Source organism: Panthera pardus, unplaced genomic scaffold (genome assembly GCF_024362965.1).
Source record: "Panthera pardus isolate Hobbes unplaced genomic scaffold, ASM2436296v1 HiC_scaffold_2, whole genome shotgun sequence".
NCBI lineage: Eukaryota > Metazoa > Chordata > Mammalia > Carnivora > Felidae > Panthera > Panthera pardus.
The window spans coordinates 75,961,781-76,105,959 of record NW_026526765.1 but is presented as its reverse complement, the minus strand read 5'-3'; the positions used below and the strand labels follow the sequence as shown (position 1 = coordinate 76,105,959).

General features: G+C 35.4%; 1 protein-coding gene across 3 annotated transcripts; it reads right to left on the bottom strand.

Annotated features, from left to right (window-relative positions):
* Positions 1-66,336: 66,336 nt before the first annotated feature.
* On the bottom strand, positions 66,337-140,677 carry SLCO4C1 (solute carrier organic anion transporter family member 4C1). 3 transcript variants are annotated; one of them, XM_019450619.2, is made up of 13 exons: positions 140,156-140,677; positions 136,663-136,926; positions 100,567-100,749; positions 95,925-96,021; positions 93,873-93,994; positions 91,049-91,167; positions 88,870-89,014; positions 88,315-88,510; positions 82,575-82,728; positions 78,824-79,014; positions 77,406-77,470; positions 75,779-75,916; positions 66,337-66,641 (listed from the first exon to the last, which is right to left on the bottom strand). In XM_019450619.2, exons 1-13 carry the CDS (start codon positions 140,499-140,501, stop codon positions 66,484-66,486), a joined length of 2,178 nt encoding a protein of 725 aa, XP_019306164.1. In that variant the 5' UTR covers positions 140,502-140,677; the 3' UTR covers positions 66,337-66,483. The 3 variants fall into 3 exon arrangements, with proteins under 3 accessions (XP_019306164.1, XP_019306165.1, XP_019306167.1); XM_019450620.2 differs by lacking the exon at positions 140,156-140,677 and adding an exon at positions 139,404-139,551; XM_019450622.2 differs by lacking the exon at positions 140,156-140,677 and adding an exon at positions 138,135-138,249.
* Positions 140,678-144,179: the final 3,502 nt, after the last annotated feature.

Below are 144,179 nucleotides of genomic sequence, written 5' to 3'. Positions count from 1 at the left end.
CTAAAGGAAATAGAAGCACAATAGCAAAGGCAGCCTAAACCCAGCAGAAGAGAAATAATAAAGATCAGAGCAGAAATAAACAATATAGAATCTAAAAAAACTGTAGAGCAGATCAACGAAACCAAGAGTTGGTTTTTTGAAAAAATTACAAAATTGACAAACCTCTAGCCAGGCTTCTCAAAAAGATAAGAGAGATGACCCAAATAGATAAAATCATGAATGAAAATGGAATTATTACAACCAATCCCTCAGAGATACAAACAATTATCAGGGAAAACTATGAAAAATTATATGCCAACAAATTGGACAACCTGGAAGAAATGGACAAATTCCTAAACACCCACACTCTTCCAAAACTCAATCAGGATGAAATAGAAAGCTTGAACAGACCCATAACCAGCGAAGAAATTGAATCGGTTATCAAAAATCTCCCAACAAATAAGAGTCCAGGACCAGATGGCTTCCCAGGGGAGTTCTACCAGACGTTTAAAGCAGAGATAATACCTATCCTTCTCAAGCTATTCCAAGAAATAGAAAGGGAAGGAAAACTTCCAGACTCATTCTATGAAGCCAGTATTACTTTGATTCCTAAACCAGACAGAGACCCAGTAAAAAAAGAGAACTACAGGCCAATATCCCTGATGAATATGGATGCAAAAATTCTCAATAAGATACTAGCAAATCGAATTCAACAGCATATAAAAAGAATTATTCACCATGATCAAGAGGGATTCATTCCTGGGATGCAGGGTGGTTCAACATTCGCAAATCGATCAACGTGATACATCACATTAATAAAAGAAAAGAGAAGAACCATATGATCCCGTCAATCGATGCAGAAAAGGCCTTTGACAAAATCCAGCACCCTTTCTTAATAAAAACCTTTGAGAAAGTCGGGATAGAAGGAACATACTTAAAGATCATAAAAGCCATTTATGAAAAGCCCACAGCTAACATCATCCTCAATGGGGAAAAACTGAGAGCTTTTTCCCTGAGATCAGGAACACGACAGGGATGCCCACTCTCACCGCTGTTGTTTAACATAGTGTTGGAAGTGCTAGCATCAGCAATCAGACAACAAAAGGAAATCAAAGGCATCAAAATTGGCAAAGATGAAGTCAAGCTTTCGCTTTTTGCAGATGACATGATATTATACATGGAAAATCCGATAGACTCCACCAAAAGTCTGCTAGAACTGATACATGAAATCAGCAAAGTTGCAGGATACAAAATCAATGTACAGAAATCAGTTGCATTCTTATACACTAACAATGAAGCAACAGAAAGACAAATAAAGAAACTGATCCCATTCACAATTGCACCAAGAAGCATAAAATACCTAGGAATAAATCTAACCAAAGATGTAAAAGATCTGTATGTTGAAAACTATAGAAACCTTATGAAGGAAATTGAAGAAGATATAAAGAAATGGAAAGACATTCCCTGCTCATGGATTGGAAGAATACATATTGTCAAAATGTCAATACTACCCAAAGCTATCTACACATTCAATGCAATCCCAATCAAAATTGCACCAGCATTCTTCTCGAAACTAGAACAAGCAATCCTAAAATTCATATGGAAACACAAAAGGCACTGAATAGCCAAAGTAACTTTGAAGAAGAAGACCAAAGCAGGAGGCATCACAATCCCAGACTTTAGCCTCTACTACAAAGCTGTCATCATCAAGACAGCATGGTATTGGCACAAAAACAGACACATAGACCATTGGAATAGAATAGAAACCCCAGAACTAGACCCACAAACGTATGGCCAACTAATCTTTGACAAAGCAGGAAAGAACATCCAATGGAAAAAAGACAGTCTCTTTAACAAATGGTGCTGGGAGAACTGGACAGCAACATGCAGAAGGTTGAAACTAGACCACTTTCTCACACCATTCACAAAAATAAACTCAAAATGGATAAAGGACCTGAATGTGAGACAGGAAACCATCAAAACCTTAGAGGAGAAAGCAGGAAAAGACCTCTCTGACCTCAGCCGTAGCAATCTCTTACTCGGCACATCCCCAAAGGCAAGGGAATTAAAAGCAAAAATGAATTACTGGGACCTTATGAAGATTAAAAAGCTTCTGCACAGCAAAGGAAACAACCAACAAAACTAAAAGGCAACCAACGGAATGGGAAAAGATATTTGCAAATGACATATCGGACAAAGGGCTAGTATCCAAACTCTATAAAGAACTCACCGAACCCACACCCGAAAAACAAATAACCCAGTGAAGAAATGGGCAGAAAACATGAATAGACACTTTTCTAAAGAAGACATCCGGATGGCCAACAGGCACATGAAAAGATGCTCAACGTCGCTCGTTATCAGGGAAATACAAATCAAAACCACACTCAGATATCACCTCACGCCAGTCAGAGTGGCTAAAATGAATAAATCAGGAGACTATAGATGTTGGAGAGGATGTGGAGAGACGGGAACCCTCTTGCACTGTTGGTGGGAATGCAAATTGGTGCAGCCACTCTGGAAAGCAGTGTGGAGGTTCCTCAAAAAATTAAAAATAGACCTACCCTATGACCCAGCAATAGCACTGCTAGGAATTTACCCAAGGGATACAGGAGTGCTGATGCATAGGGGCACTTGTACCCCAATGTTTATAGCAGCACTCTCAACAATAGCCAAATTATGGAAAGAGCCTAAGTGTTCATCAACTGATGAATGGATAAAGAAATTGTGGTTTATATACACAATGGAGTACTACATGGCAATGAGAAAGAATGAAATATGGCCCTTTGTAGCAACGTGGATGGAACTGGAGAGTGTGATGCTAAGTGAAATAAGCCATACAGAGAAAGACAGATACCATATGTTCTCACTCTCATGTGGATCCTGAGAAACTTAACAGAAACCCATGGAGGAGGGGAAGGAAAAAAAAAAAAAAGAGGTTAGAGTGGAAGAGAGCCAAAGCATAAGAGACTCTTAAAAACTGAGAACAAACTGAGGGTTGATGGGGGGTGGGAGGGAGGGGAGAGTGGGTGATGGGTATTGAGGAGGGCACCTTTTGGGATGAGGACTGGGTGTTGTATGGAAACCAATTTGACAATAAATTCATATATTGAAAAAATAAAAATAAACATTGCCCTGTATGACTTTTTGCCAAATGAGGAAAGAAATTTCCAAGTCTTCTTCTTGCCCTAGTTTCTCCCTCTTGTATTCTTGCATTCCCAAGTAATGACTTTTTCTTTTAGCATCTTTTTAGAAATTCTATTGGATCCAAGATTAAAGGGCAATGTGTAGAATAGGGAATTAGCAGTTATGAGCAGTTATTTTGGTTCAAGTAATGTGTGAGTGTTTTAAATACATTATTTGACTTCATATCAACTTACTGAAGTGTAGACTGTTTACTCCACTGCATGAAAAAAAATGCATACAATCATGGGAAAGAGATGACACTCTACAGACAGGCTACCTGGACTGAAATCTTAGCACTGTACCTTCTTGTCTTTATGGAAATAATGGCCCCAAAGATCAGGCACATTGGAATTTATTTACATTTTCTAAGTCATTTTCTTTTTTTCAATATGTAATTCATTCTAAACGCTTCATTTAGAATAAAGGTAGACTGAAAATTGGTCTTTCACTGCTCCACCCAGACCTGTGACAATCAATAGCAAAGGTGGCTGTTGTCCTTATTAGTTCAAAGTATGCGGAAGACAGAAAAAGGCCCCAAAGATGTCTATATCTTAATTCCTGAAACTGTCTATAACTTAACTTCTGAAACTGTGAATATTTTACCTTACATATTCACATTTAGAAGGATAAAAAATTTCAGGGGGAGGAGCCAAGATGGCAGAACAGCATGTAAGTTTTTTTGGCATCTCATGTCCATGAAAGACAGCCAGATCAACACTAAACCATCCTGCCCACTTAGAAAACTGATTTGAGGATTAACACAAAAATCTGCACAACCTGAACCACACAACTCACCAGGTATACGGTGCTGAGAGGTGAATTGGGGGAGAAAGAAGCCCCGGAGAGCAGGGAGCTGGTTTTGCTTGTGTAGAGGAGGGCACAAGTGGGGAAGTACATGAAAAGAACCTCCCCCAAAAGCAGGTGGAGAGAAAGTGGAAAAGTGGAAACAGCCACAGGAACTGAAATAAAAAGGGAGAAAGGAGAAAGGAGAGGGTTTAAATTCCATTAAGACTCTATAAACAGAGAGCAGAGTCTGAAACTCCACAGCTCAGTACCTGGTAGTGCTCTGTTGGGAAGGGCAAATCTCCAGGAACACAGTGGGGTCCAGGAAGTCCTCGGGCCACATGAGAGAAGCAGTTCCACTGCTGAAATGCATTTGGTAGAAGCTGTGTATCCACCTGGTCCCAGCGGACCCCAGAGAACAACCACATTCGCTGGTGCTGAAACAAGGTCCTTAAAGGTGAAGCCTGGTGCCAGATTTGTGTTGTGATTTTCCAAAATCCCTGAAACGCTGCTGCTACACGATCACACAAACTTTTTCTGGCGCAGGCTGGCACTCAGCCGCAGTCTCTGGGCATCAGCTACAGCACAGTTCCATGAACCTTCCTGGGTATGGCCGGCACCTGGCCATTGCTTGGTGAGACCCTCCCCCACAGCATCTCAGCGGGTCAAAGCCGCAGTCCCTCAGAAGTCAGGGGTCGGAAACGCAGCCGCATCTGAGATAAAACGCAGGAGGGAGGTGCTGCCTGGCAACCTGACGGCTTGGTCACAGACAGAGTAAAAGTGGGGAGTGGACAGAAGCTGGAGATAAAGGATGGGTGTGCGATTGCTGGTCAGGGAGAGCACAGAGTTCCAATACTACACACCGGAGAGCTGGGTGAAGCCATTTTCACGAGACCCGCACATGCGCATACACACCACAAGCGTCACAATTCACCCCAGTAAGCTAAGCAGTGCCATCTAGTGGAGAAAGGAGCTGTTACACTAAGCCCCACCAAACGCGGCCAACCTCGCTCTTTAAGAACACCACAAATCACTCCTTCTGCTTATTTACAGATTATAAAGTGCTTCATAGTTTGACTTGAAGGGGAAAAGGATGTAATTTCAATCGTATTTCAGTCTGTTCGCTGGTCCATCTATTCAATTTTCTTTTTTTTCTTTCTTTGTCATTTCTTTTGTTTTTCTTCAATACAGAAAGAGAAAAAAATTATTTTCATTTTCAATTTTTATTAAAAATATTTCATTTATTTTTTCTATTTTTTTTTACTTTTTTGTAAATTTTACAAAATCTATTTTACTTCCATTATTTGATGTTATACTATTTCATTCTTTTCATTTTCTAAAAGTTTCAAACATTTTCCTTTATTTTTCTTTTTTATTTTTTTGCCTTTTTTTTTCCCCCCTCTAATCTGTCAAGCACCTTTCAATACCAGACTAAAACCATCTAGGGTCTAGCATCATTTATTTGATTTGTGTATGTGTGTGTTGTTTATAATTTTTTAATTTTAGGTTTTTTTCCTTATTAATTCCTTTTCTTCCTTCAAAATGATGAAACAGAGGAATTCACCTCAAAAGAAAGAGAAGGAAGAAACGACAGCCAGGGACTTAATCAACACAGATACAATCAAGATGTTTGAACAAGAATTTGGAATCATGATAAGAATACTAGCTGGGGTCTAAAATAGATTAGCATCCCTTTCTGTGGAGATAAAAGAATTAAAACCTACACAGGATGAAATAAAAAATGCTATAACTGAGCTGCAATCTTGAATGGATGCCATGGAGGCAAGGATGGATGAGGCATAGCTTGAAACAGTGACATAGAGGACAAACTTATGGAGAATAATGAAGCAGTAAAAAAGAGGGGGACTAAGGCAAAAGAGCATGATTTAAGAGTTAGAGAAATCAGTGATTCATTAAAAAGGAACAATATCAAAATCATAGGGGGCCCAGAAGATGAAGAGAGAGAAATAGGGGTAGATGGGTTATGTGAGAAAAACATAGTGTAAAACTTTCCCAACCTGGGGAAAGACACAGACATCAAAATCCAGGAGGCACAGAGGACTCCCATAAGATTCAACAAAAACCAACTGTCAACAGGTATATCATAGTCAAATTCACAAAATTCTCAGGCAAGGAGAGAATCAAGAGAGCAGCAAGGGAAAAAAAGTCCTTAACCTACAAGGAAAGACAGATCAGGTTCACAGCAGACCTATCCACAGAAACTTGGCAGGCCAGAAAGGAGTGGCAGGATATATTCAATATGCTGAATTAGAAAAATATGCAGCCAAGAATTCTTTATCCATCAAGGTTGTCATTCAAAATACAAGGAGAGATTAAAAGTTTCCCAGACAAAAAAAATTAAAGGAGTTTGTGACCACTAAACCAGCCCTGCAAGAAATTTAAAGGGGGACTCTCTGAGGGGAGAAAAGATGAAAAAGAAAAAAAAAAAAAAAGAGAGACCAAAAGCAACAAAGACTAGAAAGGAGCAGAGGTCACCACCAGAAACTCCAACTCTATAAGAAACATAATGTCAATGAATTCATTTCTTTCAGTACTCACTCTAAATGTAAATGGATTAAATGCTGCAATCAAAAGACATTGGGTAACTGAATGGATAAGAAAACAAGATCCATCTATATGTAGTTTACAAGAGACCCACTTTAGACCTAAAGATACCTTCCGGTTGAAAGTAAGAGGATGGAAAACCATCTATCATGCTAATGGTCAACAAAAGAAAGCTGGAGTAGCCATACTTACATCAGACAATCTAGGCTTTAAAATAAAGACTGTAACAAGAGATGAAGACGGGCATTATATCATATTAAAGGGGTCTATCCACCAAGAAGACCTAACGATGTAAAAATTTATGCCCTCAATGTGGTAGAACCAAAATATATAAATCGATTAATCACAAACATAAAGGAACTCATTGATAATAATACCATAATAGTAAGGGACTTCCACACTGCACTTACAACAATGGACAAATCATGTAAGCAGAAAATCAACAAGGAAACAATGGCTTTGAATGACACACTGGACCAGATGGACTTAACAGATATATTCAGAACATTTCATCCTAAAGCAGTGGAATATACATTCTTCTCCACTGCAAATGGAACATTCTCCAGAACAGATCACATACTGGGACACAAATCAGCCCTCAACATGTACAAAAAGATCGAGATCGTACCGTGCATATTTTCAGCCAACAACGCTATGAAACTCAAAATCAACCACAATAAAAAAATTTGTAAAGATAACAAATATTTGGAGACTAAAGAACATCCTACTAAAGAATGAATGAGCTAAAACCTCTGGGATGCAGCAAAGGTGGTCATAAGTGAGAAGTATATAGCAATCCAGACCTTCCTAAAGAAGGAAGAAAGGTCTCATATACACAACCTAGCCTTACACCTTAAAGAGCTGGAAAAAGAAGAGCAAATAAAACCCCAAAACAACAAATACATGAAAAAATAAAGATTAGAGCAGAAATCAATGCTATCGAGACCAAAAACAAAACAAACAAAAAACCCAGTAGAACAGATCAATGAACCCAGAAGCTGGTTATTTAAAAGAATTAGCAAAATTGATAAACCCCTAGCCAGTATGATCAAAAATAAAAAGCAAAGGTCCAAACAAATAAAATAAGAATGAAAGAGGAGAGATCACAACCAACACAGCAGAAATAAACACAATAAGAGAGAATATTATGAGCAATTGTATGCCAATAAAATGGGCAATCTGGAAGAAATGGACAAATTCCTAGAAACATATACACTACCAAAACTGAAACAGGAAGAAATAGAAAATTTGAACAGACTCATAACCAGTACAGAAGTAGAATTAGTAATCAAGAATCTCCCAAAGAACAAGAGTCCAGGGCCCGATAGCTTTCCAGGGAAATTCTACCAAATATTTAAGGAAGAGACAACACCTATTGTCTTGAAGCTGTTCCAAAAAATAGATACGGAAGGAAAACTTCCGAACTCTTTCTATGAAGCCAGCATTACCTTGATTCCAAAACCAGAAAAAGACCCCACTAAAAAGGAGAACTATAGACCAATTTCCCTGATGAGCATGGATGCAAAAATCCTCAGCAAGATATTAGCCAACAGGATCCAACAATACATTAAAAAAATTATTCACCACGACCAAGGGCGATTTATACCTGGGATGCAGGGCTGGTTCAATATCTGCAAAACAATCAAAGTGATCCATCACATCAATAAAAGAAAGGACAAGAACCACGATCCTCTCAATGGATGCAGAGAAAGCATTATTACAGCATCCTTTCTTGATAAAAACCCTCAAGAAAGTAGGGACAAAATATCATACCTTGAGATCATAAAAGCCAAAAATGAAAGACCCAACACTCATATCATCCTCAATGGGGAAAAACTGAGAGCTTTCCCCCTAAGGTCAGGAACAACACAGGGATGTCCTCTCTCACCACTGTTATTCAACATAGTATTGGAAGTCTTAGCCTCAGCAATCAGACAATACAAAGAAATACAAGGCATCCAAATTGGTCATGGGGAGGTCAAACTGTCACTCTTCACAGATGACATGATACTCTATATGGAAAACCCAAAAATTCCACCAAAAAACTTCTGGAACTGATCCATGAATTCAGAAAAGTGGCAGGATATAAAATCAATGCACAGAAATTGGTTGCATTCCTATTCACCAACAATGAAGCAACAGAAAGAGAAATCAAGGAATCAATCCCATTTACAGCTGCACCAAACACCATAAAATACCTAGGAATAAATCTAACCAAAAATGGTGAAAAATCTACACTGAAAACTATAGAAGCTTATGAAAGAAATTGAAGACAGAAAAAATTGGGAAAAGATTCCATGCTCCTGGATAGGAAGAACAAATATTGTTAAAATGTCAATATTACCCAAAGCAATCTACATATTCAATGCAATCCCTACCAAAAGAACACCAGCATTCTTCACAGAGCTAGAACAAACAATCCTAAAATTTGTATGGAGCCAGAAAAGACCCTGAATTCGTAAAGCAATCTGGAAAAAGAAAACCAAAGGAAGAAGCATCATAATCCCAGACTTCAAGACGAATTACAAAGCTATAATCATCAAGACAGTACGGGACTGGCACAAGAACAGACACTCAGATCAATGGAACAGAACAGAGAACCCAGAAATGGACCCTCAAAGATATGGCCAACTAATCTTTGACAAAGCAAGAAAGAATATCCAATGGAATAAAGACAGTCTCTTCAGCAAGTGGTGCTGGGAAAACTGCACAGCGACATGCAGAAGAATGAACCTGGACCACTTTCCTACACAATAATAAACTCAAAATGGATGAAAGACCTGAATATAAGACAGGAAGCCATAAAAATCCTCGAGGAGAAAGTGGGTGATGGGCATTGAGGTGGGCACTTGTTGGGATGAGCACTGGGTGTTGTATGGAAACCAATTTGTCGATAAATTATATTACAAAAAAAAACAAAACAAAACAAAACAAAAACCCTCGAGCAGAAAGCAGGCAAAAACCTCTTTGATCTTTGCCACAGCAACTTCTTACTCAACATGTCTCTGAGGGCAAGGGAAATAAAAGCAAAAATGTACTATTAGGACCTTATAAAAAAAAAAATCTGCACAGTGAAGGAAAAAATCAGCAAAACTAAAAGGCAACCGATGGAATGGGAGAAGACATTTGCAAACGACATATCAGATAAAGGGTTAGTATCCAAAATCTTTAAAGAACTGTTCAAACTCAACACCCCAAAAAACAAATAATCCAGTGAAGAAATGGGCAAAAGACATTAATAGACACTTCTGCAAAGAACGCATCCAGATGGCCAACCGACACATGAAAAAACGCTCAACATCACTCATCATCAGGGAAATACAAATCAAAACTACAATGAGATACCACCTCACCTGTCAGAATGGCGAACATTAACAACTCAGGCAACAACAGATGTTGGTGAGGGTGTGGAGAGAGAGGATCTCTTTTGCACTGCTGGTGGGAATGCAAATTGGTGCAGCCACTCTGGAAAACAGCATAAAGTTTCCTCAAAAAATTAAAAATAGAGGGGCGCCTGGGTGGCGCAGTCAGTTAAGCGTCCGACTTCAGCCAGGTCACGATCTCGCGGTCCGTGAGTTCGAGCCCCGCGTCAGGCTCTGGGCTGATGGCTCGGAGCCTGGAGCCTGTTTCCGATTCTGTGTCTCCCTCTCTCTCTGCCCCTCCCCCGTTCATGCTCTGTCTCTCTCTGTCCCAAAAATAAATAAAAAACGTTGAAAAAAAAATTAAAAAAAAAAAAATTAAAAATAGAACTACCCTATGACCCAGCAATTGCATTACTAGGCATTTAACCATGGGACACAGGTATGCTGTTTCGAAAGGGGCACATGCACCCCAATGTTTATGCAGCACTATCAATAATAGCCAAAGCAGGGAAAGAGCCCAAATGCCCAAAGATGGATGAATGGATAAAATGGATAAAGAAGATGAGATGCGGTGTATACATCTATATATATATATATATATATATATATATACACACACACACACACACACACACACACACACAATGGAGTATTACTTGGCAATCACAAAGAATGAAATCTTGTCATTTGCAACTACGTGGATGGAACTAGAGAGTATTATGCTAAGCGAAATTAGTCAGTCAGAGAAAGATAAACGTCATATGACTTCACTCATATGAGGACTTTAAGACTCAGAACAGATGAACACAAGTGAATAGAAGCAAAAATAATATAAAAACAGGGAGGGGGGACCAAACATAAGAGACTTTCAAATAGGGAGAACAAAACAAGGTTCCTGGAGGGTTTTTGGGAGAGGGGATGGGCTAAATGGGTAAGGGGCATTAAGGAATCTACTCCTGAAATCATTGTTGCACTATATGCTAACTGACTTGGATGTAAATTTTAAAAATAAAATAATAATAATAATAAAATATTAAATATTAAATAATTAAAATAAAAAAACAAAAACAAAAGAAGGATAAAAAATTTGAGAGTTTATTCTAGTTTATCCAGGTATTTCCCTATATAAATTCTAAAATTCAGAGAACCTTTCTGGTTGAGTCACAGAGAGGAGACGTTGCTGGCTTTGAAGATGGAGGAAGGGAATCACAAATCACAAAATGCAGCTGGACTCTAGAAGGTGGAGAAGACAAGAAAGTGAATTTTCCAGGTTCACCAGAGTCTCCAAAGTATACCAATGCAGTGAGACTGATGTTGGATTTCTAACCTACAGAACTGTAAGGAAATAAATATGTGCCATTTTGAGCCACTAAAGTTTTGCTGATTTGTTATAGCAGCAATAGAAAAACAATGCAAAAGTTAAAAGGAAAGGTATAACTTTCAAGTTCACAGCATTGCCAGCAGTAATCATAGAAAGAAAATTATTTATATTTTTTGTTTACTTTTAGAAAAATGAAACTCAAAGAAGAAAATCTTACCAGCTAAGAAAGGGTATTGTGTACATCTATTTATATGTGTAATTACTGCTCTTTAATTCAATTGTGGAGAAGAATCAATTATATACTAAATATTTTTTTGTTTAACTTGCTTGGAAGAAAACTGTTCAGCTATTATTATCTTTTAAATTTGTCCAGGTTTGGATGCATTAAAAACTGGAGGCATTACTCTTCCAAGTAATTTTTATTATTTTTTAATGTTTATTTTGGAGAGAGACAGCCAGCAGGAGAGAAGCAGAGAGAGAAGGAGACAGATAATACTAAGCAGGTTCTGCAATGTCAGCACAGAGCCTGATGCAGGGCTCGAGCTCACAAATTGTGAGATCATGACCTGAGCCTAAACCAAGAGTCGATGCTTAACCAATTGAACCACCCAGGTGCCCTTCAACTAATTTTTAAAATAAGAAACATCAAGATTTATTTTTAAACTAACTCAAAATTACTAGTTATATAAAGTTATTTAAAATACAGTAATGATACCAGGAAGAATTTTGATATGCATGCATGAAGACATTTATTAGCCATTTACCATTACTCTAGTTTGTGCTATACTCTGATGTCTTCAGGTTTAACAGCCTCCTGCTGTCCTTATAGGAATGTATCCAATTGTGTAGACACAGAGTATATCAGGTCATAAAGGGAGGTCAGGTCATAAAGGGAGAAGCACTTACTTTAGCAAATTTTAGTGTTCTCTGCACTCTGTTTCAAGCAAAAACTAAATATGCAAAAACACAATTTTGCTTTTTATGGAAGCTTTTTTATGATCATTATTAAGGTCCCTAGTTAAAATCTCCTTAGGCTCTACCCTCTCTCTTTAAAAATAAAAAATATCTTCTGTAATTTGTGTGTTATTATTGCAACAACTTGAAAATAAATAATGACAATGTATAATCTCCTTCTGTTAATTAAAACACAAACCAGTTTCATAAAAACATCTCTTCTCTTGGGTGTGGGGTGGGGATGGGGGTAGGGGAGACAAAACGACCTCATCCAGAATTTCTATTATTGATCCTTTCTCTTTAAAACCAAAGGAAATCACATACAATAAAAGACAAAAATATTTTACATTTTTAATTTTCCCTTATATGTTTATATTTTTCATTTCATTTCAAAATGTTAGAATAAATTTTTATTTACAGCAGGGAAAATAGAAGAAATCTTGGTGAGAGAATTTTTAAATTTAGATCTTGAAGACTAGGCTTTCAGCAGTTGGGAGGGGAAAATTGCAGAAAACAGCTTTTAAAAAATGATGATTATGATAAGAGTTTCAATTTACCGATTACCTACTTTGTTCCAGTATATTGCTTTTGTCCTTTAATTTTATTACACTTACTATTTTTTTTAGAACAGAAAAAGTTTAGTGAAATTATATCCATTTTACAAATTATGAAACTGAGGTTATGATAACAGTAAAAGGCCACCCAGGATCACCAATCAAGTATTTGAATTATACATTTAACAAGCAAAGATGTAATCCAGATCCACTTGATAGTAAACACAAATGTGCTTTGCACTGTGAAAGATGAGATCACTTCTTATCAGTTTATAGGCATTTTCTGTTTTTTGGGAGAGACAGACACTGTGCCATAGTGATACAGTCTTCCATTAAAATAAATCTTTTTAGGGGCGCCTGGGTGGCTCAGTCGGTTAAGCATCCGACTTCAGCTCAAGTCATGATCTCACACTCCGTGAGTTCAAGCCCCGTGTTGGACTCTGTGCTGACAGCTCAGAGCCTGGAGCCTGTTTTGGATTCTGTGTCTCCCTCTCTCTCTGCCCCTCTGCTGTTCATGTTCTGTCTCTCTCTGTCTCAAAAATAAATAAAAAAACACTTAAAAATAAATAAATAAATCTTTTTAAATATAAAATATTTTCTTAAAAAATTATAGAGTAAACATGAGTATAGAGGATATGCAGATATGGTCAAAATTGTGATGGTGATACACTAGTTAAGAAGTCTGGGCTACACTGCAATATGTTGAGCCATTCAAAGCATCCCAGCCCCCTTGACATTCAGTGCTCTACATCAGTCATAGTTATATAAAGTCTAAGATGGCGCCTGGCCTCTAAAATGAGACACTTCAGCTTCAGTCAACTTCACTCCAAATTTAACTCCTGGGGGCACCTGGATGGCTCAGTCAGTTAAGCATCTGACTTCTGTTCAAGTCATGATCTCATGGCTCGTGAGATCCTTGATCACGAGGTCAAGCGCCATGTCAGGCTCTGTGCTAACAGCTTGGAGCCTGAAGCCTGTTTCGGATTCTGTGTCTCCCTCTCTCTCTCTCTGCCCCTTCCCTGCTCCTGCTCTGTCTTCCTTTCTGTCTCTCAAAAATAAATAAATGTTAAAAAAATAATAATAACTCCTGACTTGTCTTGACACAAGAAAAGTCTTTGATAAACTGAACATGTCCTAAATTTATAAATCATTGGTCAGGATGCTATTGCAAACATTCAAGAAATTAGCTCTGTTCTGCCACTAAATATTTCTGTGGACTCTGAAGTTCTAAGCATTTTTTGGAGACTCAGCATTCAGGGATGAGATCCTCTAATACTCCATATTAGATTTAATGTTCTAAATCATGGAATCAACACAGATCATCGATTTTTGATCATGGGACCTTATTTTTTTCATCGTAAGAAAAATAGATGCTTTTCTTCTTCGTGAGGAAGCTGTGAATTATTTTGGTAAGTATGATACTGAAATATCAATTCAGACCTCCACATATATTCAGGATAAGATGTTAGAGTGTATATCAGATATACTCAAAAAATAAAAATGTATTCAAGCCTTTCTAGGGTTAGTTTCCAGTAGGGTTTTTTCACAAAATGCAAAAACTATTGGGCATTTTCACTGCCCAATGGGGAATATACTCCATGGCTCTGAATGCTACCAGTGTGAAGCACCTTCTAAAGTTCACAATGAGCACAGTGTCTCAGCTGGCATCTGTGGGGAATGCTTGTTGAGTACCTAAGGAATCACAAGTACAAAGCAGGACTCTCAGCCTGAATATTTGCACTGGAACACCACCTAAAAGTATTCCTTAGTCATAAATTTGTCTGGGATACTGATAATTCAATTTTAAATTACATGCCTACATTATGAATCCAGGAATCTTAGTTTGTTTAAAAAGGACCCTTACCAACCCCAAATGCACATCAAAAGTGGAACTAATTATTCTACTTCCTCCCTATTTCTTTCTCTTCATTTTTCCATCTCTCTCTTTTTCATTCGCACACACAGATACTTACTCCTGGAAGCTATTTCTTCTAACAACTATGAAAAGGAAATATGATGCCTGGGCAACGAGGGTTCAAAATGCTCATTTTCTAGAGGTTCAACACTCGACACCATGTAGTAAAATGATACATCCATATTTTAAATTGTACCTTCAGATTCAAATAAATTACCAAAGTACATCATTTCTTTCATAGATTCAGTGAGTAATAAAATAAACCTTTATCAATGGCTAAGGTGTACACGTATGACACCCCTGAGGCTAACTTGATTACATAACACAGATGTTTCTGAAAGCTTTGAAAAAATCAGAGGGAAGTGGAAGATGTAATCTAGGGAAATGAAATAATTTCAGTCTCTAAATGACAATTCTTTTAAGTTTGTCTATTTATTTTGTGATAGACAGCATGAGCAGGGAAAGGGCAGAGAGAGAATCCAAGCAGGCTCCATGCTATCAGCTCAGAGTCTGAGGTGGGGCTCAAACTCACAAACCATGAAACCATGAGCTGAGCTAAAACTGAGAGTTGGACACTTAACTGACTGAGCCACTCAGGTGCCCCAATAACTATTTTTTTAATAACTTAGAAAAAGTACTATTATGACCATAAATGGATTAGACAAACTTTCTATCTTACTTGCCTTCACAAGTCCTCAGTTATTAAATGTGAATGACGTTTGGAGATGGACAGGCTATTGATATTCAATGAAGCCTAAAAACAGATGTTTCTTCCTCTAAAACTGAATTTATCATTTATAAAATTTTTACTGTGGGAAAAATAAATTCAAATTCCTTATATTCCATAGTTCCACTGTAGTCATAAAATATATTTACTACTCTAAAATATAATATAAATACAGTAAGTCATAATTTCTGGGAACTTACTACCTTAAATATTAGTATATAAAATCTATTTTTTCCTCATTAAATGATTGCTGCAAAATCTTTAACCAAAATTACGAATTCAGCTGGCCTCATATGATGCATCCATCTCTTTATTACAGCAAGAATAGCAATATGTGGAATGTACATCACAATCGAGACCATCAAAAGTATATTTCCTATTATAAAACAATCTCAAACTTAACATAAAATCTTTTAAACATTTCAAAAATGTTTATACTATTTGAGTGGGTTGACATGATACTATTCTTCCCCAAATGCTTGAGTGTTTCCTCACTCACGAAGACAGTTCTGTACTCAATCCAGTATGAAAACTGAAAAAGGGATATATACACACACACACACACACACACACACACACACATATAGCCACTGGGTGGCTCAGTTGGTTAAGCATCCAACTTCAGCTCAGGTCCTGATCTCACAGTTTGTGAGTTGGAGCTTTACACTGGGTTTTCTGTTGTCAGTGCAGAGCCTGTTTCAGATTCTCTCTCTCTCTCTCTCTCTCTCTCTCTCTCTCTCTCTCTCTCTCTCTCTGCCTTTCCCCTGCACTCTCTCTCTCTCTCAAAAATAAACAAGCACTTAAAAAAAAATAAAATAAAATTGTTCACCAGTCTTCCCCACTAAAAAGCCAACCTTATCCCCTTTGTAATAAGTATTTTGTTGGAAGTTATTTTGAAACTGTAAAAATCCCATTCCTAATCAAACGTTCAAGTTACCAGTTTGCTTTTTATCAGTATGAACATAAGGATATCCATTCCATTCAATGGGTCATGATCCTTGTTATTACTATTAAGTCTCAATTTTTTTTCCAGTTTTGACCTTTGGAAACTCATCAAATATAGCTCCAATGTACTTTCAACGTATTCCCATTATTCTTGAACACTCCTTTACTTTATGGTTGAAAAAGAAGTTCCAGTCTCATCTGGTGCATTTCCTACCCAGCCATGGCACTTCTTCATGGCACTTTGGTTCCTTTTTAGTGGAACAATGTTCAGAAATCAAGGGCACTATGTTAGTAATTGTTAGGGAGGTGAAGCTATTCCCAGTCATTGTCAGGGGAAAGAGCTAGGGAACATATGTAAGATGAAGATAGAGGTACACACATGTACACACACACATATCCCATATATGTACTTTTGTTATTACCTTCATATATCCTATAAAACCAAAGTGTATTGCTAGTTTGTGATTTTTTGCTTCATTTACTTACCTTTAGAGCGACGAAGAACAAAGAAAATTACTTCTTATGTTTCTGCTTCATTGCCAGCAGCCAGTATTGTCAGGTTTTTTATTTATGCCATACAAATAAGTACATAATAGCATCTCACTGTTGTTTTAATTTCAGTTTCTCTAATGATAATGTTGAATACCTTTTCACATGCATACTTACTATATATTTATCTTCTCTGATTTGTGTTCAAGCGTTTTGCCCATTTATTAAGAATTGTATAATTTTCTTATTTTTGAGTTTTAAGAGTTTTTTTATATTTTGTGGTTATGAATCCTTTAGCAGGTGACTTGCAAATATTGCTCATACTCTTTTGTTACTTCATGCCTTTAACAGTTATTTTTTTCACAGCAAAAATTGTCTAATTTTGACAAAGGCCAATTACCTTTCTCTCTGTCAGTAACAACATATTTTAACTTGGTGTCTTAAACGGATGTTCACTTGTGCCCTGGGGCTGCAGCTTCAGCTGCTTTTCTCTCTGAAACTAGGCTTCCATTTGTTAAGGTAGTGAGGGCCCCTAAAGCCTTTCACACAGTGCTGGCTTCTCTTCTTCAGGACTCCACCATGGAGGCAGGCTTTCTTTAGTCTCCCAAACTACCTCCAACCACCCTTAGGTTCCTGGACAAGATCCTGAGAGATGATGCAAATACGCCTTTTGTCTTTAATATGAGTGAGGGATTATCTCCTCAAGGTTGTCCACGTTCAGGCTTCGGCAATTTGCTACAAAGTTTAAGTGGATTCCTATATGCCTATAATGTGTCCAGCATCTCAGCTTCCTGTACTATGCACAGTTAAGATTATTCTTGGGTCCTATAGCTCTAGAGGGACATGTTTTACATTAGATGTCAGGTAATTTGTCCTGTGACAAAAAAAGAAATTTTTTTTTTATTTTATTTAGCTTGCTCTTAAACTTGGTTGAGGGCGACCCACTCTTTCCAACTTTCTTTTCTTTTTTTTTTTTAATCAATTAATTTATTTGAGACAGAGAGAGAGCAAGAGAGAGAGGATGAAGGCACAAGCGGGGGTGGGCCAGAGAGAAGGAGAGACAGAATCCCAAGCAGGCTCCACACCATCAGGGCAGAGCCTGATGTGGAGCTTGAACTCAGAAACCCTGAGATCATGACCTAAGCCAAAACCAAGAGTCAGACTGACTGACTGCGCCACCCAGGTGCCCCTGTTTCCAACTTTCTATACCCTAGGCAGAAGCAAAACTCTAGATCATCTTCTAAATGGTTTTCTCATTAAAAACCAAGCAATAAAGTCCTCAAAAGATTAACGAAATGTGCTATGTATGTATCTGTATATGTATACACATGGATACATGAAAATGAGAAAAGACGTTTCCATTTTATTCTTATAGTAAATTACAAAAAGGTTAATGAAGATTTTCAGAAACTCTAAACTGTAATGCAATTTATTACACAATTTAGGCTAATTTCATAGTTGATTTATACATTGACATTTTATATTAGATGCCAGTGAGCATAATGAGATATAAAATTACGGGACTGCATAAAGCTTGTGAAGAGACAGGAATATATATCAAATATAAGTTACTGTTCAAGGAAATTGCTGATTACCTGTCCTTTACTCTGGGTTATTAAAGATTAACGTTTTCAAGCATAACCTGAGAAAAATATAGTCTGGGGATCCCATCTCTGCTATCTCTCTAGACACTAAATGAACAAATAGCAATACTTTATGAATTTTACACCTCAAATAGTTCAGAGTGCTTTCTGTATTTTGCCTCATGGCATAAATTTTATAGCTTTACCTAAGCCAACTACTGAAACAAATAATGTCTCCCTCCAGAAATAAAACTTTAAAAAAAAAAAAGCCAAAACCCCTGAAGAAATTTTAAAAAATATCAAAATTATGTTGTCATCTCCTTGAACATGCAACTAATGATGCCATCAACACAGCATTGGCTGTGGATAACAGACCAGCAACAGGACTGCCCACTACTGATAGGCCAATTAGAAAACACACTAAGAAAGATTTAACTGTCATGGTACCTGGGTGGCCCAGTTGGTTAAGCATCCGATTCTTGACTTTGGCTCAAGTCATGATCTCACTTTTTTTGAGTTCAAGCCCCACGTTGGGCTCTGCGATGACAGCACAGAACCTGCATGGGATTCTCTGTCTCCCTCTCTCTCTGCCCCTCCTCCACTCACTTTCTATCTCTTGAGAGAAAGAAAGAAAGAAGGAAAGAGCAAAAGAAAGAATCTTTTTTTTAAAAAAAGGCTAAGATAAAGAGTAGCATGAGCACTCAAACTTCGTATATGAAGAAGACAACATGGAAAGGCATGTTCATGGTGTCTTGAAGCATTCCTCACTCAGATGAGTAGGATTCAAGCCATGCCTCTATTGACAGCTTGGTGTAATATATTCCATTAGCTAAACTAAGTTTTTCATCAGATCTATTTGGGAATTTACAATTAACTCTTCACTGTGAATTCCTCCACATTTTGTAGAAAATGCTCAATTTGAATCATGAGATAAAAACAAGCATCCTACCGAGTCGCAAAGAAACTTACACTTAAAATGGCACAAGTATGGAAAGGACATTGATTTGGATTGTGCAGCAATTTATCTAGGATGACACAGATCCATACACAAAACTCACAGAACAGGATAGAATTTCGTTTCTTTTAACCCTCTCAAGTTACGTATACAGAATTTATGAAATTTACCCTTTGTTTTTCCAGGTTAGTTCCTATCAATCCCTTTTCTCTCAAAAAGAATAAAATAACTCCTCCTTTTGTCCAACTCTATCTTTTAAACTTTCTGAAATTTCAAACTCTGTTTAGGGTCTATCAGTATACCCATCCTTCACCACTAAATTAACCCTTTCTTGCCAGATGTGCACGTTTTCCCGTTTGCACTGCTGTGTTCTCCAGTTGTTCATTTTTTGGAATCAGACTTTTGTTTTGTTTTTCTTCCCAACTTCCTAGATTCTCAATTTGGGATATTTGCCCAAAGATGCTGATGTTTGAAGTTGGAATAAAGCATACCCTGTATCAATACTGAGTGAGTCTGAATGAAAATTTTCCTGGAAGTTATGGAGTTAAGCACTAAAATTCAAAGGCAGCCTCTGTGGAGACCAAGACTGTGATTCAGTTAACTTTGGTTGAAAAATGGACACTAGATCTATTTTGTTCAAACCAAATAATTTAAACCTTTTTATTACATTGCTAGAGAAATAGAATTGTTCAGAAAGCATAGTACTGATGAATTACGCTATTGTGACTTTAAATTCAACTTGGAGAAAATCCTATGCTACCATTATAAGACGTTTATAAAAACTAGGAAGTAGTTTATTTTTCTACAAAGGCTGCCTTCAACCACACACCGTTTTATCTGTTTCCATTTGCATATCCCATGACTTCTGTATCCCATGACTCCCATGAGTCATTCTAAGGTATCAAAATCCAGGCTCAGCAACTAAGATTCATGTTCAGGTACTAAGCAACTTCATCTGTTCTAAGTTAAAACTTTAATCTCTCTTTCAAGCCAAAGCTTTCCTCCTCTTGCACAATCCTAAACTATTGTTCAGATCTCTGGTGGGAGAAGTACACTCTGATCTTTCACTCCCACTTGACTTCTTTCTTTCCCAGCTATTTTCTGGCTTTTCTAGAGCCATTGAGAAACTTAGAGAAACCAGGTAAAATTTATATTTGCACTTCTCTCTTCCTGACTCATACTGGATGACCTCCAATGTCCTTCCAAATGGCAGGTAAAAAAATATGGGCTTTTTGTGTGGGAGAGGTAAAGTTCTTTGAAGGCCCTATGAGAACTTTGGCCTTTCACTTTTTCTTGAGATAGGCTATCACAGTTGACCTGCAGTCTTGTGATTCACCCATGCTCAATTGATGCTCGCTGAAGTATGCAATACAACCTACTTTTGGATTCTCTTTGCCCAAACAGGTTACCATATTGCTTTTAAATTACTACCTTTGGAGTGCCTAGGTGGTTCAGTCAGTTAAGCATCTGCCTCTTGATATCAGCTCTGATCTTAATCTCAGGTTCATGAATTGAAGCCATGAAGTGATAAATTTTTATGATAAATATCATAAAATATATGGTAAATTACTATCTTTGACAGAAAGAGTAAAGGACAAAGCAGATCTTTTGCATCGTGCCACCTGATTCCAGTTTCTTTCTTATTTTTAAACTTCATGGTAGTTCTTGACTAACATTTGTTTGTCAATGATTCTCTCTTGTAAATAAAGTATACTAAAAATAAGACTGATACTTCCCAAAACACCAGTATATTCTAAAGGAGTAAAAAGTGTTCATTCTCAAATATACCATTGCAGTAAATAAATACATACCTGAAAAGAGTCAGCCTCCTTTCTTTTCTTTGGAAGTATTTTATTAATGTCCGCCTGTAAGGCATCTGGAAAGAATCTTGAAGTATTCAGGTCTTTACGATCTAGATCTATCCTTCCAGGATAATGAAAACACCAGCAATGTCAAGAAGTTTCTTTTTTCACAATATTAAATGTAAATACACAATCACAAATTCCCCTTACCTAAATTTGCTTATTTTCTAACTGACCAGCCAACAACTTGAATGCCAGTTGTATTCAGAATAATGAATTTGAAATTGCCAGTGACAAAATTTCCTACTGTCAACTTCTATTTATATAGGGAAAAAAATAGAAGGCAGTGGATTTTACTGACCTGACACTGAAGCTTTTTATAATTGCAGGTCCAAAACATTGTACAAGGTGAAATGCCAAATAATTCACACATGGGCAAACAAAGACCACAACAAGAGGAAGCAAAGTCTATGCATACAATTGTTTTCTACTTAAATGCTTTACACATGCTCGAGTTTGCCTGGAGTGCCAGACTCCACAGAACCAGGTAAATACATAAATGCAATTTGTATACTACATCAAATAATACACACTTAACAAATATTTAGCTTTGTATATTCTGTTTATAACATACCTGCCTACTTCAACGAGAAGAATGTCTTATAAGAAGGGGTGTGGTTCAGGGCTGCTTCCAAGGCAGAAGGAACACAGGGAAAACCATACTATAGTAATCTTTCTCTCACACTGTTTCTTATGGGTAAAACCCAGTAGAAACAAACATTAGATATGGTCTAGAAAGGCTAAACACATGCACACACATACAGAGAAATGCTTGTGAGTTTCCTGGCATTCTCTATACTTCTTATATGCTCCTGCCAGTTAACTCTCCAAACTTCTGCACTGTGTCTGTTTGGTCTAGGATGAGGACCTGAATAGAAAACATCATACCCCTCCCCTCCATGCTTTTTGCCCTTTTGTTTGGTTGGGCCAACTGAGTGCCCAGCGGGGTGCTGGAGGGAAGGATAGGGCAGAATGCTAGAAGCATAGTTGGGATATTTATTCTCCAGCTCCCTCTCTGAGAAATCAGCATGGGTTGGCAGCACCCTTCAACCCAAATGAAGGTCACGGTTTCACTCAAGGTGGCTCCCTTCCACAAAGCAGTCTTCTTCCAGGTTGCAAAAGCCCTCCCTTTCCCTGTTTCTCCAAGTCAAGAGTGGTAACAGCTGTTACTCACTCCATGCTACAACTTTCTACCACTTTTTAAAATATTGTTTTTATTAAACCATTCTTAAATCATGCCATTTGGAGTGTGTCACAGTTTCCTGCTGGAACCTTGACTAACAGACATGAGGGTCACCATTACACCTGCTTCATTCCCCACCATACACTAAGTTGTGGGAATAATGCATGACAAGGGCACATAGTAATTATTTAATTCCAGAAAGGAAGGTAGAAAAGGAGCTAGGGAGGGAGGAAAGAAGGAAGAAACCTGCCTACAGGGTTTACATTTAAAATTAACAGTGGAAAGGCTTATCTGCTTTTGTATTCCCCCTTTTGGTTATTACCTGGGGGGGGGGGGGGGGGTAACACTTAGACTAATTGTAGTGAGTCTCTGTCTTAAATCTTCCCTCCAACATCTCACCTGGACTCTAAAAACAGTATTGACTGCTTTCTCTGTTTTGATTTTAGATCTCCTATAATTCATTCTCTGTAAGGTTGTCAGGGTGATTTCTCTAAAAACGCATACTTTACCCCTGCAGCTTCTAAGCTACTCACAGTCTTGTAGGTCAAGTCCAAACTCTTGAATGTACCACAAATAATGTGCTATCTCTAGTTTCTACCATCCTCTTTAGACTTATCAAATCATTAATGTCAACCCTCAAAACCTTGTTCCAGGATACAATTCTACTATGTAAAACAGCAAATGTCCAAAATTACATTTAGACATTGTTTTAAACTTAGGAAATAAAAACAAACAAAAAGTACATACATTAGTGAGCAAGAAAGGGTAGGGACTTTAAAATGTGGGCCATTGAAATAAACTAAGGGTGGGGCACCCGGGTGGCTCAGCTGGTTAAGTGTCTGCCTTGAATCTGGCTCAGGTCATGATCCCAGTGTCATGGGATCAGCCCTAGGCTGGGCTCAGTGCTGAGTACAAGCCTGTTTAGGATTCTCTCTCTTTCCCTCTCTGCCCCTCCCCCTCTGCTCAGGAGCCAGTGCGCACATGTGCTCTCTCCCTAAAATAAAAAATCAAATTAAAGTGGCATTAAAAAAAAGAAAAACTAAGGTTGGCAAAGGACTAAAAGAATAACTTTAAAATGTCTTTTGGATCACAAAATCCCATTAATCCAGATCTAAGTTACTATACTAAAACTAGAAGTAAAAACTCCGTTGAATGTTTAAATTTATTATTTAATAATTTGCAATATAAAGTACAGTTCAACTTTTTAAAAGGGTTATTCTTCTATTTGTATATCTCAAACTTATTTCCTTTTTTTTCTTTTTTCCCTCTCTAAGTACCTGTTTCAGTGGAGGAACACAGCTCATCCAAGGGGATGCCCAATGGAATACATAGATTTGATAAACCCCTCCCCCACAAAAAATCACATGATAGGAACTGTTCCAAAAAGCAGTTAATCAACAGAGTAGGACACACTTATTGTGTTGTTCTTATCGTGATGTGCAAGCTAAACACCATGCTTTTGGTTGTTGCTATTTCACAGATCTTGCAGAACATAATTACAGAATTATAGACTGTCTACCAGAATAGTTGTCTAATCTCAAACAGATCACACACAGCTTGTCCCATTTGTTTTGGTCCCCTTTAATATCAATTACAATGACTGTCAGTTTGACACAATTTTAGAACAAAGATTGTAAGATTATACCTGGTTATCTATCACCCACAGAAGGAAAATACAATGTTTCTCATCTCTATTATACTAGCCTTTTTCCATCTGCCTTCAACATTTATAACTGTCTAAGGAAACGAGGTGTCACAGTGATAAGTTCCTGTCAGTGAAAACTTCAATAAAACAGCTGCATATTTTCATGCATAAACCCCTCATCTATTGATTTCACTTAGGACACTCTTGGTTACAAGCCAACTCACACACACTTAAGTCAAAAGGCAGCTGTTCACTATAAGAATGTTGAGTGTAACTTTGCATTTTGCCGTCAAATTAATGACTGGGTCCCAAATGGAAATCAGAAGCTTTAAACATTCCCAATTTTAATACAATTACCCCAATTGTTAGTGTTATAGATTAAGTTCTCCAGAAAGCAAACTCTAAGACAGAGTTCAGCATACAAGATGTTTTGGAAGGAGCACCGCCAGGATCAACAATTGTGGAAGGGAAGATAAAGAATTAGAATTGAGCAGAGGAAGAGACCAAAGCCATACAGGTTTTACAGGCTCACCAGACCCAAGAATCATCTGGAGCTAAAGTGATCCTTCAGCGTTGTCCCGATTTGGAACAAAATAAGTGAGCCTTATACTTCTGCCTCCTTCACTCATTAGATGTGAACTGACCCTGGAAGGGCATGACTTTAGGTGAGACGGCTATGTCATTGAGACAATCACTCAACAGGTGAAGACTATTTGCTTCAGCACCTGGATAGTAAGTCTTTCCTTCAAGAAAGGTCTGAGTGGCACATATTCCTGTCTATGTGGACCCCCTTTGTACCACCAAGCTCCATCCTCATGTATGCCCAGGAAACAGCATCCTCTGGAATCTAGTAAGCCTCAATTTTGTAAGAAACGTAAAATAAAAATACGAAGGTTAGTAGAAATAGCTGCCCAACCCACCATCAATACCAATATCACCTTCCTTCATTACCTATACTAGACTCCCCTTGCAGCTGCCAACTCTGCTGGTCTCCAGGGCATATCTGGTGACATGACCCAAACCCTCATTCCAGAGAGGACTGGACCCCAAGTCACTGTGCTGTTTTCAAGCTAGAATTGCTATAACTGTTCATTTACAGTAAAAAATGGGCAACAGGAATGTATTAGTCTGTTCAGCCTTCCATAATAGAATACCACAGACCAAGTTTGAATAATAGTTCTGAAGGCTGGAAGTCTAAGACCAAGGTCCATTAGAGTCCATTCTTCGAGTAGGCCTTTCTTCTTCCTGGTGTGCAGATGGCTGCCTCCTCACCAAACCTTCACATGGCCTTTCTCCTTTACACATGCAGAGAGAGCATATTCTCTGGTAGCATAGCTCTTCCTCTTCCAAGGATACCAGTCTTATTGTATCAGGGCTCCTCTTAGGACCTCACTTAATCTTAATTACCTCTTTGAGTACTCTATCTCCAAGTGTAGTCATATTAGGCATTAAGGGTTCAACACACAAACCTGGGGGGAAGGGATACAATTCACTCCCTAAGAAGGAAGACCTAAGGGATACCTAAATAGTTTATCTTGCCCTGCCCCAATTGTGTAATTGAAGTCCTACTTCCTCCTGATGATCAGGATCAATTACTCCTGCGAAATGGTATCTCCACTTCTCACCTATTAGTCTCTGGACGCAAGAAGTTCAAAGCGTCCAGTTGGCTGATGTAGATTACAGTCCAATGGGATACAGGCAAATGTGTTCTCACTATGGGGACAAGGACATCTGGCCCTGAAGGCTAGAGTTGCAGGGAGAGGAAACATCCAGCCCACTAAGGTAATTATGAGTAACAGTAAAGGAATTCACTCCTGCTTCTCTACTCTTGAGTTCCGTCAAAGATAACCATAACTGAGCATTGGTTAAAGTGGTAAAAATAGATTGTACTCAGTAACTACTGACAGTAGGGGAAAGAGTTGAGCTCCATTCTGATTTGTGAAAAGGCAATTTGGGCATTTTAAGGGAGAATGAGGGAGGGAAGAGACATTATGCATATAAAACACTTCTTAAAGTTTTAGTCAACATGAATTAGCTATTGTCTGCATTTCCAAAACAGATAGTTGGACACAAAATTTTATCTGTGGCTTTGTGACAGGACCAAGATAACTGGTTCCCATGGATAACTCTCAATGTAACAACAACCATGAGTATTACAACAAAAAATAATAGTGTTACAGTAACAATTGTTGCATGATGTCTGTGTGTCAAGGACTATACCAAGTGTTCTACATGGATTACTTCCTTAATCTTTACAAACTTTCTATTAGGTAGTTACTAAATACGTGTGTACACACACACACACACACACACACACACACACATACATGCATATATATACATATCACACATATACACACTCTGGCAGTGTGGAGCCTGCTTGGTATTCTCTCTCTCCCCCCTCTCTCTGCCCCTCCCCTGCTTGCTCTCTCTCTCTCTCAACATAAATAAATAAACTTTTTAAAAATTAAAAATAAACACATACCTGCATATTTCAAATTGTATGATCCTAAATACATTAAATATTTTTCTACAATGAATCCTACATTCTACAATATAGATTCAAACACCTAAAAAATAAATTTTTCATAAAGTAAAGTTCACCATATATTCTCTCACTGAGAAAAACAATGTGCTTTTGATGAATTGTTAAATGACTCAGTTATAAAAGAACAAGATTTATTGCCCTACAAAAGCTAACTCCTTGATGGAATTTACTCTGTCTTCATTTCAGAGAAAGAAAAATAAAATCAAAGTGTCTGCTATTGTCCTCCAGTGCCAGTCAATGTCATTTGAAACTGCCTCGTTACTGTGTAAAGGCCGAATCCATGAGCTTGCATCAACCATTACACTCAAGTATGTTAGAGGAGAAAAGAAAGCAAAATGTGTGGTTATGGAATCATACATTGCCCAGGCCTGCATCATTCTGACCATAGAACAAACTACTGAACCATGGAAAAAAACACTAAATATATTGTGGGATACAGTTTCCAGTTCATCTTAAGTATTTGCTTCAAGTGGATTCCATGGTCTTTAAAGTCCTCTAAAGTCAATAAAATAAAGCTCAATAACTTTTGAATTTAAATCATCACATTGCCATCTTGTGGCCATAGAAGAGAAAACTGATGATCACTAGGAGCCTCTCCCTCTGCTTGTAACTTGGGTTATAAGGACACGATAGCTCACCTGCGTGACTTATGGGAGGCTAAAAAGGCTCTGTTGCTCTGACTGGCAGCTATAGGACCTGATAGAGGACAGAACTTTTATATAACATTGGGATGTGATTGCTGAGCAGAAAAACACATTTTCCAAATTAAGTAGAAAGTAAGTAGAAACTAAGTTAAAATCTGAAAAGGTCTTAGTATGAAGCATCATACAGTGCTCCATAGAAAGATGGTGAAGTCACATTTGCTCAGGAACCTCTGCTGTTTTCTCTAACTTGGACAACTACAGAATGAATGCTTTTCAAAAGTGTAACAGATTGGACATCCAATTCATGCAGTTGGAAATCAAATTTAAAGCAGAAACCCCTCAAAGCAAAGTGTCCCTGTTTGGCTGACTTGAGACTCCACTCAGGTGTGCATCAAGACAAATACCAAGGCCAGATTTCTTGTCTTAAATTCCCAACCCTATTTTGAGTTATTAAAAAAAAAAAGTCTTTATTTGAACTTAAATGTCATGCCTTAGTATGGCTGCATGTTAACATCTAATTACATTTGCCTGTGGATTCATTAATTCATCAAAATTTGCCAACTTTACTGTTGGGAACATATAACAAAAGTATGAATTCTGTGAAGCACGAGTTGCTTTTCTAACATATGACAAAGCTGGGAAATTTTCAAGAGAAAGATGATGCACATAGGTAACCAAATAAGTAGCTCCTGCTAAGTTAGCTGATGAGGAGGGGAATGTATAGTGGTCTAGAAATGACTCGGAGGAGGAAAAGGGGAGCAAAAGGCAGGGCGGGGCATTTAAAGAATACACAGGCTCTGTAAGATTGTGTTTTATACTGCCTTAGTTCAAGAATGCTTTGCAGTCTATGACCCATGATCATCTCTGTGACATTCCAAGGAAACTTGAGAGCAAGTGGCAGTTCCCACGAAGCTGGCCCCATGACTGGAATGAGCAACCACAGGCTGGAGAGACTAAAAGACCTCAAACTTATCTGGTAGAGTTCCTCTACAAGTGAGTGCTCCAAAAATACCTATTAGCTGCTCCCATACCTGTTAGTTATTTCTAAAATTTCATTATTCGTCATGTAAGAATTCTGATGAATAATTTCCAGGCAATAAATAGTTCTTGCTATCCTTCAACTTGCTCCAGCTAGTGAAACTATGGAAAACCAAACCCCTAAACTGTTTATTAGCTTTGAAGTGCCATTTTCCATTTCCTTTAAATCCCGAAATGTCTATGAATCTTGAAAGTGTCACATGTTTCCTTACTGTAGTCTTCCATTGACTTGAGATAGTGGATTTTTATAAACAACCGAAATGTGTGTCTCTATTTTCACTTCAATAGAGAAGGTCTCCTGTATTTATTTCCTGTTAAGAGGTAGGTAGTTAAGATTAGAATTTAGGGAAAATTCACTGTTCTTATATACACGGATGCTCACTTTAGAAGTTAATAGAACCATCACTCCATCTCAGATAATGGTCTACCCTTTGATTATTTGTAATTGCTTGAGAGTAGTCAGCAGATCTCTAGAGACATTTGGAAATGAATTTACAAAATTGACTTGCTCTTGAAATAGAATGAAACAATAAAGATAAATCATTTTAATAGGAATCAAAATTCTACTCCTCTCAAATATAAATTCTCTGAAGAAAATGTATTTTGGGGAATCCTTATAAGGATTTATAAATCCTTATAAATCCAAATATCATTTCAGGAATTTTTGACTTAAAGAAATTGAAAATAACTTCTGAAGAGGAGACATTCTGGCAAGTCAAAATTCCTGGGTTCAATTTTAATTGACATCTTCATTTAGGTGCAATAGTTGATGAAAGGAACAAATTCTGGTGTGTCTGGGTGGTTCAGTCGGTTAAGCATTTGACTTTGGCTCAGGTCATGATCTCATGGTGCGTGGGTTTAGGCCCCATGTTGGGCTCTGTGTTGACAGCTCAAAGTCTGGAGCCTGCTTCAGATTCTGTGTTTCCTACTCTGCCCCTCCCCACTCTGTGTCCTTTGCTGTTTCCTACTCTGCCCCTCCCCACTCTGTGTCCCACCTGTGTCCTTTGCTGGGAATCAGAGTTACTCAGGCATGATGGATGTTTCCTGGAGGAGGTGTGCAAGCAGGTTAAGTTTTGTGGCCTAAACTGATCTTTATGAGAGAAATGGATGCATGAAGTATTAGCCTATTGTCAGACTGGAATCTGGGCCAACTGGCAGATGGGCCTGCAGGCATATATAAATGATCTTCGTTCATGACATACTAGACTTGGTTCTAAGAAAATGTAAGCTAGAATCAGAAAATGAACATGCTCTCCAGTTCTGCTCAATACTCTGTAGCCCTAAGGACTATAGCCCCCCCAACTCTGGATCCCAATTTTCCAAGTATCAGAATCTAGGTTTTGGCACAGACATTGGCATTGACAAGGTGGGCATCAGCTATAGTGACAGACACATACCCATGCTTTTCACAACCAATAGCCATCATGGAGAGGGTTGGAGCTGCTGAGGAAGAATATGGCAGATGTTGACATGGTAACTGGAGAGAGACAATTCTTTTATGTCTTCTGCTCTCTCCTCTTCCGGTAGATTCACATGCACAGTCTAATGAAGAGCAAGGCCTCTACTACACAGCAGCAGCATTTGGTTATCTGATAAGGTAAAAATATACGCCAGAGAAATTACCTTACTATAAATCCATAGCCTGTCCCCTCCAAAATGCCCCATAAATGTGTAGAGTAGTACGGGTACAGATTACTCACCTGAAACCTTTACCAAGAGAAGACTGAGTATTGTATTGCAAAGCAAGACTAGCCCTTTGTATTCTAATTTCTTTATTCATCAGCATAATTGCCAATTTACTCAGACTTCAGGATTTTTATTGTTGGTGATGTGTATTAATTTGAAAGCATGTGATAATCAGTTGACCTCAAAGTACAGGCTCTGAAAAAAATTGTGTGTTTAATCTGACAGTGCAATTGATTTGAAAATTATAATTGGTTAATGAATATAGAACACTTGGATCACATTCATTTTTCTATTACTTTCATGGGTTTTCTTCAATTAGTTTTACTATCACATATTCCTTTTCATTTTTAACTCCACCAAAATGGGGAAAATATGGACATTCACTTGAATAAATCTCAGAATAACAGGCGTATAGACATCCAGAGTTGCCTTGGACAACAATGAGCATGAGGCTGCTGGTGTTCCACTGAGGGTGTTGTTTTGGTGACCAACACTCTTGAAGCCCTGAGATAGCCAGATCTGAAAATAAGATCACTCTACAACTCTGTGGTGGCTCAGGAAATTCTCCAACTACATCAACATCTGGCTCTAACCCTAGTGTCTTGTCTTCTCATGTTGCCTGTCCCTCAGCAGAGCCTGAGTTAGGCTGTAAGTACAGGATGAAGAATAAAGCCAATATTAGGCAGGAAGACAACCTAAGCAAATTGGAGAAATTTGACATTTACTTAAGATAACCACTAAAATAACATATAAAGACTGGTGTGATTGAAGATTAAGAGTGATCTACCTATTCCAGGAAAGGTACAGACACCTATCAAGCTATCATTCTCAACTCTGGATTGAAAGAACATTCTCCTCCCCTCCACCTTCTCCCCAAAGCTTAATAGGCTGCCTCATGTTTTTCAAATTCCACATGGAGTAGCCCAAAAAAACTTTTTTTTCAAATTTTACTCAAAATATATTGTATTTCATTAAGAGCCATTCAACACAATAATTCAAGGACATAGGGGAAAAAAAATCTAAGTCTGGAAATTATCTCATGGACTATCCAAACACACAGACTAGAAGAAGTATAAATTGTATCCCATGATGATGATAAAAAAGCAGAAATATTTTCTCATTTATATCCAATATAAAAAATGTACCTTTTCCTTTTCCTAACTAGATTTCACTGATATTTTTGATAATACATTTTCCCTTGTTATTAAGGACATGAGAATCACAGTCATTTATAGTTTTGAAGACATATGTAGTCCCTGAACATAATTAAAACTATATCATTTAACAATGATTATTGTTACTGCATTTTATTTGTTACCCATGCCTTCCTTTAAATTTATTTTAGTTGAATTCAGTTAACTATATCTGTCATTGTTACCTACTGTGTTTTCAAAATCTCTAGCCTGCAAATGCCATGTTTTTGAATCACACTGGTTTTACATAATCAAATCTGAGACTCTTCACCATTAAGCACAAATATTTAGATCACTCTTATTACTATAATTGTATTGGGATTGATTTCAGTTTTCCTAATTAATATTTTCTACTTCCATGTTCTCTTGACACTTTAAAATTTTGTTTTCAAGTGTACCTGAATGGCTCAGTCAGTTAAATGTCCAACTCTTGGTTTCAGTTCAGGTCATGATATCGTGGTTTGTGAGTTCCAGCCCGGAATCAGACTCTCTGCTGTCAGCATGGATAGATGCTGTCAACATGCTGTCAGAATACTGCTTTCTCAGGATTCATAGCAATAGATGACTCAAGTACAGGGAAGTAAATCTAAGGTGCTAAATCTGTGATCATGGTCATTTGATATGAATTGAAATTAAAACGTATTCTCTCACCCTACCCACTCATTACCCAGCTATAGAATCTCACTCTAGATACGTAAAACATAAGATCACTGCCCAAGAGAAACCAAAGGTCCACACCTGATGCTAGAACTGCTTCACAAATGATAGGTGTTTATTTAATAGACACTTTCCCCCCTAGCTTCTTCAATTCCATGTATCCTTTTCTTCCACTCATGAAACAAACAACTAGTGTAGTTTTCTTCCCTTTTAAATACATTTAAGTTCTTGCCAAAAGAACTTACCCCCTTTAGCTCTCTTTGTTCAATGAATAAAATTAGATACCTGTTGACCATTTCTGGGTTTCCAGTAATAACTTCCCCCTGACCATTTCATATCCTTCTAATTTTGTAATTGAAGAAAAATGGCAGTGATAAGTTTTAAAGTTTGCCCCCAACAAATAAAATAGTGAAAAGAGGTTCTAGATTTTAGTTTTTCACCTTATTCAAATCCATTTAATTAGGGGGAAAAAAGTTACTTTATTAAGATGTAATGTTTCACCTTAACTTTATAAACACAAGAATAGTTATCCCAAACTATGATTAAGCTGACCTTAGATGTAGTAGCATAAGCTAGAAGAAGTATTTGTATAAATGTAAAATGATGTGGAGCACCTGGGGGCTCAGTTGGCTGAGCATCTGACTTTTGATTTCAGTTCAGGTCATGATCCCAGGGTTGTGGGATCAAGCACCAATTAGGGGTCTGTGCTCACAGCATGAAGTCTGCTTGGGATTCAAACTCTCCCTCTATCTGTTCCTCTTCCTCTATCACTCTGCCGCCAAAAAAAAAAAAAAGAGGAAAGAATGGTGTAACTTACAGTCCTATCAAAATATCAAATATCTATGAATAAACAATGAAATATCTGTAAAAACTCTACACATAAAGTTACAAACTATCACAGAGTGGAATTAAGACATAAAAAAAAATGGAAGGATAAAACACTTGAGAATCAGAAAACTCAATACTATAAATATACTATGTCTCTGTTAATTGATTTGTAGATTCAATGTCACACCAATCAAAATCCAAGCAGTTCTTTTAATGGAGATTGCCAGGTTGATTCTCACATTTCTGTAAAAAGGTGGAGAAGCATGGACACCTAAGACAGTGTTGAATAACATACACTTATAGGACTACAGTAGTTAAGACCATGTAGTACAGGGGCAGATAGAACAATACGAACAAGAAACACATACAGATAGAACCTGATTTCTGGCAAAGTTGGCATGAAGAATAATAAAAAATAGATATCTTTCTAATAATTTTTGCTGAATTTATTGGATATGTGGATATCCATAAAGAACAAATAAATTAATCACTATCTCACAACATACACATGTACTTACATACAAATCATAGTGTCCTATAATTTAATCTTGTTGGTGATTACATGGGTGTAATCTTTGGAATTACTTTGGAAAAAGATCATCAGAATTTACACTCACGATTTACCCATTTTTCTCTACGTGTGTTATACTTCATGTTATACTAAAAAGTATATTCTCAATAAAGTCCTTACATGGGGTGCCTGGGTGGCTCACTTGGTTAAGCAACTGACTTTGGCTCAAGTCATGATCTCATAGTTTGTGGGTTCGAGTCCCAATTGAAGCCTGCTTCGGATTCTGTGTCTCTCTTTCTCTCTGCCCTTCCCAGCTCATGCTCTGTCTGTCTGTCTCTCTCTCTCTCAAAAAATAAATAAACAATAAAAAAATTTAATCCTTATAGATTTCTTTTATAAATTAATGATATTAATGGCCTATCTATATGTATGCCTTCTGCTCTGAAATTTTGTAGATGCCAATTAGTCTGCTATGGGTTGCCATAGTAAAATACCATAGAGTGAGTGGCTTAAATAACTGAAATTTATCTGTTACAGTTCTGGAAGCTGGAAGTCCAAGATCAAGGTGTTGGCAGGTTTGGTTTCTCCTGAGGCTTCTCTCTACAGTTGTAGACTAAAACACGGACTGGAACTTTTTAGCTCACTGTGTCCTCACAACATTTTTCCTCCATGCATGTTCATCTCTGGTGTTTCTTTCATTTCTTGTAAGGGGACCTGTCATATTGGATTGGGGCCTCACCCTTAAGACTCATTTAACCCTAATTATCTCCTTAAAGGCCTTGTCTTCAAATACAGCCATACCAAGGATAAAGGCTTGAATTTTGAGGGGACACAATTCAGTCTGTAATATCACCCATTCTGATTTGGGGACCCAGATGTGTGACTTGCTCTCCCAAACTGGATGTGAAAAATATGCAGAGCCATAAGTCTGGATTCAGGATAAAGATACGACAATGAGGAGGTAGCCAGCCATAAGTGCATCTTTCCAAGAATATAATAAAAATCTTAATGACTCAATAAGAAAGAAGGAAAGAAAGAAAGAAAGAAAGAAAGAAAGAAAGAAAGAAAGAAAGAAGAAAGAAAGAAAACCACAAAATAATACCTTACAAACAACAGCAAAGATGAGATGGAAAGAGACAGTGACATACATGTTCATATGCCCTCGTCAAGGTTTTGGCCCAGATTATAGTCAGGGGACAGTATACTGGATACTTTGAAAGGAATGTTAAGGCAAGAAACGTTTGGGAATCTAAAAAGAAATTAGTTTGTAGGCTGATTCACAAGATCTTCTGGCAGCCATATTAAGGTATGATGAACCACATCAAGTCAATAAATATGAATTATGCATGCACCATATGCTTAGATCTGTGCTCAGTATTTTTAAAATATATATGGAAGATTAAAAACAAAGTATATGGAGGATAAAATATTCTCCCTTCTTTCAAGGGATGCATGACCATTATGGAGAAAGAGGACAACACCATTAGTCTTACAAATAATGGGCACAAATGGTCAGATTTAGGGCTCATATAATCAATTGTAAGGAAACAGTGCCACATGATTTTGCTGCAATGCTGTGATGCAAACCTTGTTGTAAAATTAAGGTTGACATTTAAAAAGGAACACCCTGGGGCACCTGGGTGGCTCAGTTGTTTAAGTGTCCGACTTCACCTCAGGTCATGATCTCATGGTTTGTGGGTTCAAGCCCCGCATCAGGCTCTGTGCTGACAGCTCAGAGCCTGGAGCCTGCTTCCGATTCTGTGTCTCCTCTCTCTGCCCCTCCCCCACTTGTGCTCTGTCTCTATCAAAAATAAATAAATGTAAAAAAAAAATTTGTAAAGAAACACCCTGCCCAATATGTTACTGCAATATGTTTCAAAGTATATTTGTACATAAATATTTCATTTTCAATATGTCCATAAAGCCAAATGCCATACAGATTCCCAGTCTCCCTTCTATGAGGCAACACATTTTTAGTTATGGAAACTGAATTCATATTAACCACTGAATAAGTATGTATCTACTAGATTCTTAAGAAACCGTTGACAGGTAGAAAGGAATTCAATAAGAGATGCCTGATCTCAACCCCTTTGGAAGGATTTGTTGATTTTATAATTGACTTAAATTTGAGAGGGATAACCGGCTTATATGTTGTTGTGTTTCTACATGGCCTTAGGCAAAAAAAAATTTGAATGCACAGTCCATTTCTCCCTCTTTTGTGTGTGGTTTTAAAGCCAAGAGTACAAAATATACTCCATATTTTGCTTTTCATAACTAGGAGAAGTATAGTTTGTGCTGAAGGGGTTAAGTTCAAGGCATATTTCACTACACTTTATAAAACACTTATAGGATAATAACCATTTTCAATTATATCTAGTCAGGCATCAAGACTCAACAATTATTTTTGTAAAATCTCATTCCTATTCTTGCAAGTAAGCAATTCTTTTCATCTAAAGCCATGTTTTTCAAAGTGGAGTCAAAATTTTCCGTGAACATATAGGCTTTCGCCAAGGCAGAGAGCTCTGAGGCAGACCTGTATCTTCAATTTATCAATTCATATTCTCTCTGTCCTCCTCATTTCTTTCTCTGTTTCCATAGAGATCCTTATTGCTTTGCTTTTTTTTTTCAGTTTCTCCTTCTCTCTTCATTTAATGGTGTTGCCTCTCTATCCTTTGTCTCTCTCTCCCTTCCTTCTTATCCTTCTCTCTGCTTCCCTCTCTCCTTCACACACACCCACAAGCATTATTTTATTTTCCTCTCTCTCAAACGTAGCACCAAAGAAACCAGAGCCAGACTTCAAGAAGTTTGTTCCACCCGTACAGTGTGACCTTAGGGGCAAAAGGAAGCTACTCATGAACAAATAAAAATACTCTGCAGCAACTGCAGTTCTTATAATCCAAATAATTTGTCATGAACAGGTATGGGTCAATATGCACAAGGTCAGGCCAATAACAGTACCTCATTCTTCTGTCCAAACAGTGCCAAGTGCTGGGCAAGGTATGCAAACCAGGCCAGATGCAATCCTTCCCTGGGGAATTTTCTAACGGAAAAGACCCTCTACCTCTCAGGATCTGCACTGAAAAGATACAATCCAGGGATGCTCATCACCATGCAATCTTGAGGATCTTAAAGTCTTCAACTAATTGGATGAGGCTCATCTATATGATGGAGGGTGTTCTGCTTTACTTAATGTCTACTCATTGTAAATATTAAACATATCTAAAAAATACCTTCCCAGCAGCATCTGGACTACTGTTTGGCCATAATAACTGGGCACCATAGTATAGTCAAGTTGACACATAATATTAACTAACCATTGCTGATAGTATGTGAACTAATTGTGTACAGATGATTTTAGAAAAGACATCGATCAACTTTTTGAAATAGTTATTTATGATATTTGTTTTCATGTGACTTGAAAAAGCATAACTAAAATACCAAACCTATGATATTAAGCAGATTATCGCAAAGAATATTTTCAAAGCTATGTAAGATAAAATAAATGTATTAATTAAGTGATAGTCCAAGCTGTATGTGTCAAAAATTTGAAGGTGATACTAAAATTACTGAAGTCTGGCAAATCCCAGCCTAAGACCTTGTACCATTACAGATGAAAATATCCTTTACTGTTAATAAAACTAGTAGACATTTTCCAAGGTAGATTTTGATGAATTAAAGTCATATGCTAAGGACAGCATAGGAGACATATTCTTTGCAGTTGGAAATGACCAATGATGTAAAAGCAGAGATTGGGTAGGACCTCTGAGAAATATTTTGACCTTTGCCCTTCCTTTTTCTACAGCTTAGAAAGATGCTATGATAACTCCAACAGCCATACTGAACCACAAGTCAAGCTTAGGATGAAAGCCACATGCTAAGTGTGGTAGAGTAGAAAGAAGAAGTAGTCAGGGCCCTATTATTCATGACACCAACATACTATTCCTTGGCTTTCCACCTCCAATTTCTTATACCTGAAGAAAGAAATAAACCTTTCTCTTAATGAAGCCACTTGAACCGGATTGCTGCTTCTGGCAGCTAAGTGCCATTCTGAGTGCAACAGGAAGGACTTCGAAGGAAATTGGAAAAGGAAAAACACTTTTACCAGCTGGTAAGTTAGGAGGAGATGTTAGAGACAGGGCATGAAAACAAACTGCTAAAACCATTCTAAAACAAACCCTAACTCAGGAAAGAAAGTGAAAGTTTTTGAAATATTTAAGACTAGTTGACAATGTTATCATAGTATTTTTTTCCATTTCAACACTTACTCCGTCTTGAATCTTGTTTTAGTTGAAATGTGATATAGAAATGTGAATATGACTCCCCGAAAATGCTCAATAAGGCTTTGATCTTGGACAGTTCTGGGTACAAACAAACCAAAACTGAAAAACTGCAAAAGAAAACATGAAAGGTCTATATGAGCTAAAGGATTAAAAATGCAAATTATGAGGACACACACACACACACACACACACACACACACACAAACTAAAGAAAAAATCACTAAAGAAAAATTAACACTGTCCTTCCATCTTACGGATAATTTAATGTTTGTTAGCCTTTCATGGTGTTTACCATTATGTTAATTCAAAATAATAAAATCTGAATTCACCAAACTTTTAGGCTTATTTATATTTTCTTAAAGACTTCTTCACTTTCCATAATTATGATTAATAGTGAAATTTTCTTGTGTGTGGAAAGATATCAAACAAAATATCAAAGTGAAATAAAATAATTTTTAAATAAGTACTTACTGGACGTTTGAAGAGCACAGTACTTTATTACACGGAGGGTGATTATAAGCAGTTTCTCAATTGGAAATAAGGTATGAGGTTAAGACCATGGCTCTTTATAGTACACATGGTAATAACCATGAGGATGAGCTATTGCAATAATAAAATATGCTTCTCTTTAGTTTTTTTAATATAATTTATTGTCAAACTGATTTCCATAAAACACCCTGTGCTCATCCCAACAAGTGCCCTCCTCAACATCCATCACCCACTTTCCCCTCTCCCCCACCCCCCATCAACCCTCAGTTTGTTCTCAGTATTTAAGAGTCTCTTATGGTTAGCCTCCCTCCCTGTCTGTAACTTTTTTTCCCTTTCCCTCCCCCATGGTCTTCTGTTAAATTTCTCAAGATCCACATATGCGTGAAAACATAGGATACCTGTCTTTCTCTGACTAACTCATTTCACTTAGCATAATACCCTCCAGTTCCATCCAGGTTGCTGCAAATGGCCAAATTTCATTCTTTCTCATCACCAAGTAGTATTCCATAGTATATATAAACCATCTTTTTTATCCAGTCATCAGTTGATGGGCTCTTTAGTTTTTAAAACAAAATGTATCCTCATTGTTTAGAATGTTAGAGATTTTCTTTTGTTACCTGGGATTCAGTGCTTATCATATACTTTGTTTCTCAGTTTTATTTCTTTCATGGCCGCTTGCTCGCCACATTCTAATCTAAGGAGGTCAAGGAGAAATACTAAGAGAAGTGAAGGAGTTTTAAATGAGATGTATCACTTAAACTTAAGAAATAAAGTCAAGAAAGAGTTCTTAGCTCAGTGCTCTCAGAGAGGGCCATATACCTGGAAGGGATTGAGAGTAGTGGACATTTTTCAGAAGCTCTCTTTCATGGATTTCTTCTCCACTGCCTGGGGCCAGACATCAGAATGATTCACCTCAATGATTCAAAACCTGATTCAGAGATCTAGTTAAAAGAACTTTGTATTTCTTATTATCCTACCTTGTTTCCAGTGGCAAAATAGATCATTCAGGATAAATTGGAATGTGTGAAAGTACAAGCAAGTAGATTGGGTCAGAATCATTACTGCCATCAGAGGGGAGCCTGGTATATCAGAGCTTTTATTAGTCCTTATAGTAAGCAAAATATCCTAAACAAGTAGAAACGTGTTAATTAAATGCACATATTGATTGCTCACACTTCATATAAACTTTAAAGTGATATCCCACCTTTGCATCTTACCTGTCATATTTAAGTCCAGAGATCCAATCTTCCTGAATGTAAACAAAGTAGTATTTTCCCCGTCGACCCTACAACTTTCAAATCACTAAGAACACTAAAATTATCATGGAATAGAATTTTTGTCTTAAATCCTATTAGGGTTCTCAATCTAAAGTTATTTGAGTCCTAAAAACCAATCTTTCATCCTTAGTTTTCATATGTACAACATCAGATGTTAATAAATGTCATCACAAACGACCCTGTCCCCTTCAAGCTTATTTTTCTGCGTTTGCCTTACTCCTACATCTTCTCCTAGTTAGCAGAATTACTTGAAGTTCTTGTGGCTCATTAACTAAATTGGGCTGAAGCTACTACAATACCCAGGTGAGAAGCTATGTGGCCTGGGCGAATGTGGCAGCAGTGGAAGAAGAATTGAGAGTTAATCAAGCTCAGGGTATCAGTTTTAAGATTGAGACGATTTCCCTGTTCATGGTTTGGTCAAGGTTTGGTTGTGAAATAGAAGGTGTCATTTATGGAGACTGAAGCACTCTCAGGTTTATGGCAGAAAACAATTCAAATAATGACGCTTGATAAAGAGCTCTATTACATATTCAAGTACAAAAGTCAAGCAGGCATTGATAGTTACTGACATCTGAGTTTAGGAACACAATGAATGCTTGAGATATAAAGTAGGGAATTACAGGTGTAGAAGATGGTATTTGAAGCTTTGAAATTAAATCAGACCATCTGGATGTGAGTGTAAATAGAAAAAAAAAACGGAAAGAAAGAAAGAAAGAAAGAAAGAAAGAAAGAAAGAAAGAAAGAAAGAAAGAAAGTTGTGCCGATAAGCACCATATGCTCCAAGATGTAGTGATTCAAAGAGGAGAAAAATGTGCAGGTAGTGTGCTACATGAGGGGCAAGTCTTTCCTAACACCACAAGGGTCTCTGTCCCAATTAATGGAGTTTGATAGTAATTCTGGCTACGAGTTAAAAAAAAAAAAAAAAAGAGAAGAAATCAGAGGAGTCTAAAAAGGAAACACTTGTGAAGTAAGAGTAAAATTATGTGTGCAGGGTTCTGAAGACTGTTGTAACCCAGAAGTCAAGTAAAGAAAATATTGGAAAAGGTGAGATAGACCAATGGTGTTAAATGCTAAGAGATCCTGTAAGGGAACACTGTGGATCATCCACTGGGTTTCAAAGATAGAGATCACAAAGCACTTATACAAGAGTAACTTTAGGGGCACCTGGGTGGCTCAGTCGGTTGAGTGTCCGACTCTTGATCTTGGCTCAGGTCATGATCTCACAGTTCATGAGATTGAGCCCTACATCTGCACTGACAGCATGGAGCCTGCTTGGGATTCTCTCTCTCCCTCTTTCTCTGCCCCACCCCTGCTTTCAAGCTCTCATTCTCTCTCTCAAAAATACATAAATAAATATTTTTTAAAAAGTAACTTTAGTGGAGCAGTGGAAATGCAACTCTGATTAGAGTGGGTTGAAGAGAGAATAGGAAATGAGTAAACAGAGAATGAGTATAAAAGAAGGTATTGGACCTAATGTCTGCAGATATTGTTTTTGATTTTCACAATAGCATAAAGTTATAAATTACAGAGAAAAATAAGAACACATTGTGGCTACTAGGAAAACCTCATTCAGATCTTTCCTAAATGTCCTGAGTCACAAACAGGCATGAATAAAGAAATTTGCTATCCCCTCAGCACTGAAACCGGTTATAGTATATAAGTCACCCTAAATGTGGGGCACCTGGGTGGCTCAGTGAGTTGAGCAGTCAACTTTGGAGCAGGTCATGATCTCAGTTCGTGGGTTTGAGCCCCATGTTGGCCTCTGTGCTGACAACTGGGAGCCTGGAGCCTGCTTCAGATTATGTGTCTCCCTCTCTCTCTGCCCCTCTCCTGCTCATGCTCCGTCTCTGTCTCTCAAAAATGAATAAACATTAAAAAATTACAAAAATAAATCATCCTAAATGTAATTGTTCCTCTACTCCAAAATGGTGTGGTACTGTTGGAGTTGACAGATAGAAACAGAGATAGAATAGATATATATATCCAAATGTGTGAATAATGGAAAGAAAAGATCTTACAGAACTCCATGTGTGGTAGAAATACAGTCTGAGCATTCCACATGGTTTCTCATATCACAGTATTATTCTTAAAGTGTCTTTCTTATTTTTCACTTATTCTATTATTATTCACTTATTCTATTATTATTCACTTATTCTAGATCATTCATTTTCATGATGTTTCACTTAATTTATTTGAGAAAAAGAGAACGAATATTTACATGAATCTTTTAGCATTACTGGGAAAAACAAAGTAACAATCTACTCTTAGAAGTGCCTATTTATTAGCATTTATTTATGCAAGTAGGAAAATAAAGGCAGGTCATGTGTAAGAAGTGCCACGTTTGTTAAATACCTCCTGATTTATATTTTTCTCTTCATAAGCTTCTTTCTCCTTTCAATCACTATATACCACTAGGATCTCAAGAAAGGAAATAGATAAATATCATTACAGAAAGGAAACACTGATTTAAGGGAGATCCTGACAGAAGACATCTTGGAAAACAGCTGGGGATGACAAAAAAAAAATTGACATGTTGAACAATCCCAAAGAGAATACATTACCAAGTTATCAGAATTAAAATTGTTTGAGTTGCTGAATTTGAATGAGTTTACTGTATTATAAATTAATATAGAGAGGTTGGCATGGAAGGACATGAGAACTGTGCTAGCCTACAAGGTCATAGCATTGTAAGAAAAAGCAGATAAATTATAGGAAGTAAACACTATTATTTGAATACATAAATATCAAAACATAAATATTTAGCCCTAATACATGATTTCACATAATGGGTTTATTATTCCTAGAAAATTTATTTTGTGAGGAAAGGATGTTAGTCCAATGCCTTACCTCATAATTCTTCACCCTTTCTACATATTAATATGGGGGGGGGGATGCAACTTTTCCCCTTTAAAACAAAGGTTGATGTTAGCATAATATGAGCCTCTCTACTTCCAAATTTCAAATGATGAAATGCAAATTTTGGAATACCAGGAATGACCAAAAGGATTTTTTAAGCATGTGACTACAATTAAAGCTAGATGATACGTTAGGCTGGGAGAGAAAATTTGATTTGGTAAAAGCAGCTTCTCCACCCTCAGTAGGCTTGTCCTTGCTTTTATGACACTCAGTAAGAAGGCACTTTACCTTTGTTTTTAGATTAAGTACGACTTGTCCATGTTCCTGATGGCTCTCCGGTGTCATCTTTGTACTGTAGCGATGTTATAGAAGAAAACACAGAGCTGATCCATATCATTTTGAAGGCAATCTTTTTCTACCTATTGATGGGCCAGTTTTTAAAATAGTATAACTGAAGATGGAGATTAAGCTCCATTTTCCTAGATGACCCTCATAAAATATCAATGACAGAGACAAATAGCAAGAATCTGAAAGTATCACAGTATTTTACAACTAGAATTTTTTTTGCTTTTTTTTTTTTTAATTCTGAAGTTTTTCTATTAGGATGTTCCTTTAAAGGCTGAATCAATGATGTCAAGAACTTTTCAGAAACCCCATGCTCTGGATTTTGTGATTACAATAAAGCTTTTGCACAGATGCCTGCTATTTACTTATTTGTTTTGCTACACAAAGAAAAATCTCATTCCTGAAAGCAGAGATGCTGACTTGATTTCTCTAAACTTAGAGAATTAGAATATTGTGAAAATGGAAAAAAAAAGATCTCTGGATCCCCAAAGTTACAGGTAACAAATACCGTATGAAAGAACAGGGCCAAATAGTCAAAACTAAGAATGAATAGCATATTATTATTACAGTAATTATTACAAAGAATAATATATAATTATGATTAATTAATACCATATTTAATTACATAAACCCATATTTCTTCTCATAATTTCATTCTAATCGAAGGAAAGGCAAGTGGTATGCAAGTATCCAGGCTCCGATCTATGGATACCCCTAACAAATCCTTTAAATCTCACCATTAAATAAAGAATAGTAACTGCATTTAAGAGCTCCTTTTATTTATGGACATAGTTAATTAAAAATAAAAGAGTACCCTTAATTGAGAACTCCATTTCCTAATATTTATTCCTTTGAACCACCTAATTCCACAGAGGATAATGTGTATAATCATGAGAGAAAAAACGACAAATCATCAGACCTTTCTTTTTAAGTTTGGTAATTTTCAAGAAACTTTGTTCTCAGGCATAAGGAAAAACAAGTGAGAATATTTGTATTCTCTGTAGTTTACCCTTTTCCATTTTCAAGGCTTTAACCAGATCTTTAATTTTTTTTTTTTCTAAAAGAGTTTTGCAGGGTAGGAAAACAAAATCTGCTTGAAGCCAAATCTTTGCTCTGTTTTTTGAAAAACATTAGTCTAGTGAAAACATTATTTTAAGTGTGATGGGGAGTGGGGGGAGAGGAAGAGACAAATCTTTTAGAGGGTTATGACCATTCATATTGGGAAGTAAGCCAAAGGAAAAAGAAGTCAAATTAATGCAGTTTTCTTCCCTCTGAGAAGACAGCAATCCTGAAGAGTATTTTAAGCCTTTTTTCAACATTTTCCCACCTCTTCATATTTGCCAGCAGTGATAAAAGCCAAGAGAATGCATTGAAAGTGTGGTAAAAAGGTCAATTGAAGATTAGAGGAAGATAAAGAGGCATCTGGGGGTAAAGTAGCATTTCTATTTCTCTTCTAAATTCTCTGACAGTGGCAATGCTGGGCCAGTAAACTTTGATGTGATATAACTTTATTTCTGATTTATTTTGTGAAGAGAAGTAAAAGTCATAAAAGGTAAATAGTGATTACAACTGATTTATTTATACTGCTGTTTCTTTCGTTTTATTTATCAGTGGGAAAAAAGTCAAATGTTGTCAAACAATGTAGATGATTTCCTATGGTCTTCTACTTATCCAGGGCTTCTGTTAGTATTCAGTACATTTTATGATGCATGTTATTATTTCTAAGTATTGAAACCCATTTCCTGGACTACGTTTAGTTATAGGTTGTTCAGAACAATTATTTACTGGATCTAAACCTGCCTCAAAAAGATACTTTGTGTGTGTGTTTGCAGGGAGAAGAGAATGAGGTTTCATGTTACTGTACCCTTAAGTGTATTCTTTCATCATTTTATAGTGGTTAATTTGAATAACAAAGTCATTTAATCTTCTCAAATCTCCATTTCCTCATCCATTAAACTCACCTGAAACTCACCTCATCCATTAAACTCACCTCATCCATTAAACTCATCCATTAAGTTGTGTGGACTTAAGAATTTAACATAGGTGAAGACATTTGGACTGGTTTTAGGAACATAACAAGTTCTGAATATATCTGATCTGTATTGATTTCGTCAAGTGCCAAATATGAGATAATTTGAATGCATGCAAGGATATATATGGCGTGTTCTGTAGTCTACATTTTTTTTTTCATTTTTTAAATTTATTTACTTATTTTGAGATACAGAGCATGAGCAGGGGAGGGGCAGAGAGAGGAAGAAAGAGAATCCCAAGCAGGCTCCGCACTGTCAGCATAGAGCCCAATGTGGGGCTCAGTGCAGGGCTCAAACTCTGGAACCTTGAGATCATGACCTGAACCAAAATCAAGAGTTGGATGCTTAACCACTGAGCCATCCAGGTGCCCCTGTACTCCATTTCGGAGGCACTTTTTATACCTAGGCCAGTAGCAGACCAATAAGATATAACCAATAAACTTTTTACATTTTAGCATTATGTTTCTGATGATGATTTGGGAGAGGTCCCTTACGTTAATTCCTGTCTGAACCATCGGGAAGCTTTCTACCAACTCTTTCAGCACTGACTGAATGGTCAGCAACACCAGCACTATTGACAATACCGGAAGACTCAAAGTTAATTGGGCTAGCAGTCTGCTTATACCCCATGGATCGACTTCCCCCATACTTCTCTTCTCCCCAGTTGTGGTACTCCATCATGATTTTAGTCATGACCTTTCTTTTATTGCTTAGGAAAAAATTACTAACAGGTCATGGATAAGCCACATAGAAAATAGCAAGCTCATAATAAATACGCCATGGAACAAAATGACTGGCAGATAATGCCCTGGTATAGGAACTAGGTGGATAGAGGACACATTTACTAGATTTGTGTGACAAGGAATGTAATTTTTATGATTTGTTTAAGGCAGAGATTTCCACATCTTCTTTAAAAAAATAGGCAATATGATAAAAGAAATGTATGTTTTATGCTAGCACTATGAGGACACTTTGACATTTCTTTCCATTTTCTGACAGCTGTTTTTGCAAGTTTCTCTATAATATTTCCATAAATCAGTAGCTGAGTATATAAAATTATGCAGTCTCCATAAAATCACAGAAAACCTTCCTTAGGTAACTAACTTCAATATTTTCAAAGTCTTTGTTTTATATATTTTAAATGTTAGCTTAAAATGTTGGTTTAAATTATAAGCAATCAACTTCCTGGCACTTTCAGCAGGTTCCATATATGGGTCAAACCTGCTCCCATGACTAGAAAATTCCCTCAGGATGCCAGCAAGTAGGGCAAAGGTCTGTGAATAAGCTCCCTAGGATGTGCTGAGGGAATGTGGTTGGGCACTGACAGTATCTTAGTTTAGTAAGAAATTCTAGAGTCCAAAGATTTATGATTTGAATCTGTGTGACCTTGAGGCAAGTAATGGAATAAGTATAGTCAACAAGAAGAGCAATGTGTAAATCCAGTTTTGGTAGCACTGAGTATGTGATTCTATTTGGAGAATCAGAAACGCATGTCTTGGACTTGAGAACTGATTCAGGCAACTTATATACAATATAAACAAGAAGACAGTTGGGAACAGGAGAAAAAATGACATCCAGGAGGCAAGAAAAGAGAAAAAAAAGAACAAGCTTAAAGTTTAAAGAACCATATATTTAACAAAATGTCATTTGTATTGGCATTAAACTAACAGCATTATGCTAGTTTTGCAATATTGGAATTTTTTATCCAAGATATTTTGCCTCTCACATTGATTTGGAGATGTACCGAAGTTCATGGAATATTTGGTTTTGCAATATTAAATTTTCACCTATCATTGATCTGAGGGTGGCTATATGAGGAAATGTACAAACTAATATTTACAAAAGTAGATATAGTTCCCCAAGACCTTAGTTTTCAAATGTTGAAGAATAAATTACTCTTTGACTTTCAGAAACAATACCCTCAGGAAAGCCTGAGAACAAATGTAAAAAACTGAAGTCAAAACTAAGTTCAGGGCACCTGAGTGACTCACTTGGTTAAGCATCTGAGTCTTGATTTCAACTCAGGTCATGATCTCTTTGTTCCTGGGATTAAGCCCTGCATCTGGCTCTGCACTGACAGTGTAGAGCCTGCTTGGGATTTTCTCTCTCTCTCTTTCTCTCTCAAGTAAATAAACTTTGAAAAAAAAAGAAAATTAAAAAAAACAAAAGTTTTATCTTAGTTAATTCTGAGTGATTAAAAACAAGATACTTCATTGAAAACTAGTCTGTAATCTTACTTATTTGTACACACTATCATACACCCCAGATTTTCCCTTGCCTTTGTTCAATATTAATGCTGTTTTAATATTCACGAATTCATCAATAACATAAAATAACACTATCACTGTAAAGTTAGCCATTGTTGGGATTGCACATGTTACTGTTCCAGGCAGTGTCATAGTTCAGGTCCAAGAGCCTCGTATTTTGTGACTGGAGAAAATATGATGGAATACAAGCATGTCAGAAAGGTACTAGTAGGAGGGAAGAGAAAAAAGACTGCGAGGTCCTTTTTGGGAGATCCTTCAGCCTTGTTATTTCTCGTGGTAGCATCTTAGCAACATTATGAACTTTTTATTTTATTAGTTTAATTTTAAAGCTTCTGATATATAGATATTCAGTGAATTCAGTAGATGATTTCTCATTTTCTCAATCTTAAAGCTTCAGACTTGATAAAATGAAGGAAATTTTCAACTTTTAATGTTTGTGGGCCCACCCTGCTCAAGGGGTCTCAGAGGAACCATACTTTAACAGTCACCCAAATCAACAAAACCTCAAAGCACACGGGCTCAGTTTCTGCCCAGAGTACACATTGTACATCTGCTTCATTAACAAATAACCTTGGAGGAAACATTCTAAACATAAAAATACGAGTAAAACCTCCTTAGTTCCCACAGGATTGGAATCATGCAGTCCTGCATATATTAAAAGCTTAAGATAAGGTCTGTTACTTTCTGCAATGCCTTTTGATTTGTAACTCTTTATGTAAAAAGTATATACAACCCTGAATGGTCCTTCCGTGGAGCACTTTCTTCTTTGTGAATGAAGATCGTGTATCCTGGGCAGCAGTCCTAACTTGGACTTGAATAAAACTCTTTTCCTTTACCTTTAATTTTTTTAAAAAAGGTGTATTCATTTGTATTGACAGACTGCTTATCAGTAATGGAGAAATAATGATTACTTTGATTTTCAGAGTACTTTATTGTTGTGTGTACACAGACCTTTTTAATTCACAAAGCTCTGTGGAGCACATAACTCGTAAGGCACACATTGACCTAAAATTTATTCCATGTGAATGACTCACAGTCTGCCTTTCTGACCAACTCCTGATTGTTTTAATGCCATAAGCTGCCTGTATCTAGTTTTCAACAAAATAATGTGCTTCAGAGCATAAAAATGAAGTATTCTGTTCCCAGAATACTTCTACTACTGTGGTAAAAAAAAAAAAAACTTTACCTAAAACTCAAGGTTTGATTTCTTCTATGAGGAAAAAAAAAAAAAAAAAAAAAAAGAAAGAAAGAATATGTGTGTGGGTGTGTGGACACTGAAAACTTGGAGTTATATTTAACCATTCATAGCAAATGAATCTAAAACACTTTTTTTTTTTTAAATAAATGCTGGCAAGCATTGAGCCTGTATCCATACAAGGTAGAAAAAACTTGGCAATGAATCAAGACTTTTTGCATTCCCTTGACTGATTACATTCTTCATTGTTTAGCTAATTATTCTGGCATCATGTGCAGACACAGAGTCCGTGTACATTCCATATTTTCAGATAAATCCCAAATCTCAGAAATCAGGACTTTGAACAAAGTCTTCAAACAATGGGCTTCCCTTTGAGATACATCAATTCCTGTGCATCTTTTTCATAAATACATGCATGAAATAGAGTGAAAGATGATATGCTATCAAAGGTGTATCAAAGTTTAAGAAATTGTAACTGAAGGGGGGCGCCTAGGTGGTTCAGTCAAGTGCCTGGCTCTTGATTTTGGCTTAGGTCATGATCTCATGGTTTGTGAGTTCAAACCCCACCTTCAACTCTACACTGACAGCACAGAGCCTGCTTGGGATTCTCCCCTCTCTCTGCCCCTCCCAAACTCACTCTCTCTGTTTTTCTGTCTCTCTCTCAAAATAAAGAAATTGTAATTGAAGGAAAATTTTAGACATTCCACTAAAACACCCACAAAACCCTTTGCAAGTCTCTGTTATTCTCCATGAAAATAGTTTCCCTGAATAAATCAAAAGGTTTTTAACTTTAAGCTTTATATAAGTAATATATACATAGAGTTTGAAATGTCAAACAGTGCTGAGATCTTAATAAAAATAAGTTCCACTAACACTGAACTCTTCACCCCACTCCCCCACACATATACCAACCTACTGACTAGAGATCAAGTTTGTTTTCTGTTCCTTCTTATTTACTAGTTACTAAATAATATTATTTGTTGTTAATTCATTGTCAGTTATAGATAGTATCCACTAATTTCTTATTAAGACAGGTAAGAATATATTATTTTTATAGAAGTAACATTAACACACAATGTTATATTAGTTTTAGACGTACAACATAATGATTCAACAAATCTATCCTTGGGCTATGCTCTCCACAAGTATGGCTACCATCTGTCACCACACCACGCTATTACAATACTATTGACTATATTCTTTATACCATACCTTTCTTCCTCATGACTTAATTCGTTCCACAATTTGAAGCCTTTACCTTGCACTCCTCTTCATCCATTTTGCCCATCACCCTCCAAAATATCATATTTCTTACGTATTGCCCTCCATTCATTACCTACTGTAATAATTTTTATCCAACCTGTATTCAGTCATTTATTACTTGTATTATCACATGTTTCTAAAATAAGTATTATAATTATGCTTCTATTTATATCAATCTTGGTGGTGATGGTGTTTTCTGGCAATCCGTCCCTTCCCTTCCCTTCCCTTCCCTTCCCTTCCCTTCCCTTCCTTTCCCTTTCCTTTTTATTTTTATGTTACTTATTTTTGAACCTTGGGCTGTTTTATCCAATATTGTGGCCATCAGTGTCTAAAACACATTATCAGATTCTATTTGCCAGGCTCATGTTTTCAGTTCCAGCCTCACAAGTAACTATGCTAAGTTTTGTATGTTTGTATCCTTCAGCTCAGCCCCTCATCTCTTCCTTCCTCTTTGACTAGTTACGGTCTTCACTGGTTAAATTTTGCTGGAGAATTTATTTCCCTTATTCCGATTATTTTTGAAATATCCAGTTGAGGCTATTAGAACCTATTGTAACAAAGAATTTTGAAACAACTCAGGAAATGTAAACAATTCAATTAATCAATTTATCAATAAATACTGATATTTAATCAATAAAAAAACCTGCTTGATATTCTGTGGGAGAGAATGGGAGAAATTTGTTGGACATGTTCAGGTGTATAAAATAATAACAAGAATAATAGAATCTTTCTCTTTAATTATTAAAACATACTATCAGATACCATGTGAAGCATTTTTCATAGAGAAGCATTGGGTAAAAAAGCTGTCAGTTCTGAATAAACATTAGGATTCTTTTTTTTTTTTTTTAATTTTTTTTTTTAACGTTTATTTATTTTTGAGACAGAGAGAGACAGAGCATGAACGGGGGAGGGTCAGAGAGAGAGGGAGACACAGAATCGGAAGCAGGCTCCAGGCTCTGAGCCATCAGCCCAGAGCCCGACGCGGGGCTCGAACTCACGGACCATGAGATCGTGACCTGAGCTGAAGTCGGAGGCTTAACCGACTGAGCCACCCAGGCGCCCCTTTTTTTAAAAATTTTTTTTTTAACGTTTATTTATTTTTGAGACAGAGAGAGACAGAGCATGAACGGGGGAGGGTCAGAGAGAGAGGGAGACACAGAATCGGAAGCAGGCTCCAGGCTCTGAGCCATCAGCCCAGAGCCCGACGCGGGGCTCGAACTCATGGACCATGAGATCGTAGGATTCTTATTTAAATCAACATGTTTAGGAGTAAGCCTCAGACATAGCATTATATAAATCATTAGGCAAATCTAATGTGTGAGCCAGGTATGGAACTTGAGACAAGAACCTGGGTTTGGAGATCAGTTATACTACTTAGTTGTTATTTGACATTCTTAAATTGGTTTAGTTCCTTCATCCCTAAGAAAACTGTATTATCTATATCTTATAGTTATGTAAAAATCATATATGAAATCTAAAATAATGATTACTTTTTCTTGAGAATAAACATGTACCAGGCGCTAAACTAAATAGTTTTACACATAGCTTTTAATAGGCATTCTAACAGTACATGGCATGTACTTGATCTAAATATAAAAAGTAGAAGCTTAGAGATGTTGAAAGTGTCACTCAAGGTCACACAAACAGTATTTTAGGAAATGGTTTTCAAACACTGCTATGGTCACTGAAGAACTTAAACTCTTAGATACTACATTGGCAATAATAGGCCCTTAAGAAGTACTGGCTATTTTAATTTTATTTGGAGAGGCTAGCTGGGTTATTGGTATTCTTGGCTAAACTTATCACCCTCATAGACTGAGAAAAACTCTCTGGAAATGCCCTCTATTTCAGACAAATAAAGGGCCCTCACGTTACACTAGCAGTGTTTCCTCAGAGGACCTCTCTGCCAACCATTGAATCTGAATGAATCTGAATCTGTTCCGATTCAAAAGGACAAACTCCTCGGTCAAGTTCTTAACTGTAAAACAATAGAAATGATCTGAATCACTCCTAATGGGGCAAGTCATCTAAACTCTCTGAGCCTTAATTTAATAGAAAATTTAAAAATGAGGTGTGTCTAAACGATTTTAGTTACTCAAAAATTCCATCTAGTTTCATGATTTTCCATCATTTTTATCACATTTTTTCTTTTTTGTCTTACTTTTAAGAAAAAGTATGCCTCACAGAAATTTTAGAAGTTATATCAGAGATCCCTTGGTACCTACGTGTTGACATTCAATTGATGCATTTTGGTACAACATTGTCTTATCAACCCTCAGGCTGACACACTTCATGAATGATAAAATGAGTCATACACTTATTATTTCACTATTCTTCAGTGTGATTTAAAAATATTTTTTTAACTTTTATATTGCACAAAATAATTTCTCATGGAAATGTGATTGAAAGAAGAAAGTTCTAAATGAAAATAATAATTTCGTAACTCAAAATTGGAATCACACCTGCATTAAAAAAAAACACACACAAAACACCTGCAATTCTTCCAAGTGTTGACAAACAATTCTACATTATTTCTGTTTCTAAAATTAATTGGGAAGTAAGACATCTGAGATTAAAAAATACATTATTTTTGAGTAGCATAGTTCAAGAGTAACCCAATGTGAAAAAAAAAAGCTAGTTTTTCTGTTCTGATTTCTACACCAAACCTCCTTATAACTGAATTTTCATATTGTATTTAAATAAAACAGAATATGGAAATGAATTGGTTAGTCTTCCTGACATAAGTATTTATTACAATATTTACTCGATAAGAAAACTTAATAATATAGTATGACCGGAGTCCAGAACCTACTTTGCAAATAAATTCCTACCTATTATAAACTTGAAAAACCCAAAGTCTTTTTTCTCATATAATTTCTAAAAGACATGAAAATTATGTGTACTTTTTTAAAATCTTAGAATTTTGCATGTCATATTTGGATGTAATTTAACATTTTAAAATATTTTATTTTATTTTCAATTTTGTAAAGATACATCATTCGAAGTTGTATAATTTCCTTCAAAATTTCATTTGTCTAAGAGATCTTGTTCTTTTCCTTGACTATCTTAACCTCATATACTTCCATTGGTATTCCATGTGTTATTTTTTATGTTATTTTTTTAATGCTCTGTAATCATAATTTGTCAAACAGTCCTGCAAAGAGAGTATCTTTCATACTTTTTAAAATTATTATGTTCTTCCACGATTACTACTGGATGATTTACAATGTCACTCTAATCTATCTTTCTTTTTTTGGTTTGTTTTTCAATCTATTTTACCCCTCCTCCTCCACACCTTCTCTCTGGAAACCACCTGTTTGTTGTCTGTATTTAAGAGTTTGAGTTCGTCTTTTTTATTTGTTTTGTTTCTTAAATTTCATGTATAAGTGAAATCATATGGTATTAGTCTTTCTCTGGCTTATTTCACTTAACATTATATCCTCTAGGTCCATCAATGTTGTTGTAAATGGCAAGATCTAATTCTTTTTTGATAGTTGAGTAAGATTCCATTATATATATATATATATATATATATATATATATATATATACACACATACACATATACATATATATATACACACACACGTATATATGTATATATATATGATATTCCATGATGTCATATAATTTTATATATATATATACATATATATATATACACACACATATATATACATGTATATATATATACACATACACATACCACATCTTCTTTTCTATTCATCTATCAGTGGACACTTGGGTTGCTTCTATATCTTGGCTATTTTAAATAACGCTGAAATAAACATAGAAGTACACATATCTTTTTGAATTAGTATTTTCATTTTCTTTGGGTAAATACCCAGTAGTGGAATTACTCAATCATACACTAATTCTATTATTAATTTTTTGAGGAACCTCCACAAGTTTTTCACTGTGACTGCACCAATTTACATTCCCACCAACAATGCATGGGAATTCCTTTTTTTTCCACATCATCATTAGCACTTGTTATATCTAGTCTTTTTGATTCTAGCCCTTCTGACAGGTGTGAGATGATATCTCATTGTGAATTTGAGTGGCATTTCCTTAATGATTAGTGATGTTGAGGATGTTTTCATGTGTCTGTTGGCTATCTGTATGTCGTCTTTGGATAAATGTCTATTCAGTTCCTCTGTCCTTTTTTTAATGGGATTGAGTGTGTGTGTGTGTGTGTGTGTGTGTGTGTGTATGCATGTGTGTTGAGTTGCATAAATACTTTATATATTTTTGATATTAACTTATTGCATGTATCATTTGCAAATATCTTCTCCCACTGCATAGGTTGCCTTTTTGTTTTGTTAGTATTTCCTTGTTCCTTCCTTTTCCGTGCAAAATCCTTTTTATTTTGGGTGTAGTTCTGATAGATTAAATTTTCTTTTGTTTCCCTTGATTGAGGAAACCATGTCATTATTATACTGGACTAAAGATTAAATCCATTTTGGATTTGTTTTGTGTGTGGTATAAGAAAGTGGTCCAGTTTCATTCTTTTGCATGTTGCCATCCAGTTTTCCCAACACCATTTGTTGAAGAGGTTGTCTTCCCCAGTGTATATTCTTGCCTCTTTTGTCATAGATTAATTGGCCATATAAATTTAATCTTGTCCTCTTCATGTTCTATTCAAAATTTGTTACTCCTTTGAAATATTTCTAAGATACCAGTCTCAGATCTATGAAGTTGAATGACATGGTTTCAAAAATACTGACAAAGAAAACTTTATCTTCTTTCAATTTCCTTCTAAGATCACTTTATGTCCTGAAGTATCAAACCTATCAGAAAGACTATATTATATACCACCATGTAAGATTGTCTAGTCTTGGTAACTGATAGACTCATCAAATTCATCTCCTGTCTGACCAGAAGTGCATTCAAACCTAATTAAACATAGTGGACTGCCATATTATTTTTTTTAATTAAGGAAAGGAATATTAAACTAATCATTATATTCATACACTGGAAATCTATGAGGTTGCTTGAACAGTGGGTTAGATATACCTAGAGAGTTATTGACTATGTCCATGAGATTATAAATGAAAGGTGGAGGGAGGGGAGTGAAGTAGAGCAACATTCCTTGTAACACGATTGCATTTTCCAGTTTTATAAAATTAAATAGACAAAGATTGAGAAAGGACTAAAGGGATAATAGGATTATTTTATTTGTTTCAACACTCCTATAACAATATTGTAATTTTAAGTAATATGGAAAAATATCAATAAAGTATAATCTCCTGAAAAGAAAGTTCCAGAACCTGACTTGAACATGATTTCTCATATCTTACAAATTTTAAAACTTTAATTATAAAGACTTTTTCTCATAATTTAACCATATGTCTTCTTTGTCAGTTATTTAAAAAAAATTCTTCTTTCATAACACTATGGAAAGTAGAATGAGATATTAAAATTTAGATGCTGAATTTGACTCTCTGGAAAGCCACATACTCTAAATTTGTTAAAATAATGTGAAAAAATAGGTATCATACTTACCCTAGGCACTAACCTTGTCATTTTTCTGGCATGCCACATAATCCCTGTTAGATTGCTCTTCATCTCTAAAATCAATTTTTAAAAAATGAGTTTCATACCTGCCTTCTAACTTTTAGAACATTGTGGTAATGTTATAAAATACAAATCATTTCTTCAACATATAAAAAAAGTGAATATGTCTATAAGTATAAATCTATAATGATCATAATCTGTAATGTTTGAATAGGTCCAAACTTGGAGGAGAATTCTGCCTAGGATCATACTCTAAAACAAAGGCCAAAACCTCAGGAAATATAATAAAAAACAGAATCTCCTCCCAACAGAAGGAGACAGAAAGAAACTATGACCGCAAGTTTTCTAAAGTAACTGCTCTAAGAAAACAGAGAGAGAAGAAATATTTTCCCCAGGGAAAATTAAGCCTCTTATTTTCTATTTGTATTTGCCTTTATACATCACACTAGGCCATAACAAACTCACAAAGGTCCTGTGGAATATTTAAAAGGATTTTTTAAATATTTATTTATTTATTAGTGATCTCTACAATGTGATACTCAAACTCACAATTCTGAGATTAAGAGTGAAACACAGCAGGGGTGCCTGGGTGGTTCAGTTGGTTGAGCGCCCGACTTCGGCTCAGGTCATGATCTCATGGTTCATGAGTTCAAGCCCCGCGTCAGGCTCTGTGCTGACAGTTCAGCGCATGGAGCCTGCTTTGGATTCTGTGTCTCCCTGTCTCTCTGCTCCTTCCCTGCTCACACTTTGTCTCTCTCTCAAAAATAAATAAAGATTAAAAAAATAAAAGAGTAAACACAGCAATATTCGACATCTATTATAATCCATACAGACTGCTAGCTTGAGGAATTCAAAATCTTAACATTTGACTGCACTATATTCCTTGAGATGATGCCATATCTTTGCAAAGCTAGGTTTTCAGCAATCACTATGATAAGCAGCAAGTACTCATGAAAACCAATGTGGGATAGGAAAAGAGGATGGCAGTGTCAAATCTGATTACAGGTTTGAGAAGTTGCACTGTGTCCAAAACATGCATACATTAACAATTGTGATTAAGAATGAAATAAAAATATAAGTTTTCTTTCAATGTGCATGTGGTTTCTGTCAAATAACAAACTTTTAGGTAATAAATATTTATTAAATTTTTGGACCCATTTAGAGATCAAATATAATTGTTAGCCACTTTTTTTTTTTAATTTAGGAGGGGAGGGGCAGAAGGAGAGAGAGACAGAGACAGAGACAGAGACATAGAGAATTCTAAGCTGGCTCCACACTCAGAGTGGAGTCCAAAGCGGGGCTTGATCCCGCGACCCTGGGATCATGACCTGAGCTGAAATCAATAGTCAAATGCTCACCCAACTGAGCCAGCCTGCTCCCCCTTAGCCACTTCTTTGGGTGGAGATGCACCATGGAAAAATGACAGACACAGCTAGTTCGTTGTGAACCCCCTGGATCAATACTTAATCTCTGCAAAACTACTGTGCAAGAGAGGAATACAGTACACTCATCTCAATCTTGTGGCTCTTACCTTCATAACTTTAATGAGAGAAAGATATGTGCTGCCACCCACCCATGGAGAGTTAAGTGCAGACTCATTTGAATGAGAATGATTCTGAGACAGACTTTTGATTTAGGATACATCTGGGATGGCACCAAATTTAGGTTTTGTTTCCTCTTCCCTATCACCAGAATCCAGTGATGTCTTGTCATTAGAATAATAGAAATTATTATTATAATGGGAATAAGCATATGATTCACCTTTATGTGAGCATGAAAATGAATTCATGAAAAAAATTACTTATCATCCAAAATGGAAGCATCCACTCCACAGAGGGCCAGACTCCCTGGGCCTAGCAATTCACTGAAAATTGGGGAAATTCTGACAACACATCCTTCATCAGTTAAACAATTATTAATGTGTTAAGTCTAGCAAATTTGTGACTGGAGAAGACAGTACACTGGAAAAGGCCTGTCTTCAGTTAGTCAAGTATAGCCCATTGCATCTCCATTCTTTTAAGGTTTCATGTGTATAGATTGTGTATCTGCAGTATAGCTAATTATCTAGGCATTAAAGAGAAAAGGAGAAGAAAAAGGCAAAAAGGAATTAACCTGTATGCCATTGTATGCATCTGTGTTCTCCTATAAATACTGGATTCATGAACCATTGCCAATGAAGGTCATTCACTTTAACTGGAATGAAACACAATAGCAATGTAATTTTCTTAATCTCCTGTATGACTTTCCTTCCATGCATTACATTTCCATCCCTCATTTCTTTTGTCTCATTTCATGTCTTCTATTATAGTGGCTTTAATATGCTTACTCCCCAATCTCTTATTGGCCCACATTCAAACCATTTACTGTAGGTAATTAGCTTTACTGTGTCTGAGCCTGTGTTATCTCTGCCTGTGCGGTTCACAGCAGCCTTTTTATGAGTATTCTTCTTATATCAGAATTTAAAAGAGTCAAAATAGGATCAACGTCTGTTGAGGACATTGTGGCTTAGTTTTTCAGTTTCAAGCAACCAAATGTGATGTTATACTCTTTTGAGTAAGAACACAAATCATTGACCGATGTGTTGTTTAATTAAAAAATAATAGCTTAAGTCAGACCAAATTTAACAAGGGCTACTATATTACAGAGTCTCTAAATCTAAAATCAAATACCAAGCAACCACAAGGATATGCTATATAAAATATGCTTAGAGAGACTCCAGGGAAAATTGAAATGAAATCAAAGAATTTGCATCCCCTTGACCAAGGCAGCCTTAACATTTTTCTCAGCCTAACTAACCATTAGACAAGCTTCTTTCTGACTCTAGGCCCCTGCCCTTACTTTTCTGAGAACATTTCCTTTAGAAAACTGGTCAGTAAATCCTTTCCCAGCCCCTTTGAAATGTAAGTATTTTTAAAAGGTTGCCTATTTTACAACCTAAGGATGTCTTTCTCAAGACCTGGGAGCCATCTTTTTGAAATGTAGTTATCAAGAAAAAGAGCACCCCTATCCTCATTTCCCCCCATTTTTGTGGAAGGACAGAAGCCTAACTTCCGTGGACTCCTTGATCTCAGTTGTAAAACTTCCTGTGATGAAGTTATGATTTTACTTATATTTGGAATCTAAAAACAAAACAAGTGCACAAACCACAAAAACCCAGAAACAGAATCATAAATACAGAGAATAAACTAGTGGCTGCTGGGGGGAGAGAAGGAGCGATGGGTAAAATAGGTGAAAGGAATTAAGAGGTCCAAACTTCCAATTATAAAATAAATAAATCATAGGGATGAAAAGCAGAGCATGGGGAATATAGTCAAAAATACTGTAATAACATTGTAGGGTGACAGATATAACTATACTTATCCCAGTGAGCATAACTTAATGTATAAAATTGTTGAATCACTATGTCATACATATGAAGCTGGTATAATATCATATGTCAACTATACTTCAATTAAAAAAAAAAAAAGAGAGAGAGGGCCGCCTGGGTGGCTCAGTCAGTTAAGCGTCCGACTTCAGCTCAGGTCACGATCTCGCGGTCCGTGAGTTCGAGCCCCGCGTTGGGCTCTGGGCTGATGGCTCAGAGCCTGGAGCCTGTTTCAGATTCTGTGTCTCCCTTTCTCTCTGCCCCTCCCCCATTCATGCTCTGTCTCTCTCTGTCTCAGAAATAAAATAAACGTTTAAAAAAAAAAAAAAGAGAGAGAAAATGTTTACTTTTCCTTTTGTAAAAGCCAGTTGGCAAACACAGATGGCCTATGATCTTTGTCTCACCCCCAACTTTTATTTTTATTTTTTCAATTTAAATTCAAGTTAGTTAACATATAGTATGTCCAAGTATTCTTTCAGGATTATTGGTTTCAGGAAAATTTAGTGATTCATCACTGGCATATAACACCCAGTGCTCAACAAGTGCCCTCTTTAATGCCCATTATTCATCCCAACAAGTGCCCTCCTTAATGCCTATCACCCGTTTAGCCCATCCCCCCACCAACTTCCCCTCTAACAACCCTCATTTTTTTCTCTGTATTTAAAAGTCTCTTATCATTTGCTTCCTTCTATTTTTATATTATTTTATTTTCCTTCCCTTCCACTATGTTCATCTGTTTCGTTCCTTAAATTCTACATGAGTGAATTCCTCTGACTTATTTTGCTGAGCATATACACTCTATTTCCATCCACGTTGTTGCAAATGGCAAGATTTCATTCTTTTTGATTGCCAAGTAATATTCTTCTTTATCCATTCATCAGTTTATGGACATTTGTGCTCTTTCCATAGTTTGGCTATTACTGCTATACACACTGGGGAGCATGTGCCCCTTTGCATCAGCATTTTTGTATCCTTTGGATAAACCCCAACTTTTCAAAACCATACTGCCTTTTGTTTCTGCAAAGTTGCATTCAGACTGAGTTCTAATCTCTCTTCCTTATTATAACAACCTGAACAAAGTCTTCCTTTCCTGTTTAACTTCACTCAGTGCAATTTTTGCTTTGACACATTAATGCCTGATAATATTGTTTTTAAAAATATTCAAAACCATCAGTTTTATCTCATAGCTTTTCCCCAAGGCTTGCTCTGGTCAATGAACTGGGTGTTGCAGAGTTGGAAAGTAAGAATTCAAGAAAATAAGCATTTTCATTTCCAGCTTATATTAACAAGTTATTCATTTCAAATTATTATATTATCATTGATTCATGAAAGAAATGTTTGAAAATAAAAAGTAAGTCAGGAAATGAAACTTAATATTTGATCATTCTTGATTTTTCCTTAATTATCTCTTGACAATACACAAAGGTAATGGAGAAATAAAAACATGGTCTAAATCTAGACCTGGCATTCTATTTTATTCTGCTATCATAGTACAACCCAATACATATTTACTGAAGAAATTTAAAACTGTTTATATGTTATCCTTTCCTTTAAATTACAACGATTGTATGCAATATTTTTTGTTGGTCTATGGTGAATTGTCAAGATGAGGATTGTTTATGGGTTTGGAGTAGGATAGATGGCGAGTTTAGAACACAAAGGCAGGGGAGTCTAGGAGTCAACTGGGTATAGCCACTCATCAAAATGGAGAAAACAAGAGAAGGAAGAAAGGAGGTGGAGGAGGGTGGGAAAGCGAGGTACTTGGTGAGTTCAGTTACTGACAAATTGAGTTTTGATGCCTGTGATTTAGCCCAAGAAAGATGTCCACAATAAACCTGTATATGGAGAGGCAGATCAGGGCTGGCATTCGACATTTTGAAGGCATGAGGGGAGAGAAAGGATTTTCTACAGAAGGGAGAACGTTGAACTCTTCAGATGTGAAAGGGATGAATGAGAGCAGAGATTAATATTCTACAGAACAGAGGGAAATTGATTGAGCAAAGTCCTGAGAAAGAAGTTCAGGGGGATTCAGAATGGATGAAGGAACGAGGTTGGTAGTTTACCTTGAAAAATGAAGATGTCTTTTCCACTGAGCTGAGATGAAAGACAAATACATGTTAATCTGAAAGCAGGATGTAAAGAGATGTGAATAAAAACTGAGAATAGTCCTATTTAATAGTCTCTCTTCTCTATAAAGTAAAAAGCAGTATTACCTATGGAAAAGAAGGTTAGATGCTTCTAATCAGGGCTTCTAAATGTCTGTTCCATTAGGGAGATAGCTCTAACTAAACCAGTTTGGGCACAGAGCTGTGCAAGTCATTTGTGATCAGGTATTGCTTTGTAAAATCACATCAATCCATCACTTGCTAAACCATTAACACAGCTGTCACCCTCCTGCATTAAAATCCCAGACAGAGTTGCTGAGTCACTTCCATTGTGTGTTCTGGAACCCATTTGAACCCGCCATATTATATTTCTTTGTAGATTTACTGACTGTAAGCACTGGCTTGAGAAGGGGACAGGAGAAAAGGGACTATATTTCTGTATTAATTATCAGTGCTATGCCTGACACCAACTCTTCTACAAAAAAAAAAAAAAAAAAAAATGCCTGGTGATAAAAACAAACTGTATTTTAATATGATTGATTAAATACAGTTCTATCTACAAATGTCCCTGAGTACCCGAAAAATATAGACAAAGTGCCTCTCTGTCTCTGTCTCTGTCTCAATCCCCCCCCACCCCCGCCCCCAGCATCTTCCCCAATTTTTGGAGCTCAAAACAGCCTGGCATTAAGTAAAGGATCAATAAATGTTTCTGGAGGCTGAATGCTTTGACTTTTGGCTTAAATCTTGAATTACTTTACTTGTTAACTCTTTATATACTTATGCTTTACTTTGCCATTTGGATGCTAAGCTTTTGAGGAGAGAAACTCTAATCACAACACTACATGTTAAAGCCCCAACTAGCATAAAAAGAAAACTTTGAGAAAGGCAGTTTTATAATAAAACTATATACATAATATATTTGGCTAGCCAAAAGGGTTTGGGAATATAAACACGCTTGAAATGTCCTTTCAACAGCAAGTATATAATAAGTACAAGAACACATTTTCAGTTTCATTGTTTTCAGATTCATTTTTAAAATTCTAGTTTGAAGTGGTCTTATAGAAATCGATGGGAGGAAACCCCAGTATAATAGTAGGAAATGTTAATAATTTTAATATGTAAAAAATTCATGCTTAGCAATGGAAAGACAACCTCATCAAAATATTGATTTTTTTGGCATTTCTTTTCTAAGTTTTTTAAGGATTAATTCTAAAAAGAATTGGAAGATAATTTAAATAGCTATTTGCTATTTAAAAATAAAATATAGATTAATATCAAAAATTCACTCTTGGTCTATATCTAGAGAGAAAAACTGTTAAATTGGAAATATGTATCATTCTATTTCTAAATGAGAAAAGAAGTCAAAATAGCAAAAGTTGAATCCACCAATGATTCTCATTAGTTACCAGTTTCTCTTCTAACTGGAAATCTTTCCAATGATCTGTAATGAGAAAACAATTCTGGAAAAGTTACTAAAAGGATATGAACAATGATAATGAAAAAAATGCAAATGAAATTTTTACCAAAGAGCCAGAAATACTCCAACAACAAAAAGGTTTCTAAAGCAAAACACTTTTTTTACTATTATAGTAAAAACAACACCGCCACCTTCTGGTAAAAATATAAATTGCAACCTCGGAAAGGATTTTTTGTTTAGTGCTTCAAATTTGCTTATTTACTAACTATAACTTCAGAAAATATAATTTTTAGCATTGACAGATATTGGATAATTCCCATAAATAAAAGTTGTGTTTGGGGTTTAAAAAATATCTACGTAGTTAACGTCAGCATACCAATGATAAAAACAAAAGCATGAGACTTGGAGCCACAGATACCCAGATTCAAGTTCTAGTGCTGACACTTACTAACCTGTTGGCCTTGAAAACTTAATTTCCCTGGGCTTTAGCTGTCTCATCTAAGAAGAAATTGATAAGACTGTAGTGAGTCAAAATGTGTAATACATCTAATGCATTTCCTCATATCCAACAGATCCACAATAAGTAATATTTTCACTAGAACTATGTGGTCTTTTCTTTTTTCAGTTTAAAGTGTTTTGTAAGCAGTATTACCCAACTGGCTTTGCTGTTTATAATTTTCCGACTTTCAAATTGCTTATCAAAGACATATGGTAATTATCTTTACACCATTCACTCATATAAAAGGAAAGCCAATAATAGATCTATTTAATCAATTGAAAAGCAGGACGTATATACCACAAAGAAAATAAGGCAGACAGTTGATAAAGTGATTCATTTTTTCCTTTTCTTGGGCAAGCTTCTGCTTTGCTGACAACTAGCAAAAAGATGTGCCAAAGTTTCTGTAATTGGGAAGCCAGATGAGTCAGCTGTTTCCACATTCTTTGGAAGATTCAAGAATATAGCTAAGGAGCATGTACCAGGAAGTCTCTGTCTTATGTCGGTCAGTGCCTTTACCATCTCCATTGAGCTATGTCAATTCTCTATTTTCCTTATCAGAATTTATCCCATTACATCACCATATGCTGCCATGCACTCAACCCAACTACTCTTGGATCTCTCCATGAAATAATCCTGTAGTGGGTGTTATGTCCACATTATTACTGAAATAGCTCACTAATGCAGGAAAAGAAGGAATCTAGTGATGTTCTCTGATTTTTTTATTTCTAAAATCAAGAGCCTTTAGAAAAATTTAAAAACAAGTAACTCTCCATTGCTTTCCAACTTTCTACCACCCTTTCTTCCCCAACTCACTCTACCCCATCCCAGAGAGCACATGCTTCTAGAAAAAACCTCAGTAGTATCTCAACTCTCAGCAGTTTCCAGCAATGATTACACTTTAGAATAAACTAGGAATTTTTAAAAACTATTTTGAAAGATGGAGAGGGAGAGAGAGAGAGGGAGAGGGAGAGAGAAAGAAAGGATAAGCAGGGGAGGGGCAGACAGAGAGAGAGAGAGAGAGAGAGAGAGAGAGAATCCCAAGCAGGCTCTGGGCTGTCAGCACAAAGCCCAACTCAGGGCTGGAACTCACCAGTGGTGAGATCATGACCTGAGCCAATATCAAGAGTTGGATGCTCAACTGACTGAGCCACCCACATGCCCCAGAATAACCTAGGAAAATTTTAACAAAGCAAACTTAATCAGACCTGGATGGCACTTGACATTGTTAATTTTTAAAGTTCCACAGGCAACTTCCATTTTAGTCATTGCCAACCACTCAATCCAAACTCTAGTCAGAGAAAGAGTTGACACAGAATCTGAAGCAGGCTCCGGGCTATAGGCTGTCAGCACAGAGCCTGATGCGGGATTCAAACTCACAAACCAGAAAATCATGACCTGAGCCGAAGTCAGATATTTAACCAACTGAGCCACCCAGGTGCCCCCCATACGTTGAGAAATTCTTATCTTCAGATGTTATGAGTGCAGCTATTCTGCCGAGGCTTCTGCTCTGTGTATTTTGGTCCCTAGGCTTAAGCCAGGAATTTCTAACTTGTTCCTTTCCTCCCTCACCATATTGGGATACATACTCCATTCTGATGGGACTGAACTAAGAAAACATCCAAATAGGCAGGAGACACTAGCAAGATCCTCTTAGGGAATTCTCTATAGACTTGGAAAGACACAACAATAGTTGGCTTTTCAACATTGTTTTTAGTATCAATTCTTTTTGCAAATCAAATATATAGTAAAATGCACCATTTTAATATGTACAGTTCAACAATTAAAAAATATATATATATACTACCATAACAGAGAATGTTCTACCATGCCCTTTTGCAGATGTGGTATTAATTATTTCTTTAATGCTAATTTGCTGGTTTACATCATCATTCTATAGATAATTAATATGTTAACATAAGATAAGCTGGGTAAAGCTTATAGGAGAATTGTTTGTACTATTTTTACAGCTTTTCCTAAGTCTAAAATTATTACAAAATAAAGCATCAAAAAAAGAAAGTCAAATTAAATCTGAAAAGAAAAATTTAAATGCCAATTATTTGAGGACGATTTTTATAAGCTGTTCATTTTAACAAAAACACTAAAATGTTTTGATACCATTTACCCATGCAGTTTTTAAAAACAAATTCTTTTATTTATTTTTGATCACTCACATGTAATGTGTAAGTTAATGTTTATTGTTTTGGGTACAAAAAAAGGCCGAAAAATACTGAAATATGCTGCAGTGCAGGAAAAGGACATTACCTCTAAAATTAATGTCCAATCTGATTTCTTTAAAAAAATAGTACTGAGTGTTTTGATAACCCAAGAGGACTTACATACAAAACCTTCACACAACACATTACTTTTGCAGTTTCAGATAACTGACAAGCAGCCATCTGCAACTGTATACTACTAACATAAATCTTGTATGTCCATCTGTCATCCATGAAAACTATAGTATGGAACAATATTTTAGCGTGTATTTCATAGTGAATGCAGTTTATATTGAATTAAATACATCTATTGAGATACCAGAAATCACTGAATTAAATTACATTCACCAAGTTCAAAAGTACACTTATTTTCCCTTTCCCAACCATCAAATGTGTGTATTCATAAACAGATATAAAACATACTGCAAAATCTATGCCAATTAATAAGGTTAAATACTTAACAACCTAATACAAATATTCTCATTTTTAAAGATACATATATACATTTTACATAATTAAAGAAAATATTCAAAGAAAATATACAATTTTACTTATATTTTTCTCCAATTTACAAAGCTAGATCAATTGTATATATTCTTTCCATACATAAGAGTGTATGGAAAGTTACATTTTTATGTCCTACAATTAAGGAAATCTAAATATTAAAAATAAGTTTTAAGACATATATCCAATTATGTACAAAAATAACCACAGGTCAACTTATAGTTTCAAGTTCACTTTAAAAATCATACAAACTGTGAAAAAACAATACTATGAAAAAATTTTGTTCTTAAAGTAGCATACCAACACATATAATCTAGTTGATCCAAAAGTATAAATAATAATTATAAATTACAGTAGTGTCTAAACTGCCCTGTCATAAAAGGAGGTATTCTTTGTAAATATGTGTAAGAGTCTGACCTCATTAAAGTGCCAAAATTATTTTCACTTTACCCATTTTCATTAAAAATTTATAAAAATGTATCATCTTATAAAATTGAGCACACTGAATGCAAAGAAACCCTTGATAACTAAAAATCATTATGAATGCCAATTATTAAGTGACTTGTTCATCAAATATATGCATATATAGGGTGATTTCTTCTTCTCCCTAAATTAAGTATGAACTTCAACATTTTTCTTAATCTGTTATTCACAGATCTATTTCCTCCATATTCTGAGTAGACAAAGTTGGCTTCAATCTGAGCTAAAACAAATGGAGTGGTATCATGTTATATGTGAAATACTTTATCTTTCAAATAAATGATCAGTAGAAAAGTAGAGTTTAATGTATTAATCAAACAACATTAGTACAGGCCCACTATCAGCAAAGTACTATTTTAAGTGCTGTAAAAATAAATAATATACTAGGTGATAAGTTTTTAAAATGAGAAAAATTAAATTACTGAGTATGTAAATACTGATCAACAGTTTATTAAGAAGTCTTTTCAAAGAAAGCCACTAAAATGTACCTAAGTCATTTAAAAAAAAATCTTTTCATATATAATTGGCACTTTACTGAAGTTGGTATTTCTCCCGGAAGACATATAATTGGATAATACTATTATGGAATCACAAAAGGAAAGTGTTAAAAATAAGAAATAGTAGCAAATTACTTCCTGCAATTCTTGATTTAAAGTGAAAATATGTAAATATAACGCTATTCCTGAATTCACTGTATACTGGGATACAAAGAAGATAATCAATCTATGTTCTAATAGTTCAGTAACCTTTTGTGATGGACAGACTAGTGTATATAAATTTAAAAACAAAGTAGCTGGTTTTAAATTCATTAGTTTTCAAGAATAGTTCTCAAAAATCATCACATAAACTTGGTTAAATTTTTATACCATAAATTTTCTAAACAAGCCCCAACTACTGGTAATGGTAATTAAACTAAAACAAGTTGCAAGAAGAATAGAAATACCACTTTGTTTTTAAGATATAAACTTTTAACTAATCACTGGATTTTTTTCTAGTTTAGTTTATTAGTTTTTTTATTTCACACCTGTACAATGGGAAGTGTGTGTGTGTGTGTGTTCTGAGGTTTTTGGTGGGTTCTGAAGGCACAAATCTGTTTCTTATATTAAAACAAAAACAAACACATTCATAAATATACAGGAAATGCATTTAATTATAAAATACCAACTTTTAAAATATGATTGTCCATATCGGGTGGATAATGCTGCAATGGCAATGTGAATTCTTACAAATGAAGGCCAATTTTCCGGTTGTAAAATGGTCTCCTTTTGCTATTTCACCCTTCATTTCCTGCATTGCTGAGATCACATTCTACTGAAACAGTCACAACTGCATTCTGACTCTGAAATGATACATCTGTGTCTAATGGTTGCGGCTTATACAAAAAGATTGCACACCCATTGAAGAAAATGGTGATAATTTTACAAGTAACACCTAAATACAAAAACAAAAATTAATCATGCATTTGGGTCTTTAAGTATTACAAAAAAATTAATTCTCACTGAAAAATTCCTCATGAATAGAAACTACTTTAAAGAAGAGCATTATTTACAGTTCTATATTTTAAATATTAAAAGTTTTACAAAGAAAGGTGATATTCTTCAGTAAAACATTTCTATACAACTCAATGAACTAGTCTTTATTTTCTCTTTTTTTTAAGTTTATTTATTCTGAGAAAGAGAGAGACAGAGAGCACACATGCAAGTGGGGGAGGGGCAGAGAGAGAGATGGAGAGAGAATAGCAAGCAGGTCCCCCACTGTCAGTGTAGAGCCTGACGTGGGACTCATTCTCACAAAACAGGAGAAGATGACCTGAGCCGAAATCAAGAGCTGGATGCTTAATCAACTGAGCCTCTACTTTCTTTTCAAACAGTAAAATGTACGATAACTGTTCTTTTCTTGGTTATGCTTGTACATTCTTATAAAATAAGTATTACAGAGAATTAAATCCATGTTTCATTTCTAATTTTATTAACATTGTATGTATAAAAAATTACAAGGAATGAAGCCAGTGACAAAATATAATAGCTTACTATATCCTTGAACCTAAGTAAGTTGTAGAATTTTCATGTCCATGAAGGAAAACAATTCTTAAAATAAAAAGCCTCTGGGCCTCTTAGGAGAAAGCTTCCATGAAATAGATCACATTGAATACTCATCCAAATTTAAGTATCAACTAAAAATATGAAACAGATTCACTTCACAAATTTTGTTTTCAAAGAACTCTGATTCTGAACTTGGCTACATGAAGAGAAACTATTTCTAGCCAGAGTATAAGCATTTAAGTCACGGTTGAATAAATTAAATGACCTCATAATGTAGTTTTTACAATACCTAAATGTATTAGCCATTAGTATTTTATTCAAAATGCATATATGAAAAATAGGAATTTTCACTGAACTATGCATTTATAGAATTACATGTAGGAAGAATAATTACATAGGGATTATTGTCACAATGTTTTTAGAAAATTTAAAGGTATGTATGTTTTGGGGAAAAATTCTCATATTCATCATAGAGTAGGAAAAGGAACAAATTCATTATCTGTACCTTTTGGTTAAAAAATACAAGCATAACAAATTAAATAATTTTTTAAGCATAAAAACACAGTGAATAAAAATGTTTAATAAGTAAAAGTGGTGGAAAGATTAATTTTGCCTAGTTAATATTTATTCTATTATATTTTTGAATTTATGTATTTATTTCTTCAGTGGGCATTTTATTATTCTGTCATTATAAATTCAGACATCATTCTCTAGGTTTAAACACATTGAAGCTTAATAAGCTATCCTGATACATATACCAAAATACAATCACAGTCACAACAAACTGCAAAATATGTAAATATATACGTGTGTGTGTATTGTATCTAGGACTTCTGAATTTTTTTATTGAATTATACTGGCATAAGATTTGTATTAGTTTCAAGTATATAAGAATAATTTGATATTTTTAAACATTATGAAATGATAACTACTGTAGGTCCAGTTACTGTCACCACATAAAGTCATTACAGTATTATTGAACATAGATCCTATGCTGTACATTACAACCTGTGACCTATTTTATAACTGGGAATTTGTACCTTTTATTCCCCTTCACCTATTTTGCCTGTCCACTCCTTCCCTCCCCTGTGTCGACTACCAGTTTGTTCTCTGTATCTACCAATCTGTTTCTGGCTTGTTTTGTTTCTTTTACTTGTTTGGCTTTTTTTAGATTCCACATATAAATGAGATCATATGTTATTTGTCTTTATCTGACTTATGTCATTTAGCATAATACCACCTAGGTCCATTCATGCTGTCACAAATAACAAGATTTCATCCTTTTTATTCCTGTGTAATGTTCCACTATATATATAGACCACATTTTCTTTATCCATTCATCTATCAATGGACACTTAGGTTACTTTCATATCTTACCTACTAGAAATAATGTTGCAATGAACATAGGAGTACATATATTCATCAGATTGGTATTTTCATTTTCTTCAGATAAATACCCAGAAACACTCAGAAGTAGAATTACTAGATCATATTTAGTTTAGAATTAATAGATCTATTTTTAATTTTTTGAGGAACCCCCACACTACTTTACATAGCGGCTGCACCAGTTTGTATTCCTACCGACAGTGCATGAGAGTTCCCTTTTCTCCACATCCTCACCAACACTTGTTATTTCTTCTTTTTGATAATAGCCATTCTGATAGGTGTGAGGTGATAGGTCACTGTGTTTTTGATTTGCATCTCCCTTATGATTAGTGATGTAAAGTATCTTTTCATGTGCCTGTTGGCCATGTGAATGTCTTCTTTGGAAAAACATCTATCAGATCCTCTGCCTATCTTTTAATCAGGTTGGTTGTTTGCTTTTTTGTTGTTGTTGTTGAGTTATATGATTTCTGTATATAGTTTGAATATCGACCCCTTATTGGACAGCTCATCTCCAAGCATCTTTTCCCATTAAGTTGCCTTTTCATCTGTTTATGGTTTCCTTCACTGTACAAAAAAAGTTTTTTAGTTGAATGTGACTACATTCCCTTTATTTATTTTTGCCTTAGTTTCCCTTGCCTGAACTCAGAGATCCAAAAAACTACTGTTAAGGCTGCTGTCAAAGAGCTTACTACGTTTTCTTCTAGGAATTTTATGGTTTCAGCTCTTACACTGAAGCCTTTAATACATTTTGACTTTATTGTTGTGTATGGTGTAACAAAGAGGTCCAATTTCATTCTTTTGCATGTAGCTGTCCAGTTTTCCCAGCACCATTTATTGAAGAGACTGTCTTTTCTCCACTGTATGTTCTTGCCTGCTTTATTGTAGGTTAATTGAGCATATAAATATGGGTTTACTTTTGGGATTTCCTTAGTGCAATTGAAAAAGTTGTTTTCTTGATTTCTCTTTCTCATAGTTTGCTATTAGTGTAGAGAAATGTGACAGATTTCTGTATACTAATTTTGTATCCTGCAACTTTACCTAATTCGCTTATTATTTACAATAGTTTTCTGGTGGACTTCCAATACTATGTTGAATAAAAGCGGTGAGAGTAAGCATCCTTGTCATGTTCCTTATCATAGAAGAAAAGCTTTTATCTTTTTACTGTGGAGTAAAATGTTAGCTGTGGGTTTGTCATATGTGTCCTTTATTTATTGAGGTATGTTCCCTCTTTACCTACTTTGTTTAGAGTTTTTATCACAAATGGATGTTGAATTCTGTCAAATGCTTTTCCTTCAATTATGGAAATGATCAGGTTTTTTATCCTTAATTTTGTCAATGTCATGTGTCACACTGATTGGTTTATGGGTACTGATGAACTCTGCATCCCTGAAACAAATCCCACTTAGTCATGGTTTATGATCCTTTTAATATACTGAATTAAGTTTGATACTTTGTTGAGGACTTCTGCATTTATGTTCATTAGGGATATTTGCCTGTAATTTTCTTCTTTGCAGTGTCTTTGGTTTTAATATAAGGATAATGCTGGGCTGAGAAGGATTAAGTATTAACTCTTTAAATGTTTGGTAGAATTCACCTGTGAAGCCATCTGGACCTGGACCTTTGTCTGTTGGGTATTTTTTGATTACTGATTCAATTTCATTACTAGCAACTGGTCTTATGCAGATTTTCTATTTCTTCAAGATTCAGTCTTGGAAGACTATTTTTCTAGGAACTTATTCATTTCTTCTAGGTTATCTAATTTGATGGTGTATAATTGTTCATAATATTCTCTTATGATCCTTTGTATTTCTGTGGTGTCCACTGTAATTTCTCTTCTATCATTTCTGATTTTGTTTGGGCTCTCTTTGTTTCTTGACGAGTTTAGTTAAAAGTGTTGATTTTTGTTGATGTTTTCAAATAACCAACTCTTCATTTCATTGATCATTTTTATTTATTTATTTGTTTGTTTATTTATTTATCTCTTATTTCACTTACTTTTTCTCCTGGTCTTTATTATTTCCTTCCTTCTATGCACTTTGGGCTTTGTTTTCTTTTTCTAGTTTCTTTAAATGTAAACTTAGATTGTTTGAGATTTTTATTGTTTCCTAAGGAAGGCCTGTATAACAATGAACTTCCTTCCCTTTTACAACTGTTTTTTGCTGCATCCCCCAAATTCTAGAACATTGTGTTTCCCTTTTTATTTATCTCAAGGTATTTTTTTAATTTCTCTTTTGATTTCTTCTTTGATACACTGGTTGTTCAGTAGCGTGTTTTTATTATTTTATTATTTTATTTTAATTAATTTATTTTTAAATTTATATCCAAGTTAATTAACATATAGTGCAACAATGATTTCATGAGTAGATTCCTTAATGCCCCTTACCCATTTAGCCCACCTTTCCTCCCACAACCCCTCTAGCAGCCCTCTGTTTGTTTTCTATATTTAAGAGTCTCCTAGTTTTGTCCCCCTCCCTGATTTTATATTATTTTTGCTTCACTTCCCTTATGTTCATCTGTTTTGTATCTTAAATTCCTCATATGAGTGAAGTCATATGGTATGTGTCTTTCTCTAATTTCGCTTAGCAAAATACTCTCTAATTCCATACATATAGTTGCAAGTGGCAATATTTCATTCTTTTTGATTGCTAAGTAATACCACATCTTCTTTATCCATTCATCCATCGATGGACATTTGAGCTCTTTTCATACTTTGGCTATTGTCAATAGCATTGCTATAAACATTGGGGTGCATGTGACCCTTCAAAACAGCACACCTGTATCCCTTAGATAAATACCTAGTAGTGCAATTGCTGGGTCATAAAGTAGTTCTATTTTTAATTTTTTGAGGAACCAAAATACTGTTTTCCAGACTTGCTATACCAGTTTAGTAGCATTTTTTTAAAATCTTCACATATTTTGGAGTGACTGGGTGGCTCAGTCAGTTAAGCATCTGACTTTGGTTCAGGTCATGATCTTACAGTTTGTGTGTTCGAGCCTGATGTCAGGCTCTGTGCTGACAGCTCAGAGCCTGGAGACTGTTTCAGATTGTGTGTCCCTCTCTGTCTGCCCCTCCCCAGCTCACTCTCTCTCTCAAAAATAAATAAACATTAAAAAAAATTTTAATAGAAAAATAAATAAATAAATCTTGACATATTTTGTGAATTTTCCAGTTTTCTTCTTGTAACTGATTTCCAATGTAATACTTTTGTGGCAAGAAAACATACCTGATATGATGTCAGTCTTCTCAAATTTATTGTAACTTGTTTTGTGACCCTGCATGTAATCTATTCTGGAGAATGTCCCATGTGCACTTGAAAAGAATGTGTATTCTGCTGTTTTGGCATGGAATGCTCTGTAAATATCTTTTAGGTTCATTTGATATATTTAAGGCCATACTTACATTATTGATTGTCTATCTGGATGATCTATCCACTAATGTGAGTGGGGTATTAAAGTCCCCTACTATTATTGTATTACTATTTCTCCCATTAATACTGGTGATACTTGCTTTACATATTTAGGTACTGCTATGTTAGGTACAGAAATGTTTACAAATGCTATTGGATTGATACCTTTAACATTATGTAATGCCTTTGTCTCCTGTTCCGGTCTTTGTTTTAAAATCTATTTTGTCGGAGGGGCATCTGGGTGGCTCAGTCAGGTAAGTGTCTTGACTCTTTGATTTTGGCTCAGGTCATGACCCCACAGTCCATGAGATTAACCCCCACTCTGGACTCAGCATGGAGCACAGAGACTTTGGATTCTCTCTCTTTCTCTGCCCCTCCCCTGCTCATGCTTGCTCTCACTCTCTCTCTCTCCAAATAAATAAATAAGTAAATAAATAAACTTAAAGTCTATTTTGTCTGAAGTAAGTATTGCTATTCCAGCTTTCTTTCTATTTTTATGGAATGTCTTTTCTATCCCTTCACTTTCAGTCTGGGAGCTTATAGTAGCATATACAAGGGTCTTGTTTTTTATCCATTCAGCCACTATATATCTTTTGATTATAGAATTTAATTCATTTACATTTAAAGCAATTACTCATAGGTACGTACTTACTGCCATTTTGTTAACTGCTTTCTGGCTATATTTGCAATCTGTTTCCGATCCTTTCTTCTTCTCTTTTTCTCTTCTCCTGTGGCTTATTTTCTTTTATTTGTTTAGATTCCTTTCTCTTTTCCTTTGTGCATTTACTATAAATTTTTTTACATGTGTGGTAACCATAAATTTCACATATAACATCTTACGTATATAAGTCCCTTTCAAGTTGATAGTAACTTAATTTTGAACACATTTCAAAACTTTATACTTATACTCACATTCTCCACATTTTAGATTTTTGATAACACATTTTACATCTTTTTACTTCATGTTTCCTTAACTAATTATGCATTTTAAATGAACTTTACTATTTTTATCTTTTACCCTTAACACTTACTTTATTAGAGGTTGATCTACTATCTTTATTATTTATTTACATTTACTGGTGAGATTTTTATTCTCATGTTTTCTCATTAATTAGTGTCTTTTCTTTTTAGCTTAAGAGAAGTGCCTTTAATATTTCTTGTAAGGCCGGGTTAGTGGTGATGAACTTCCTTTAGTTTTTGCTTACATGGAAAACTCTTTATATCTCCTTTAATTCTAAATGATAACCTTGCTGGCTAGAGTACTCTTGCTTGACAGTTTTTTTTTTTTTTCCTTTAAGGTTTTGAATATGTCATGCCATTCCTTTCCGTCCTGTGCAGTTTCTGCTGAAAAACCTGCTGATAGGCTTATTGGGTTTACCTTATAGGTAATATATTTCATTCCCTTGCTGCTTTTAAGATTCTCTTTTATCTTTAACCTTTATCATTTTAATTATAATTTGTCTTGGCGTATCTCTTTGGGTTCATCTTATTTGGAACTTTCTGGGATATCTGGATGTTGATGATCCAGATGAACATCCAGATGATCCAGATGTTGATGAATCTTCCTTTTTCTAGATTAGGGAAGTTTTCGGCCATTATTTCTTCAAATAATTTTTCTGGCCCTTTTCTCCCCTCTTCTCCTTCTGGGGCCCCTAAAATGCAAATGTGACTCCACTTAATGTTCTTCCAGAGGTCCCTTAAGGTATCACTTCTTTTAATTCTATTTTCATTTTGCTCCTCTGAGTGTTTTCCATTGCTGTCTTCCAGATCACTGATTCATTCCATTATTTTGTCCATTCTGCTGCTGAAACCCTTAGAATATTTTTTAGTTCATTTATAAGTTATGTCTTGTACCTTCTTATATTTTCTACATTTTTCTTGAAGTTCTCACTATTCATCCATTCTTTTCCCAAAATTGGTGAGCATCTTTATGATCATTGCTTTGAACTCTTTATCAGTAGGCTGCTTATCTGTATTTCCCTAAAGTCTTTTTTTTTTTCTGAGAGTTGCTTTGTTCTTTGGTTTGGAATATATTCCTCTGTCTTCTCATTTTGCTTATCTCTCTGTTATTAGTCTATATGTTTTAGGTACAATGACTACCTTTTTCAGTCTTGAAGTCGTGGGCTTGTGTAAGAGCTGTTTCATGTGGCCCCAAAACATAATCTCCCCTGGCTACAGACACAGGCCCCCAATGGATATCCTTTTGTGGGCACTAAGTGCTAGCTGGCTACAATAGGGACGCAGCTGCTTTATGGGGTAGGTAGGGCTCCAGGTGCTTGGCCAATCCAGTTTTGGCTTGGCAACCATATGGATAGGGCAGTGGTTAAGGTGTTTGCCTGATCCGGTTGGAGCTTGTCTGCTACATTGGGAGGGTGACGCTCAGAAAGTTTATCTTTCTAGTTGTGGCTAGATCTCTACAGTGGGTGAGGAGGGTACTGGGAATTTTCTCAGCCTGGTTACAGTGCAGGGTGCACAAACATGACCTCTGGTGCTAGTAGACGAGAGGGAGGGCACAGAAAATGACATTCAAAGACTGTCACCACCAAGTTGGGATGAAATTACAAAAATGGCACCTACCAGGGCTTCTGTCCCTGGATAATGTCACCGCAGGTTCCTGCCTCTCTAGCAGCCACCTTAAATTTAGTAAGTGGGTCTTCTGTGCTTATAGTCTGTGTGTTTTTCAATCTGTTGCTTTTGTGCTGGATCTCAGAATGAGTGGGTCTGCACATAAGCCCTTTAAGAGTGGGATTTCTGTTCCCTATAGTTCTGTGATTCTCTTGATCTTAATCTCTGTTTATTTTCACAACCAGATGTTTTGAGATCTTGTCTTTCCAGTGCCAGTCCTCAGGGTCAGGGTGCCTATTGTGCAGCACAATCCATTCACTAGTTGAGGAACTGCTCTTTATTTTGGGAATCCCTCCCAATTGTGGAGTTACTGTGTCTGGGGTGAGATCCTCAGCAAGGCCATGTCTCTGCCTTTCCTACCCTACTTAATGCATCTCTTTTGTCTCTTGTTATGGGGTGCTGTGTCGAATGCTAAGATCCTTTTTAGAAAATTATTCTATATGTAGCTGTAAATTTATTGTGTCCATGGGAGGAGATGAGTTCAGGGTCTTCCTATGCCACCATCTTGAAACCTCTACCTCTATTTTTAATTTAAATATTTTAATATTTTAGGTTGTTTTTAAATTTTTAAATTTTAACTCTTGCAAAACACATGCATTGGCGTAATCAATCTTCTGCAATCTTAAATGTCATTTATTGCTTAACCAAGACTTTCCAAGATGGGCTACCAAAGGCAAAAAGGGTTAAACATCATAGCTAACCTTTTAAACTATAAAAACATTTCTTACAACATGCCTCCGAGCCAAAAGATACTTCCCTACCTCAGCTCTAAGTACTTTCCAAAGAGCAGGTATCTAGATGACAATCATTCCAGAGAGATTTTCAGAATTGTCTTTTATCTTTTTGTCAGACTTTCAAAAAAGTTTTTGACAGAAGTTGTTTTAAAAAATTACATGTGATTTCATGAAAGGTAAAATGTTATTCTCTTCTGAGACTGAGCCTAACAGACTCATTAAAACCTTTCATCACATGCTGTGTTAACTGATCTCTATAGGATACCCCAGTAGCATAGACTAATAAACATTATAAAACTTAAGTAACAATAAGATTTTTTTTTTCTTTTGACATTACCAATTTAATCTAAAGTTATCAAGAAACCACCACTTACTTATGGCTACTAGCATGTAGGCCATCTTGATGTTATCATAAATCCAGCAAGCGCCTCTAGTTCCACATTCATTAAAATCCCACAGAATACATGTGCTGTCTATTGTGATACCAAATATAATTGGTCCAGGTATTGTGCCTAGAAGAATTATATGTGAAATACACATCAGTAAAGATTATAGCCTACAGTTATAGATTTTTATATACATGGTTATACATATATTTTATATAAATAAGACTAGGAATTAATCTGCACATATATAAATCAATCAGTTCATGTACAAGTAATAGGGGTATAAAGAAACAGATAAAACATTCTAAAATAATTATAAAATTATTATGTACTTCTAATCAATGCAAAAATTCATTTTAATAAGAATATCTGGCATGCATTAGGCTAACATTTAGCTAAGTAAATATTTTAATTTACTGCTTTCCTAATTTAATGAATATGTTTGAAATTAGCTATTTTAATTTTAAAAAATCAAAATTATTGATGCACAAGTGCTAAACTACAGTATATGTGTTGTGTACATGTGCATGCATGAAGAGTGCACATGTGTATGCACGCACATGCACATACATATACATTCATACTAACATGCTTAGGAATACTATCTCAAAAACACCCCCTCCCTCGCATGAAGTCACGAGGCTCTAAGCTGCCACATCTTTAGGAAGTTTCCAACTGTTGCAAATCAAATACATGAAGTGTTATTTCTTAGACAAAGATTTCAGTTACATCCAGTCTGTTTTTTCATGACCTGAAGCCTGACAGAGTCAAAATAGCACTGGATTGAGAATAAAGTTATCATTTTCCTATTCTCATTTTCACCACAAATTGTGTAACCCTGGGCAAATCCCTGAATCTCCCAGAACCTTAGTTTATTCACCTGAAGATGGGAAAGTTGGTTCAGGGGATTTCTAATGCTCCTAACTTTTGGTTTTTAGTTTTATAAATGATCTTTATATTATGGGTATAATATTGTGGGAATAATCATACACACATATAATTATATGTATAATACAGTATTTCTGTCCTTCTGTTTCTTCCTACATCTGGAAACTTATGAAATTTTCTATAAAATCTTTCTTCCATCAGTTCTTAACTAGCCACAATATGTATACCAAATTTTAATTGAAATTTGTTAACTCATTATTTTTCATTGCTAATACAATATAATCATGCCCCAAATGGAGATCAATGCTGGGAGAAAAGGAATTGCAATAGTTATAAATATGATTCTATCATAATTTATGTTGATAATAGGTTTTACATGAATAGGAAAAATTTATGTATTTTACTGTGCTCAATTAAAAATGTGTTGATGATCCTATGTTATATTTATAATAAATATGATACACTCTTTAAAGTTATATTTGTAACAGAATTGGAAATGACAGTTAACCAATCAGGTAGATTAAAGAGTAAAGTCATTATTTTCTTATGTGATCTGTAAACAATACTACATCTCAAATATTAGAAAACAACTTTCTTCAATGACAATTACATAGTTTTCTATGGCATTTAAATTATTTTCTTGGCATATCCCTTAAGTGAATTAATCAATAATGCTAATCAACAAAAATAACCAACAGTCACCAATGAATTAAGAAAAATGGCATACCAACTAATCGAAGCAGCATAAACTGTATTCCCAATGCTAGGGACCGTTGCCTCTGATTAACACACCTAAAGATATCAAATACGTATACGTTAACTAAAAGTGGTCATATAGTATATTTGCTCTTAAACCCAATTTATTTTTCTACCAGTTTAGCATTTCTAGATTAAGTAAATGTTATGTGCATGAAATAAACAAACTATTTGTAACAGCTTATACAGAGTTGAACCTTTCTGGAATTATAAAAGAAGAAAAATGTTACATGAACTAAAACACTACAAAACACCAAAAAGAATCAAAGTTCGACAAATATATCGAATATGTATGAATTGAAACAAATGTAAAAAAGAAAGCACATGCATTAATAAGACTTGTTTTTTACTATCCCTTAAGTCACAAGTCACATGACTTAAGTCACAAACAAATAAATATTACTCTAATTCTTACTAAGTTTTGAGACAGAAACCATACATAGGGGATAAAGTACTAATTCAGGTTTTGTAAAACAGTTCTTGAGGCTCACTCTGATTCAACAATGATTCTTTAAGTAATGACTATCAAACATGAAATGAGACATGATACTGGCACACAAGAGTTAGACAGGAGATAAAAGAGACCAACTAGTTCTTAAAAACAAACATGTAGTTGAAAAGTTTTATAGATAATGTTCCAAAAATGAAGTTTTAAAAAATCGCTTTCTCGGTTCTCTAAATAACTCCAATTTCCACATAGGATAATGTTACCAGACTATTTAATATTTGCAGACAGAATCTCCAAAATTTCCATTGGACAAAAAGTATGTGAAAAAGTAATGAGTATCAGGGAACAAAAACTGAAGAGTAAAAGAGCTAGAGGTTGTTAGGAAAGACATAGAAAGACTGATGAACTTACGAAAGGGCAGATTTTTTTATCAAAAAAAAAATTGATAAGTATTTTTATCAAGTGTTGTGAAGGAAAAAAAGCAAATTGAAAGCTCAAAACGCTGCCAAGAGCCATGTGGCATCTAGCTTCTCATCTAGTAGAGCATTGTTTTGAGAAGGTTGAATATCACTGCACCTACTATATGAGGTAGAATTCAGGTCATTCTGATTCTGACATATGCGGAATACTCTATATTTCCATCATACTCAAACACGGTTGAATAGCTTAAACTGAAGCCTGATGAAAGAGTCAGAGAAGCTAAAGTCAAGTATATTCCAGATAGGCAATATTAAGACACTTTCACATACATGATCACATTTAAACCTCATATATCTGGGGTTCAATGAAGTAGCTTTTCCAATGTCATAGAAGTAACAATGTTATAAGAACTGAATTAGTTTTAGAACCAGTGGTCAATATATGAACCAAATGAACCTGAGTCTATTTTCTTTACACTCAAATTGTCTTAGGGATGGCAAATTTCACAATATAATACATACCTTAGGATGGACACAGTTATAGGAGTACCAGCCATAAATGTAAAGATAATTGTAGCAAAGAAAATGCCAAGGAATATGGGCAAATTTGCACATCGACTTTCACATTTTCCAGCTTTAGCTTCAGAAATAAAACTTGCCGAAGTAGGAGTTATTTCTGTATTCCTTGCAATACAGGAACAATTGTAATATTCCTACAAATATTAGACATGATGATATTGCACGTGCTTATCTTGAAAACATATTTTATCATTGTAAGTTAGGTGATTTACAGACATGGCAATCATTTTACACAATCTTAATCTTTGAACAACAAATAATGCTACAAAAGAGTAATTAACTCTTAAGAGATTAAGTAAGTGAAAATAAAGGACCACATTTATGAAGTAGAATCATCTGTATTTGAGTTGTGTTCACTGCTTCAACTTGTAAGCTATTACTGACTCATAACTTATAAAATAAATGGACAAGAATATACCAATTATCTGACCTCACCTTCCAGACTACTTTTAATAAATCATATTTGTTCAAATTATTTTCTTGCTTTCTTTTCCATTATAGAAGGTAAAGAAGCACACTATCTACAATAGTTTGAAAGGACAAACACTATAATTTTAACAAATGTCACCACAAAATTAACTAATATAACACAAGTCTCTAGGAAAAAAAGATGTTGCTTTCAAGTAAACAACTTTACTATCATCTTCTGAACTTTCTGTAATTGCTTTACTAAAAGCAAGTTCTATCCCTTCTAAGATGACATATTTATGACAATGGTAAGCTAGAAGTTATTGCTTCATTATCCTAAAGGCTATTTTATATATAAATATATAAGATTATGTAATATATACTTACATATAAATTAATAATACGAACTGTTGGAAGGTAACATGTTAAAAGATTACAATTATTACTTTTGTAGGAAAGAAATTCAGAGTTTAGGGGTGCCTGGATGGCTCAATTGGTTAAGCTTCCGACTTCGGCCTAAGTCATGATCTTGCCATTCCCAAGTTCAAGCCCCGCATTGGGGTCTGTGCTGGCAGCTCTGAGCCTGGAACCTGCTTCAAATTCTGTGTCTCCTTCTTTCTCTCTTCCCCTCCCCCATACTCACTCTGTCTCTCTCTCTCTCAACAATAAATAAACATTAGGAAAAAAAAATTCAGAGTTTAAGAAGTTTGTTAGGCATAACTACTTTTTAAATGTTTTTTTACAGCTCAATTGCATTCTTACTATAAATCTTTTTACAAGTTTAAGGCCTCAATAAAGTCATAACAGAGCCATAGAAGTCAAAGGGAAATAGTACTGTTTTTATTCTGAAGGCCAGAGACCTTTTTTCAGTGCTAAAGCTAATCTAAGGCCAGTGGTACTGACACAGGATATCCAAATATGCAGATGACACTCCCAAAATGGAATATTACATACTCAGCACCTGGATATATCAAATAACGAAGAAATGTAGCCTTTAAAATTTTAAGAGAAAAGTATTTTCTATCTTGATGAAACTGTATACCTCTCTTAAATAAAAAAGTATACAATTTTACCTGCAATATACCTAGCTCTTACTCAACATTTGCTTTGTTGTTTGGGTCAGTGTAAAAACATAAGACTAATATTTCTGTGAACAAATGTGCATAGGTATTTACTGTATTATTATCAATGCATTTTGCCTATCTGAAATATTCCATAAGAAAAAAATCCTGTGAAAAAATGAGTTGTGACATGGACCAGATAGACATCAAAAGCCAGAACAAATAGAAAATTTGTAAGTCAAAATAACTTGCTTTTCCTAAACAATCCCTAGAAGACAATTTGCTATTTAAGATGGAAATTACAGTACTTGGAGAAAAATATAAATATCAAATTAATTATATCAAAATAACCAATACCACTTCAAGTATGTTCTGGGTATTAAAGTTTTTTTTTTTCTTTTTTTGGTTTCCTTATGCAGGATAATATTTGTGTCTAACATTTTTAGTTATGGGAGTAAAAGTCCACAAATATCTTTTTGTTGTAATCTACTGGTTAGAGTTATTCAATAGCGCTTAGCAATCATATTTTATACACAAGAAAATGTTACCTACATACCTACCTCTGAAAGTAATAGTTACCTATCATTCAGATACTTCTGATTCTATAACATGCATCATACTCATTTGTGGAATTTGATCCCTTATAAATAGCACAAACACCTAATTTTCTCAATCTGTTTTAAAACTAAAGGAAGCCCAGATGTGTACTGGTTTGAAGGCATGATAACCCTGAGACCTGAGATCTTAAAAATCTTCTGGAGGCCATTTATTTTTCATAGGTACTTTATGGTAATGATCTAGTTTTATCCCATGGATTAAAATTGCACCTATGGTACCCAAGTCCGTTAGGTCTACTATGATTCACCACAGACATTTTTTTGACACATTTTTCAATGTTCTTAGATGATTGTTTTAAAATCTATAAGCTAGGTAATATGGAAAAAAATGTACATTGTTCCTCATATTCTCACACACCCTGCAGGAAGATCAAATCCTAGTATGTTCAGATAAATTTCTAATGTATTTATTACACACAAAATCATTAAAGATATGTGTACATGTATATGCACACATATATTTATGTGTGTGTTTATGAACATATAAATGCATACAATCACACACATACACACACAAACACATCCAAGTTGGCTTTAGAAGAAATCTGAAGTAATTTTATAGATTCTTTCAATTAGCTTTTTCTACTTATTTATGTATAAATCTTTTCTTACAATCTTAAACTTATCTTTATATGGTAAAAGAAATGCCATTTCACTAGTCTACATTTCAAATATTCAAGATTGTACTGTTTTGTCATAATTGTTATGTATCTTACTCATTGTGGTCTCTTATTTCACAGTATATATTTCTCTCAGATCTTTTTAAAGTTATCACATTACATATTAATCCATAACATATTATGTACTACTAATAATCTGAATGCTATTTTTCCCCAAACTCTTAAATTTAGCTAAGATGAAATCTTTAGATTATAGATATAGTACAATAAAATTCTATTGGATCTTCTTAAACTATTTAGCTGTTTAAAAAAATCATATCTAGGTAAACTAATATGCATTCTAACCTAGAATTAAAAGTAAATTTGTATTTGAGGATTAATGATTTGGGGCATTTTAAAATGAATCTGTGGTGCATCAAATAAGAATAATAAATATTTATTATGTTTCTAATATATACACTGTAATTAGTAAGAATAGAAGTTCCCTGACTTCTAGGGGCATAAAGCATGGTTGAGAAAATAACACAATGTAAAAAGGTAAATAATATTTCATTACTATAATAGAAGTGATGTAACAAGATGTAGGTGATTAACTGCCAAATTTATTTTTCAACATTTAATGCATCTGAAATATAAAGGAAGAAGAGTCTTTTCCAGCAGGAGTGCTTAGGGTCTTTAAAAAACAAAAAAATGTATATATGCATACACACACACAATTAAGAACACTGTGCATGAGCTCTACCCTCTTAACAAATTTAAAGTGTGTAATACATTATTGTTGACAATACATACAATGTTGTATAGCAGATCGCTAAAGTTTATCCATCTAACTTGACTGAAACTTTATGCTGGCTTCTGAATGAAGGAGGTGGGCCAGCAAGGGAAGAACAGACAGGTACTGCATAACTCCACTAGAAGGACAAAGAAGGTCATCCATAAATGTACAAACACACTACCTCATTAAGGTAAAGCAGAAGACCCAAGTTACCTTTGGCTGTCTTTTTAAAAGAGAATTTTTACAACCTGCAAAGCAGGGAGAGAAATACTGGACCCCATCTCCTCCACAGACAGGATAATAATATGATTGAAAGCAGTTACAACCGGCATTACAAGGAGCAGTCAAGTTTCCCAGTTCTCCTGTCCTGTCATCAAGAAATGAAATGAGGCAAATTATCTATATTATAACTTTTAATGAACAGTTCAGAAGCATTGTTAGATCTTGCCCTTTAGTCATTTATTTACTCACTCAACACATACTTAATTACTGAATGAATAAAACAAATCAAATGTCTGCCTTTTCACACAAAATTTAATTTCTTGTGGGAGAGAGAGTCAGCATAAACAATACTTATATAATACAATGTGTCTCAGTGATAAGAAAAACAGGCAGAGTAAGCAAATAAAGCAGGGTTTCTCATTAGGTACTACATTATTCTTTGAAGGGTAGCAGGGAGGGAGTGCTGCTTTTGTGGATTATAGGATGCCTAGCAGCATCCCTGGCCTCTACCCATTAGATGCCAGTAGTATCCCTCAGTTATGACAACCAAAATGTCTCCAGACATTGCTAAATTTCCCTAGAGTGTGGAAAATTTTACATCTACAAGGATGAATAAAATAATGGTATTCAAAATACTCATACTCATTTTATCAGTGGGAAAACTAGGGCCCAGAGAGATTAAGCTTTCTATCTTCACCAAACATTCCTGGTTCCCAGGCTCAGTTTTGTTCCATGCTGCCTTTTAATAGGATGCAATATCTTTGATAACATCGTTATGTTATCTTCAGGGTTACCCTAACCAAAGATACTTCTCCAATCCCTGTTTGTTCATTCATTCAACCAATAAACATTGAGCAAATGCTAGGCCCTATGCTAGGTATCAGGAATACAAAGCTGAGTAAAGTACTTGCTGTCCTCAAAGATTTCACAGTCTAGGAGCAGAGATAGACACAGAAAATTATACACTAATATGGTGAACATGGTTACAGGTATTTGCAAAGTGTACTTTAGAAGCACTGAAGGACAAGCTGAAGTTTAGGTGAGAGTCTTTAGGAGCTACTACCTGAGAAAGTCTTAAAGGATGAGTAAGAGTTAGCTGGATACATGGGGAATGTGAAGGGCACTTCAGAAAAGCTGGTACAAAAGCATAAAGGTGAGATATAGCTTCCTATATGGACAAATATGAATGATGTCTGAGGCAGTGGGTGATCAGAAACATAGTCGAAGAGGGGTCAGAGACCAGATAATTGAGGGCCTTATCGACCTGTTAAAAAAACAATGGGTTTTAACCTATTTTTGAAAATGTAATCAAAGTATTTTTACACTGGAAAGTGACACTGTCAAAAGCACATCTTAGAGAAATAATGCCAGGAGTGATGCAGAGTATAAATGTGAAGGAAGGAGACCAGTTATAATATGCCAAACAGTAATTTATGACAATCGACAATATATAGGAGAACCAAAATAGAACATTTGATTAAAGGAGACAGATTTGGGAAATATTTTGGCTGATTCTGGATGTAGAATCATCTAAAATATTGGGGGTAAGATGTGGTATTTGAAGATGGGTATAGGACAAAAGAGTCAAGAAACTATTATTAGAAAAATAGTCAATGCTTGAAAAGTTTATTAAATGCTCTTAATATATACATATTGTTTTTAAAATACATAACACATTTTAAATTTCCTGAATATTTAAAATATACACGTGTATAAACATACACACCCATACTACATACTGTCTAACTTGGTGTTTTGGTAGAAAAAGAGAACTAGTTTGGGGAGGACATGATGAATGAGGTTTTATACATACTGAAGTTTAAGAGTATCAGAATTTGGTGAAGAAATATGGCCTGGAGCTAGATATCTAATATAGTTTGCATATAAATGTGGCTGAAAACATGATAATGATAAGATTAGCCATATAAGGAGCATAGAGCAAGAGAGTAGAGGTCTCCAGTGTCCATTTATTTCATGAATACATAGTAAGCTCCAATATTGTGCTAGACTCTACTCAAAGTGATGGAAACATATCTAAAAGAAATAAATAGAAAAAGGGAGGGAGGAAAGAAGGAAATGGAAAAGGAAGGCAGGCAGGTAGGGCAGAAAGAAAAGGATAATAAAATCCCTTCTCATCACCATGAAGCTAACTTCCTTGCTTTCCACTGCAGGTCAAAATCAGTAAATGAGTGATTTATCTAAGGATTATAAGAGAATAACTGCTATGTTGGAAAATGATATTTAAGGGGTAGGTGGAGAATAAGGAGTCAAGAAAGAGTAAAGGAGAGAAAACAAATTGGAAACAAATCAGTGGAAGTTGGAAGAAAAGGTGATCAAAGAGTGAATTGTAAATAATTCATTACTCTGCCTGGAGTCTCTTCCTCTAATCAATTCCATAGGCTGCTGCTAGATATCTTTATCAAACACTATTTTACCCACAAAAGCAAGCATTATAGTCTACCTACAACTAGCTTACAATATAGATACAGAAGTAAGGTGACTACAGAAATACTACCCCTTCAATTCTAGAAATGGCGTCTACACATTTTTAAACTTAACTTTTCCAACATAAAATTCTCACACTATCAATATGTGATTACTAAGAACATGAAGGTGTATGACAGTATGATGCAAACTTAAGTAGAAACAGAAATGTAGCATATATTCCTTTTAGTTAAGTGTATATAAACTACTTAAACCTATATATTTTATAAAGGTTAATTTCATGAGGTAAAGGGGAAACTATTATTAGAAAAATAGTCAATGCTTGAAAAGTTTATTAAATGCTCTTAATATATACATATTGTTTTTAAAATACATAACATATTTTAAATTTCCTGAATATTTAAAATATACACGTGTATAAACACACACACTCATATATGTGAGCAACACATTTATCACAAATAATAGAATTTAAATGTCAATTTCTTATTTGAATCCCAACTATTCTATAATTATGTCTCTACTGTAAGGAAAGATTTCCCTAAACCTATCATAACATCTTAATAGGTACGCATCTTTAAGGTGCTGTTTCAGGTAAGTAAAGCAATTCTCGCTATAGACCAGATAGAGAAAAAATACTGTGTGTACTAACTACAGTATTTCATATTTCACAAGGTTCTAAGTAGAAAGTAAAACACAAATCACAATTATCAACACTGATTACCAGAACAAACCCAGAGTCAAGGCAATATGAGAACAGTAGGAAGCTTTAATAACTAATATATTTCTAGAAATGACAGTCTGCTTTCAATTGTTGTGTCCACATTAAACATTTAATAATAAATTAATGTAAAATATTACAAATATTAAAAATATCCTCTGAAATGATTAGTATTGTTAATCTTAAGGTTTTTTTTTAAAGTTTCATTCATTTTTGAGAGAGAGAAAGCATGTGTGCATGCACAAGTGGGGGAGGGGCAGAGAGAGGGAGACACAGAATCCAAAGCAGGCTTCAGGTTCTGGGCTGTCAGTGCAAAACCCTAATGCAGGGCTCGAACCCACAAACGGTGAGATCATGAACTGAGCTGAAGTCAGATGCATAACTGACTGAACCACCGAGGTACCCCAATCTTAAGTTTTGAATATATACTATTTAACAGGATTTTAAATGAACCTATCAATAAGCCTAATTCATTAATTCATAGTTGCAAAGCTGTGTTTAACAACCATAACTTCTTTTTCCTCATAACTAACAAGGTATGTTTTGTGCTTCTTAGTCTGTTTCTCTTTCCATATACTACTTTTTTTTTTTTAATATATGTGTTTGTTGGATGAGGCTATAGTGAGTAAACTATCTATGGTATGGACATTTTAATATGCAGTGTACAGAGCTAACATGAAGAATTTGAGGGGCACCTGAGTGGCTCAGTTAAGCGTCTAACTCTTGATTTCTGCTCAGATAATGACTTCACAGTTCCCGTGTTGGAGCCCCGTGTCAGGCTCTGCACTGACAGTGTGGAGCTTGTTTGGGATTCTCTCTCTCCCTCTCTCTCTGCCCCTTCCCCACTCAAGCACATGGGTGCACACTCTCTCTGAAAATAAATAAATGAACTTAAAAAAAAAAGAATTTGAGGCCACAGAGGAAGAAAAATTGACAATGTCTCACCTATTCTGCGACATTAAACTCTACCTCCATCTTCATTTATATCTAAATAAATACACACAACTCAAACTGACACCTTCTCTCTTGTCTTCCCTTCTGATTAGGCAAAGGACAGCTTATCTGGTAGGAACTCTTGTTTAAGGTAGAAAATAGCAAATAGATTCACATCCACATCATTCATCTTTCAAGGTAATTAAACTAGTGGTAAACTATCCAGAACTTTCTGTTCTAAAAGGAATATACAAAAAACAAGTGGTTTCTCAGGATACGTTTGGGTAAAGTTTATAGGTGTAAAGTCAGGTCTGCAGTACTTACCTGTACCTACCTTTCAACATTTCCAGATATTTTTTCATTTAGGAACATGACCTAAGTCCCATTGGAACTGGTTCCTGAACCTACCAGCCTTTACTAGGCATTTATGCCTAACATACTCCCTCTGCCTTTCCCTCTTCTCAAATTTTTAACTCTCATAGCTTTTTTTGTACCCTTAAAAAATATGTAAACCAATTTCTCTGTTATACCATGAAACTTTTTCTGAATCTAATCAAAGGATACTGAAAAGCTCTCCTTCTTTTGAATTTCATAGCCCTTTGTGTGTCTCTCATTACCTAATACATTGTTCATTTACCATTTTTTTCCCAATCACTCCTGCTACATTGCAAACTCCTTTAGAGCAGGGATTTTTCAGCCAGAGGATGTAGTAAAAAAATGTTGAATAAATGTAATAGAGGTGAACTTAACATTGCTTTAGAATGCTCAGCATCTCATTAATGTAAAAGAATGACAGAAACTGCAAATCACAATCGTTACTGGCAAACTCATCCAACAAAGTACATTCTATTTAGGTTATTGGAATGCCATACTCTACAGAACTGTGGAGTCCTTGACCTAGAGTACCATCTCCCTTACCAGCCTCAAACACATTCAGTGAAACAATTAAAGCAACACTGCAGGCTATGAATGCACCACTATGCAACATCCTCCTGCCTGATCTGCTAATTCATGCCTTAGGATTTCAAAACTAAACATACAAGGCAAAAGTAAACATACAAAGATAAAATGGTCATACCAGTTATAGGTGGAAACATGTTTACAGGTCATAACAAGAAGTCATTTATTTCTTTACAATAACCATGAACTTCTAAAGTGGAAACAATAATCATTAGTATAACCTAGGACTAGCTTCATTTTAATTTATCTGCAGTCTATTTTCAACCCCCCTAATACACTAATGTCACCATAGAGGCATCTCCATTTTTAAAGATTTAAATCAATAGCAACATATGAAATTCTCCCTAGGATGTGAATCCTTTCAGGGCAAAGATTCTGTTACTTTAATCTTTGTATCCCTGAACATAGTTCAGGATACATTGCCCAGGATAGAATAGTTGAGTAGTTACTCCTTAACTGCTCTCCAGATAAATCCCCAACATTTAATAAGATGTCAAATTATTTAAACCAGCAAAACAAGAAAAAAAAAAAAAAAAAAAAAAAAAACCTTACATCTTCTTATATACGAAAAAGCCAATTTTTCATTATTTTATTCAAGAAAGCATATACTTGAAAATACACACACAGCTTTTACTCTCATATCAATATCAAAAAGTACTGAAATATATTTACCCATTATATGATTCAGACACACCGGCAAAAGGCTCATTTTCACAGTTGGCATAAACAAATACAAAACTCAGCACAAGCGCAACTAAAGATGTGAGCAAAGCAAACTTCATTGTGTTTTTACATGTCATTTTGAGTTTTGAAACAAGTACGCCACCTAAAATCTGACCAAGAGCAGCTCCAGGAATTAAAACAGCCCCTGATGAGAAAGAAGACACAGAGAGTGAGAAAACATACAGGTGTAGTCAGTTACTCACATGACAAATTGGGAAACATCAAAAACAAGCACCAGTACTATTTTAACACATGAATGCTATCATGTGATTTATAATGTTTTGAATATTAAGATCAACAAATATTCTCTTTAGCTATACAGCCTCTGTATTTCGTGTTCCTACAACAGACTGTCTATTAACAGAAAATCTGAAACTTTTATCAAAATCAGTAGTTTAAATTTCAAGAAGTGGCTATCTAAAATGATATATTATTCTAATAAAAATTTAATGTAGTAAAGTAAAATTATTAGATTAAATCTGAACAAAGAAAAAAATGGTTTACCTCCAAGGGTAGCTGCAAAGCTGGAAGACAATCCAAATTGATTTTCTATAAATTTAGGTAAAAATGTAGCAAATCCAGTAGTAATTAAGGCTTCTGAGGAAGTTGAAAAAACTAAACACATAAAGACAGTATTCCTCATCAAATTCTAAAGAAAAAATATAGTTCACCAAATGAATAACTATGATTATACTGCAAAATGTAACATTAAAATGGCAACATGATGAAATGGCAAATTTTTAATAAACACAGTATAACTATCTATAAAATGTCAGCATTTCCTCCAGCATAAAAATGAAATATTAATAGCTTGATATATACAACATTGAGAAAATTTATATGTGGAGCACCTAGAGAATTGACAGGTGATTGATTCAACAGTAGGGTGACTGTGCCTTTATCATATGCAAAGGATGGGGTAAAGGAGGTAAAAGCCAGGTTGGAAAGGTTTTCTCCAGTATATAATAAACTTTCATACATTAAATCTACCCCTTGTCTGATGTTTTGAATTCCCATGTCTACTAAATGAAGAACTTGGTTATAAACACAGATGAGAATGGTCTCTTAGTACCAAATTTGTATTGTTCTATGAGTAAAGGACTCACTAGTTAAGAAACTTAGATAGCTATAGAGTTCAGCAATTTTAAATAGGTGGATACACTGCTGGACTTCTCAGAATCTTAAACTATCAGAGGAGAGTACAGAGATTAATTAATCTAATATATCTGCCCACAAAGTGAAAACCAAATTATACTTCTGGAATATTAAGTGAAAAAAAATTTAATTAAATCAAGCAAAATACACACACTCACAACCACTCACAGGAGTCACGAAGAGGCAAGGCAAGAGAGTTAGAAGTCAGATCCAGATGATCTAACTTAAGAATAATAGTAGTGACAAAAAAGAGAAAAGTACCTGAACGAAAACATTCAAAAATTTTTAAAAATAATAATGGCAGAAAACATTTAAATCTTCAGGTTTAAAAAGATAATGGATTTCTAGCAAGAATTAATGGGAAAAAAAAAAAACACATACTTAGGCATAACCTAATATATTGCCTGAAATCAAAGATAGATGGAAATAAAAATGAATCATACTAACTTGGATGGAACTTCTCAACCACAACACATTTAACTAGAAAAGAATAAGATAACATCCACAGAATTCTGGGACTAAAAGAGTATGATCAGAAAAGGTCCATTTAGTCAGAAATATCATTCAGTATTCAAGGATACTTAGATGCTACTCTGTCTGAGGAAAACTAGCAATAAAATACTGAATCCAGAGGGATCTGAATCAGAATTGAGACCTCAAAGCATGAAACCATAAGAATAAAAAAAAGCAGTAATATACATAAAAATGGTAATATACATAACAATTTATAAAATAAATAGAAATATATGACCTAGAACATAACTATTACAAAAGAAAATTGTTGGGATTAAAAATCATGAACAATGTCAGAAAAACATAAGAATGTGCCTGCATGGGAGGGAATAGAGTTAAAAGGTAAGATAAATCAATTAAAAACATTTCAGGCTTTCATTTAAGGAGGAAAATGAAAATGATTGAGAAGGAAATAATTTCAAATCTTGAAAAGGTAAAATTACAAACTCCCATATGTACAAAACTTTTATGATGCTAAATGAAAGAATGTTTTTCTGTGCAAATACAACAGAACAGACCATAACACTTGTTTCTTTAATCTCAAGTTCAAACCAAGTAACCACTAACTGCCACCTATTTCACAAGGGAAAAATACTGGTTAGACATCCTCTAATATATATTTATAATTTAGTGATAACTGATCTATTACATAAAGGAAGTGGCATGGAATAACGAACTATAGTGCTAAAGAGAAACCACTGAATATTGATACTGTTATTAAGACAACTCATGTTCTTTCAACCATTCTATCCTGGAATAGTTCTCATTTACTCAAAGCATAATAAAATTAAATCTGAGGAGTTATTTATTTATAAGAGCTAGAATTATAATAAGTAAGCAAAAATGCATTGTAAAAATATGTATATATATATACTTATTTATATGTATATATAATATAAATATCTACCTATATATGTGGAGGAGGGTGTGTGTGTATATGTGTGTGTGTGTATGTGAGAGAGAGAGAGAGAGAGAGAGAGAGCGCAAGCATGTTATGTGTATAGTGTTATTTTACCTTTAGGGCAGCTGGAAAATCTTTAAAGCTTGTTCCAAAACTCTCCTCGGTGTCTTTTAAGGAACTACTCTTATCCTGGTGAGTCTGGGAAATTCTTTCACCTTGAATTTTTGCTGTACCTAAAAAAGCAGTAAATGTACTTCTTCTATCACTTCATTCTTCATTTTTTAATGCTTACTTTTAATTTTTTTTTAATTTTTTATTCTGAAGTTAGTTAACCTACAGTGTAGTCTTGGGTTCAGGAGTAGAACCCAGCAATTCATCACTTACATATAACACCCAGTGCTCATTCCAACAAGTGCCTTCCTTAATGCCCATCACCCATTTATCCCACCTGCCCATCCCCCATCAACCCTTAGTTTGTGCTCTGTATTTAAGAGTCTCTTATGGTTTGCCTCCCTCTGTTTTTATCTTATTTTTCCTTCCCTTCCCCTATGATCATCTCTTAATTTTCTCAAATTCCACATGAGTGAAATCATGTGATATCTGTCTTTCTCTGACTGACTTATTTCGCCTAGCATAATACCCTCCAGTTTCATCCATGTTGTTGCAAATGGCAACATTTCATTCTTTTTCATCTCTGAGTAGTATTCCATTCCAGTGTGTGTGTGTGTGTGTGTGTGTGTGTGTGTGTGTGTGTACATTGTGTGTGTGTGTGTGTGTATATATATATATATATATATATGCATACATACATACCACATCTTCTTAATCCATTCATCAGTTGATGTACTTTAGGGCTCTTTCCAAACTTTGGCTATTGTTGACAGCACTACTATAAACATTGGGGTGCATGTGCCCCTTAAAATCAGCATTTTTGTATCCTTTGGATAAATTCCTAGTAGTGCAATTGCTGGGTTGTAGGGGAATTCTGGTTTTAATTTTTTTGAGGAACCTCCACACTGTTTTCCAGAGTGGCTGCACCAGTTTGCATTCCCACCAACAGTGCAACAGGTTCCCCTTTCTCCCTATCCTTGCCAATACTTCTTTCTTGTTTTGTTAATTTTAGCCATTCTGACTGGTGTGAGGTTGTATCTCATTGTGGTTTTGATTTGTATTTCCCTGATGATGAGTGCTTTTAAGCATCTTTTCAGGTATCTGTTTGCCATCTGGATGGATGTCTTCTTTGGAAAACTGTTTATTCGCCCCATTTTTTCACTAGATTATTTGTTTTTGGGGTGTTGAGTTTGGAAATGCTTACTTTTTAACTGACACACACTTCTACAAGTTTATAAAACCATAACATAAGAAGCCAGTTCCTCTGTCAACAAAATTGCACAAACATTTACGTATATAATTTTTTCTGAGAGCTAGAATTATTACTATCAGCTAAGGGAGTTCCAACCAGTCTAAAAATTAAGATGAGACGATTCTGTTCCAACGATATATTTATCCTCTTTATTTAAAAATATCTCTTAGGGGCGCCTGGGTGGCTCAGTCGGTTAAGTGGCCGACTTTGACTCAGGTCATGATCTCACAGCCCGTGAGTTGGAGCCCCGCATTGGGCTCTGTGCTGACAGCTCAGAGCCTGGAGCCTGTTTCGGATTCTGTGTCTCCCTCTCTCTGACCCTCCCCCGTTCATGCTCTGTCTCTCTCGGTCTCAAAAATAAATAAACGTTAAAAAATAAAATAAAATAAAATAAAAAAATAAAAATATCTCTTAAATTCTTTTCTTCTTTTTGAATGGTTCTCTTTTTCATCCATTATATATTAAACAATGTATGTTCGAGGTTCTTTTCTTTTACTCTCTTAAGTTCTTTTTTTTTTCATTTTTTTTAATGTTTATTTTTGAGAGAGAAAGAGAGACAGAGCATGAGTAGGGGGAGGGCAGAGACAGAGGGAGACATAGAATCCGAAGCAGGCTCCAGGCTCTGAGCTGTCAGCACAGAGCCCGACATGGGGCTTGAACCCACGAACTGTGAGATCATGACCTGAGCTGAAGTTATACGCTTAACCGACTGAGCCACCCAGGTGCCCCTACTCTCTTTAATTCTAACATGCTTCACAGATGAAGTATTTACCATGTATTATCATGTCTCTTTGATTTTTAATAATGGTACTGTGAATAAATCTGAGAAAACAGTCAATACATGGAATTATAAATTGGATGGCCCGGGGTAGACAGGAATCAGTGAGACCAACTACTTCTACTCTGCCAACTTTTCTTTTGCCCATTCCCAAAGTTAATCATCTACCTTTTACATGTAATAGAAACAACTATTTAATCTTCAGCCTAGAGAAAAATACTTTTATAGATAATTTGAACTACATGATTATATAGAAGCAAAGTTTTCCAGAGAAGGGGAATGGATGGATATTCTTTTCTATTAACCTTTTCTTTTTGGACAAACTGTCTAATATTGAAATATGGTGAAAAATGAGTATACTACAGCATTACTTTTATGACAATTGGGAAAAAAGTACTTGTTCTCTCATCAACAAATAACATCAATGATTTAAGGCAGATTAATTATTGGGTAGTGAGTAACTGAATACAAACTAATAGTTTGAAAGATACTTGTACTTTGCATATACATAAAGCAAGATTCCAGACAACACACAGGAAACAAATTTAGTTAAGTATATAGTAAGAAAGTGCCTATGTACAGTTTTATTGATTTTATTACCTGGAAATAAAGGAAAACCATAAGTATTAAGATTGCTACCCAGTATTTCCTAAAGACAAATGTTCAAAAGTTTGCATAGGCAGACAACTGAAATTCTATAGAACAATGAATTTTCTAGGGTTCTTATCAACTATACAAAAAGCAACAGTTGGCCTAGAATTGGAATAAAACTCTTTGATTTTAACAAAAATGAATACCTGGTAAATGTTTTGGGAAGCATAAAAAAGGAATTATCAAAGACCAAGCAAAGAGCCAACACAGAAGAAATCCAATCCACCATGCCCCCAGCCATCGTGGATCATCTTCAGTAATATCTATGCTATACGACAGAAAAACAAAATGTAAAAGTCAACTTTACCTTGTTCACTAAAATTTAGTTATGATAACTATACTTTGTAATTCAAGTACATATATAGGGGAATATTATTACAATATTCAACATTTAAAGCAGAGTCACTGTGATGAATCAGACAACAGAAAGCAGGCATAAATGAAAACTACAATAATGGTTTACAAAGTATATCAAAATGGCACTATGACATAAAAGTGTAAAATATTTAAGAGTAAATATATATATGCTAAATATCTGAAAGCATACATAGAATTTCTAAACTACCTAATTTGGCTAAGTTTTTCTTCTCAACTATATTGATTACATCTTATAACAAATCACTGATCTGTGTTAAAAGCACATACACTGTGCCTTAAGGCATTCACTTAAACATAAAATTCATTTTATTTATTTATTTATTGAGGTGTAACTGGCATACGATATTATATTAGTTTCAGGTATACAATATAATGTGATATTACCATATATTACAAAATGATCACATTAAGTCTAACATCTTAGCTGCAGAAGTATTTTTCTTGTTTTGAGAACTTACAAGATTTACTGTCTTAGCAACTTTCCAATATTCAGTACAGTATTACTAACTATAGTCATAGTGTTGTATATTACATCCCATGACTCATTTATTTTATAACTGTAAGCTTGTACCTTTTGACTCCCTTTACCCATTTCACCCATCCCCCACCTATAACATATAACATATCCAAATGGTAGCCACAAATTTGTTCTCTGTATCTATGGGCTTATTTTTTTGTTTGTTTGTTTGGGTTTTTTTTTTAGATTTTACATATATATGAAATCATATAGTATTTGTCTTTCTCTGTCCGACTGTAAAGTTCTTCTTAAAGTAATTTCTTAAGTTTTATAACAGTTCCCATCATTTTAGATCAAGATATTTCTGGGGCTCCTGGGTGGCTCAGTCAATTGAAGGTCCAACTCTTAATCTCAGCTCAGGCCTTGATCTCAGAGTCATGAGTTCAAGCCCCACAGTGGGCTCCATGCTGGGCATGGAGCCTACTTAAAAAAAAAAAAAAAAAAAAAAAAAAGGTTTCCCTCCCAAACACACCATTACTACAACTCATGTAATTCTCCACTGAAATTTAAAACCTTTCTTAAAAACCCAGCTCTCTGTTTCATTTTCTATTCATTACTCACAGTCACACAAAGGATTGCACGGTTTTGATTCCTAGTGGTAAAATGAGAAAATATGGACTCACCAAAGGTTACTGACTTCTCTATATTCCGGAAAAAGAGAAGGTAACTCAGTGGTTAAAAGGAAGATTTGGGAGTCAAAGGTCTACTTGGATTTATGTCTTAGCCACTTAACAACCTCTGTATATCAACTACCTTATAGGATTATTAAGAGAATTAAATGAAGAAGTATGTAAAATAATGTAACACACAAAACCTATAAAAAACTATAGAAAATAGTATGGGATAAATAAATATTACCTCTTATTATCCTCTATGGCCAGAGCTGAAACCACACAATTGCAATTCTTATGACCATATCAAAGCTACTACAGCACTTAGTTTGAGAATCATAGACTTTTGAGACTTTTCAGGCTATCTACATCCAGCTAAATCTACTAAAAGCACAACTAATTTTGATTAAATTCTTCATTCTGAGCAATGCATGAAGTCCTAGAGGTGTATTTTGAAAATTTTCAGATGACTATTAAGCATCCTTATTTATGAATAAATTTATTATACTAAGGGGTGGTATGGTATTAATTCATGAAGGGCAGATAAAGTATTATATAAATATTGTGTGTATTCAGTTCTGTTTCCTGAAAAATCCCTCATGCTATCTGAGGAAATTCTTTGAAAACGTTCTATGATGTTAACATTATTAAAATAAAATAAACATATAAAAGAAAAAGAGATGTCGCCTTGCCTTTGTCCCATGTTCACATCAATGTACATGCTTAGCAGCTGTCCTCCCAACACATAACCAATAGCAGGGCCTAATACTGACATAGAATAGCCAATTCCTGGAAGAACAAAGACATTGAAGATAGTCAACAGTACAATTGTGCTTTGAAAAGCTTACAGCGGTGAAGACAAATATTTTACACTAGAAAAATCATGAAATGATTAGAATTACACCAAAATTACACGTTTTCAGTAAAAAAATACCATTGAATAGTACTTGTCAAGTCAAAAAGCTTAAAAAATATTTTAAAAATAAATATAAAACATTTTAAATATAAATATTTATGTAATTCAGTGTATAAATTGTTAGACTGCAATAATCGCAATAAACCTAAACTATAAATTCATGGAAAGTTACGTTACGTTACTTGGTGGCAGAGGTAGTGCATCTACTACTACCCTTTGTGGATGGTGATATTAGTTACTGTTCACAATTCTTATGGAAAAAATGATGTGAAATGAGAAGCCTTTTCTATTGTGTAGACACTCCAAAAGCAATCTGTATTTTGCACTACAGCAGCTGATTTTAAAACCTGGATCTGGTCATTAGTCTGTTTCATAAAAGTAAGCCATTAATTTAAATTCCTGCACTTAGTGAATCTTCCACTTTAACTTGCAGCAGAATTAAACTAACCTTATTTCTCTGATACTTAAATTTTTGCCATACATAACATTTAAATTTTTACCAAAAAAGATGTGTACATTAGTATCTTCATATATTACCATTTTCTGAATTTTTTATTAATTGCTGAGATTCTCATTCTCATATACAAAAGAACAAAATATAACATATCCAAAGCTAAGCATGTGTCAATGCCAAAAATGACTTATATATTTGACCAAGTCTCCAAAGTAGAAGCCATGCAAGATGATCTGGAAACATATAAGAATTCTGAAGGACCAGAGTCAAGATTCTGAAGAGGGACATCTAAAAAAATGGGACTGATTTTTTTCCTACATATATTGGGTGATTCTACAAGAGACACTGGGGGTTAGCAATCCTTGGTAGTGTCTGGGAAGGAAGGAAACCAAAGTTGTAGTTCAGGGCTCCTAACTTGGAAGTTATTAACTTCCTCTACCCTACATTTTACATTGGCACCTAGGAGGCTATACTCTAAAAGTAAGGGTGAATTACAAATAGACTTGCTCACAAAGTAAATACAGCTTTGCTTTAAATAAACTCAACCTGCGAAGTCAGATAAAGGGCATCCCAGACTGCAGTGTTCCCAAATATATCAGAGATTGGGAGTTTATTAAAAGACAGAGTGGGGTTTGGAGAAAAGTGGTACAAGTATAAAACACCTTTATCAAAGTGAAATGAAAGAGATCCACAACAGATTCCTCAGAACTGAAGATTACCAACTGGAAAATACAATTAAGTCAGTAAATATTTATCGAGAAGCACAAAAAATAAAAACAAAGGATAAAAAATACAGAAAAGAGTAAGAGATGAAGAATGCATTAAAAAAAAAAGGCTTAGCATACATGTAATTGGAGTTCTAGGAGAGGAGATAATAGGAAAGAAGTTATATTTAAATAAATAATTATAGGAAATATCTTAAAGCCAATGAAAGTACAAAACAACATATAAATCCAAAACATGTAAATCCAAGTCATATAAATCCAAAACAAGTTAAATAAAAGGAATTTTGCACCTACACACATCATATAAGTAAAACTGAAGAAAATCATATCAAACAGAAAAATCTTAAAAATGCAAACATATATAAGAAACATTGGAAGTGAAAAGACAAAGAAACAGTATTTTTAAAGTACTGAAAAAAAAAATCAACGGTCAACTAGTTATCTATTCCCAGTGAAAATATTTATCAGGGAAAAGCGTTAAAAAAAATTTTTACTTAAAGAGTTCTAGAACTTTTGTGATAAACAGGAATGTGATAAAAATATCAATTAATTTCAGAATTTCATAATATCAAGTTTGCATATAAGGTCATTAGTAGATGAACAGTAAAGGATATTGATAAAAGGAGGAAATTGATAAAAGCGAAGAAATGAAATAATAAACATTAAATTATCAAAAAGAAAGAAAAAAGGCTAAGAAATAAGAACATAGAGCAAATATGTTTTGCACATGTTAAGATGAAAGATTTAAACACAAAATAACATTAAATGAATTAAAAAGTTGGAATTAAAGAACAAAGATTGTTAACCCAATGAAAGCATCAAAGAAATAAGGGAATAAAGGGTGAATGGCCTGGAAAAGATTGTAAGGATTGAGATGTTACATTAACTACTTATTTTAATTCACTCTAAAAGGTAGCAAATTTTGATTGTTTTCTTTTTGCCCCTTTTTGCCTTGTTATGTATAAAATTTGTTTCATAGAATAATGTATGCTACCAAAAACAGATACTGTTTTAAAAGAAAGAAAGAATGGAGGAAGATTTTGGAAATGGGGAAATAAAAAGAGATAAAAAGCATAAAAAAGGAAGTTTTTCACACAACAAAACTTAAATACCCACTAAAAAATACTGGTTATCTGAAATTGAAAAAAAAAAAATCAGGTATATAAGATACTATAATTAAGTGTTCATATTTTCCTTAACATAAAGAGATAAAATGTGTTTCCCAGTTTTGTTACTTCTGTTGTTTTCCTTTGCTCTCAAAAATTACCATTTGATAAATTCCTACAGTATAAGAAAGAGTTAACATAGCAGGCCTGTGACTGTTAACTTTAGAAAGACCTGTTTGCAAGGCTGGCCCTTGGCTGGCATTTGGGATTTATTTAACTGTCCAGAAGGATGCCACCATTCCCTAACTAATTAGGGTGCCTGCCTGACTGCACCTACACTGTACAAACAATATTGTTTTGCTGACCACTTGTATTTCTTTTAAGAGTCTAGAACTTTTAATACATGCAAGACAAAGGGTCCCTACATGATCAACCCCCAATAAAATCCTTGGACATTGAACCTCTAATGAACTTAACTGGTAGAAAACATTTCAAACTCCTTGCTGGCAGAATCAATTGTGAACTGTCTGGCTCCACTAGGAGGAAGCTAAATCTTCAAAGCTTGTACCTGGTTTTTGTCTGCACTTTTCCTTTTGCTGATTTTCCTTGGCATCCCTCCCTGTAATAATTCACAGCTATGAATATGATTATATGCTAAGTCCAGCAAGTCCTCCCAGAGATTTATCAAATCTGGGACAGTCCTGTGGGCCTCCACTCTACCTACCATGTTTAAATAATTTTTGTAAAACTTCCTAATTTTGTGTTACTAACACATGAAGATTAAAACTGTTTTATGAGAATTATTGATCAGAAGAGGACTTCAGAAAGGAAATATGCTAAACTGAGAGAGTGAAAAGCATCATTACTAGCTAATTGAAATAAAAGCATTACTACTTAGTAAATGAAAGAGAAGCTATACAGATCAGCTAGAACTTGTAGAGAGAGACAATGAGACTTTGCAGAGAGACCAACACAAAACAAGTAGAGAAAACAACTAGAAGTGTAGTGGTTTTCATATTAAGGAAGAGCCTAAGTAGTTTTAATAGTCTCCATCAGGGCTGTTTTGAACATACTTGACTTCCAGTTACTATAGCAATAAGTTCTTGTTATACACCGAATGTTTGTGTCCCCTCAAATTCCTATGTTTAAACCTGGGATGTAGGTTTCCAGTGTGATGGTAGGAGGTGAGATGTTTGGAACTGATTATGTCATGAGAGCGGAGCCTTCACAAATCAGATTAGTGCCCTTCTAAGAAGATGCCCCAGAAAGCCTTTTCTTACCTGTCTGCCATGTGAGAACACAAGAAAAAGATGGCTGTCTATGAACCAGGAAATGGGCCTCACCAGATCCTGAAACTGTGGGTACCCTGATCTTAGACTTTCCAGCCTCCAGGACCATGAGAAATAAATTTCTGTTGTTTACAAGCCAACCAGTGTATGGTATTCTGTTACAGCCGATTAAAAGAACTAAGGCAGTCCCCTATATTAGAATAATAAACTGATAAGATGAAAACTTAGAATGTGAAACACATTAATTTGATGTAAGGCCACACACAGCCTAGTAAACTCTACCTTGCAAGAATATCACAGAAGGAATTTAAGAGAAACTTACGCTACCAAAAATTAGGTTCAGCACCGCCTTTCCCCTCACCCCCCCTCCTCCAGCCACCAACCCAGAATTGAGCCACACATAACCAGGATTAGTCTGAAATGAAAAGTCCACAGAGTTCTGGGTACTATCTTGTGGTTTCTTTTGTTGACTCTAGTTAAGTCCATAAAAGATTTAGTAAATCAGGTAGAATGGCCAACTCAATCTCCCCACCCTGTGTAAATTAACCTGGAATTCAATTAATCCAGACAGCCTACTGCTTGGATGGCAGTTCTAGGAGGGCTGGCATGCCCGGAACAGGATATAGAGCGGGATGTCAACAAAACTCATAACTGCATTCAACTGAAGGACATGTGTCAGTAAACAATCAAAAAGAGTAATATTGCTCTATCTAATATTTAATGGAAATTGAATAGAAATGCCTATGAAATTACAACTTTTCATAAGCATATGTTATGCTTTTACTTATCAATTTAAAAAGCAATGAAATGATACTGAAACATTTATTTTATAGAGAAAACTTACCTATGTAAAGAGAAGATTTGTGTGTGGGCACAGAATCATCAATAAAAGCTGTTCCCAGGGTATAAAGAGGAGTTCCTCCTGTTCCCAGCAAGAGTTGTCCCAAGATGAACACATACAAATAGTTAGAAAGTGAAGAACTTGAAGAGGTACAACTGGCTCCATTCCTTGTTGCTGAGCAAGTATCTTTGGGGCAAAAAAATTAAATTGTGAATTTACAGAAATTTAATTTATCTATCTGTCTTTATAAATCAGACTTGCCTAACATAACCTTCTTAATTTCTTTCAATCACTTCACTTATTTTTAAAATACATTACTAAAGAAAATTTATTAAATATTATGTTAAAATATAGAAAACATAGAACAAAACTGAGAAACATTACTTTAAAAATCATAATTCACAAAGTTCGGGGTAAATTAATGTAAACACAATTGAAGCATGTGGTGCCAGGGAAGGAGTTTTCAAATTAAGAAAAGAAAAAAACAAACAAAAAAATTAGCCTTTATTTTTCTTTCCAAGTTATAATACAGTATGAGAACCATAATGAATTCATCAATCAATACTTTAAACACATGTGAAAAGTATACTTAGGTTATAGTATATTTTGGCTAAAACAGTAATTTCTCAATGTTTACAGCAAAGCCATAATATTTGAAGTTATGTCTAATTCTTTATTGTAGCTTGAACTATTTTATTAAATTTATTTTTTGAAGCAACCTTTGGCTCTAGAGGATATTCTTCTGAATATCATCAAAGGAAAAATGCTTATCTTTAAGATTTGATTAAAATCTTAAAAATCACACTCAAAGACTGGATATTATAGTAAATCTAGATTTCCTAAACTCACTGGATAATATTAATGAGCAATGATGCTTGTTAAAAATACATTCCTAGCCCAGGACACCTGGGTGGCTCAGGTTGTTAAGCATCTGGCTCTTTCTTGATTTAGGCTCAGGTCATGATCTCACAGTCATGGGATCCAACCTTGCATAGGGCTCCCCATTGAGTGTAGAGCCTGCCTGGTCTCTCTCCTTCTCTCTCCACCCTTTCCCTTCTCATGCACTCTCTAAATAAATAAATAAATAAATATTAAAAATACATATATTCCCAGCCCTTTCCCTTTGAATCTGGTGTAATATCTAGGAATCTGCATTTTAACAATGGCCTTAGCTAATTCTATTTTCACTTCCTTAATATCAGATCAAGATTACTTCCTGAATGATGTAAGACCCCCAAAGCACCAATCCTGAAGATTCTTTAACTGATTCATGGCCATCAACTTTCAAATGCAAATTTTATGTATAAAATATTTTATTTTATTTACTTATTTATATTTGACAGAGAGAGAGAGAGAACACGCACACAAGTGCAGAGAGAAGCAGAGGAAAAGAGAGAGAGAGAGAGAGAGAGAGAGAGAGAGAGAGAGAGAGAGAGAATCTTAAGCAGGCTCCATTCTCAGCTTGGAACCTGACCATGGAGCTTTATCTTATAACTCTGGGATCATGAGAGAAGCCGAAATCTAGAGTCAGATGTCAACCGACTGAGCCACCCAGGTGCCCTTGCACAAGATACTTATTTTTTTAATGTAAAATATACCCTATAATTTTGTACATGTTCAGATTATAAGAGGTTGATGAATATTCAGGCCGATAATTTGTATCTATAACTGGGCTAAATCTGCATTATTTGTGTTACCTCCTTTGCCATGTCAGATATTTGAACTGTGATTTCTGGTTTCATCATTCACTTTCTTGGAGGTAGTAGATTAGACTAAGAATAATCTCATTATTTGATACATTGCAAAATTGAACATACAGGTATTTCTTAATTTGTTATTTTTCATATTTTTTTATGATAGGTAAATATATTTTTTTACTAATCTGGTAGGTATTTTGACCATGTGAGTATTCTCTGGGGTTTTGGTGTTTGGTTTTTTCCAGAAGAAGTAATACATGAAGTTTCAACATGTTTGTTTAAGTAAATTCTAAATACCACAGAAGATCAAGAGAAAGAAAAAATTTTCCCTTCCCCCACCTGTCTCCACTTTATGATCTTCCATGTAACTTAGAGGGAGGTAATGACCTTTGTTAACAGCTCTTTTTATTTTTTTCAGACACTTTCTCACATATTCACATGTTTCCTATCCATTTACTGTTTTTACACAAGTACAGTCATACTAAACATACTACACCTATACTCAACAACTTCCAATTTTCACTTACTTCCCGGACATCTTTGAAATTTAACTGTATTTAAATTTCTTTGTTGGTACTGTCATAACATTCCATAGCATAAATGTCTTCTAATGTATCTACTTAATCCACAATTTATACTTAATAATTAATAATTAATAACACATACTGGGGCACCTGGGTGGCTCATTCGGTTAAGCGTCCAACATCAGCTCAGGTCATGATCTCGCAGTTCATGAGTTCAGTTCCATATCGCACTGTTGGCTGTCAGCACAGAGCCTGCTACAGATTCTCTGTCTCCCTCCCTCTCTGCCCTCCCCTGCTCACACATGCTCTCTCTCTCTCACTCAAAAATAAATAACATTTAAAAAAAAATAACACATATTATTATATTATAAATATATTTAGGTCATTACAAACATGTTGTGATAGGTATTTTTATAATTTCCTTGGCATATTTATGCAAGTCTATATGTAGTAGTTTCCAAAAAGTGGAACTGCTAAGTCAAAGTGTATAAATATTTGTATTTTGATATTGCCAAACTATCTTATCAAAAATTTAAACAAATATGCAATCATACCAGCAACACAGCAACATCTTCCATAATAAAATTAAATTACTACCAATCTCACTGGTTAAAAAATACCAAACACACATATTTTTTTCAATTTAATTTTTAAGGTCATCAATAAGCATTTTTTATTTTATTTGTCATTTACATATTTTTTCTATGAATGTTTCAAATATACTTTCGAGGTCCTAGCTTTGATATTTGCCTTATAAAATCTTCCCTTCTCCAAGATAATGTACATAGTAACATGATTTTATCCTAACATTTTACAGTTGACCTGAGAACGATGCAGGGGTTGGAGCACCAAACCCTGCACAGTTAAAAATCCATGTATAGCTTTTGGCTTCCCAAAAATTTACTAATAGCCTATTTTTGACAAGAACTCTTATTGATAAACAGTTAATTAACACATATTTTGTATGTTACATGTATTGTGTATTATTTTCTTACAGTAAAGTAAGCTAGAGAAAAGAAAATGTTAAGAAAGCCATTAGGAAGAGAAAATACATCTCCTGTACTGTATTTATTGAAAAAAACCTGTGTGTATAAATAGACTCACACAATTTAAACTCATGTTTTTGTGTTTTTCAATTGTATTTTTAATTCATATGTAATAAAGTTTAGTGGGAAAAGACAGAGATGCAGCATTCTGTTGGATTAACCAAAGAGAATCTTTTATTAAAGACACTCAGTTTTATGTCACTGATCTTTGCAGTCTTTCTCTGGCTCAAATCTCTTGTAATTACTTCAGCTCTCTAAGCCTTGAGATATCAATATCTCAGCCCAGCTATAACCCATTTCACAGTACTGCATAAAAGACTCTTTAATACTTAACATTTTCTTTTATTATTTTCCCCAAGTAAACAAGGACAAAGATCTACTTATGAACACTACTATATCCAATATACTACTCTATTATTTCTGAATAATTTATTTTTATTGCTTTTCTTAGAATTGATAAAAAGAAATGACATATTAAGCCACAGAAAGGCATGGATGAATCTTAAATGCATATTGCTAAGTGAAAGAATCCAGCCTGGGGAGGTGAGGTTAAGACGGTGAAGTAGTACGTGGTTGCCTCATCCCTCGAACACAGCTAGATAAATATCTAATCATTCTGAACACCCAAGAAATCTATCTGAAGACTGAGACAACAAACTGCACAACTAGAGGGAAAGATGAGGCTACAATGTAGAAGGCAGAAGGTGTGGAGATGTGATTTAAGGGAGAAAAGGATCATGGGTGCCAGGGAAGAGAGGGGAGCCCTGATCATGGAGAGAGGTGAGAGTCTGAGAGATTGGAGGGGGGGGTGGGAAGCAGGTAGGAGGAGAGCAGTGTACAGGGGATAGCACAAGAAAAACACTTCCCTAAAAGCATGGACTGGGAAAATGAGAGGGGCTGATTATTGTGAGTTTTTTCAACCAGTGGAGCTCAAAAATTGGAGTTTTAGAAGTCTTCGCTGTGGGGGTGTGGAGCCCGGCAAGTGAAGATGTGCCCCTGTGGAGAAGAATGGAGGAGGCCTGGGAGTAGACAACACAATCTGAGGAACCCCTGGGACAAACTGTGAGAAGACAGTTTTTGCTTCTTGAAGTATATCTGGGAGAGATGTCATTACTTCTCAAGGAACGAAAGAGACAGCAGTCTCCACTGCACTGTCTGGTTCCTTAGCATAGGGGAGAAACACCTACTAAGGGTAGCAAACTTGGACTCTTTTTTTTTTTTTTCTGCATTTTATAATCCACATTCCTGCCTATGGGTATGACTGCACTTCTGGGACAAGCTGGCACCCTCCCCAGTGCAGCAACCCTCCCTGAGAGGACAGCACAGGTCCACGCCACACTGGGTCTCTAAAGTTTGGAGTTCTAAAACTCAGTGTGCCTGAGATAAAACACAGGTGCACTGCACTGCTAGGAAGGCAGACAGTCCAGATACAGACAGGGTGAAGGTAGGAATTTGAGGGAACCCTGGGAGACATAAGGAAGAATGTTTGCTCTTCTGTAAAGGCTTCCCGGACAATGGTGGGATCGAGCTCCCCTCCCTGGGGAGGAAGGAGAGGGCTGGCACCATTTCTCTCACCCACCCATCAGCATGGACGGACTTTGTGGAGCAAAACAGCACCAATAATGAAGACCTCAGCCACTACACCAAGTCCCACACCTCTGCACTCTGCAGGTGCTTCTTTACTAGGGCAAGTGTACCTGAGAACCAAAATAGTGGGTCCTTCCCCCGAGAAGACCAGCACAAACTTCCCCCCACACACCAAGTCAACCGACCACAGAGTGCTGCAAAGCTTCAGCTCTAGTGGAAATAGGATGTAGTCTCTTTTAACAAGCAGACCAGACAGAGCACACCTAGTTAAAACCCGCCACCCTCTGGACAAGATCCAAATACTTCCCACTGCAGGCAAGGAAAACCCTGCAGAAGACTGCCCTAAAAAAGAGCAGACAAAACACAGCAGCAGAGTGCACACAGCATACACTAGAGACACTTCTTGAAGCACCAGGCCCTAACAGTATATGACCTCTTCTTCACAAAGGCATTTTTGTCAGGAACAGAAAACACAGCAGGTTTTCGTAACACAGACAAGAAGACAGAGACCTAGACAAAATGCCAAGATGCAGGAATTCATCCCAAAAGAAAGAATAATAAAAGGTCACAGCCAGGGATCTAATAAAAAAAGATAAATGTAGAGGTGCCTGGGTAGCTAGATCAGTTAAGTATCCGACTTCAGCTCAGGTCATGATCTCATGGTTTGTGAGGTCGAGCCCCACATCAGGTTCTTGGCTGTTAGTGCAGAGCCTGCTTCAGATCCTCTGTCTCTGTATGCCCCTCCCCTACTTGTTCTTTTACTCTCTCTCTCTCAAAAACAAATAAAAACATTAAAAAAAAAAACAAATATAAGTAATATGTCTGATCCAGAATTTAAAACAACAATCATAATGACACTAGCTGGGCCTGAGAAAAGCATAGAAGACACCAGTAGTCCCTTACTGCAGAAATAAAAGACCTAAAAACTAGTCAGGCCTTAAAAAAAAAAAAAAAAAAAAAAAAAAAAAAAAAAAAAAAAAGTTATAACCAAGATGCAAAATCAACCGGATATAATAACCACAGGATAGGAGAAGCAGAGGAATTAAGTGACACAGAAGATAAAATTATGGAAAATAATGAAGCTATAAAGAAGAGGAAAAGAAAAACACTGGATCACAAAGGTAAACTCAGGGAACTCAGCAAAGCCATAAAGCATAATAACATTCCTATCTTAGGAGTCCCAAAAGGAGAGGAAAACAGAAGAGAGCAGCAAGTTTATTTGAGCAAATTATACCTGGATATTTCCTTAATCTGGGGAAGGAAGCAGACATCCAAATCCAAGCACAGAGACCTCTCATTAAAATCAATAAAAGCAGGCCAACACCAAGATATACATAGTAAAATTTGCAAAATACGGACATAAGGAAAAGTCCTAAAAGCAGCAAGGGAAAAGAAAAGCCTACCTTACAAGGGAAGACATATAAGGTTAGCAGCAGACCTATCAATAGAAACTTGGCCGCCTGAAGGGAGTGACATGATATATTCAACGTGCTGAATGGTAAAAATATGTAGGCAAGAATACTTTATACAGCAAGGCTGTCATTCAGAATAGAAGGAGAGATACAGAGTTTCCCAGACAAACAAAAACTAAAGGAGTTCATGACCACTACACCAGCCTTTCAAGAACTGTTATAGGGGACTCTTTGAATGGGGAAAAAAAAAAGTGACAAAGACTACAAAGGAACACAGAAAATCGCCAGAAACAACGACTTTACAGGTAATACAATGGCCTAAATTAATATCTATCAATAATCACTCTGAATGTAAATGTACTAAATGCTCCCCTTAAAACATATAGGGTATCAGAATGGGAAAAAAAAAAAAAGATCCATCAATATACTGCCTACAAAAGACTCATTTTAGACCTAAAGACACCTGTAGATTAAAAGTGAAGACATAAACAACAATTTAAAATGCTAATGGACATCAAAAGAAAGCTGGGGTAGCCCTACTTATATCAGACAAACTAGATTTTAAACCAAAGACTATAACAAGAGATGAAGAACGGCACTATATCATAATAAAGGGGTCTATCCAACAAGATCTATTTGTAAATACTTACGCCCCCAACTTGTAAGAACACAAATATAAAAATCAATTAATCACAAACATAAAGAATCTTATTCAGTAATAGTAGGTGATTTTAATACTCACTTACATAAATGTAAAAATCATCTAATCAGAAAATCAACAAGAAAACCATGGCTTTGAATAACACACTGGACCAGATTGACCTAACAGATACTTTCAGAACATTTTATCTTAAAGCAGCAGAGTATACACTCTTTTTGAGCGCATATAGGACATTCTACAGAATAAATCACATACTGGGTCATAAATCAGGCCTGAATAAATACAAAAAGACTGAGATTATACCATGCATATTTTCCTACCTATGAAACTTGAAGTCAACCACAGGAAAAAGTTCAGGAAGACCAAATACATGGAGGTTAAAGGACATCCTACTAAAAATGAATGGGTTAGCCAAGAAATTAAAGAAGAAATTAAAAAAATACATGGAAACAAATGAAAAATGAAAACACAATGGTCCAAAATCTTTGGGATGTAGCCAAAGCAGTCATTAAGAGGTAAGTATATAGCAATATATAGTATATAGCAATATAGTATAAAGGTCTATCTCAAGAAGCAAGAAAAATATCAAATAAATAACCTAACCTTACAACTAAGGGAGCTAGAAAAGGAGCAACAAATGAAGCCTAAAGCCAGCAGAAGAAAGGAAATAATGAAGATTTGAGTAGAAATAAATAATATAGAAACAAACAAATAAACAAAAAACAGTAGAATAGATCAATGAAACAAGGAGCTGGTTCTTTGAAAAAATTAATAAAATTGATAAACCCCAAGCCAGACTTATCAAAAAGAAGAGTGAAAGGATCCAAATAAATAAAATCACAAATGAGAGAGGAAAGATCTCAACCAACATCACAGAAATACAAACAATTATAAGAGAATATTATGGAAAATTATATGCCAACAAATTGGCCAATCTGGAAGAAATGGATAAATTCCTAGAAACACATAAACTACCAAAACTAAAACAGGAAGAAACAGAAAATTTGAACGGATCGATAACCAGCAAAGTCAGTGTAATTACAAATCTCTCAACAAAAGTCCAGGGCCAGATGGCTTCCCAGGAGAATTATACCAAACATTTAAAGAAGAGTTAATACATATTCTTATCAGTTTTCCAAAAAATAGAAATGGAAGAAAAACCCAAACTCATTCTACCAGGCCAGCATTACCTTAATTCCAAAACCAAAGACCCCACTAAAAACAAGAATTACAGGCCAATATCCCTGATGCACACGGATGCAACAATTCTCAACAAGATACCAGCAAATCGAATCCAACAGTACATTAAAAGAATTATTCACCATGAACAAGTGGGATTTATTCCTAGGTAAAGGTGATTCAATATTTTCAAATCAATCAATGTGATATACCACATTAATAAAAGGATAAGAATAAAATGATCCTCTCAGTAGATGTAGAAAAAGAATTTGACAAAGTAAAGCATCCATTATTAATAAATACCCTCAATAAAGTAGGGATAGAAGGAACATATCTCAGCATCATAAAGGCCATATACAAAAGACCCACAGCTAATATCATCCTCAATGGGGAAAAACTAGTTTTCCTCCACAGTCAGGAACAAGAGGAGGACATCCACTCTCACCATTGTTATTTAACATAGTACTGGAAGTTCTAGCCTCAGCAATCAGAAAAAAAAAAAGAATAAAAAGGCATCCCAACTGGCAAGGAAGAAGTAAAACTTTCACTGTTTGCACACAACATGAAACTCTATGTAGAAAACCCGAAAGACTACAAAATATGCTAGAACACACAAATTCAGTTAAAATCACACGATACAAATAAACATACAGAAATATGCTGCATTTCTATATACTAATAATGAAGCAGCAGAAAGAGAAATCAGGGAATCGATTCCATTTACAATTGCACCATAAACCATATGATACTTTAGGAATAAACATAACCAAAAAGGTAAAAGATTATCCAGACTCTGAAAACTATAAAACACTGATAAAAGAACCTGAAGAGGACACAAAGAAATGGAAAAACACTCCATGCTCATGGACTGAAAGAACAAATATTGTTAAAATGTCTATACTATCCAAAGCAATACATACATTTAAATGCAATCCCTATCAAAATACCCCCAGAATTTTTCACAGAGCTAAAACAAAAAATCCTAAAATTTGTATGGAACCACAAAAGACCCTGAATAGCCAAAGCAATCTTTTAAAAGAAAAGCAAAGCTGGAGGCATCACAATTCCAGACTCCAAGCTATATTACAAAGCTGTAGCCATCAAGACAATATGATACTGGCATTAAAAAAGACACATACAGATCAATGGAACAGACTACAAAACCCAGAAATGGACCCACAACTATATAATCAACTAAGCAGGAAAGAATATCCAATGGAAAGAAGTCTCTTCAGCAAATGGTGCTGGGAAAATTGGACAGTGACATGCAGAATAATGAAACTGGACCCTTTTCTTACACTATACACAAAAATAAATTCAAAATGGATGAAAGACCTAAATGTAAGACCGGAAACCATCAAACTCCTAGACAAAAACACAGGCAGAAACCTTTTGGACCTCAGCGGCAGCAACTTACTCCTAGACGTGTCTCTGGAGGCAAGGGAAACAAAAGCAAAAGTGAACCAATGGAACCTCATTAAGATACAATGTTTCTGCACAGTGAAGGAAACAATCAACAAATAAAACTAAAAGGCAACTGATGGAATAGAAGATATTTGCAAGTGACGTATCTCATAAAGGGTTAGTATCCAAAATCTATAACTTATCAAACTCAACACCCAAAAAACAAACAATCCAGTGAAGAAATGGGCAGAAGACATGAATAGACATTTTTCCAAAGAAGACATCCAGATGGCTAATAGACATATGAAAAGATGTTTAACATCACTCATCGTCAGGGAAATACAAATCAAACCTACTATGAGATACCACCTCATACCTGTAAGAATGGCTAAAATTAACAACACAGGAAACAACAGATGTTGGTAAGGATGCAAAGAAAGGGGAACCCTCTTACACTGTTGGTGGGAATGCAAACTGGTACAACCACTCTGGAAAACAGTATTGAGGTTCCTCAAAACATTAAAAATAGAACTACTCTACAAGCCAGCTATTGCACTACTAGGTGTTTACCCAAAGGATATAAAAATATTGATTCAAAGCGACACATGTACCCCAATGTTTACAGCAGAATTATCAACAAGAGTCAAATTATGAAAAGAGCCCAAATGTCCACTGACTGATGAATGAATAAAGAAGATGTGGTGTATACATATACAATAGAATATTATGCAGCCATCAAAAAAAAAAAGAACGAACCTTGCCATTTGCAACCACATGGACAGAGCTAGATTTTATTATGCTAAGTGAAATAAGTCAAAGAAAGACAAATACCATGATTTCATTCAACTGTAATTTAAGAAACAAAACAAACAAACATAGGGAAAGAAGAAGAAAAAAAAGAGAGGGAAGCAAACCATAAGAGACTCTTAACTATAGAAAACAAACGGGGTTGATAGACGTGGGTGGGAAATGGCCTAATGAGTGATGGGTATTAAAGACGGCACTTGTGATGAGCATCTAAGTGATGAACCCCTAAATTATACTTCTGAGCACAATTTAACTCTATATGTTAACTAATTAGAATTTAAATAAAAATTTGAAAAAAAAAGAAAAGAAAAGAAAAAGGGCATTAGAAAAAAGTTAGGGAAACCTGAATGAAGTATGGACATCAAGTAATAAGTATAAACATTAAGAGATGATATATCAACACTAGTTCATTAATCATTAAAAATACAGCATACAAAGTAATAATGATAGGGGGAAATTGAGGCACCTGGGTTGCTCAGTCCATTGAGTGCCTACTCTTGATTTTGGTTCAGGTCATATTCCCAGGGCTGTGGGATGGAGCCCCATGTCAGGCTCCATGCTGAGTATAGAGCCTGCTTAAGATTCTCTCTTTCCCTCTGCCCCTTTCTCCCACTTGCTCTCTCTCTCTCTCTCTCTCTCTCTAAAATAAAGTTTAAAAAATAATAATAGAGGGAAATGGTTGTGGTATATTTGGTATATTTGGAAATTCTCTCATACCTAATACTACCTTCACAATTATTCTGCATATCTAAAATTGTTCTAAATACCTAGTAAAAAAAAAAAAATTACAATTACAACTAAAGTCTTACACTTTCATAAAAATTAAAAATAAAAATATACAGCAACAATATTAATCAGGCAGATAGTATGAGACATGTAAGAATAGACAGAAAAATGTAGAAGAGACTTTAATATTCATCTTTCTCAGTCCAAGAGTGAAAATTATTAAAAATAAGCAAGGATACACTATAAACACCAAATGTTCGCTAACTTGACAATAGATTATATTTAAAATAAAAATAAAAATAAAATAAGCAAGGATAGATAAGACCTAAACAATATTATCAGTAACACTGCATGTAGGAAAACATGTCAAATTCTACACTATGATGAAATTTTGTCTTCTATTTTTAGGTCCCAAGGACAATTCTAAAAAAATTGACCAAATATTATGCTATAAAAATATTTATATACATTCCAAAGAGTAAATAACAATAACATTCTATGACCAAAATGAAATAAACTAGAAATTTATAATGCAATAGAAAATGAAAATGCACATAAAAAAAGTTGAATTCAAAAAATTTAAACTTAAAAAACATTTTAACTCTTAAGTTATTTTTGGATCAATAATTTTGGAATTATGAAAATGCTCAGAAATTATGATACTAAAAAAAATACATCAAAATTCATATTCTACAACTAAAGTAGTACTTATAGGAAAGCATCTCATTCAAACAAAACAAGAACCAAATAGAAAAAGGAAAATAAAAATTTTAAATATATAAAAATAAGTCACACATTCTGAGTTACCCCCAACACTCATACTACTGGAGCAACATGAGCTTATGATAGAATATCTATGGAGGAAATAAAATGCAAAAGAATATCTAGAAAAAAAATACTAAAAAGGGAATAGAATGAGGAGGACCCTCTAATTAAAGCAATAAAGAATTAACAAATGACTAGAAATATGATTAATGAAATAAAAAATAATGTTAATAAAAAGTAAATCCTTTGAAATAATCAATAAAATAAACCACTGACTAACATAATGAAAAAGCAGAAATTACAACTATACAAATACACGGAAAAAAAGGAAATGAACTAAAAGGAGATGACTTTTTAAAATTCACAAGAGACTACTTAGAGCAAACTTCTAGCAAATATATTTGAAAAACAAGAAATTAATTCCCAAGACCAGATAGTTTCAGAGATCAATTTGCCAAAACTTTTACATACCTAATGCTATTCAAATTATTCCAGAATATAGAAAAAGGATTAAAAATTACCAAAATATTTTTTAAGTTATTCATTTATTTTGAGAGAGAGCGAGAGAACGAGAACATGAGCAAGGGAGGGGCAGAGAGAGAGGAAAAGAGAATCATAAGCCAGCTACACACTGTCAGTTGTAGAGCCTGATGCAGGGCTGGATTTCAGGAACCATGAGATCATGATCTGAGCCGAAATCAAGAGTTGGACACTTAACCAACTGAGCCACCCATACACCCCATAAATAACGAAAATACTTGGTAATATTGATACCACATGAAAAAGATCAACAACAGCAGAAACTAATAGACCAATCTCATCTCTAAGTATCAATACAAAAAAATATATTAGCAACAAAATCCAGCAACATATTAAAAAAAGGTAGCATGACTCTTTAAAGATGCATGCTTTAGAAATTTATTAAGAAAATTTAATATATTAGATCTAATTAGAAAACTCAACGATCACTTTCATAGATTTTAAGTAGACATATGACAAATGTCAACTACAAATCACATAACCAACATAAAACAGGAACAGATATGTCTCTAACATGATCAAATAAATATATGGGCATGTAAGTATGGATATATACATGCATATGCATATGCACATACATACTACTAAAGTCAGAAAGAAGTAAGACAAGGATACTCACTATCTTTGCAACTTTTCAGTATTGTATTGTGGGGAGAAAGAACCTTGAGGCCTATGATCAAGGATCAAGAGGTAAAACTAACTCTATATGCAGAAATTACAAATTCTTTCAGGAACAGTGAAAAAAAATCAATGGAAAAACTACTAAAAACAGTAAGAAAATTTAGTAATATAAGTTTATTTATAAATATAAAATATATGAAAAGTCAGTAAGTATCACATGTTCAAGTTGGATAATGTGATAGAAGAAAAAACAATTTACAATAGAAAAAAGAAACTAAATACACCTAAATAAATGTGAACAAGCTGTATGAAGACTACTGCCTACCTAGAATCACAGTGAAGCAAGTGAGGTGGGGCAGAAAAATACAGTTTGTCACAGAGGTGAGGTTCCACAGAAAGATTCTAAATATGAATACAGCAATCTCTGTATGTGGGGAAAAAGGTAAAAGCTCAAAAATTTACATATGAGGAACATCCATCTCAACTAGAGAGAATCCCTGCTTGTCCAGAACAGGGTTCCAGTTCCTCTCCTACATAAAATATGTTAAGCAAGAACTCCAAGATGGTCCTCTGAGAGTCCCCATCGTAATTCCTGGGACCGTGAATAGGACATTACTACATCTTTGATTATGTTACAGTGGCAAAGAGTTTTTGCAGAATAAGATTATTAATCAATTGACTTTGAATTAGGAAGGAGATTATCTGCTTGTGCTCAATCCAATCATATAAGCCCTCTAAAGCAGAGGTCTTCTTCCTCTGGCAGCAGCAGCATATGTCAGAAAAATCTAAAGCCAAGTAGAGATTATACGAGCTGCTGCTGGCTTTAAAGATGAAAAGGACCAGGTGCCAAGGAATGTGCAGAGCTTTTAGCTGATAGAAACACTCAAGGATGACTGTCAAGGAAATGGAGATCTCAGTTAAACGATTCCAAAAAACTACTTCACAGTAATTACTTCAACAGTTTAATGATTACTTCATTACTGATTACTTCAACAGTTTAATGAGCATGGAAAGAGATTCTTCTCTAGAGCCTCAAATGAGAAGGTAGTCAGCTGATACACTGAGTTTGAGAGTCTGATCAGAGAACCCAGCTCAGCTGTGCCAAACTCCTGATCCATGGAGATAGTAAGATAATACATTTGTGCTGTTTCAAATTTAGTTTGCATAATATGTTATCCAGCAATAGAAAACTAATACAAACATCTCATAAAAAATTAGCCAAGGAATAATTTGCCTCATTCAAACGTAAATAATAAACAAAGAGGAAAAGCAAATGACATGGCAAAATAGTCTCCAGGAGAATGTCACTATGATGTAGATTTAAAAATTACCACATTGCCATACTTTAAAAGTGATGACAACAATTGCTTCCTTTTTTTTTTATTTTTTTTAATCTTTTTTTTTTTTTTGAAAGAAAGAGAGATTGAGAGTGCAAGTGGGGAAGCAACAGAGAGGCAAACACAGAATCCAAAGGAGGCTCCGGGCCCTGAGCTGTCAGCACAGAGCCCAATGCTGGGCTCAAACTCACGAACCATGAGTTTATGACCTGAGCTGAAGTCAGATGCTCAACCAACTGAACCACCCAGGTGCCCCAACAATAGCTTCTTAAAAGCAAAAGCTGAAAACAGGGATTTAAACTTTTTTTTTTAAATGTTCATTTATTTTTGAGAGAGACAGACAGACAGAGCATGAGCAGGGGAGGGGCAGAGAGAGAGGGAGACACAGAATCTGAAGCAGGCTCCAGGCTCTGAGCTATCAGCACAGAGCCGGATACAGGGCTCAAACTCAGGAACTGAGATATCATGACCTGAGCCAAAGTCAGACGCTTAACTGACTGAGCCACTCAGGCACCCCTGAAAACAGAGATTTAATAAGCTCATAAATGTGATGAATAAGAGAAGTGGAAAAAAATGGGCTGAAAAAACTCAGAAAAGGCATGAAACAAAAATGAAAACTACCACAGAAATAAAAGTACATCAAAATGGGCAAAAGAAAGAATAGCACTATAAGAATCACAAAAAGACAGAATATATATTTGTGACTTGAAATATAAACAAAATTAAGTACATAAAAACTAAGACTTAAAAGATTAGAGAGAAAATTATAGACATGAGATCCAGACAAAGAAAATCAAACATGTGCATAATCAATCAGAATAGGAAAAAGCATCTACTCTGAGGTAAAACTTAGGAAACTTTCCCGAAATAAGTGAAGGCCGATCTCTAATTTAAAATGGCATAGAACATCCAGGAAAATTTGATGCAGGGCTTTTAAGACATTCCCTTATGAAGTTACTGGATTTTAAAGATAAAGAGAGACAAGTACAGTCAAGAAAAAAGATAGTCACTTATGTAGAGGGAAATGAACAACTTTGGTTGGCATCAGACTTCTCTAGAGCAACATTAATCTCATAAAGCAAAGGAATGATAACAAAAAGTAATCAGTGAAAAATAATGTGACTCACAAATTTTATACTCAATCACTCAAATATAAAGGCAAAAGACAAATATATAAACATATTTCAAATATCATAGAATTGACCTTTCCTGAAAAAAACAAAAACAAAAACTACTAGAGGGTACATTTCAGCCTACCAAGAAATATTGCATTCTGAGAAGCCATGGAGACCTGAAGACCATTGCATCATAAAATATTAAATAATTTATTAAATTTCACTTGTAATAACATAGCTTTAAAAAATAGCTAGGTTTACCTATTACGTGAATTCTGCAGTATTATTAGTTGAGGTAACTACTTGAACCTAGAGTTTCAACATCTATTGAGAAATGAAAAAATTTCTGACAAAGTATTTCCAACACTAATTTAAAAGCATGTGATTTGACAATACACCACAAGAGGGAGCGCCTATGCTGTTTATGAACATAGGGAGTGTTCCCAATAAAACTAAGGCTTAGAATTTCATTTAATGGACAAACCAGTGCCCACTCCTGCCCACTAACATATGCAGAAGCTAAAGGCAAAAGGTAAAAAGAAAACGTACATATCAAGGTAGGTGTAAGTTAAATATGAAGCTCAGCCCAACCCTTATTCCCACACAGAGGCCCAAAGTTTACTATCCCCAGGCATTTATTTACCTTCCAAACCTTGAAGTTAAGAAACCATGTTTTCTTCTGGGCCCATCCTGCTGCCAGGGGTAGGGCACGATGCTGCAGTTTGAGATGAGATTTCACTCCCCCAGTCACATTTGGGTTTTTATTTTTTGTTTTGTTTTGTGTTGTGTTTTAATTTTCAGGAGGTGCTCCTGAGAAGAAACATAGTTTTATAGGAAACTTGGTCTGCCCAATTACCTGCATTAGGTAATTTGAGGTGGCTGACTTTAATCAAAAACAGCCTCTCTTTCTTCCTTCCCAGGGAATGACTACAGTTTTCTCCCCCAGCTCCCCTTCCCATCTCCCAGCTACTGCCCTAAAGAAGGAGAAAGGGCTGTTGCTTTTGTTTAAACCTGCCCAGGTCCAAGTCTCTAACCAGCATCTTCTGGCCTAGAGACTGTAGATCATCCCCACATGCCTCTCCTACAACCTCTTTTCACTAATCCTACCACCAGTCTTTCAAAAACCTTTCTTTAAAAACATTTCTTTAGGGGTGCCTGGGCATAGTCAGTTAAGCAGCCAACTCTTGATTTCAGCTCCGGTCATGATCTCACGGCTTCATGAGCCCTGCATCGGGCTTTGCGCTGGCAGCAAGGAGCTTGCTTGGGATTCTCTCTCTCTGCCCCTCCCCTACTTGTGCTGTCTCTGTCTCTCTCAAAATAAATAAACTTAAAAAAAAAAGTTTATTTAAAGAGAAAAACAAGTTAGCTTTGAGTCTGTGTCTATGATATGGGTCCCTCTATGTCCAGGGCTAAGGGCAGCTGGTGGCAGAAGACCCGAGAAAGGAGTAAGAAAAATACTCTTCCTGAATATGAGGAACCCATATTCTGAAGCCCTCATCCAACTGATGTAGGAACAGGAGATGAGCCAGGTGGCACCAGGGACTTCTTAGGGTGCTGTTGTTCATAAACGTAGAGGGTGGGTGGCAAACAGTTGCACAAGGAATCTCAGACAATTCAGGACTCTAGCTTTGTGGGAACTGAAAAGATGACAAAGCCTTTGCCTATGTAATCAACCTGCCTAGGATGCCAGCCTGCTCACTCATCTCCTATGGGAAACTGAGTCAAGAAAGTGATTTTCAAAAGCAGCTGTAACAGCATCTATATCAAGATGCTGTAAATAGAGAGAACAACATACTTTTATTAAATTAAAATTAGGACACAGACCACAAAAGTATTTTCATGGTGCAGATGAAAAGTGTGAACACACATTACATCATGAAACAAAGCAGTTATTTATCTGAAGGAAGACAGCAAAGTGGAAATGAAATAACTTAGAAATGTGAGAGAAAGAAAGCAGAGATGAAACATGAGCTGGCAGAGCTCAGGAAAGAGAAAAATTAAAACCCCATAGAAATGAAGATAAAATTGAAAGGGCCACAAAGGTGAATAGACTAAAAAAACATAATAACAGTCATATAGTATAGAAATGAGAAAAATGAGAGAAATAAATGATAAAGAAATAGAAGAAATGTTAACTGTATATGGTGGTCAAAAGAGATCACATATACCCATAATTTAAGTACCTGAGGAAAAAAAAACAATGTCATGGAATAAAATACTCAAAGATACAATTTAAGAAAATGTCCCAAAAATCTAAAAATATGTATGTAAATCCATATACTTCAATTTCCATAACTGGGTGCCAGAGAAACATGACATGAACAGTCGTCACCAACACACACCCTGGACTGGACTTTGAAGCCAAATTGCACAGATGTATGGACTACTGAGAATATTCTTTCTAGAGAATACCAGCAGTCTACTGTGTATCAAGTGTCACAAACACTTCTAAATGACTTCAGAATACAGGTGGCCAGAGGCTACTGAGAACAATATAAGAATGGATAAGAAATTTAAAAATGTCAGTGATCAAATTATGAATGTACAAATGAGAAACACTTTAGTTATGAATATGAATAGCACCTTCTGATAAATAACATATAGACCTTTCACTAAAATGAAATATATCCTAGGGGCACCTAGGTGGCTCAGTTGGTTAAGTGTTCAACTTTGGATTTTGGTTCAGATCATGATCTCACAGTTAACAGTTCATGAGATCTAGCCCCACATCAGACTCCATACTGACAGCTCAGAGCCTGCTTGGGATTCTCTCTCTCCCTCTCTCTCTGACCCTCCCCCACTTGTGCATGCATTCTCTCTCTCAAAATAAATAAACCTTTAAAAAATAAAATGAAATATATCCTAATTTGCTCAGATTATATTGCTCAAGAGGGAAGAAAAACGAAATAAATAAATATAGTTATACTTATGGTGCTTCTCAATACTCAAAGCTTTCACGTACATTTCCTAACCTAACCTTTATAACTTTCTTTAATCATTTTATAAATGAGGAAACTGAAGCCCTAAGTCACATGCTATGCATAATCAGATTTTTCTAATATAACCCAGTACTCTGATTATAATCTTCTAATCCCCCGATGTATTCTCCGTGATCTCTAAATTACAATTTAATAAGCTGAACTATCACCTAGAAAATTATAAAGCAAGATTTCCCAAGTATATTTTATGGAACCCTAAGCTTCTGAGAATTTCCATGACCCAAAGGCTTCTATGGTCAAATCAGTGAAGGGAATATTCTATTAATACACCCTCCTCTTAGAGTACTAAGCATGCATTTATACATGATATGATAAAGTTTTTCACATGTCATATATTCAAGTTACTTTTTTCTCCATTAATGTATAATATCTCACAGAATATGCTTAGAAAACACACTTTTGAAGAATGCTGGTTTCAAGTATCACAAAAGGGTCAAGTAAAACAAAAGAACCTTACGTAATTAAATTTTTTAATTTAACACTTGTATAGATAACTCACAGAGTTAGTTTTATCAGTGATCACTTAATGACTCCTGTTGCCAAAATTTAGGATTTTGCCTTTCACCTTCTTTCTTACTACCCCTCTCCTTTGAAATGAACATCCAGAGTCACAAATGTAGAAACTGAGAAGATGACTCCAAATCTCAATTTTAACCTTCCAGTATCTCTTATGCTCTAGAACTATATTTCTAATGCCAGATTTCTACCTCATGTGCCGAAAACAAAATTCATCACCATTCTCAAAAACCACATTCTCTGCCTGACTCCAAAAACTGTTTACAACATCTATTTTCTAGTCAAGTTTAAAACATAAAAATCATTCAACATCATATTTGTTGCCTAAAACGACCACACCATATGCTTTTCAGCCTGAAACTATACCCATTGTTCAAGTCCAGTTCAAATTCCACTTATTATTAAAAGTTTTCCCGAGTTGGACAAAGGAAACTCTTTTTATTCATTTACTATCTTTCTTCATTCAGTGACAATGAACCCTGAAGTTTTAAGTTGCACCAGGTTCTTGCTTATCATGCCTTACTTATATTTGATCTTTATTTATGTTAACAGCAATAACAGTTATATTTACTGAATGGTCATCTTATGCAAGATCCTTCCCTATCATGTATTATCTAATCCCCAGATAACTACTTGCAAAATCTCTAAGATTTAAGAGCCTAACCTTTTAACAGATTCATCTCATGGTTAATAATGACATAAAGTACAATTAATTGGTTACATAAATAATTTGGGATGTAAATTCAAAACATTTCTGTAAGGGTTTCTATCAAAATAAAACAAAAGCAAAAACTTTTAATATAATTTCTTACAGTCAATCTACTTATCTTCTCTAAAATACAAACCCCTGAAAAATAGAATCCAACACACTATGAATCTAATAAGAATGACCACACATGCATAAAACCTTTGTAAAACATTAGAAAATCCTATGTATAATATTTACCAAGAAATCTGAAATGTCTTAAAATAAATATATTGACTTTAAATTGTACAAAATTCTGGGGTGCCTGTGTGGCTCAGTCAGGTAAGCTTCTGACTTTGGCTCAGGCCATGATCTCATGGTTCGTGAGTTCGAGCCCGCCTAGGGCTCTGGGCTGACAGCTCAGAGCCTGGAGCCTGCTTCGGATTCTGTCTTCCATGCTCTCTCTGCCCCTCCCCCACTCACACTCTGTCTCTCTCAAAATAAATACATATTTTAAAAATCTTTAAAAAATTATACAGAATTTGTATGGATCTATGATTCTGAATAAATTGAAATGGGAATCAAAAGTTTACCTCTAAAATTAACCTATCTGAAAGGCTTTTTCTGGAGAATTTATGTCAAAACTCAATCAAAAACAATCAACACTTTTGTGTTGTTTAAACTATTCCAATATAGAGAAGAAAATATAAAACTTCCCAATTTGCTATAGAGTATTAGTACAACCTCATTTCAAACAACAGTCATTTGTAAGGAGGAACTTTAAATCAAAATATTTTTAAAAGACTAAAATTAGAAAATATGTATGGATATTTTTTATGTATCAGGTAACACTGCAGTAGAATACAGACAAAAGGAATAACTGAAGGAAACTTAACTTTTTTTTATAGATATGGATTGTTTTACGGGGTTGATTCTTTACAAAGGAAGACTTAAGGGAACAAACAGATATTAACACCACTAGGCAGTTACCAAAACACTGCAGAAAGTGCATCTTAGGTTAAGGCACATACTAACTTCTGCACCAACTCTGGTGGGAAACACGCCAGGAAAATAAACGCTACAATCTCTTTCTTTCCAATATGTAAACTCCCACTGGCTAAACCCAACTAGAAGCCAGAGGGCAAAAGTGCTATAGTCCATGGGGCTTCTTCTCTTAAACAGGGTGATAAAATGAATGACAGATCTCAAAGGACAAAGGATATACACCACTGTCCATTCTTTTTTCTTTTTTTTTTTTGGTTTCTTAGTATCCATTTTTATCTTTGTCCAGATGAAAAACATATCTCCCGTAACACAAGAAATCCACAAAAACCTATCAGCAATACATCATCCTGGGGTAATACCAATCCAGTTATTCTCCCACCTGAAATCAACACTGAAATGTTGGTTATCACCAGTAGTCTTCACATAAGGTGTCAGAGAAAAACACGGGCAGTAGGATAATTAACAAGATCTATAGTACTTCGCTTTATAGCTGGTCAGAAAGCCTGAGATGACAAACATCCCTTCCTTTCCTGTCATCCAGGCTGTGTTCCCTTTACTTCCTTCCTGTAACTCAACAGGCCTGAGATATTACATAGCATCTACAAGTCTTCAGCTGTTTTATCTCTGTTTGCTTGCCATAGTTACCCTTTTAACAAGTACTATTAGGTATGGGAGTGTTAAGAGTCACCCAACTGAATTCTCTCAGTCCGAAATACATTTTCTTGGACACTGTATAGAAACAACCCAATTTCCCTTCCCCTTAGTAAATAGAACCTAACATTTCTGCCAGTTCAGTGACCATTTTCTCTTCCTGTTGATTATTTAATATAAATAGATAAAAATATAATTAGGGTACATTCTCAGCTTTAACTTTAAAGAAATAATGACTGTGTTGTCTGATAGAAGCATGAATCCTTTGGGGACTAGGACTCCACGGTCCAAGGCAGAAAGCAAAAATTGCATAAATGGATTTTTACAGTAGAAGAGGCACTAATGCTTTGCCACTCCTTAGGTCCTTACCCTATGCATTCTGGCTATAAAGGATCCAGCAAAACAGAGTGGTTTCTGCCTTATTCAACACATACACCATGTTCACTGTGGTAGAAAATTTTATTCTGCAAATTATAACATAATAGACATCATTCCAGTAAATCGGTGATTTCTGGGTTTAGGGTACACAGGAAGACACACTGGTGAGTTTCATGAGCAGGAGTTTGCTACCATACTTCTTTTGTTGCAAATAAGTTTCTTTGTCAGAAATGATGTTGTGTAGAAGATAACAATAATGAATAAGGCATTTCATAAGTCAAACAATGTTGAGTGTCGATAGAAGCACTGAAGGGCAGTGAAAAGAAGTTCATATATAGAATATATAGTTACATCAAGCAGATAATTTGCAACAAGGAGAGATATATTTTAACCACCTCTGGGTATACTGGTTGCTCTGGGGAATATTGGCATATCGGTAGCTCTCAGGACTGAGCCCCACGGTTGGTAAATCAGGCAATCCATATGCAGTGGGGGTAGATAGACCAGTCTTGATGAGGGAAAGGCATGTTTTTGAATCCATGCTTATACCATGAAGGGTACTTTCTACATGGGACAATTCCACAAGACACTGAGTGACATTCACTCTACAGACCATCTTTGTTCCTGATTGAGAACCTCTTCCACAAAGGATACCCTTAAGTGAGCATTAACAAGTAACAAAAATATCTTTACATTCACATACAAAGTAATAAAAACAAATAGCATACAAATTTGAGATGCCTACCTATATGGTTACTTATGCTTTCCAAACCTACTTGTATCTACCATTTCATTTAATAACAAATACTTCTTCACATGTCTAATTTTATGATTTGTTACAGTAGATAACACATACCTCATCATGGGGAGTTCAGGTCATAATCATGCTTATGTCTAACACGCCAGCATCTAGTAGCAACCCAAGAGTTTCTTTTTTTTATTTTCAATGTTTATTTATTTTGAGAGAGAGAGCGTGCACACCCGTGCACATGCGTACCCCTCTCCCCCACACACACACACATGTGCATGGGGGAGGGGCAAAGAGACGGAGAGAGAGAAGCCCAAGCATGCTCCATGCTGTCAGTGCAGAGCCCGATGCAGAGCTCAGTTTCATGAACCATGAAATCATGACCTGTGCCGAAACCATCAACTGAGCCACCGCCCAGGCACCCCAAGAGTTGCTTTTCAAATGGAGAACACTGTAAGCAGACAAAAGTGTGGTCTTACTACAAAAACCTAGAGGCCTCACTGTGGAGGCCTGTCAGAGGCTCCCTACATCCTCCCTGTCTGCTAAAAACGATACCTATACGTGCTGCAAGAACTTTACCTTGTTTAAGTTCCTAGTCAATTCTGGCAACCTTAGACATTACCTAATAAATACATTACATTAATGTATACAAATGAGGTAGGTGAGGTCTCCTAAATCCCAAAAAGTATACCAAGGGCTATTCAAGTGCAGAATGTACAAGGTGCAAAGTGGATACCACAACATGGCCCAGGCCCTACTGTCATGGTAAGCTGCTGATGTCTTTGTGGCTTTTCTCTAGCATACATATACTTTACTAAGGCTTCTAAAATATTTCAACTAACCAAGTCCAATTAGCTTAATACCATCAGTATAAAGTTCAGCATGACGTTCTATGGGATAGTATTATGATCACAGTACCTCCAGACCAGAGTTTCTCAACCTTGGCACTAGTGACATTTGGTACTAGATAATTCCTTAATGTGGCAGGGGCTCTCCTCTAGGCTTTGTGGGATGTCTATCGGTGTCCCTGACCTCTACCCAGTGAGGCCAGTAGCACCCACCAATTCAGTCATAACAATCAAAAATGTTTCTAGAAATAGAAAATTGGCCTCAATTCACAACCACTGCTCCAGATCACATTATACCAAAGAGCAAGACGACATATGTAGTAATCATATAAGGGAGTGGTGGTGTATTCTTGTTCCTCCACAGAAAAGCTATCTTGATTATCTGTGCAGTGGAAAAGTGAAAGAAAATATTTGCCACATCAAGAAATACATATAAGATGTCAGGGTCTATGTTGATTTGCTCCAGAAAAGGTATCAAATCTGGAAACGTGGCTAGTAGTATTATGTTTACTTTATGATTTAAAGTAATAAAAAATAAAATCAAGTTATAATTAGTATTATGTTTATAGTGATCTAAAGTCATTTTCCATGACTTTACCCTACATTTACACCAAATTCATAAAAAAAGTGAGAATGTGGTAGGAATCACCACACCTACAACTTTCAGATCTTTGATGGTATCACTAAACTTCTTAATTCCCTTAAGGAATAGTATTACTTCTGGTTTACTATCTCATTTAGGGGTTTCTAATTATTTCTTCCTACAATAAGATCACTCAATCCACAGGTCAGATAATCAATGTGGGGATTCTACCAGTTAGTGTATCTATTACCTTTCTACATCCTAAGACTAGAGACAATTACAGGATGAGGATCTCACTGTGAGAGCAGTTTTGGACCAAGTCTATCATTGGACCTCTATTAAGTCCCATTCTTAACAGTGGACCATGGCACTATTCTAGAACTCCAGAGATCAGATCAGTTCAGAGCCATTACCTAATCACCTCCAGTGAGTATGAACACTGCCCTTCCCCTTCAACACTGGATAAGAGGCTTTGGGATGGGTTTAGGAAAAGAGAAAGCATCATATACTTCTGGCTTTGTTGTAAAACTCTTCAAAGAGATCTAGCCTCCCTCTCAATAATGAACTCTGTGTCTGTAAACTAGATTAGGTCTGGGAATTGGTAAAAGGGTTGTGAAGCCCTACAGTATTGACTCAGATTGGGTTTCTTCCCATGAGACTTAGAATTTTCCCACTTATATATGTCAACTCAGTCTCTGAAACTTGTAATGGGGATTGGAGCCAACCTTGCCTCTGAAAGTCAGCATATCCCCTAGCTTCTATCTCTCTAGGATCTGGATGGGCAAATGAAGAATATCCAGTGCAACTTATAAACTACAGGTCTTTCTATATTTGTAAAAAGCAAGGGTTACAATAAGAATATAAGATTCAATTAAATTTCATGGCAAAAACCCTGGGTGTTAATTCAATTTATTAAACATTGACAGAGTAGCTAATATTTTAGCTACTGAAAAAGATGAATTATGATCCCTGCATTCTCCCCAAAATTCAGTCTAATGTAGTAACAGTGGTAATTAATACTATAAAAATTAAAACCTGACAAATACAAAATTTATATGCTCGAAATATAGCAATAAAAATAGACAAAAGAAAATTAAGCATAAATGCCAAAAAATGAACAGGAAATATCAGAATTTAACAAATTAATATGAAGAATGGATAGAAATCATAGATTAAGGATAGCAATAAGTGAAATTTAAGTGAAAGTAAATAACATTAGGACTGGAGAATATACTTCAGTTTGAAGTAACCAGAATTCTGTCACAAAGATTGTATCCTGAAAAATGCCATATTTAGCAAAAACAAAAGACCAATATGTCCTCTTATTAATACCACTGAGTCAATTTTAAAAATTCAGACAAAAGGTAAAATAGTTTTTATTATAGCAACTTATTAACTGCTTTTATAAAATTGAAATTGTAAACATGACCAGATTGATGAGAAAATGGAGATAATAGGAAATACAATCTCTGAAAAGAAAATGGCATGGCTATAGATAATTTTTCAATAAAGAAATGTTTTTCACATTATGCCCAAGGACCCCATGAACAATTTAGTTCTATTCAAGATCCTTAGAATTATTGCCAGAAAGAAATACAGTAAGTTTGTTTATTCATTAACTTTCTGAAACAGTTCCTTCCTCCCTTCTTCCCTTTCATGTGGCAGGCTCTCTTGTGCATTATAGGATGTCCCTTTCCTTATTCAACAAATATCTGCTGTCCCTATGCCAAATGATATGCTGAACAATGGTGCGAGCTTGTGCTGAAACTCGTTTTAAGTAACATAATTTAATATCCTACAGCGCTTTACGGGACATTGCCTTTCTGCCTCTTCCAATAACCCACATAACTGACGGTAATGACATTGTGGGTGGCCAGTGGATATCTGCCAAGTATTTTGGATGGACTGAAAGGGAACAGTAAGATTAGAACTTTAGAGTTGGAAGAGACAACTGCTTCGCATTCAAATCGTATAAAAGGTAAAATTCAGAAGGCCTTTGTGAGCAACAAAGATCAATTAAAACAGACTGTGACACGGATAAAAACAAGGCTCTGGCCCCATTGTTGATATCATTAAATGGATTAATGTGGCACAAGGAAATACTTTTAATTGGAAAATACAGCCTACATAAAAGTACCTAAGGGTATGACTCTCCCATTAGTCTGACAGGCTTACTTAAGTCCAGAGAGAGGCATGAGTTTAAGAAAGATACGCTCTATAACAAAACTATAAGTGTGGTTATTGGCACATATACCTGAATCAATTAGACAAGAAACTAGTTTGAAACCATTACATCGTACCAAATGAACCACCAGCCTCTCCTCAGGGAGATTATGACTGAATGAGTATTAAAATGACCCTTAGTCCCAACTTTTATAGGTAAGAAACTGGATGACACAGATTCTAACCACCCAAGGAGTATATTCTCCATTTGCCACCTTCAAATATAGCCAAAGATGAGAAAAAGGACCAAGAGAGAACACTGAGCCCCTCCCAAGAAGCAGGTTTACTCAAGGAACAAGCATAACATCTTCCCAGTGGGATTTTAGGATTTCTCTGAACTAATGACATCTATGTATTTTCCCCTTTCCAACCAGTAATGATTACTGTGACAAATACATTTCTTACATGTTTGGGGTATTAAAGGGGGGGAAAAAAACCAGACACTGCTAATACTAATGGGAATATAAAGAGTCAAAATTCAAAATGTGTCACAGACTTAAATGGAAAATGGAAAACTATAACACTTTTTGAAATAAAAAAAGTAGAAATTCTTTAGGATCTAGGACTAGGCAAAGAATTCTTAAACTTGACAACAGAAACATAAAAAGAAAAACTGACAAACTAAACATCAAAATTAAAAATTTTGTTCTTGTGAAGAACCCTGTTAACAGTATGAAAAGACAAACTATACTTTGGATGAAAATATTTGCAAATCACCTATCTGACAAAGACCTACAACTTAGGATACATAAGTAACTTTTAAAATTTAACAGTAAAATATAAACAATCCAGTTAGAAAATAGGCAAAAACATAAACAGACATTACACTAAAGATAAGTAGATGGCAAAGGAGCACAAGCAAAGACGCCCAATATCATTAGCCATTAGGAAAATGCAAGCTAAGGCCACAGTGAGATTTTATTGCAACCTATCAGAATGGCTAAAATAAAAAAATAATACAGCACCAAATGATGGCAAGGATGAGATCACTCATACGTTGCTGATGGGCTATAAAATGGTACAGTCACTCTGGAAAACAGTTTAATAGTTCCCAAAAAAATAAAATAAAATAAAATGACATAGAACTACCACATGACCCAACTGTTTCACTCCTGGGCATCTATCCCAGAGAAATGAGAACTATGTTCACACAAAAATACGTACAAATGTTCACAACTTTATTTGTCAGAGCCAAAAAACAGATGAACTCAGATGATCTTTAGTAGGTGAATGGTTAAACAAACCATGCATGGTACATTCATACCCCAAAATACTTAGTAATCAGCAATAAAAGGAATGAACAATTGACAAACACAACCCAGATGAGTTTTTAGAGAATTATTCTGAGTGCAAAAAGCTAATTCCAAAATGCTAAATTCTGTAAAATGATCAAACTGTAGTAAAACCTTTAAACAAAAATATGTAATCATGGGGGCACATGGGTGGCTCAGTAGGTTAAGTGTCTGACTCTTAGTTTGGGCTCAGGTCATGCATGATCTCATGGTTCATTAGATCAAGCCCCACAGAAAGGTCTGCAGTGCTGAGCCTGCTTAAGATTCTTTCTCTCTCTGCTCCTCCCCTACTCGTATATACACATGCACTCTCTTTCAAAATAAATAAACAAAAAAACAACCATTAAAAAGACAGTTATCATGATGTAGTTTATCATATGAAAAATTTTCAAATATAAATATTCAACTCTATGAGAATGGTTAAAATTTAAAATGGAATGTTATACAAGAATAAGAATGCTCAAAGGTTGCAAACTATACACAGTATTATATTAACTCTTCAAGAAATAGGCACACTAAAACATTAACTAACATAGTCCCAAAGTTGTTTCCCTTGAGAAAAAAAAAATAAAGCATTGGGTTTTTTTCCCTATTTCTTAGTATTATCCAAATTATCTGCAGTGACCAATAGAACTTCTCTAACCAGAAAAATATGCTAATAAAAAAAAAAAAGGACTGACTGATAAGTTATCTATGAAATGAATATAAAAAGATAAATACTCTGCAACTATTTTTAATATATAATAACTAATATATATTCTTAAAGAAAAAGTAGATATCTATAAATTCAAAATGTTTCCTTAAAATGTACATTTGAATGCATATGGGTAAATGTGATGTAAGATGTACGAATATTAAGTGTGTGGATGTGGTTTATGCATGAGTGTGTGTTAATGACTGTGTAATGTAAATGTATGTATTATGTGTGAATGTGAATACATGTATAAATGTATATATATTAAAAAGGCAAAACAATATTAACAGTGGATAATCTAGGTTCTGGTATGAAAATTTTTTTATTTCCTTGCTTTTTTGTTCCATTTATTCCATTTTTTTCCTTTTATTCCATTTCTTTTTGTTTTTGTTTTTGTTTTGATCTTCTGAATGGCTTGCCAAGGATGCATGATGTTTAAAATTAGATAAAAATTAAAGATATTTAAAAGGGGTATTTCGACTATTTAAAAGCTAATATTTTGGTATACTATTTTGAGTGAATCCAATTAAGATGAGCTACACCAAATAAATCTATTTTCTTATCTCCTAAGAATATAATCCTGGACACTTGTCTAATTAAAACCCTCTCTAATACATGATTTTGGAAGTATTAAGCCAGACTTTGGATATACATCAATATCAAGTGACACCACCACCAACAACAACAACAACAAAAAAAATAGCTACCGTATTGAAAGATTTTTACTTGTTCATAGGATTTTGTATCTACCATTGCCAATAACTAAACAAACCAAGATAGGTAGTTTTTTGTATTAATATAGCTGTTACTTAATTAAGATGAACATCATTATTATTCATTGCTACTAATTAACGAGCACTTACCATGCACCAGGCACTGCCTATCACTGTATGTTTATAGTCTCCTATGAGGTAGGGGTTACTGTCATCACCAGGATTTATAATAAAGCTTATAGTATAGGGCCACATAGTGTTCAAAGAAAAATTTAAACTCTGTTTTGTCTGACCCTAATATTCTTGCTGTACTGCATACTTTCACTCATGTGTTAATAATATTAAGATAAAAGAGAAAAGATACTTTAAAACACACATTGGCTAATTTGTGCATTTTTAATAACAGTGACTTAGAAAATAGAATTTCCTCATTTCTTTGTTGCCACAAACCACATTTTTACCAATCTGAGGAAGCTACAAAAAGCATTGCTTAACTTTTGCCTCCCATACATTATACTGGTTAGTTACAACTATGCCTATGGTCAACTTGAATACCTTATCAGAGCATTTCCTTTTATTTTATACATGAAAACAAATAAGGGTAATCACTACTCACAGTCTATCAAAAAGCAATCCCTACATTTTAGAATCACCTTGGAAGCATGGTAGCTACATAGGGACATCAGCAGTTCAGCAACTAATTAAGGCAAAACCAAAAGTAGAATATCAAAGCATTTTGTTACTATTTCTGAATATGCTTCTCATTTTAGCTTCCTTTTTCACACTGCAAATTTTTCAGAACCCAAATCTTACCCATAAAGATCATCTATGCTTTGCTTCTGATAACACAATTCTTCCCATTTCAGTGGCCAAAGAAAGAGAAAATAACCCATTACTTTTAGGCCAAGTTTATGGCAAATGTGAGCAGAGAATCCCAAACTGTCTATCTGACATTATTCTTTTTTTTTTTTTTTTTTTTTAACGTTTATTTATTTTTGAGACAGAGAGAGACAGAGCATGAACGGGGGAGGGGCAGAGAGAGAGGGAGACACAGAATCGGAAGCAGGCTCCAGGCTCTGAGCCATCAGCCCAGAGCCCGAAGCGGGGCTCCAACTCACGGACCGCGAGATCGTGACCTGAGCCAAAATCAGACGCTTAACTAAGCCACCCAGGCGCCCTTATCTGACATTATTCTTACTGCCTTCTGTGGAAGGGCATGTCATTAGACTCCTAATATGCCTCCATTGAAAGGATCGTTTATTCATTAACGCACGTGACAACTCAACAAACCCTTCTTGAACACCTACAATGTATATCACATGCTGTTCTAGTGCTGGCAATAATGAATTTTATAAATTCAACCATGGCTTTCAAAATGAGTTAAGACAGCACAGAACAGATTTTCCTAAAGCCTGTTCACCGAAACACTTACCTGGAGGAGAAAACATAAAATGAACAGAAGCAGAGTAAACAGGGCAAGCATAACAATGGTCAATAAGTTCAGAACTGCATATATCACGTGCCCTAACTAGAGATTCACAAAATGCATTAACTCTTTAATGATGCAACAGAGATACTCCTTAAGTTTCATTTTCCCAACTCATTGAACCATGGAAAGTATTTTTAATATATTCTTAACATCTTCAGAAACTGCTCTGCAGATCATACTTTAGGAAATGCTGGGACATTATATTCTTTTGCTCAAAGGCATGGATTTTAAAATATCTATCTATCTACAAATTATAGCTGTGAGCAGGCAGAAGTGAGTTTGTTGCTAACACCTCATTGACACATGCTTTCCTACTTAATTTTCTCCGTTGGTTTCCTCTATTTCAGAAACTTGGTCATTTGAATTTCAACCAAACTGGATACCTTAAAGGATCTAGTATTTCATGATGGATGTGAAACTTCTATTTCAAAGTAATTTATAAAGCAATAATCCTGAAATGAAAAGAAACCTCTGTGCCCACACAGCTTTACAGAATAATTAAGCATCAAGATGGACATACGTTTCCCCAAATGGACTGATAAAATAACATGAGTAATTTTAAAATATATAAATTCCTGAGAACTACCCACACTTGCTAAATCAGGATCTTCAAGAGGCATTAATTAACAGTAGCAAGCATCCAAGGTAACTCATATAATCTAGGAAGTTTGGGGAAGCCCGAAGTGCCTTGTATGTGAAAAATTGTGCTGGTTTCATGTGGAGCACTGACTATCCTAAAAGTTAGTTCTAGCTCTTCTATTGTGTGTATTAAATTTTAAAATCTTTGAATCATCTGCTTTATTATATCATTACATTTTCTAAGATATCATCTTTCCTTTTTTAATTTCTGTTATAACAAAATTGAAATATAAGAAAAATAAAACTGATTTGTATAAGGAAGAAGGAATATCAAGAAAGAAGAACACTCAGAGGCCAAGCAAAATTAAAGCATACTGTATTAAATTAGTGATGGTAAAACTGTAAGATTCTTGGCCCTATGTCTTCTCCAATCTAGTCAAGTATTTCATGTTTAAAACAAATCCTTATGAACACAAGATAAGACAAACAGTAACTAAAATTAAATCACACTGAGTCCCACGCTAGTCATTTTCCTAGTTCAACATTTTAAAGTCACTTTGCATAACTAATGTTCTTTTGTACAGAATTCTTCCTAAAATACCAATCTAAAACATTAGAAATTTAATGCTATAATAAATGGAAAGTGTTGAGAGCTACCTTTTTCTGAGAGAAAGGAATGGAAAAGAGAAACATGAAAATAATATAACTTATGAAAAATTATCCAACTATGGGTCAGTAAAGAAAAAGAGCTTTACTGGATTTAGTAATTACTTCTCTACAGTCTCTAAGCATTTACTAATGACTCCTTCCCAAAGGCTCAAAGAGACAAAGAGATTATTTTGCTTAACACCACTGAATTAACACTCATCAATAAGGAATTAAAAAATGCCTGGATGAAAACAAAATGTTATGTTTATTTATTACATTTTTAAATATTTGAAAGTTATATTGAAATACGTCATAACAAGTTAAAATATATAAAAAGTGAGTGTCAAATATTATGTACTTAAGAATATTTTATGACACTATTCTCAGGTTAACATATATAAAAATTAGGCCCGAGAAGCATTTCTCTTAATTTTAATTCTTCCCTTTTTTTGTATCCAATAACAACCAAAACTTCCCTTTCAAAAATGTTATTATCTCTGAAGTCAGATAATCGCTTAGGTTTTTATAAAAGCTTCCCTTAAAAAAATACTTTCCCAAACCTACTTAAATTTATTTTTTACAAGCTGTTTTCAAACACACTCTTCTACCGTTTGCTAACCCTCACCTTCTTTTGTGTTTTCCTCACACCTGTGGAAATTGTACATGTTTATCATATTTCACATTTTGTCTTCTTCTACTTACAAACTATATTATGTTACTTTAATCTCCTCTTATAGGGATGATCTCATTCAAAGGGAGCCCCGTCTTGCTCTCAAGTTCAAAAAACAGCAACAACAAAAAAGCACACAAAGGAATATGCTAATTCTCTCAATGTTATATTACCTAAGAAAATTGTACATTCCTTGATTTCTAATTTATTTACAGAAAGTTTTCGACTCTTTTGTATCCTTTTCCCACTTAAATCTCCTTTTCTTCTACACTCTCCTTAGACTTGGACAAATAATTCTGATTTTTGGTTATGGAATCCAAAATTTGCAAAACTGGTATAATTCACTTGAACAGACAAGTTACTATGTTTTTAAGAAAGTAAAGATCATTATAACGGGCTATTTGAAACTGGGGAAGAAATGGTTTAAATTCATAAAGATAATTCTGTAATATGTAAACACTTAAAAAATACACTCAACAAAATATTTAAATTATCCAATATAGTTAATAAACCCACTATGAGAAATAAAAAATTGAAAAACATTAAACAACGCATGAAAAATATTAGTTTTAGTTGTTATTGATCTATCTACGAAATCACCATGAAGTCACTTCACCTCATGTCCTAAGGTTCTACACTGTGAAAGAAGGAATTTATGATTTCTAACATTCCTTTTGTTTCTAAATGCCTGGGTTCCTTTAGATATGTCATGCGATTTCAGTCCTGAGTTTTGTATCTGTTTTATTGCAAACACCTACACATACACACAAATATACCACAAAGAAATCCCTATTAAAGAAAACCTTCAAGGGAAAAACAATGCAAAAATTCACTAGGCATTTTTGTATACTGATTGTGGGGGAGTAACTGATATACCCCTTCCTAAAAGTCAATGTGGCATTATCTATCAGAAATTAGAATAAGGAAGCTCTTTAAACTCAATATTTATACTTCTACGAATGGAGACTAAGAGTAACTCACACACTTATATACACATGTATGCTCAAACATATATACGGCAACACTGGATATATAATATGCAGTAAACACTTAAGACTAAACCTGATTTCTTGGTTTCCACGCCTAATTCTGTTCTTCTATATTCTAGTCAATAGCCCCAGTTGTTCAAGCCTAATATTATGAGCCATTATTCATTCCTCTTTCATAATTAATCTACCAAGAAAATCTTCTCTTTTTCCTTGAAAATCTATGGAAAACCAGTCACTCCTCTAGATCTCCACTGCTACCAACCCAGTCCAACCACCTTTGTCTCTCACCTGGACTAGTTGGTAAAAAAAAAACTAACTCTCGGGTGATTTTCTACCATTTACTCCCCATTCTTCAGAACAAGAGAAGCCAAAAATGATCATTTCAAAATGTAAGACGATGCACATCCCTATGAAAAACTTTCTCATGACTACCCACTGCACTTAAAGGAAAATTGAAATGCTTCATGTTGGTGTCTAACTGCCTCTCCAAGTTCATCACATGCGACGTTTTCCATTGCTTTGATCACGCTGGCCAAAGTGACATTTCCTAAAACCTACCAAGCTCTTTCCTGCTCCAAGGCCCTTAACCATGTTCTTCTCCAGTCTGGAAAGCATCTTTCAAGGCCGGTTCCTTGTTATCCAGCTATTATTATAACAGCTTTCCTTTGCCCTTTTATACACTATTACTTCATATTATTTGTTCCTTCATACACTCACCTTAATCTTCAATTATCTTGTTTATTTATCAGCTTTGTATTTCTTCCACTACATAAAACCCTGATGGCATGAAACTGTTTCAATACTATTATCTCAGCACTATGTACAGTCCATATCAATAAATATTTATTGCATGAATGACAGAAAATAAGAGCAGCCTGAGTTTTTGTTTTCATTTGCCAATGATAAGCTATTATTTAAATTATGAATCTTAGTTTACACTAAAAACTTCACATAACAGCCAATTCCTCTATCTAATCTACTTCAATTACAATAATAAAAAAAACATCAATAAGACATATCAGAAATAACTTGGTGAAAACTTGCATAGTACACTATAACAAACTAAAAGTTTGTGATCTGGCAATAGCAATCTTCTTGGCTTCATCTCTGCTGCCCACCCACACACACACCTTAACTTGTGGCCGTTTCCCATTGAGAAATATAAATTGGTCAGATTAACCTGAGTTTTGTATCCCTTTGCAATTCAAAGTGTGTATGGCAAGGGATGAAGCTAAGAAGACTGCTGAGGACAGATCAGGTTTCTGTACTGGAAAAGGTGTTATGTTTTAGTTTAGAGAGTCAGATATTTTATCAAAGTTCATATAGTTTAAGAACAAGTAGGGCATCTGATCAACTGGAAGAATGAGGGATTTGATTCAGTACAAAGTTTGGCAAGTAAATTCTATACACACAATAATATTTTTACTATCATAAAGTCAGTACCATGTTTCTTTTGTGACTACAATTAAGATTTTACCTTACTGTTAAGATTTCAATTATTTTTATTAAAGCCTAGTGTATACACTGTTCCTAAAACTACCCCCAGTGAAATTATGTGAAATTGGCCTTACACAATCTTTTCCATTCTTAGATAATGTACTAGAATCTACATAAGTGATCTTTCCACTGATAACATATTCTCCTTATCTCATTTATTCCAAACTCTACCATGCTTTAAAAACATGGTCTTTGGTCTTATATGCTTGCATATTCTATTTTTATTTCCAAATGAAGTCTGCTAACCTAATTAGTACACTCCTAAAACCATGCTACATAATATGTACTTAATTGTTAAAAATATTTTCCTACTTGCTGTCATTCTATAATTAGGAATTTGGTCTTAGGAAATGTCAACACTTTAATATTAATTTTCAATATTAACATTTCACAAATGTAACAACTTTAACTTTTTAAAAATAATGCCTGTATCGCAGCAGTCCCCAATTCTCCTTTCTTCTTACTCTAACTAAGGCTTTTCTTCACTTACTAACTCCTGAAAGCTAATTTTATAGCCCTCTTCTTCTCAATATTTACTATTAAAAGTCCCTGTAAGGACAAAAAAATGTTAAGGTCTTCAGCACATCCCTCTGGCTCTATCATAATTGTTTTTCCACTAAAACTGAATCTTTGGGGAGCACCTAGGTGGCTCAGTCAGTTAACCAGCCAATTTCAACTCAGGTCATGGTCTCATGGTTAAGTTCAAGTGCCTTGTCAGGCTCTGGACTGACAGCTTGGAGCCTCCTTTGGATTCTCTGCCTCCCTCTCTCTCTACCCCTCCCACACATGTGCTCTTTCTCTCTCAAAAATAAATATAAATAAACATTTAAAAGAAAACTGATTCTTTGGAGGAAAAAAGAGGTAGAAATACAATAAAATTTCCTTTTGAGCCTTTCAATAATGTACTCTTTCATCTAACTGGAGCAACACATTAGATAAGTCATGAAGTTCTGTGTCTCTAAACTACAGTCATAGACATACAGCTAGCTTCAGTTCTTAGGAAAAGCTTCAGTTCTCCTATAAATTTCACCTCTCTTTACCTCAAGAATCAGGAATCAACATGTCCAGGGTGCAGAGCTATAAGCACAGAAATGAAACCAAAAACAGGAAAACTATACATCTTAGAACCCCAATGAGATTACAAGTACAAGTGCACAGGAAAATTGATCACTGCTTTTTGAGGAGGACTGTGTGTAATATGGGGAATGCATATCAGATGATTAACAACTTTAATAACTACTGAAGGGATGAATGATGCAATCTATTTCTGCAATCTCCTACTTCACACAATTCACATCAAAACAAAGCAGTAAGCAGTAGAGGAGACTAATCCCTTATCATACTTACCTGTACAAGTAAGTTGCAAAATAGAAGTAAAGGCTTTGTTTTATAGTACTTCTTAAGTTAAAACATACATACATACATACATACATACATACATACATACATAAATAACACAACAGAAACTTACCTTCAAATAGGGACCCCAATTGGTATTTTCCACTAAAAAATTTTGGCAGTGAAAATACAAGTGCTCCCAGTCCTATCATAAAGGATGCAAATGCAAGCCACCTTGGTTTGTGTCCTCTTTCACCAAAGAATGACACAAATAAAGACAACACACAGAATGAGATATCATAGCTTGATGATATCAGGCCCGTCAGGGAACTCTTCATTTCATAGCGCTTCTCAATAGTGGAAATGCTAATATTTACGAGGCCATTTACTACAATACCTAAAAGAAAGAAAAGAAGATTTATATGCATGATTTTTATTAACTTTACCACACAGATTATGATTTTCAACAAAATATACTAAAGTTTGATTGTGCCTAAGTGTGGCTGTTCATTTATTTTGATTTTTTTTTTAATGTACCAATTTCAAAAGTCTCAAAGTTAGCAACTCAAACATACTTCCTTACAAATGAGTTTGCTTTTAAATAGTATACTCGTGAATTTTCAGGTGTCAAATAAAATTGATGCTTACCACATACAAAATGTAGCTGACTTCATTTTTCTTTATATGACAAATTAAAAGTCAGACTGGTAAATTCTCATGAAGCCAGTTTGCTACAGAGATTCCAAGAGTACCATACTCTCATGGACTTCATTCAGGAAAGTATAAAAAAATTGCAGGTGACTCCAGAGGTCATTAAAGTAATGCCCCATTGCTTCCAAGGTTGTTCAATTATTAGACATATTTATATATAACTCGAGTTCCTTGCCTTAGTCTTAAGAAAGGTGAAATTGAGCTCTCAAACCTCCTTTCTTCTAACACTTTTATAGACCTTAACGTTACCATTTAAAAGGTCCTAGAGCAAAACTAAACACACAGCAAGAGTGTTTTCAACAATGGCATTCTAAGTCATATGCAAAGTAAGCAAACAAAAAAAGCACACTCACTCTGCTTATTACAAGTCTGATGGAAAAATATAAGGTAAACAAGGAAAACTGGAAATCCAATTTTGACTGACTTAACAAAAAAGTCTTGTCCAGATACAGATTAACTTTACAATTTAAACATTAATATAAATTGAAAATAAAAAAACATGTGATCAAATTACAAAGTTTGAAACTAGATAACCCCTTTTACTTAAGAGGATACCATGAACTGTTTTCATTTGTTAATTAAGAGAGTATACACAAGCCATGATTTCTACAGTTTCTTTAAATTTTGCTTAAGACTGTAACTGGAAATGTGTTGCAATACAGTTGATATAACAAGCTTTAAAAGTCCCACCATTAAACTCATCTTACTTTTATGCCAGCTTAGTAAGTCAAAAACCAATTTACAATTCTTAAAATTTCAAGGTAAAGTGTCTAATGAACCTAGGAATGACATGCTTATAAGGAATCTGAGAATATGAAAAATTCCCTAACCAAAAATCAACTCCTCCCCAACACCCCCCCTTCCAAAAAAAAATCAACTTCCCAGCGCACTTACAATACTGATTAAAAGTCACTCATTAAAACTCATTGCCTTTATGGTAAAACTTCTCTGAAAAAGTACATTTGTAAACTCTTGTAGAGGCATAGCACTTTAAGCCTATGAATCCCACTCTGAATTCTATGCTACACAAGTTCTAAGAACACTGCTTTAAAAAAAGAAATTCCCAGAAATATTGCATACTGTATCTCTCTATTGTATATACATGAAGATAGGAAGCACGTTAGGTGATTAAGAGCTATGAGAAGTCCTGTTTATGATTGAGAAATTCTGGGTTAAGTCAACTAACCTGACAAGTTTGGACTTTTATGGTTTTGGTTTTTTGTTGTTTTTTTTTTCCCAAGCACTTCTTAATATACCATGTAAATGGTCCTCCCAAGGATCATGTCTGAGAAACATGGTAATAATTCAAACTCAATGGCAATAATTCAAATTTAAACTGAAAAAAGAATTTATTGGATCACCTTCATCTAGGATTATGCTTCTTAAATTGGGGACCTCTGGGTAGATGTAGCTCTAAGCCAAAACTGACACATTTTTCTAAGAGTGCCAATAATATCTGATAATGATTTTAAACAATATTTTATAATAGATGTATGTATTCTGGAATAAATGACGTATTCTGGAATATAGAAATTTCAGCATATGTTTTAAGATAAAGCAAGAAATTTTACTTGTGTCCAACTTCTTTGAACTTTGCATTCTTTTGGGCACTGAAGTGCGTCAACAGAGATTTTGGACAACAAAGATCAAGACACTGAGAGAAGGTGAACTAATGAGAAAAGCAGAAACCAAAATAACTTTGTAGCGCAAAACAACCTTTGACAGAAGAGCTGCAGTTGACTTGCAATCAAGGTATACTCACTTAACACCTAACATGTGCAAAGCAAGGGGCAAGGAGCTCCTTTCAGACAGGGGAGCGGGAACAAGAATAGGAAGATTAGATTTACTCTTCGGTTAATCTTAAAAAAAGAGCAATTTCCAACCCACCCCCCCCCCCCAAAAAAAAAATTTCTTGGATTGCATTTCTTCCAATCACCCTTGGATGGCCTCTTTATGAATACTGTGAAACTAGGACTCAGGTGACCCAAATATACCTACATACAGTACCACCAAAGTCTAACTAGCCTTCAGCATTTCCTTCCTCTACCTTGAGGCCCACCTCTCTTCAACGTGTGGGTCACCTTGGCGTAACTTCCCGTTTCTTACACGCCCTCCCCCCCCCCCCCCCGGGTTCCCCCTATTCCATGTTGCGGCTGCTTTTACCTTCTGCAATCTTTCTTTCCTGGGAGCCATTCTTCCTCTACTCTCCCACTCACTCCTCCAAACCAGGCTTGCCCTGCAAACTCCTAAGGGTATAAACCTGGACTTTATCAGGTTACTCCCAAGAGAAACTGAAAGAGATCCTTAAACAAAACAGATACTGCACAACTCTTTTATTTCGAAAGCCTCGCCCTTCAACACCGCCTCGAGCGTTTGCTAGCATTCACCTGTGCCTACGTACGGCTCAAACTCAGTATCCTCAACAAAACATGAATGCTGCTGTCTAACCTACTCATGCAAGCTTCTCCTTTGAGAACTACCCTACCCTCATCTAAAAGTTAATCCTTCCCTTGCAGAAACAATGTAAAACAAAACAAAGCAAAACAAAACAAAAACCTCCTTTTAACAAGGGCTTTAGGAAAATAGATGCTTTTGTGGTATAGAATGGATTCCCCGAAGGGCAAACCGTTCCCAAAGTAAGGTTCCAGTCATTTCCACCCTCCCTGAACGAATCGAATGGACTCAACTGAGGTAAAACACGAAAGATAAAGAGCCCTTAGGGCAGTTTCAAAAGTTGCTACAAAGGAAAAGCTAAATTGCGGAGGCCCGGCCCTGCTGACGCCTGTGGGGGCGCTTCAGGACCCCCGGGCCGGGGCAGGCACTGCGCCGTAGACTAAGCGGAACGCGCGCACCTGCCGGGTCCCTCAGCGTCCCGCGCGGGGCCAATGCCCTCTCCAGCCGGCGCTGGACTTTACCTTGCGTGAGGGCCAAGAGACAATAGAAAAGCAGAAAGCCCTGGGGTGTGTTGCAGGGCTGGAGGCACTGCGGTTGCAAGTTCCCACACCCGCAGGGTCCCTCCTCAAACTCGGGCGGCGACTCTGGCCTGGACAGCTCCTGGGAAGCAGAGGGAGCCGCTGAAGGCTGGGGTGCCTCCGGTGACGTCTGGGACTCCGGGGGCTCCTGTGGCTTCGAATTCGGTCCCTGGGATTTGATGGCCAAGTCAGAGACTTCGACGTGAGAGGGCGATGCAAACAAACGGTGCGGGGTGTCCGGGCTGGAGGCGACGAAAGCCGGGTTCTCGATGCCTTTGCTGCCCTTCATGGTCAGGATGGGTTCTCCCAACTCCAGCGCGTCGGAGCGGCACAAAAACCCGGTTCCCCTTTGGAACCTCCCCTGCGCAGGTGGCAGCGCCCCCGTGCGGAAGACTTCCCGCCTCCGTGCAGGAGCTGTCTCGGCGCTGACGCCGCGCAGCCGCCGCCGCCGCCGGGACCTACCTCCACGAGCTCGCAGTCGCCTAGAGCAAAGGGCGCGGGCGCCTGGCCGGCCCCTGTGTGATTCGTGCCAGGCCGCGCCTCACCTGTTGCCGCCCGGGCCAACCGGGATGAGAGGCGGGTGCGGGCGGCCAGGACGCCGCCAGGTGACCCGGCGAGGCCCTTCAGCCGGCCTGGCTGCTTCCTAGAGCCCGGGGACAGGGAACTAACCAGAGCTAGTGAGAGTCTGGTGGCCGTAAAGCTCCCCCTGGGTGCTGACAGGAAAGCTGTAAACAGTTGCGTCAGGAGATCGTTCCAGAAAATATCCTGCGTTTTACTTCCTTTACTAGGTTCGACTTCCAAGAATCAAGCAGCCGTAAGTACAAGACTTTGGATTTTGAGCATCTTGGTGACACTTTTACCTCTCATCCGCCCTGGAAACAGAAATCCCCACCAGCCACCTCCCCATTAAGACCTGACCGCCATAAACGTCACAACATAACCACCTTTTTGGTTTGACTTCCCCAAAACTGAAGATAACAGAAATTAGGAAACTTTAAAAGCCTATATATGATATTCTTTCTGCTGTATATTTCACATCTAAGATCAACAATGATGATATTCATGTAATAATTTCTACCTGGGGAATAAATTAAAAACACACACACTTTGAAGAATCGAACACCATTACGCAATAGTAGTTAAAGTTCATTCTTGTAGTCATTCATCAAGAAACGGTGGTTAGGGAAGGCCTCAGTGAGTTTGAGCAAAGACCTGAAGGAGATAAGGGAGGGAGTCCCTTATGTTGGTAGAATAGAGGGGCTGGGGTGAGTGACATGGTTGGAGAACCCTAGGAGTTGGGGGCAGGTAAAGGGGTGCAGATGAGGTGGGGGATAAGTGAATGGGGCCAAATTTTGGAGGCCATTATAAGGACTTTGGCTTTCACTGTGAGTAAAATAGGAAAGGCTGGAACCAAGGAGTGACATGATCATGTCATGATTGGGTTTTCAAAGGATCCATTCTCTCTCCCCTTCTAAAGATACACTAATGCATCCTAAAAATATTTTAAACAAAGACATTTTAAAAACTATATCAAGATCTCAACATGTTTATCTTTCCCTAAATTAAATGTTTATGGCAATAAGGAACATAATATAAATCACACACACATATTTGTTTTTTGCTTTATATCAGGGCTACATACACAGAACTGTTAAGTTTCATAAGAATACAGAGTATTAAGGAACCCACTTCCTCAAATCTATTGATGATAAAAAAAAACTTCAAAACAATGTGTCTAGACTACCTTTAGCAAAGTTACCAGAGTTCTCAGATGTTACTAGATACTATACTTGCTATATTATATTGTTTGCAACACACTAAGGCCCTTTCATTCAAAGATTACTTCAGGGGGTGCCTGGCTGGCTTAGTCGGTAGAGTATGCTACACTTAATCTCAGGGTGGTAAATTCAGGCTGCACGTTGGGCACTGAGCCTACTTTAAAAATTAATTAATTAACTTTTAAAAAATTCCTTAATTATGAAAATCTTTTAAAAAAGATTACTTCACTAAAATTAATCAAGCTCTGTCAACTTTTAGAGAGATTTTCAAGTTTTGCTTTCTTAATTTAACACTAAGCTAATTGCCTGTCCAAGAAAATACTTCTAGATTCAGTACTAATACCTCCTGAATAGCAATGATTTGGTAGGATGTGATGGTCATATCCAAGCATAGCCTTAGTTCCAGAGAAGAGAATACGGTGATGGAAAGGTTACCTCTCATCCTAAAACAAGATGTGTTTAGGGGTGCCTGGGTGACTCAGTTGGTTAAGTATCAAACTCTTGATTTCAGCTCAGGTCAATGAGCCTGGCAAAAGGGTCCACACTGGGCTTGGAGCCTGCTTAAGATTCTCTCTCTCTCAGGGTGCCTGGGTGGCTCAGTCGGTTAAGCGTCCGACCTCACCTCAGGTCATAATCTCACCATTCTTGAGTTCCAGCCCCACGTCTGGCTCTGTGCTCACAGCTCAGAGCCTGGAGCCTGTTTCCAGTTCGGTGTCTCCCTCTCTCTGCCCCTCCCCCACTCACGCTCTGTCTCTTTCTCTCAAAAAAAAGTTTAAAAAAAATTTTAAAAAAAATAAAAGATTCTGTCCCTCCTTTGCTTATAGGCTCTCTCTCAAAAAAAAAAAAAAAAGAAAAAAGAAAAAAGTGTTTATTTCTTCTAACTATAGTCACTAAGCTTATTTAACTTTTTTTTGTTTTTGAGAGAGAGACAGAGAAACAGAGAGAATTTTATTTATTTATTTATTTTAATATTATTTAAATTCAAGTTAGTTAACATATAGTGTGATCATGGTTTCAGGAGTAGAATTTAGTGATTCATCATTTACATGTGACACCCAGTGCTCATCCCAACAAATACCTCTTTAATGCCCATCCCCCCACACAATACCCTTCCAGCAACCCTAAGTTTGGCCCAAGTCAGCCGCTTAACCGACTGAGCCACCCAGGCGCCCCTAAACACTATTTCCCTTTTTTTGCTTTTTTTTTTTTTTTAATGTTTATTTATTTTTGAGACAGAGAGAGACAGAGCATGAATGGGGGAGGGTCAGAGAGAGAGGGAGACACAGAATACAAAGCAGGCTTCAGGCTCTGAGCTGTCAGCACAGAGCCGGACGCGGGGCTCGAACTCACAGACCATGATATCATGACCTGAGCCGAAGTCAGACGCTTAACCGACTGAGCCACCCAGGCACCCCCCCCCAACACTATTTCTTAATGAGATAAACTAGGCACATGATAGGTACTAATTTGTGAAAATTTGTTTCAATTATATATGCTTTATTTTCTGAGATGAGGGATTGAGATTGAAAGTAGATGTATCTTACTGGAAACAGACATACATCCTGTTGCTTGTTCCCCGACAGTCTAGACTGACTGAGAACATAGGGAATAAGTAGAAGTAGGAACTATTTTTTTGTTGTTATTTTATTTGAGAGAGAGAGAAAGAGAGTGAGCACACCAGCATGCACATGTGAGTAGGGTGAGGGGCATAGGGAGAGAGAGAGAGAAAGAGAGAGAGAGAGAATCTTACACTGGCTCCAAGTTCAGTGAGGAGTCTGACTCAGGGCTCAATCCAAAGATCCTGGGATGATGACCTGAGCTAAAACCAAGAGTCAGATATTCAACCAATTGAGCCACCCAGGCCTCCCAGAAGTATCATTTTTTAAATATCTGGTAAATATTATTCCATTATTAATGTTTACTAGAACAGTAGCTATTATTATCTACATTTTACATATTAAAGTATCTATATTCCAGGAAGAATTAGTAATTCTCCTAAAGTCATATAGCTAATAAATGGCCTGCCACTTATTTAGGACTTGAACTCAAAGTTCTCAGCCAGATATCCTCCCTGGTCTTTGCATTTTCTCCCTTTGAATTTCAACAGCCTATCACTGTCAGTTAGAATTTTTGCTAGCAATTCTAAGAGATCAACAGTCATGTAATCTGATGTTGATAAGGTTTAGAAG

Excerpts from the sequence above, each read along its gene's own strand:
- SLCO4C1 (XM_019450619.2), bottom strand. The coding sequence starts at position 140,501 with ATGAAGGGCAGCAAAGGCATCGAGAACCCGGCTTTCGTCGCCTCCAGC. Across the intron at positions 136,927-140,155 it reads TCTCTTGGCCCTCACGCAAG|GTATTGTAGTAAATGGCCTC; the intron begins GTAAAGTCCAGC and ends TCTTTCTTTTAG. Across the intron at positions 91,168-93,872 it reads CTTCCCAAAACATTTACCAG|GTACAGCAAAAATTCAAGGT; the intron begins GTATTCATTTTT and ends CTGCTTTTTTAG.